The sequence below is a fragment of the Euphorbia lathyris genome, chromosome 2 (assembly GCF_963576675.1).
Source record: "Euphorbia lathyris chromosome 2, ddEupLath1.1, whole genome shotgun sequence".
Classification (NCBI taxonomy): Eukaryota; Viridiplantae; Streptophyta; class Magnoliopsida; order Malpighiales; family Euphorbiaceae; genus Euphorbia; species Euphorbia lathyris.
In genome coordinates, this window is record NC_088911.1 from 103,384,364 (window position 1) to 103,528,542 (window position 144,179).

At 35.9% G+C, this 144,179-nt stretch overlaps 6 protein-coding genes, 2 long non-coding RNA genes and 2 pseudogenes across 48 annotated transcripts; 7 read left to right on the forward strand and 3 right to left on the reverse strand.

Annotated features, from left to right (window-relative positions):
- The first annotated feature begins 3,433 nt into the window (after nucleotides 1-3,433).
- LOC136219227 (cytochrome P450 71D445-like) lies at nucleotides 3,434-5,031 on the forward strand. The gene is made up of 2 exons (XM_066006525.1): nucleotides 3,434-4,333; nucleotides 4,408-5,031. The coding sequence occupies exons 1-2, from the start codon at nucleotides 3,434-3,436 to the stop codon at nucleotides 5,029-5,031; spliced, it is 1,524 nt and encodes a 507-aa protein (XP_065862597.1).
- LOC136219228 (uncharacterized) lies at nucleotides 3,685-6,518 on the reverse strand. 6 transcript variants are annotated; one of them, XR_010684096.1, is made up of 5 exons: nucleotides 6,312-6,518; nucleotides 6,117-6,211; nucleotides 4,814-5,019; nucleotides 4,403-4,675; nucleotides 3,685-4,298 (listed from the first exon to the last, which is right to left on the reverse strand). It is a non-coding gene; the product is annotated as an uncharacterized lncRNA (long non-coding RNA). The 6 variants fall into 6 exon arrangements; XR_010684093.1 differs by having other exon boundaries at nucleotides 4,814-5,118; XR_010684095.1 differs by lacking the exon at nucleotides 6,117-6,211 and having other exon boundaries at nucleotides 4,814-5,118.
- Nucleotides 6,519-19,121: 12,603 nt separating this feature from the next.
- LOC136219229 (premnaspirodiene oxygenase-like) lies at nucleotides 19,122-21,047 on the forward strand. Its single transcript, XM_066006526.1, has 2 exons — nucleotides 19,122-20,144; nucleotides 20,224-21,047. The coding sequence occupies exons 1-2, from the start codon at nucleotides 19,251-19,253 to the stop codon at nucleotides 20,845-20,847; spliced, it is 1,518 nt and encodes a 505-aa protein (XP_065862598.1). The 5' UTR covers nucleotides 19,122-19,250; the 3' UTR covers nucleotides 20,848-21,047.
- Nucleotides 21,048-21,282: 235 nt separating this feature from the next.
- Nucleotides 21,283-36,314, reverse strand: LOC136219238 (uncharacterized). 3 transcript variants are annotated; one of them, XR_010684098.1, is made up of 5 exons: nucleotides 36,178-36,314; nucleotides 35,970-36,094; nucleotides 23,507-23,761; nucleotides 22,820-23,410; nucleotides 21,283-22,699 (listed from the first exon to the last, which is right to left on the reverse strand). It is a non-coding gene; the product is annotated as an uncharacterized lncRNA (long non-coding RNA). The 3 variants fall into 3 exon arrangements; XR_010684099.1 differs by lacking the exon at nucleotides 21,283-22,699 and having other exon boundaries at nucleotides 22,798-23,410; nucleotides 23,507-23,607; XR_010684097.1 differs by lacking the exon at nucleotides 21,283-22,699 and having other exon boundaries at nucleotides 22,798-23,410.
- Nucleotides 22,897-25,054, forward strand: LOC136219234 (cytochrome P450 71D445-like). Its single transcript, XM_066006560.1, has 2 exons — nucleotides 22,897-23,796; nucleotides 23,937-25,054. Exons 1-2 carry the CDS (start codon nucleotides 22,906-22,908, stop codon nucleotides 24,558-24,560), a joined length of 1,515 nt encoding a protein of 504 aa, XP_065862632.1. The 5' UTR covers nucleotides 22,897-22,905; the 3' UTR covers nucleotides 24,561-25,054.
- On the forward strand, nucleotides 25,156-34,308 carry LOC136219237 (premnaspirodiene oxygenase-like; annotated as a pseudogene).
- Nucleotides 36,315-44,605: 8,291 nt separating the features above from the next.
- LOC136219230 (cytochrome P450 71D445-like) lies at nucleotides 44,606-46,618 on the forward strand. Its single transcript, XM_066006527.1, has 2 exons — nucleotides 44,606-45,496; nucleotides 45,638-46,618. The coding sequence occupies exons 1-2, from the start codon at nucleotides 44,606-44,608 to the stop codon at nucleotides 46,256-46,258; spliced, it is 1,512 nt and encodes a 503-aa protein (XP_065862599.1). The 3' UTR covers nucleotides 46,259-46,618.
- Nucleotides 45,324-80,964, reverse strand: LOC136219231 (meiotic recombination protein SPO11-1). 31 transcript variants are annotated; one of them, XM_066006547.1, is made up of 21 exons: nucleotides 80,199-80,964; nucleotides 78,434-78,528; nucleotides 78,239-78,338; nucleotides 78,072-78,145; nucleotides 77,834-77,935; nucleotides 77,406-77,479; nucleotides 76,599-76,615; nucleotides 75,753-75,822; nucleotides 75,641-75,677; nucleotides 75,169-75,216; nucleotides 75,007-75,065; nucleotides 74,620-74,651; nucleotides 74,405-74,510; nucleotides 74,159-74,279; nucleotides 73,984-74,047; nucleotides 69,115-73,878; nucleotides 68,906-68,993; nucleotides 47,031-47,272; nucleotides 46,874-46,945; nucleotides 46,044-46,260; nucleotides 45,768-45,905 (listed from the first exon to the last, which is right to left on the reverse strand). In XM_066006547.1, the coding sequence occupies exons 1-16, from the start codon at nucleotides 80,312-80,314 to the stop codon at nucleotides 73,752-73,754; spliced, it is 1,242 nt and encodes a 413-aa protein (XP_065862619.1). In that variant the 5' UTR covers nucleotides 80,315-80,964; the 3' UTR covers nucleotides 45,768-45,905; nucleotides 46,044-46,260; nucleotides 46,874-46,945; nucleotides 47,031-47,272; nucleotides 68,906-68,993; nucleotides 69,115-73,751. The 31 variants fall into 31 exon arrangements, with proteins under 31 accessions (XP_065862622.1, XP_065862621.1, XP_065862623.1 ...); XM_066006548.1 differs by having other exon boundaries at nucleotides 46,044-46,145; nucleotides 47,051-47,272; nucleotides 68,906-69,003; XM_066006544.1 differs by having other exon boundaries at nucleotides 46,044-46,247; nucleotides 47,051-47,272; nucleotides 68,906-69,003.
- LOC136219236 (cytochrome P450 71D445-like) lies at nucleotides 66,451-68,101 on the forward strand (annotated as a pseudogene).
- A 24,827-nt stretch (nucleotides 80,965-105,791) lies between the features above and the next one.
- LOC136219239 (two-pore potassium channel 1) lies at nucleotides 105,792-111,999 on the forward strand. 4 transcript variants are annotated; one of them, XM_066006563.1, is made up of 4 exons: nucleotides 105,792-105,985; nucleotides 107,237-108,176; nucleotides 108,334-108,552; nucleotides 111,635-111,999. In XM_066006563.1, the coding sequence occupies exons 2-3, from the start codon at nucleotides 107,275-107,277 to the stop codon at nucleotides 108,485-108,487; spliced, it is 1,056 nt and encodes a 351-aa protein (XP_065862635.1). In that variant the 5' UTR covers nucleotides 105,792-105,985; nucleotides 107,237-107,274; the 3' UTR covers nucleotides 108,488-108,552; nucleotides 111,635-111,999. The 4 variants fall into 4 exon arrangements, with proteins under 4 accessions (XP_065862635.1, XP_065862634.1, XP_065862636.1 ...); XM_066006562.1 differs by lacking the exon at nucleotides 111,635-111,999 and adding an exon at nucleotides 108,914-109,182; XM_066006564.1 differs by lacking the exon at nucleotides 111,635-111,999 and adding an exon at nucleotides 108,968-109,182.
- The last annotated feature ends 32,180 nt before the right edge of the window (nucleotides 112,000-144,179 follow it).

Here is a 144,179-nt window from a genome sequence, read left to right on the forward strand (position 1 = left end):
ATGTCAAAATATAATATTAAAATGAATGAAATAATTTTTTTCTTAAATATCAATTATCTTCTGTGCACACAAGTATCATGCTTTTATCTTTTTAATTGTTCTATTGAGTGCTACTAATTGATCCAATTAATATGTATGAATTTATTAGTATTTTCCTTTTTCTTTGAAACAATGAATTTATTAGTATTGAAGTGCAAAATATTATAAACATTTTCCAAAATTAGATTTCCAAAATTACTTATCACCGCCCCATTGGACAATTTTGCCTTTGGCATAAAAGAAATTTTGAAATTGAAAAAAAAAATTGAGAAAAAATTCAAAATTTAGCCTAAACGGATGCGGCATACCGTTCAATCCATGACAGAAACGGATGCCGCATCCGTTCCCACCATGGGTCGAGCGGTATGCCGCATCCGTTCCCACCATGGGTCGGACGGTACGCCGCATCCGTTCCCACCATAGGTCGGGTGGTATGCCGCATTCGTTTAGGCCAAATTTTGAAATATGCAAAATCGTACATTTTTAGTGACGAAAAATGCAAAATCGTCATGAAAAATATGTATTATTTTCATGAGTTCTTTGATAAAAAGATGTAAATCTTAATGTTTTCGACTCGTAATCATCCATTTTTGGGGTTCGGATTGGCACAAATTAATTATTTTCATAATTTCAATTATTGTTGTTCGGGTTTGTGATTTTGGAGAGAGAATTTTCAGTTTTTGATCAAAATTGTGAGAATGGTAAAAAAGTCCAAAAGAGACGGTGATAAGTAATTTGGGGGGCAGTATTTACAGTTGACTTGTTTAATTTTAAATATTGAGTGTAAATAATTGATCCAATATGTATGAATTTATTAATATTAATGTGCAACATACCACTAATATTATAAACATTTTCTTCTCTGCACACAATCATGATTTTATCTTTTCATTATTTTATTCCGCTTCCCATTCAAAGTTTGCTGCCACCCTCCCCTTGTTTTTACTAGGGCTGCACATAACTATGGAAAACCGATTTTCGAAATCGAAACCGAATCGAAAAATAGGTTAACCATAACCGATAGATTAGTTTATGGTTTTTTATTTCAAAAATCGATGGTTAACCGAAACCGAAAAATAAACCGATTATTTATCGATACACATAAAGCTAATATAAATATATGTAGAAATTTAATTATCAATATATAAATATACATATTTATATTGAATTTTTAAGTTAAAAATATTAAAATAACTTAAAATTTATTTGTTTTATCGATGTTGTTAATTAAATTTGAAGTTCAATAGTTTTATTTAATATTTAAATAATTATATATTTATTTTAAAGTTAATAATTATAGATTTAAAGTGATATTTGCTACGAAAAGTCATTAATGGTTAACCAATCGAAATATAGGTTAACCGATCGAAGTAATAAGCTAACCGAAATATGGTTAACCGAATTAAATGGACTGGTTAATGGTTTTTGTTAATGGACTGGTTAACCGACCATGTGTTCTCCTAGTTTTTACAGTAAAGTATTAATTAAATGCAGGGTAAATTATACCCATGTCCACTGAACTTTACCCATTTAACATTGTGGCCACTGAAGTTCAATTCTTAACAGTATGGCCACTACCGATAGTCACTCAATGCCTCAAAACGACCGCTGACGGTCTGGAAATAAACAATTCGAAGAGTTAATGATATTCTAAAGAACTTTAATTCTTAACAAATTTCGTTTTGAGGTCATTTAGGTGTTGTTTGGTTAGAAGAGAGAGAATATTTTGAAAAATAAAAAATGTGGTTTTATAGTAAATGTCGTTCTGAACAACTTTAATTCTTGAATATTTTCATTTTGAGGACTTGGTTAAAGTTGAGTGGCCACCGGCGTTAAAAAATGTAAAGTTTAGTGGTCATACCGTTAAGAATTGAAATTCAGTGGTCACAAACTTAAAATAGGTAAAGTTCAGTGGCCATGGGTGTAATTTACCCATTAAATGTAAAATTTGGGAAACAAGCATGATCTCTAGGTAAATTACACCATGTCCACTGAACTTTATCCATTTTAACATTGTGGCCACTGAAATTCAATTCTTAACAGTATGAGCATTGAACTTTACACTTTTTAACATCTATGACCACTCAACTTTAACTAACTCCTCAAAATGACCATTAAAGATATGACCACACTATAATGCTAAAATCAATAAACATAATAATTCTATTTTAGTCTCTCGAAAAAACCAACATTTGTAACAAGTATTTATAGCCTCAAAGATGAGAAGTTACTTCCATGGTGGAAGCTATCTCAAAACTCTCCTTCACAATAATGCTTCATGTACTTATGTGTGGCTTCATTTAGAAAACACTTACTAACCGTTAACGGTGGGATGGAAGCTTTAACCGTTAAAGGTAAGATAAAAGATTAAAGGTAAGGTAAAAGGTCAATTATGTATATGAAGTTACATCAAAATAATTTAGTTGAGTTAATTAATTTATGATTAATTAGTTGATTTTTTATCAATTAATCATTAAATAAGCCAAGTAGTTGTGTTAATTATTAATTTATTTAAAGACCTAATATATCACCCGCTCCTGAACTTGTCCAAAATAGTAGATTGACTCTCTGAACTTTATAAGTGTCTCACTAGCTCACTAAACTTGTTCAAAAAATAGAATAAGAAAGTTTAAGGAGTTGGTGAGTCACTTGTAAAGTTCAGGAAGCTAATCTACTTTTATGGACAAATTTAGAGAGCTGGTGATACGAAATAAACAAGTTTAAAGAGCTAGTGAGACATTTGTAAAGTTTAGGAAACCAATCTACTATTTTGGATAAGTTCAAGAAAATTATGTATTAGACCTTATTTAAATTAAATTATCACATGCAGATGAAGTGTTTGGACATGGGGGACATAGGGAGCTGCAATTGAGGAATATTATTTGGAAATGATATATATTATTGAATGGTCACATTTCTCACTGTTAGTAAATATAATACTTAATACACATAATTAGAAATAATTTATACTATTATTTTTAAATATACCTAGAACAAACTTTAACTCCGCCTGTGAGGGTCATTTGGTGGCCTTTACAGCCGGTTCCAAGCCCGGACAAAGGAGGAGGGTTACGGTAAGTTTGTGGCGGCCAGCGTAAAACTTAGCCACATCTTATGACATGAACCTAGAACAAACTTTGTCGTATCTACAAACTTCACAAAAAAATGTCAGAGCTTTCCTGGGAACATATATTACAAAAATAAAAAAAATCTTAGAAAATTTTGTAATGGAAGTCCGATTTCATAATTAAATAGAAGGAAAAATCTTACTCCAAGTCTCACGTGACTAATGAATTAAGAAACTCGAAAAGAAATATTATACTGAGCCTATATATGTATTAGGCTGAAAAGAAGCAATGTATTAATTTCTTCACTACTTTCCATTCTTCTCATCATGGAACTCCTCCAGTTACCCTCTTTCCCAATCCTTTTGAGTTTCATACTCTTCATCTACTTGGCATTAAGAATTTTAGGGAAGAAAAACTCAACCAAAAACCTACCACCAGGACCATGGAAGCTACCTGTAATAGGAAGTATCCACCACTTAATAACCTCCCTTCCCCATCACCGCCTGAGAGACTTGGCCAAAATCTATGGACCTATTATGCATCTTCAACTTGGGGAACTTTCTCATATTGTCATTTCTTCACCTGAAGCTGCTAAAGAGGTTATGAAAACCCATGACATCACCTTCGCGGAGAGGCCCCATGTCCTCCAATTGGCTCTTCTTACCTATAATTATTCAGACATGGCATTTTCACCCTATGGAGAATACTGGAGACAACTGCGAAAAATTTGCACAATCGAGCTGCTGAGTGTAAAACGCGTGGAGTCATTCAGGTCAATCAGGGAAGAACAACTCTCAAGACTCATTACATCCATATCTTCTAATTCTATTGCAGGATCACCTATCAATTTTAGCAGGATGCTTTGTTCTTTAATCTATAGCATTGTTTCAAGATCAGCATTTGGTAAGATATGGGAGGGCGAAGATATATTAATCGCAGCTATTAAAGATGTAGTAGAAGCCGCTGGAGGTTTTAGTCTTGCTGATTTGTATCCTTCCGTCAAACTTTTTCAATTGCTAAGTGTAATGAGTTCTAAAATGGAAAAGCATCAGACAAAAATAGATAAAATATTTCAAAGCATCATCGACCAACATAGAGCTAGAAAGGCCACAAGCAGTAACCGTGATGAGGGTAAGGAAGATCTTGTTGACGTGCTTTTGAATCTTCAGGATCAAGGAGACCTTCAATTCCCTATAACAGATGACAATATCAAAGCAATCATAGTGGTTAGTACTTGAGAGTTTTAAGTTTTGAGTTAAATAATAACAAAGATATCATTATGTTAACAAACTTACTTCAGGACATGTTTCTTGCCGGCACTGAGACATCATCAACTACTATAGAATGGACTATGTCGGAGCTGATGAAAAATCCAAGAGCAATGGAAAAGGCACAAGAGGAGGTGAGACGAATCTTTGGTACACAAGGGAATGTTGATGAATCGCGCCTTGATGAACTGAACTACTTGAAGCTGGTGATAAAGGAAGCTCTAAGATTACACCCACCACTTCCATTTTTACTACCAAGAGAATGTAGGGAGGAGTGTTCCATTTATGATTATGAGATTCCTGTGAAATCCAAGGTTCTGGTTAATGTATGGGCAATGGGAAGGGATCCTAATTACTGGAATGAAGCTGAGAAATTCAATCCGGAGAGATTCATAGATAGCTCAATAGATTACAAAGGAACTAATTTTGAATATCTACCATTTGGTGCTGGAAGAAGGATGTGCCCAGGATTAATATATGGTATGAGCAACGTTGAGATTCCACTGGCACATCTGCTGTTTCATTTTGACTGGAAACTGCCTACAGGACTGACGCCAGAAAACCTTGAGATGGTTGAGGTTTTTGGTGGTGTATTAAAGAAGAAAAATGATCTCCATCTAATCCCTATTCCGTATCATCCTCCGCTTGTTAAGTAAATATGTTTCCACTATCAGTTCGATATAGGACAGCATAGATTCAATAATGCATAATAAGTAGTTGTTGTTGTATACATATAATCCATCCTGCAGAGAGTGTAAAGTTTATCTGGGTTTCTTGTCTGTGTAAAAGTGTCTTGTTACAGTTCTATCCTTTGAATACAAGTATCAGCATATTTCCTTTCTACCTTTTGTTCTATAATTTTATTTCCTATTTGTTGTGTTGCTCTGAGTTATTCACTATGAGAAACAAAAAGACTATAGCTCCTAAAACCTGTCCTTTACTTCTTCTGGTACATAACCATGCTCTTCAATACTTAATGTAAGGAAAATGCAGCATAACTTCTCCTACCTTTATCAGCTTAAAATAACAGTCTAGCTCAACCTTTTGGTCCAAGAGGCTCTGATACCATGTCATTGAACCAATTGAATTAAAACTCAAGCTGATAATTAAGGTCCAATCATATATCTTATATTAATATCTGACACTCACTGTGAAAATGTGAAGATGCAAAATCATAGACGACTGGTATAGTGAAAGCTTCTGAAACCAACAATAAGGTACTTATCTATCTACAATTCACAGGATTCTAATATACGAACCAACAACAGAAGGAGAAACCCCATTCATGAGGTTGCCAGAACTCGAACCCTCGACCGTTTGGTCCAAGAGGCTCTAATACCATGTCATGGAACCAATTGAACTAAAACTCAAGCTGTCCAATCATATATCTTATATTAATACCTGACACTCACTATGAAAATGTGAAGATGCAAAATCATAGACGACTGGTATAGTGAAAGCTTCTGAAACCAACAATAAGGTACCTATCTATCTCCAGTTCACAGGACTCTAATATACGAACCAACAACAGAAGGAGAAACCCCGCTCTTGGAACAGAGAATGGAGAGTACTGTATATTAGTATTTCAGTTCATGTTACTCACTCCATCTCATCCTCAGAGATAAGCAGACTCAATAGATTTCAGATTTTGTAATTCGTAGAGTAGAACTAACTAAGCATTCAAAACACAATCAGAGTGAATATCCATACAAACTGAAAGATAAGGATCAATGAGATGTACCTATTCCTACTCAATCTAGCTCCTAATCATAGAATCCAACAATGCTACCAAATTTTCAACACATCCGCCATTAGCGTAAAAATAACTGCATAAAACTTCAATCAAAGCCACGATTAATCTAAGCATACAATAATCACGCAGTTGCCTGAAATTTACATAGAATTTAAAATATATATATAAAAAAACCATGAATACCTAATTAACCTGTTGAAAGAGAGACTCGAAGAGCTTACAGACCCCATTCTGAAGACCCAAGCTCAAGACATAAATGCTCCGGGAGATTGCTTTGGCAGTATCTCTATTAAAAGAGCAGCTGGCTTCTCTTCAAGTTCGTGCAGGTCGTCCTCGGTTCACTTTGAAATTGAGTGTCTCTCTAATGATCTTCCTCATGATTTTAATCGCACGTTTGGTACTTTGAATAGAGCAACTCCAATAATTTTGCATTTTTATAAATGTAAAATCACTCTTAAAAAAAAAAAAAAACCTTTCATCTTTCATATTTGGCTTAATAAATCATTTACCTTGAAATTATCCAAAAAATTTGATTCACTGTATTAGTTTAAAATAGGCTTAATACACAAATAACCCCCTAAACTTGTTCAAATGTTGCAACTTCCCCCTCCAACTTTCAATTGTAACCACTTACCCTTCAAACTTGTCCAATTGTAACAACTTACCCCTTAAACTTGTCCAATTGTAAAACACAACCCCAAATTGCTGACATGGACTGCAATTGAAGAAACACGTGAAATACAAAATTTGCAATGCTCGTGGAGTATGATAATCAGATCTTTGACGTGATACGAATCTGGGGAAACTTTTTTACGGTTGCTTCAAATACGGGGTAAAAAAATTCTCAATTTAGGGTTATGTTTTGCAATTGGACAAGTTTAAGGGGTAAGTTGTTACAATTGAAAGTTGAAGGGGGCAGTTGCAATATTTGGACAAGTTCAGAGGGTTATTTGTGTATTAGGCCTTTAAAATACTATGATAGTTTTTTCAACTTATTTAAAACGTAGTTAATTAATCATTCGGTTGTAAAAACAAAAGTAAATAAAAGTGTATTGCACGTGCTTTAATAAAATAAAACCACCAAAATCGGAGCACGAGGTTATAATAGCAAAAATGACATGTCTTACAATTGAGCAAGTAAGAGCATTGATAACAACCCAAATTATTCTTGAATAAGGAATAAGGGAAAATTAATATAAATAATGGCAAACCGTTATTCCTTCTAAAAGAGATATTTGTGCATGATTAATGTGGAATTAATGACAATTATTGCAGGATCAATGCATGGGTGAATATGTAAATAATGAAGAAAATGAAGGAGTTTCTAGCATTATGCCACACCACGTGGACCATGGCGAGATACGCCATAACGAGATACGCCCGATGAGAGCGAGTAGCGGAGACCCGCCATAGCTCTCAAGGAGAACGTACATACGCCTTGACGGATCAAAGAATACAAAAAGACGCCTTTATTACCATCATGAATGGGAATAAATACAATTAAATGGCAATTAATAGCCATTAAAGGGGAATAAAGACTTGACTGTTCGAATACCTCAACTCTGAGGGTTTCAATGCTAAATACTGGGATTAATGGAGAATTGATAGCAATTAAAGACGAGTAATGACATGACTCTTCACCTGCTTCCCCATTAATGCTGAAGGTTACAAAAACCTATATAAATACCTCAGCTTCCTAGGATCAAAGGTACACTTACTGATTCTCTACTTTTGTGCTTACAGTTTATTCTCAGAAATATTACTGACTTTGACATCGGAGTGTCCCCGGCCGATCCCAACAGCGCCTCACAGGGAAGTGCTCCGATCAAGGATTTTTCCACAAGTTATCAATTGGTGCGGTGAACGTGGATCTCTAACAAACAGAAGATCACAAAATCTTGATTGTATAGAGTTTCACAAAGAACAAAACAATGGAGTCAACAGAATAGAAATCACAATCTCAAACTTTGGCTCAATCAGTACAACAAATCTATCCAAAGATACAGTTCTCCATATATTGGTGGGAAAGAGTTTTCTACATTAAATCTGGAATTTTATGATGAAAAAGATAAGTTTCCTCCCCTTTCTTATTCCATTTTTAATTAAAGAAAATTGAGATCCTTCACTCTTATAAAGTGCTATGAATATCATTACATGTTATTATGATAAATCTAATAAACTGTGAAAGATGAAGTCATAGACACAAATCTTTCATTAAATCTTGCATGCTTACTACGTCCTCATATTTTTATGCATGACAAGTGTAACATGCCATTATCATTGAATTAGTACAAGATGCATGTATAAGATCCGTAATCTTGGAATTTTATAAAAAATTCATCCATTCAAGGTGATTTTATCACTTAATATTAAGATATCATAAAAGGCTCGTGTAATTACAGATGTTTTAGGTCTGACCAGTCTTTTGGATGAACATGCATATAACTATTAGAAGAAATTAAAAAAAATCATATTTGGTTTTTCCTTGTACAATTCACCATCTATATATGGCTTTTCTCCTATATAGTACTTTTAATATCAAAAATTCATATTTTTGAATATTTTTTGTTAAACAGTTATTTCATTCCCTTTTTTACAAGGATGTGTCTATTCATATAAAAACTGTTTATTTGACATTGTTAGAATTTCTGTTACCAACACAAGAGACTTGAAAATATTGAATCTATTTGTAATTATCATGTAATTGTCCCTAACTATTAAGGCCATTATGGGCTGATTAATTACCAAATTTGATAAACAAAACTTTCATGTTCTGAGCTAACTACAAAATAGTGCAAGTGTCGGTTTCGGATCAGAACATTAATTTATGCAAAATTCTTAGGATATACATGAGAATTCCTTAAAGATTGGAGGATTGTATGTGAAGGTAGGTGAGAGTGAATTTTGAGTAATTTTCCTTACACTCCAAATTGGAGGAGAATCATGGTACATGTATTTTTCTTCCAAAATTACCCTTTCTCTTTTATTTTATTCGTACAAATGAAATGATATAAGAGTAATTTTATATATAACTATATTATTAAATCATCACTTGTCTTTCTTTAATTACACCTCATTCAAATGAGGCTTTAATGATCTCTGAATGCCATTAATGTATGGATGCACAATATTAATTGCAAGTAAATATATGTAAGATATCTTACCCAATATAGAATGTCATAACTTTTATGACGTTTAAAATAAATATGTTATATCTTGGATATTAATGCGCATTGAAATACAAAAGGACATTATTCTTAAACCATTCTCATTATGGTTATTTATTAAGAATTCATTATGATATTCATGTGCAGTAGCAATCTTTATAGTTATGACCGTTATACGTGATATTATTATTAAAACAAGCACGATTAAAATTCTATTATGAATTTGTTTGACATATAATATTTACTCGGTTTTATCCTTTGACTAAGCTCATTCTAGAGTCAGGGACCAACGTGAATGAATTATTAAGTTGATTCCAAGATGAACTAAAAATTTCATAAAGAGACATTGCATTATACATGATATTTTGCGAACAAGGTCAATGCAAACAGTCTTTTGCTATGAAGTATGTTCCGTGGATCAAGCCACTGATCCCCAAGGTAAGTGAATATAGCTTTTATGCCTTACCACAATCTTTTAATAATGGACAGGGTATGCCCCACTTCTGGAGTTCTTTCAGTGCTAACCCACAAGTACAAGGGAATTGCTAATAATGCAACCAGTGCCAAACACTAGCATGAAAAATAAAGCTCAATCCAGAGAAGTGTATATTCAGAGTCACTTCAGAAAAATTCCTTGACTATGTCATTAGCAAAAAAGGAGTTAGAGCAAATCCAGATAAAGTAAAAAGCCCTGCGAGGAAAAAGTTGAAAAGAGCGCCTAAATAAAAGCCATGCGAGGAAAAAGGTGAAAAGAGCACCTAAATGAAAGCCCCACTATGGGTGAGAAAGATCCAGAGGTTGAACGGGCGGATCATCGTACTAGAAAGATTGTCAACAAGCATATATCAAGGTATAAAACAATTCCTAGCAGAACCACCCTTGATGAGCAGACCAATCTGAAGGGGAGACCTGCATTTGTATCAATCTGTCATGGATAAAGCTATGTGCACCGTGGTTATTCAAGAAGAAGAAGGTCAGCAGTTCTCCATCTATTATGTTAGCAAAATGTTGAAGGATGCGGGGACAAGATATTCGAAACTAGATAAAATGGCTCCCACGATTGTAACAACATCCATCCGCGTTAAACCATAGCTCCAAACATAACCTCAACATGATCGAGATCAAGATCAAGAGCCGGATTCACCATCATGATTCAACATTGAACACACGAATGATGAGATTAAAAGGCGAGTGCATGCCGCTCTGGATAGACAAGAGAACAATGCAGAAAGATACGCCATCCAGTTAACAGGAATTCGCCATTCACAGCGCGAATCATGGGGTACGAGGCGGAAAAAATGATTAAAGCTTCCAACTTGCCACAATATAAAAGAAAAGAATCAATATAAGCGGGACATTACATATCCCGAACCCAAAGGAGGGGAGCATGTAACCGTTGGAAGAAACGCCAAAGCGTACTACAGGTTGGCCACCACACTGAAGCTTGCTGGGAGCTGGCAAACTAGATATCTTTGTCCAAAATAACAAATAACAAGACGACAAGTAGAAGACAAATCCCAAAAAGAAATTCAAAAGTGTCATTAATGTCATAGCAGATGGACCAGTGTATCAACCACCCGTGGAAAAAGCAAAAATATCCGTTCTGGATAAAACATCCCTCAATTGCCCCTTTTGCAGAAACAGGTCCAGTAATCTCTCCATATACAGATGCGTTGACAATTGAAGGATGTGAGATGAAATGAAGCGAGTAATGGTAGACACGGGCACTTCTTTCAATGTCATCACCATAGGTGCATTCGCCAAACTCAAGGTTGATCCGATCCAAATAGAAACAACCATTGTTGACATCATGGGAGTGACAGGTCACACTATCCGGACCAAGGACCAGGTAACTTTGGAATGCAAGATGGCAGATGATGATCAAGCGTGGATTGGTGATCTAGAGTTCTCTATTATGAATGGACAATCAGCTTATAACATCATTCTTGGGCGGCCGTTCATCTCAGAGGTTGCAGCCCTAATTTCCATCTGTCGTATGGCAATGTACATTCCCACCAACAAAGGAGGAATAATGATTAGCGGGAACCAAAAGGCGGTTCAAAAGACCTACTCGGCGTCGCTATCGATCCGCCCACAATTCAAAGATGACGAGGGTGAGGAAGATGAACTTGTCACTATAGCTTTGGGCGACACAGAAACGCTCCTTATTGCTGATGGAAAGCGGGTGCGGATCGCCAAAGGATTAAAACCCGAGATCAAGGAGGATGTTACGAAACAGGTCCAGTAATCTCTCCACATACAGATGCGTTGACAATTGAAGGATGTGAGATGAAATGAAGCGAGTAATGGTAGACACGGGCAGTTCTTTCAATGTCATCACCATAGGTGCATTCGCCAAACTCAAGGTTGATCCGATCCAAATAGAAACAACCATTGTTGACATCATGGGAGTGACAGGTCACACTATCCGGACCAAGGACCAGGTAACTTTGGAATGCAAGCTGGCGGATGATGATCAAGCGTGGATTGGTGATCTAGAGTTCTCTATTATGAATGGACAATCAGCTTATAACATCATTCTTGGGCGGCCGTTCATATCAGAGGTTGCAGCCCTAATTTCCATCTGTCGTATGGCAATGTACATTCCCACCAACAAAGGAGGAATAATGATTAGCGGGAACCAAAAGGCGGTTCAAGAGACCTACTCGGCGTTGCTATCGATCCGCCCACAATTCAAAGATGACGAGGGTGAGGAAGATGAACTTGTCACTATAGCTTTGGACGACACAGAAACACTCTTTATTGCTGATGGAAAGCGGGTGCGGATCGCCAAAGGATTAAAACCCGAGATCAAGGAGGATGTTACGAAAGTTCTCATTGAGTTTGAAAGCCTATTTGCATAGGAGAATGAGATCCCCACAGGAGTAAGCCCAGATGTGATTACTCATAAGTTAAACATCATTGAGGATGCGGTTCTAGTTGCTCAGAAAAGATGGAACCATAGGCCTAAAAATCAGTATTTTTACGTATTCTTATATGTGCATTAAACTGTTATAGTATCCTATATTTTATAATTTATTCTTTCTCGCCATACTTCTTATATTCATTTGCCTAGCTTTTATTCCTGATATACGCCCAGTGGCTGGCGAATGAAAAGTTCCACAGACGGATCAATTACCTCAAAGATAGGACAAGTGATCCCCATCACGGGCGGATCCCCTTTCCACAAAGATAAGAAGCACAGACCCTCAGGAGCTTTCAAATTAGCTCAACTCTCTCCTCAAAGACAGGAACAATATTGGTCACCATCAAAAGCGGGTTAAAATTATCTCAAACATGAGAAAATTACACCCTAAACTTTCTCCTCAAAGATAGGAGAACAATAATCTCAGCGGCGGATCGATCTACCTCAAAGATAGGAAACGATTGATTGGCGTCAGAGACAGAGTTAAAACATTTCTCAGACGTGAGAACTTTACACTCTCAAATACTCTTCCCAAAGAAGAGTCTCAAGACCTGGCGGCGGATTGATTCACCTCAAAGATAGGAAGCAAATCGATCGCCTAAGGCAGCTTAACTTCTTCACCAGGAATAAAAGCTTCTAACCTTCACAAAGGTTCACACATTGGGGTACGGCTGGCCACCTACCCTAAACAATCGGAGAAATCCTAAACCAGATTCTAAAAAGTTACTTGCTAAAAGATATAATGCATTAGTAAAAATAGTTCTGGAAAGAAAAGGGTTCATCCAACAATGAAGCCTCGTCTTCATCAAGATAATGAAGCATCGTCTTCATCTCCAAATAATGAAGCCTCGTCTTCATCTAAATAATGAAGCCTCGTCTTCATCTAAATAATGAAGCCTCATCTTCATCCAAATAATGAAGCCTCGTGTTCATCCAAGTAATGAAGCCTCGTCTTCATCCAAGTAATGAAGCCTCATCTTCATCTCCAAATAATGAAGCCTCGTCTTCATCCAAGTAATGAAGCCTCGTCTTCATCTCCAAATAATGAAGCCTCGTCTTCATCTAAGTAATGAAGCCTCGTCTTCATCCAAGTAATGAAGCCTCATCTTCATCTCCAAACAATGAAGCCTCGTCTTCATCAAAGTAATGAATTCACGTCTTCATCATAGAAATAACGAAGTCTCGCCTTCACAAATGCAAAGTAAAAACACTTTGGAAAATGAGTAAAGGCTACAAAGGCAAATGCCTAGAGTGCCAAAACGCCCCCACAAAATGCACAAAAGTCCTTAAATGGCTGATCATTCTTACTGATCCCTAAGGGCGGGTCATTCTCCTCAATATGGCAAAACTGAAGAAAAGAAATCTAAGGTGAATCATAATCCTATGCGGTAGGAACAAATAGTCCCATAAAAGGCGGGTTATTCCCTTTCTAAAAGAAATATAACTCTCAAGAAGCCCCTAGAGGCTAACAATGGATACGGTTGGCCACCTATCCATAAGGAAGCAAAAGCCCCTAAAAGTGCATCATATCCATATGTGATCCCACATAGGGCGGATCTTGTTCATAAGTTCCCGCATAAGGAAGCCCCTAAAAGCGCATCATTTCCATATATGATCCCCCATCAAGGGCGGGTCCACTTTCCTCCAAGATAGAAAAATAAAACACCATTTAGACAGCCCTAAAGAGCTTTTTACACCTTTAGAGGGGGCTTCTGATAACAACCCAAATTATTCTTGAATAAGGAATCAGGAAAAATTAATATAAATAATGGCAAACCGTTATTCCTTCTAAAAGAGATATTTGTGCATGATTAATGTGGAATTAATGACAATTATTGCAGGATCAATGCAGGGGTGAATATGTAAATAATGAAGAAAATGAAGGAGTTTCTAGCATTATGCCACACCACGTGGACCATGGCGAGATACGCCATAACGAGATACGCCCGATGAGAGCGAGTAGCGGAGACCCGCCATAGCTCTCAAAGAGAACGTACATACGCTTTGACGGATCAAAGAATACGAAAAGGCGCCTTTATTACCATCCATGAATGGGAATAAATACAATTAAATGGCAATTAATAGCCATTAAAGGGGAATAAAGACTTGACTGTTCGAATACCTCAACTTTTAGGGTTTCAATGCTAAATACTGGCATTAATGGAGAATTGATAGCAATTAAAGACAAGTAATGACACGACTCTTCACCTGCTTCCCCATTAATGCTGAAGGTTACAAAAACCTATATAAATACCTCAGCTTCCTAGGATCAAAGGTACACTTACTGATTCTCTACTTTTGTGCTTACAGTTTATTCTCAGAAATATTACTAACTTTGGCATCGGAGTGTACCCGGCCGATCCCAACGGCGCCTCACAGGGAAGTGCTCCGATCAAGGATTTTTCTACAAGTTATCAAGCATCTCCAACAGACTCTTAGTGCACTCTCTAAAAATAATATAAATAATTGACTCTTAGTCATTTAAGAGTGACTAAGATATTTCATCTCCAACAACACTCTTTATATTCACTCCTTATTTATTATTTTATTATTAAAAGTATTAATTGTTGTTATATTTACCAATAGTGTAAGGAGAGAGACTCCTCAATGATAAATTATTAATAAAAAAATGACTTAAGAGGCACTAAGAGGTGGAGAGATGCTCTCTATTAATAGAGAGGATGGAGAGACTCTTAGTAATTTAAGGAGCCACTAAGAGGCTGTTGGAGATGATTTTTCATTCTCCCTCCTCAAATTTTAACTTAAGAGCCAATTTAAGAGGTTGTTGGAGATGCTCTAAGTAGGAACTTCATCTTTAATATGTTTTAATCTATTATGTGAATTATGTAATAATATTTCAAGGCAATCGCAATACTCCGCATGCAACTTACTCATTTGTAATCGATTGATTAATTGACTATATTTTAAACAAGTTAAAGAAATATCGAGATCCTTATTCTCGTCCCAGCATTCTAATAAAAAAAAGAGATATCGAGATATTTTAAGCAAATTGAGGGGGTTGTTGAGATATTTTGAAAGTTCAGATGGACAATCAAACTTCTTGGACAAGTTCAAGCAAGGGGTGGATGATATATTTAGCCTTCATTTTTTGGTTCATTAAGTTATTGATCTTTTATTTATATACATTAAGCTCCTAAATTTCTTTTTTATAATATTAATTAAGCCCCGATGATAAAAAAAAATCAATTTTGAATATAAAATTCTGTTAACATAGTGTTATTCATTTTACTAACGTTCAAAATTTGTATTTTTTCAGTTTGAAATCTTTTTTAGTGTACAATGTGACTATATAAAAACTGTAAAATCCTTAATTTAAACTGTAAAAAATGTATATAATTTTAAACATAAATGAAATGAATAATGCATTTTTAACTAAATTAGATGTTCACACTTAACTGATTTGGCAAGTAAGAACTTAATGAGACAAAAATAAATAATTACAGACTTAATATGTCTAAATAAAAGATCAATGAATTAATGAACCAAAAAACCGAAGATCTCATAATGTTTTTTTTATCAAAACAAAATATGAGTTGAGGCCCATCTATAAATGGAAAAAAAAAAAACCTTTTTTCAATGGTTTTTTTTTATGAATAGTCTATCTTGATTTTTTTTTTTCAATTTTTTTACCACTAGAATGTTTTTTTTAAATGGTAACATTGGCAAGATTTGAGGCTTTGAATAATGTTTTGGTTAGAGAGTGTTTTACCATGGTAATGTGGGGATTAGAGAGTTGGAAGAGTGTCGAAACAAGATGCTCTAATATCTTGTTTGGAATGAGATTATAAAATACTAATAAAAGTAATAGGAGGTAAAATATTATATTAACCTTTGTTTAAAACTTTTAAACTTTAACCTCTCCAAACTGTGAGTTAATGAGGAAAAGTTATATTATACTATCGTACTTGCAATTGGATAATCTATTTGGAACTTGTAAGCAATTAAAAAATAACATGTGTATCAATCATGTCTACAGTCAATATTAAACTTTAAAAAATGAAAAAGAAAAAGAAATAAATTAAAAAGTTAAAAACCTAAAACTAAAATCACTCTTTATTTCTTCGTTTGTGTTTCTTCCTCTGTCAAAATCATTATTTTTACTTCGCCGTCTCTTATCTCCATCATAGTAGTAGTAGTCGTCATTGAGTAAGAATCGGCGGTGTTGTATATCTCTGACGCTTGAGAAATTTTAGAGGTTCTTTCTATTCTCTGCAGTAAAAATCTAATCTTCGCATATGGGTTCTTGAGAAATGGGGATTTGAGGTGGTTTTGGGAAAATGAGTGTTTCAGATAAGACTTCTTTCACTGTTTTTCTTCAAGTAAAGTCAGTGGTGATGAAGTTGAAGGAATTTTTATAACTGATTAAAGACCGGAAAATAATTTTTAATCAAAGAAATCTTTTTTCCACAAGATCAAATACGTAGATTAAGTTAGGAATTAAATCACCTTTCACCGAGGTGGAGAGTTGTTCTCGTTGTTTGAGATATAGAACCATAACTGGCAGTTCTTCTACACCAAACATGTAGAGACGTCAACTATAACACCCCGTGTACTATAGCACTCTGATCCCAAAAACTCGAACGATGAAGAACGACCTGAGCGAAAGGAGGGGGACGACGACTCGATAGGATAGTGAGAGAGAGTATATTTTTTTCGGTTCTAGATTAGGAAAATGAATAATGATGCATGCATTAATTAATTAATTAAATTCCAAACTTTAACTATATATATTCCTTTAATCTAATTAGAATTAAAATAATAATCCTATTATTAGGATTATAACTAACTAATTTTAATTAAAATTAGATAATATTCAATATTATCCTAGTAATTAATTAAAATTAATTTAAACAAATAAAACACTTAATTATTCAACTAGATGGGCAGCACATGTATGGTAAAATAGGGAAATTGCAATAGGATAAAACTTAATTCCAAATTAGTTATTTAAATCATTATATATATATGTATGGGATGGTGATGAACTTTGACAAATTAAGCTCATCCAATGATAGAAAAAACAAAGTAAAGCTTACTTTATCAAAAACAAAGTAAACATAGAAGGCACCATATATGTATATATATAAATCGAATTCACATGTAATTCTATATTTAGACAATTTTTGCTTTTATTTATTGATTGGGTTTGGTTTGAACCCGATTTCAATCCTACTGAAATCCTTCATTCAACCGAATTCACATACAGTCAAACTTCTATAAATGAATATCACCGGGAACTGAAAAATTATTATCTTATATAAAGTTAATAATTTATCGATAAATAAATATATTATTAATTTGTAGAATAATTTTTATTTTATACATTATTTTTCTCAAATTAAAAAATTAATTTTCTTCGGTAATTAATAAACAAAAATAATTATATATATGAATATATATATGGGACATAGATAATGCCAATATTCCTAATATTAATTACTCCCTCCATTCTCAAATAAGTATCGTTTTAGATAATTGTTTTTGTTCTTTTTTAAGTGTCGTTTTAGTTTTTCAATAAAATTTAGTATAGGTTTTTGGTCTAAGCATTTAAATTTTGTCTTGATTTATGTGTTTTTTAAGCTTTCAAAGTTTCTTCTCCAATCATTATAAGAGAGAAATTTTATTTAGTTAATCCATGTAAATTTATTAATTTAAGTGCACATTAATTGTGTTTCTTAATTTGTGTGAAAATTCTAAAACGACACTTATTTGGGAATGGAGGGAGTAGTAAGTATAAAGTGATTATATCTCTAAATTATTATCCTAACATAAATAAATATTGTAATAAGATTAGAATTAGTATTATTAATTATATTTATATTAGATATAGATAATATTAATAATTATCTTTATTTATTTAATTAGTAAACCTAATGGGATTAGAATACTAATTAATCAATTTAACCTAATTAGATTAGGGTTAAATTGATTAATTAGTATTCATTAGTTGATTACTAGCGGTTCTTTTTGTTAATTTGTGTTCGTGATAAGACGGTCGATTTTTACGTGGGCACTTTGTTTGCAATAGTAGATAGTAGACCTGGCAATTATCGTGTTCGTGTCGTGTCATTTCGGGTTCGTGTCAAAAAGAGTAAACCCAAACCCAACCCAAAAACTTTCGTGTCAAAGTCGTGTTAACATGTTCGGGTTACTGTCGATTTTGTGTCGTGTTTTCGGGTTACATGTAATTTTGTTATGCATATATATTAATGATAACTCTTAAAAATATAAGAAGATATGATATTGTTTTTAAACATTTTATATCATTTTTAGATTAGTATGTTAACAATAATTATCGAAAAGTCCGATAATATCATGTTAGAGGGTCATGTAATGTGTTTATAACAATTTAGGAAATTCAAATCAATATTTGCAATTAATAATTATAATTTTATTATCTTTATTAATAAAGTGACATGAAAAACACGAGAGAATATAACAATAATTTTCAATATCCGTGTTATTTCGTGTCGTTTTCGGATTCACATATCAACACTAACCCAACCCAAAAATTAGCGTGTCAGTTTCGTGTCAACCCAAAAATGACGCATTACCTATTAAGCTCAACACTAACACTAAAAATCTGTGTCGTATTCGTGTCGTGTGTCATTTTGCCACCTCTAATAGATAGTTCTTAAAGAAAAGTACACATGTTTGATCCCTTTTAATAATCTCATATTATTATCAAGTTATATTCAATAATTTCATAAACTTATTCAATAATCCAATTAGGTTACTAATTAAATAAAGAAAAATAATTATTTTCTTTTTGACAGATGACATGGTGCGTTGTTCGCTTCTCCGCATTCTATTGAAAAATAAGGTTGCAATCCAATTTAGCAAACACCATGTGATCCCATCTCACTACAAAACAAAACTCATCAATTAGGAATTAGGAAAAGAAAAATATTGTTAAAATAACTAAACTTAGATCCGCAGCCCCATTTATATATATTAGGATGAAATGCAATTTGCAAATTCCTAGTCAAGCCATTAATTTCTTCACTGATGGAACTCCAGCTCCCCTCCTTCCCAGTCCTTCTGACTTTCCTAGTCTTTATCTTCTTGGTATCAAGAATAAGGAAGAAAAACTCAGCCAAAAATCTACCACCAGGACCATGGAAGCTACCTTTAATAGGGAGTATCCATCACCTAATTACTTCCCTTCCCCATCACCGCCTCAAAGACTTGGCCAAAATCTATGGACCTATTATGCATCTTCAACTTGGGGAACTTTCACATATTGTCATTTCTTCACCTGAAACTGCTAAAGAGGTTATGAAAACCCATGATATCACCTTCGCTCAGAGGCCACTTCTCCTCCAATTGGCTCTTCCAACCTATAATTATTCAGACATGGTATTTGCACCCTATGGAGACTACTGGAGACAACTGCGAAAAATCTGCACAATCGAACTGCTGAGTGTAAAACGTGTGGAGTCATTCAGATCAATCAGGGAAGAACAACTCTCAAAAGTCATTACATCCATATCTTCCACTTCTAGTGCCGGATCACCTATCAATTTTAGCAGGATGGTTGTTTCTTTACTCTATAGCATTGTTTCAAGATCAGCATTTGGTAAGATATGGGAGGGCGAAGATACATTCATCGCAGCTCTTAAAGATGTAGCAGAAGCCGCTGGAGGTTTTAGTCTTGCTGATTTATATCCTTCCATCAAACTTTTTCAAGTGCTAAGCGTAATGAGTTCTAAAATAGAAAAGCATCAGAAAAAAGTAGATCAAATATTTCAAAGCATCATCGACCAACATAGAGCTAGAAAGGCAACTGGAAGTAATCAAGCTGAGGGTAATGAAGATCTTGTAGATGTGCTTCTCAATCTTCAGGATCAAGGAGACCTTCAATTCCCTTTGACAGATGACAATATCAAAGCAATCATACTGGTTAGTACTCAAGAGTTTTAAGTTCTGATTTTGTTTTTCTATCAAAAAACAATTCATTAAGTTAACAAATTTACTTCAGGACATATTCTCTGCCGGCACTGAGACATCATCGACTACTATAGATTGGGCTATGTCGGAGCTGATGAAAAATCCAAGAGCAATGGAAAAGGCACAAGAGGAGGTGAGACGAATCTTTGGTACACAAGGGAACGTTGATGAATCACGCCTTGATGAACTGAACTACTTGAAGCTGGTGATAAAGGAAACTCTAAGATTACACCCACCGGTTCCATTGTTACTACCAAGAGAATGTAGGGAGGAGTGTTCGATTTATGGTTATGAGATTCCTGTGAAATCCAAGGTTATGGTTAATGTATGGGCAATGGGAAGGGATCCTAATTACTGGAATGAAGCTGAGAAATTCAATCCGGAGAGATTCATAGATAGCTCAATAGATTACAAAGGAACTAATTTTGAATATCTACCATTTGGTGCTGGAAGAAGAATGTGCCCGGGAATAACATATGGTATGATCAATGTTGAGTTTCCACTGGCACAGCTGCTGTTTCATTTTGACTGGAAACTGCCTACAGGAATGACGCCAGAAAACCTTGACATGGTTGAGATTTTTGGTATTGTAACAAAGAGGAAAAATGATCTCCACCTAATCCCTATTCCGTATCGTCCTTCACATGTTAAGTAAATCTATAAAGTTCATTAAATGTTAGTTCAATATAGGACAGCATAGATTCAATAATGCACAACAAGGAGCATATCCTACACTTACTTCTGTTTCTTTGTCTGTGTAAAGGTATCAGCATATTTCCTCTCTATCTTTTGTTCTATAATTCCAATTGCTATTTGTCTGTGTAAAGGTATCACAAACAAAACCACTATAACTCCAAAAAACTATCCTTTACTTGTTCTGGTACATAACCATGCTATTCAAGACTTACAACAACAACAAAGCTTTAGTCTCGAAATGATTCGGGGTCGGCTAACATGAACCATCATATATAAAACCGTGAAAATCAAGTCGTGTCAGCGACACAGATTCGCTCCCTCCACTCCGTCCTATCCACTACCATATTTTCCTCAATTCCCAATAAACTCATATCACTCTCGATCACCCTCCTCCAAGTTTGCTTAGGTCTTCCCCTACCCCTCACCACTACATCCCTTTGCCACTCTTCGGTTCTCCTAACCGGCGCATCAAGCGCTCTACGTCTCACATGGCCAAACCACCTTAGTCGGTTTTCTCTCATTTTATTCTCAATAGATGTGGCCCCTACTTTTGTCCTAATTATTTCATTACGCACCCGGTCCTTTCTCGTGTGACCACACATCCATCTCAACATACGCATCTCCGCCACCGACATCTTATGGATGTGGCAGAGATTAAAATGCAGCATAACTTCTCCCACCTTTATCAGCTTAAGAGAGTTTCATTGCAGAGATTAAAATAACGCTCTAGTGAAGGAAATAGCATCCAAGCAAAAATGAATGCACAAAAAATCATTGTGGACATTCTAATATATGATCACACTGCATTAAAGTCAAAGTTTATAGTTATAGTGGATGAAGATTTCATTCATTTTGATTAAAATTATTTTTCCCTACGAAGACATGTTGTGTCGGACTTGTGGTGAATTTTAATTTCGCCGCAAAAAAATTGTGGCGAATTTTTAATGTGCAGCGAGGGATTTTTCCATAAAAAGTCTATTTTCTTATAGTGGCATTAGGAAGCAAAGAGAAATTGTAGTTACAACATATTATTTGAGAAGCCAAGACTATTAGTTCTCTTATGTTTCCTTCCCATTACTAACCATAATTGGTCCTTTTATGATTTTAAGTATGAGGGAGATTAAAAGTTACTATGTTTCTCTTTTATAACTCGTCCCACCAATGATATTCAAGTTCATAAAAGTTTGTTTCGTCTCCGTTTATGTTCTCCCTCCCGTGATCATCGTTACATATAAGTAAATTATTTCTCTCTTTTGATTTTCCTATTTTTACATCTATCCAAATTTCACCTCTCCTTTGCTTATTTTTTCTTTGTCAATTGTCTGGCATGATCAGAATTGTCAATGGGAAATAGCATCATTCGATTGGAATACAGTTTAAATTCTTCAGGCAAGGTTCTCTTAATTACCATCATACAACTATGAAGTTTTGCCCTCCTTTACTTATTGCTTCTTTGCATGTTCATATGTAACTTTGAATAATTAGTAACTTTGAGTAATAGGCTTTTTGTTTTAGATTTTACATTTTCTGACTACAAAGTGTTTGTACAAATTGTTAAGAGTAAGAAGGATAGCATTTATTACACAGTGTACATATTCTTAAAATTTAGGTATGATGATATTAATATGCCAAAGTTCATGTCCATGAGTGTAGTTTATCCTACATATCGAATACAACAGATCTTCTTAGACCCAAAAACTTCCAGCAAAAACGTTGAACTTTTCTTAAGATTACATTTATAGTCTTACACATGATTGTAATCAGAAAAAGTCTTACACATGATGATGTAAAATTTTGTGATAGACCCAAATCTGATATCACAAATAAATATAAGCAATTAGCATAATTTAGCAAATACATCATGTGATCACACCTCACTACAAAACAAAACTCATTAAGAATTCGAAAATAATATTGATAAAATAACTAACCTTAGCTCGGCAGCTCCATTTATATATTAGGATGAAAATGCAATTTGCAATTTCCTAGTCAAGCCATTAATTTCACAATTTTCAAGATGGAAGTCCAGTTCCCCTCCTTCCCGGTCCTTTTGACTTTCCTAGTCTTCATCTTCTTGGTATCAAGAATAATAGGGAAGAAAAACTCAACCAAAAATCTACCACCAGGACCATGGAAACTACCTCTAATAGGGAGTATCCATCACCTAATTAGTTCCCTTCCCCATCATCGCCTCAAAGACTTGGCCAAAATCTATGGACCTATTATGCATCTTCAACTTGGGGAACTTACAAATATTGTAATTTCTTCACCTGAAACTGCTAAAGAGGTTCTGAAAACCCATGATATCACCTTCGCTCAAAGGCCCTTCCTCCTTGCAGCCAGTGCTCTAACCTATAATTATTCAGACATCGCTTTCGCACCCTATGGAGACTACTGGAGACAAATGCGGAAAATTTGTACTGTTGAGCTACTGACTGCAAAACGCGTGGACTCGTTCAGATCAGTAAGGGAAGAACAAGTATCAAAACTCATTACATCCATATCTTCCGGTGCAGGATCACCTATCAATTTTAGCATGATGGTTAATTCTTCCATCTATAGTATCATTTCAAGAACAGCATTTGGTAAGATATGGGAGGGAGAAGATATATTCATACCAACTGCTAAAGCGTTGATAGAAGCTGCTGGAGGTTTTAGTCTTGCTGATTTGTATCCTTCCCTCAAACTTCTTCAAGTGGTAAGTGGAATGAACTCTAGACTGGAGAGCATTCAGAAAAAAGTAGATAAAATATTTCAAAGCATCATCGACGAACATAAAGCTAGAAAGGGAACTGGAAGTAATCAATCTGAGGGTAATGAAGATCTTGTAGATGTGCTTTTGAATCTTCAGGATCAAGGAGACCTTCAATTCCCTTTAACAGATGACAATATCAAAGCAATCATACTGGTTAGTACTCAAGAGTTTTAAGTTTTTAGTTGAATAAAAATAAAGATAAAGCATGGAAAATTAGTTGATTCTGCTTTTCTATAAAAAGAAGTCCTCATTGGTGTGCATCACTTTTTCATTAAGTTAATAAATTACTTCAGGACATGTTTGTTGCTGGATCTGAGACATCATCGACAACTATAGAATGGGCTATGTCGGAGCTGATGAAAAATCCAAGAGCAATGAGAAAGGCACAAGAGGAGGTGAGACAGATCTTTGGTACAGAAGGGAGAATTGATGAATCGCGCCTTCATGAACTGAACTACTTCAAGCTAGTTGTAAAGGAAGCTCTAAGATTGCACCCACCAATTCCATTGCTACTACCAAGAGAATGTCGGGAGAAATGTTCGATTAATGGTTATGAGATTCCTGTGAAATCCAAGGTTATCGTTAATGTATGGGCAATGGGAAGGGATCCTAATTACTGGAATGAATCTGAGGAATTCAATCCAGAGAGATTCATAGATAGCTCAATAGATTTCAGAGGAACTAATTTTGAATATCTCCCATTTGGTGCTGGAAGAAGGATGTGTCCAGGATTAACATATGGTATGATCAATGTTGAGTTTCCACTGGCACAACTCCTGTTTCATTTTGACTGGAAACTGCCTACAGGAATGACTCCAGAAAACCTTGACATGGTTGAGATTTTTGGTGCTGTAACGAAAAGGAAAAATGATCTCCACCTAATCCCTATTCCATATCGTTCTTTCCTTGTTAAGTAAATCTATATAGTTCTTAATGTTAGTTGGATATATCAACCAAAAGCACAAGTCTTTGTAAGCACTGTTTCCACTATTAGTTCGATCAGTGGTTTTCCCATGGTAAGTAACTGACCAAGTGAATGGTCAGTCACCATTAAATCTAAGCTTATTAAAATCCTATGGTAGAGATTAAAATCATCGTAGGGTTTAGATTCACAACTCCCAGATCTAATGGTGACTGGCCAAATTCACTTGGTCACTCACTGACTAGGTGAAATTTACTGTAGTTCGATATAGGACAGCATAGATTCAATAATTCACAATAAGGAGTATATCCTAGTTGTTGTTGTTTTCCTGAAGGTGTTGTAATATGCTAGAACCTCCCCAGTTAAGAAGAATGGTCAGGTATATCATCCTACAGAGAGTGTGAAGTTTATTTTGGTTTCTAGTCTGTGTAAAAGTATCTTGTTACAGTTCTATCCTTTGAATACAAGTATCAGCATATTTCCTTTCTATCGTTCGTTCTATAATTTTATTTGCTATTTGTTGTGTTGCTCTGAGTTATTCACTATGACAAACAAAAAGACTAAAACTCCTAAAACCTGTCCTTTACTTCTTCTGGTACATAACCATGCTATTCAAGACTTAATGTAAGGAAAATGCAGCATAACTTCTCCCACCTTTATCAGTTTAAAAGTTCTATTGTATGGATTAAAATAATGCTCTAGTGAAGGAAACAGCATTCAAGCGAAAAAGGAATGCACAAATAACTTCTGAGCATTCTAACATATGATATGATCACATTGTGTTACAGTCAAAATTTATAGTTATAGTGAATGAAGATTTTTATTCATTTTGATTAAAACATTATCGGATGCTCTTAAATTGGAAATGACAAAGCAAGGAGAAAAAGTAGAAAGATAACTATTGGGCACCTAAACCAAATGTTTTGAATTTCCATGTTCTATTTCTATATTATTCTTTGAGCTGAGGCATTTAGCAGGGATCTGTTGCTCACTATGCAAATGTGAAGATGCAAAATTATATACGACTGGTAGAGTGAAAGCGCCCGAAACAAACGATAAGGTACTATTGATCAAACTAGATTCTGCTAGCACTAGCATCCATCAATCTGCTAACTATCTATCTCCAATTCACAGGATTATATTGAGCCTGTTATACACACCAACAACAGAAGAAGAAACCTCATTCTCGGAACAGAGAATGGAGAGCATATTAGTATTTCAGTTCAAAAATTAATAAATTCATGATGGATCAAGTTTTCTCAAGAAACTGAAAGAGTGTTGTGGAGCAAGTTGTTGTTGACTGCAGCTTCCACATAATTAAAATATTACTATTATTTACTTGATGGATCCAATGTGGGATTACTATATAAATAAATGATTTGGGGTCTAGCCTGTGAAATGGCAATTATTTCATTTGTTTATTACTAATTATTGAACTGCTTCAAAATTTCAAATTCCAATAAACATCATTAAGAAATTTCCTAGCAAGCAATTAATTTCTTCACTACTTCCCATTCTTCTCATCATGGAACTCCTCCAGTTACCCTCCTTCCCAATCCTTTTACTTTCATACTCTTCATCCACTTGGCATTAAGAATATTAAGGAAGAAAAACTCAGCCAAAAATCTACCACCAGGACCATGGAAGCTACCTGTAATAGGGAGTATCCACCACTTAATAACCTCCCTTCCCCATCACCGCCTGAGAGATTTGGCCAAAATCTATGGACCTATTATGCATGTTCAACTTGGGGAACTTTCAAATATTGTCATTTCTTCACCTGAATTAGCTACAGAGGTGATGAAAACCCATGATATCACCTTCGCTCAGAGGCCCCATCTCATCCAAGTGGCCCTTACAACCTATAATTATTCAGACATCGTATTTGCACCCTATGGAGACTACTGGAGACAACTGCGAAAAATTTGCACAATCGAGCTACTCACTGTAAAACGTGTGGAGTCATTCAGATCTATCAGGGAAGAACAAGTCTCAAAACTCATTACATCCATATCTTCTGATGCTGGATCACCTATCAACTTTAGCAGGATGGTTGTTTCTTTAATACATATAATTGTTTCAAGATCAGCATTTGGTAAGATATGTGATAACAACCCAAATTATTCTTGAATAAGGAATAAGGGAAAATTAATAGAAATAATGGCAAACCATTATTCCTTCTAAAAAAGATATTTATACATGATTAATGTGGAATTAATGATAATTAATGCAGGGGAGAATATGCAAATAATGAGGAAAAGGAAGGAGTCTCTAGCATTATGCCACGCCACGTGGACCATGGCGAGATACGCCATAACGAGATACGCCCGATGAGAGCGAGTAGCGGAGACCCGCCATAGCTCTCAAGGAGAGCGTACATACGCCTTGACGGATCAAAGAATACGAAAAGGGATATTCATCTTACTGACAGAATATTATCTCAAGGACCAAAAGGGATATTCACCTTGAGAACGCCGCAAGAAGAACCGGATGGCGGATCTCCACGGTTCAGCTCAGTGAGATCCGCTGGCGAACCTATGAGGCGAATCTCCTCTTTCACCTGATTCATCACAGTAACGGCAAACCGCCGACTCGGCCATAAAGACCATTCATGAGCTATCAATTAGCTAACCGTCAGGTTAAAGATAACCTGTAACCGCCATTAATGGAGCATTAATGGAGACCTTCTAGTTGCTGAAGGTTACGACTTCTTAGCTATATATAGCCTACATCCCTAGGCTATCAAGGTACACATTCTCACAACCTTTGTCAATTCAGTTTACTCTCTTGTTCCTCTATACTGACTTTGGCATCGGAGTGTCCCCGGCCGATCCCAACGGCGCCTCACAGGGAAGGGCTCCGATCAAGGATTTTCCCCGAGTTATCAATTGGTGCGGTGAACGTGGATCTCTAACAAACAGAAGATCACAAAATCTTGATTGTATAGAGTTTCACAAAGAACAAAACAATGGAGTCAACAGAATAGAAATCACAATCTCAAACTTTGGCTCAATCAGTACAACAAATCTATCCAAAGATACAGTTCTCCATATATTGGTGGGAAAGAGTTTTCTACATTAAATCTGGAATTTTATGATGAAAAAGATAAGTTTCCTCCCCTTTCTTATTCCATTTTTAATTAAAGAAAATTGAGATCCTTCACTCTTATAAAGTGCTATGAATATCATTACATGTTATTATGATAAATCTAATAAACTGTGAAAGATGAAGTCATAGACACAAATCTTTCATTAAATCTTGCATGCTTACTACGTCCTCATATTTTTATGCATGACAAGTGTAACATGCCATTATCATTGAATTAGTACAAGATGCATGTATAAGATCCGTAATCTTGGAATTTTATAAAAAATTCATCCATTCAAGGTGATTTTATCACTTAATATTAAGATATCATAAAAGGCTCGTGTAATTACAGATGTTTTAGGTCTGACCAGTCTTTTGGATGAACATGCATATAACTATTAGAAGAAATTACAAAAAAATCATATTTGGTTTTTCCTTGTACAATTCACCATATATATATGGCTTTTCTCCTATATAGTACTTTTAATATCAAAAATTCATATTTTTGAATATTGTTTTGTCAAACAGTTATTTCATTCCCTTTTTTTTTACAAAGATGTATCTATTCATATAAAAACTGTTTATTTGACATTGTTAGAATTTCTGTTACCAACACAAGAGACTTGAAAATATTGAGTCTATTTGTAATTATCCTGTAATTGTCCCTTACTATTAAGGCCATTATGGGTTGATGAATTACCAAATTGGATAAACAAAACTTTCATGTCCTGAGCTAACTACAAAATAGTGCAAGTGTCAGTTTCGGATCAGAACATTAATTTATGCAAAATTCTTAGGATATACATGAGAATTCCTTAAAGATTGGAGGAGAATCATGGTACATGTATTTTTCTTCTAAAATTACCCTTTCTCTTCTATTTTATTCGTACAAATGAAATGATATAAGAGTAATTTTATATATAACTATTATTAAATCATCACTTACCTTTCTTTAATTACACCTTATTCAAATGAGGCTTTAATGATCTCTGAATGCCATTAATCTATGGATGCACAATATTAATTGCAAGTAAATAGCAACTATGTAAGATATCTTACCCAATGTAGAATGTCATAACTTTTATGACGTTTAAAATAAATATGCTATCTTGGATATTAATGCGCATTGAAATACAAAAGGACATTATTCTTAAACCATTCTCATTATGGTTATTTATTAAGAATTCATTATGATATTCATGTGCAGTAGCAATCTTTATGGTTATGACCGTTATACGTGATATTATTATTAAAACAAGCACGATTAAAATTCTATTATGAATTTGTTTGACATATAATATTTACTCAGTTTTATCCTTTGACTAAGCTCATTCTAGAGTCAGGGACCAACGTGAAGGAATTATTAAGTTGATTCCAATATGAACTAAAAATTCCATAAAGAGACATTGCATCATACATGATATTTGCCAACAAGGCAAATGCAAACATTCTTTTGCTATGAAGTATGTTCCATGGATCAAGCCATTGATCCCCAAGGTAAGTGAATATAGCTTTTATGACTTACCACAATCTTTTAATAATGGACATAGCATGCCCCACTTCTGGAGTTCTTTCAGTGCTAACCCACAGGTACAAGGGAGTTGCTAATACTACAACCAGTGCAAACACTGATATGAAAAATAAAGCTCAATCCAAAGAAGTGTATATGCAGAGTCACTTCAGAAAAATTCCTTGACTATGTCATTGGCCAAAAAGGAGTTAGAGCAAATCCAGATAAAATAAAAACCTTGTGAGGAAAAAGGTGAAAAGAGCGCCTAAATAAAAGCCATGCGAGGAAAAAGGTGAAAAGAGCGCCTAAATGAAAACCCCACAATGGGTGAGAAAGATCCAGAGGTTGAGCGGGCGGATCATCATACTAGAAAGATTGTCAACAAGCATATCAAGGTATAAAACAATTCCTAGCAGAACCACCCTTGATGAGCAGACCAATCTGAAGGGGAGACCTGCATTTGTATCAATCTGTCATAGATAAAGATATGTGCACCGTGGTTATTTAAGAAGAAGAAGGTCAGCAGTTCTCCATCTATTATGTTAGCAAAATGTTGAAGGATGCGGAGACAAGATATTCGAAGCTAGATAAAATGGCTCCCACGGTTGTGACAACATCCATCCGCGTTAAACCATATCTCCAAGCATAACCTCAATATGATCGAGATCAAGATCAAGAACCGGCTTCACCATCATGATTCAACATTGAAAACACGAATGATGAGATTGAAAGGCGAGTGCATACCGCTCTATATAGACAAGAGAACAATGCAGAAAGGTACGCCATCAAGTTAACATGAAATCGCCATGCACAGCACGGATCCTGGGGTACGAAGCGGACAGAATGTTTAAAGCTTCCAACTTGCCACAATATAAAAGAAAAGATTCAATATAAGCGGGACATTACATATCCCGAACCCAAAGGAGGGGAGCATGTAACCGTTGGAAGAAACGCCAAAGCGTACTACAGGTTGGCCACCACATTGGTTGGCCACCACACTGAAGCTTGCTGGAAGCTGGCAAACTAGATAGCTTTGTCCAGAATAACAAATAACAAGATGACAAGCAGAAGACAGATCCCAAAAATAAATTCAAAAATGTCATTAATGTCATAGCAGATGGACCAGTGTATCAGCCACCCGTGGAAAAAGCAAAAATATCCGCTCTGGATAAAACATCCCTCCATTGCTCCTTTTGCAGAAACAGGTCCGGTAATCTCTCGACATGCAGATGCATTGGTAGTAACAATGGCGATTCAAGGATGGGAGATAAAATAAAGCGAGTAAAGACACGGGCAGTTCTCGCAATGTCATCACCAAAGGTGCATTCGCCAAACTAAAGGTTGATCCGATCCAAATAGAAACAACCATTGTTGACATCATTGGAGTGACGGGTCACACTATCCAGACCAAGGGCCAGAGGTTGCAGCCCTAATTTCCATCCGTCGTCTGACAATGTACATTCCCACCAGCAAAGGAGGAGTAATGATTAGCGGGAACCAAAAGGTGGCTAAAGAGACTTATACTCGGCGTCACTATCAATCCGCCCACAATCCAAAGAGGACGAAGGTGAGAAATATTAACTTGTCACTACAGCTTTGGGCGACACAAAAACGCTCCTTATTGCTGATGGAAAGCGGGTGCGGATCGCCAAAGGATTAAAACTTGAGATCAAAGAGGATGTTAAAAAAAGTTCTCATTGAGTTTGAAAGCGTATTTACATAGGAGAATGAGATCCCCACAGGAGTAAGCCCAGATGTGATTACTCATAAGTTAAACATCATTGAGGATGCGGTTCTAGTTGCTCAGAAAAGACGGAACCATGGGCCTAAAAATCAGTATTTTTACATATTCTTATATGTCCATTAAACTGTTATAGTATCCTATATTTTATAATTTATTCTTTCTCGCCATACTTCTTATATTAATTTGCCTAGCTTTTAGTGCTGATATACGCCCAGTGGCTGGCGAATGAAAAGTTCCACAGGTGGATCAATTACCTCAAAGATAGGACAATTGATCCCATCACGGGCGGATCCCCTTTCCACAAAGATAAGAAGCACAGACCCTCAGGAGCTTTCAAATGAGCTCAACTCTCTCCTCAAAGACAGGAAAAGGATTGACCACCATCAAAAGCGGGTTAAAATCGTCTCAAACATGAGATCATTACACCCTCAACTTTCTCCTCAAAGATAGGAGAACATTCTCATGGGCGGATCCATCTTTAGATGATCACCATTCGAGAAAGAGTTAAAACATTCCTTGGACGCAAGGACTTTACACTCTCTCACTCCCTTCCCAAAGAAGGGTTCACAAGTCCTACGGGCGGATCGCTTCACCTCAAAGATAGGTAGCAAGTTGATCCCCTAGGCAGCTTTACTTCCTCTAGAAGGAATAGAACAGCTTCTAAACCTTCACAAAGGTTCATACACTGGGGTACGGCTGGCCACCTACCCTAAACAATCGGAGAAATCCTAAACCAGATCCTAGAAAATTACTTGCTAAAAGATATAATGCATTAGTAAAAATAGTTCTGGAAAGCAAAGGGTTCATCCAACTAATGAAGCCTCGTCTTCATCTCCAAATAATGAAGCCTCGTCTTCATCTCCAAATAATGAAGCCTCGTCTTCATCTCCAAATAATGAAGCCTCGTCTTCATCTCCAAATAATGAAGCCTCGTCTTCATCTCCAAGTAATGAAGCCTCGTCTTCATCTCCAAACAATGAAGCCTCGTCTTCATCCAATCAATGAAGCCTCTTCTTCATCCAATCAATGAAGCCTCGTCTTCATCCAATCAATAAAGCCTCGTCTTTATCCAAACAATGAAGTCTCGTTTTCATCAAAGTAATGAATCCTCATCTTCATCATAGAAATAACAAAGTCTCGCCTCCACAAAATGCGCAAAAGTCCCTAAATGGCTGATCATTCTTACTGATCCCTAAGGGCGGGTCATTCTCCTCAATATGGCAGAACTGAAGAAAATAAGTCCCTAAATGCGAATCATAATCCTATGGGGTAGGAACAAATGGTCCCATAAAGGGCAGGTTATTCCTTTCTAAAGGAAATATAACTCTCAAGAAGCCCCTAGAGGCTAACAATGGATACGGTTGGCCACCTATCCACGAAGAAGCAAAATCCCCTAAAAGCGTATCATATCCATATATGATCCCACATAGGGCGGATCTTGTTCATAAGATCCCGCATAAGGAAGCCCCAAAAGGCGCATCATTTCCATATATGATCCCCCATCTATGGCGGGTCCACTTTCCTCCAAGATAGAAAAATAAAACACCATTTAGACAGCCCTAAAGAGCTTTTTATACCTTTAGGGGAGGCTTCTGATAACAACCCAAATTGAATAAGGAATAAGGGAAAATTAATAGAAATAATGGCAAACCATTATTCCTTCTAAAAGAGATATTTATACATGATTAATGTGGAATTAATGATAATTAATGCAGGGGAGAATATGCAAATAATGAGGAAAAGGAAGGAGTCTCTAGCATTATGCCACGCCACGTGGACCATGGCGAGATACGCCATAACGAGATACGCCCGATGAGAGCGAGTAGCGGAGACCCGCCATAGCTCTCAAGGAGAGCGTACATACGCTTTGACGGATCAAAGAATACGAAAAGGGATATTCATCTTACTGACAGAATATTATCCCAAGGACCAAAAGGGATATTCACCTTGAGAACGCCGCAAGAAGAACCGGATGACGGATCTCCACGGTTCAGCTCAGTGAGATCCGCTGGCGAACCTATGAGGCGAATCTCCTCTTTCACCTGATTCATCACAGTAACGGCAAACCGCCGACTCGGCCATAAAGACCATTCATGAGCTATCAATTAGCTAACCGCCAGGTTAAAGATAACCTGTAACCGCCATTAATGGAGCATTAATGGAGACCTTCTAGTTGCTGAAGGTTACGACTTCTTAGCTATATATAGCCTACATCCTTAGGCTATCAAGGTACACATTCTCACAACCTTTGTCAATTCAGTTTGCTCTCTTGTTCCTCTATACTGACTTTGGCATCGGAGTGTCCCCGGCCGATCCCAACGGCGCCTCACAGGAAAGGGCTCCGATCAAGGATTTTTCCACAAGTTATCAATATAGGAGGGCGAAGATATATTCATCGCAGCTATTAAAGATGTAACAGAAGCAGGCTGAGGTTTTAGTCTTGCTGATTTGTATCCTTCCGTCAAAAAAATTCAATTGCTAAGGGTAATGAGTTCCAAAATGGAAAAGCATCAGGAAAAAAATGGATAAACTATTTCAAAACATCATCGACCAACATAGAGCTAGAAAGGCCGCAGGGAGTAACATGCTGAGGGTAATGAAGATCTTGTAGATGTGCTTTTGAATCTTCAGGATCAAGGAGACCTTCAATTCCCTTTAACAGATGACAATATCAAAGCAATCATACTGGTTAGTAAGAGTTTTAAGTTTCGATTTTGTTTTTCTATCAAAAAACAATTCCACATTAGTGTGCATCACTTTTTCATTAAGTTAACAAACTTACTTCAGGACATGTTTGCTGTCGGGACTGAGACATCATCAACTACTTTAGAATGGGCTATGTCGGAGCTGATGAAAAATCCAAGAGCAATGGAAAAGGCACAAGAGGAGGTGAGACGAATCTTTGGTACACAAGGGAACATTGATGAGTCCCGCCTTGATGAACTCAACTACTTAAAGCTAGTGATAAAGGAAGCTCTAAGATTACACCCACCACTTCCATTGTTACTACCAAGAGAATGTAGGGAGAATTGTTCAATTTATGGTTATAAGATTCCTGTGAAATCCAAGGTTATTGTTAACGCTTGGGCAATGGGAAGGGACCCTAATTACTGGAATGAAGCTGAGAAATTCAATCCAGAGAGATTCATAGATAGCTCAATAGATTACAAAGGGACTAATTTTGAATATGTACCATTTGGTGCTGGAAGAAGGATTTGCCCAGGAATAACATATGGTATCATCAATGTTGAGTTTCCACTCGCACAGCTGCTGTTTCATTTCGACTGGATACTGCCATCAGGAATGACGCCAGAAAACCTTGACATGTTTGAGATTTTTGGAGCTTCAGTAAAGAGGAAAAATGATCTACTCCTAATCCCCATCCCCTACAAACCTCTTTAAATGTTAGCACAAGACTTTGTAAGCATTGTTTGCACTATTAGTTCGATATATGATAGCATAGATTCAATAAATAAAGCATATATCAATAAGGAGTGTAGCTTAGTTGTTTTTCTTGTCCTGAGTGTGATGAAATACGCTAGAATATCTCTTGATAAAAAAAAGGGCAGTCCGGTGCACTACGCGTCCCCGCTTAAGCGACGGTCTGGGGAGGGTCCCACCACAAGGATGTACTGGGGGCAAGCCTTCCCTTGCCATTTTTTGGCAACAGGCCGCTCCTAAGACTCGAACCGTGACCTCTCAGTCACACGACAACAACGTTTACCGTTGTGCCAAGGCTTGCCCTCGCTAGAATATCTCTTGATAATTAAGAATAATTGTCGGGTATATAATCCTATACAAGCAGTGTAAAGTTCATTTCCATTTCTTGTTTCATTTCCATTTCTTGTCTGTGTATAAGTATCCTCATATTTCTCCCTATTTGCTAGTAATAAACCCCACCAATGGAAAGAGAGATGCTTTACCACTAAATAGTAGATGATTTGCGTTAAGAAATAAATAGGTACAACTGTTACAAATTAATTAGTCGGGTGAGGATTGTAGAACTTCTCCTATTTTCTATTTTTTTGGTGTTAAGAAATAAATATGTACAACTGTTATAAATTAATTAGTCGGGTGAGTATTGTAGAATTTCTCCTATTTGCTATTTGTTGTGCGTTTGAAACGAAAGATAAGGTACTAATGATAAAAGTAGATTCGTGTAGCAGTAACAAGCATCCATCAATCTGCTAACTATCTATCACTATCTCCAATTCACAGGATTCTAATGAGCCTATTATACGCACCAACAACAGAAGGAGAAACCCCATTCTTGGAACAGAGAAGGGAGAGCATATCAGTATTTCAGTTCATGTTACTCACTCCATCTCATCCTCAGAGATAAGCAGACTCGATAGATTTCAGATTTTGTAATTTGTGGAGTAGAACTAAGAGCATCTCCAACAGCCTCTTAAATTGGCTCTTAAGTTAAAATTTGAGGAGGGAGAATAAAAAATCAGCTCCAACAGTCTCTTAGTGCTCCTCAAATCATTAAGAGCCATTCCATCATCTCTATTAATAGAGAGTCTCTCTCCACCACTTAGTGCCTCCTAACTTTATTTTTTAATAATAATTTATTATTGATAAATCTTTCTCCTCACACTATTGGTAATGTAATAATAAATAATAATCTTAATAATAAAATAATAAATAAGGAGTGAATATAAGAAGCATTGTTGGAGATGATATATCTTAGCCACTCTTAAATCACAAAGAGTCAATTTTTTATATTATTTTTAGAGAGTTCACTAAAAGTCTCTTGGAGATGCTCTAAGCATGCAAAACACAATCAAAGTGAATATCAATACAAACTGAAAGATAAGGATCAATTAGGTGTACACCTACTCCTACTCAATCCAGCTCCTAATCACAATTCACAACAATACTGCCAAAATTTCAACACCTCCTCCACCAGCATCGTAAAACAAAATTAAAAAAAAAAAAAAAAAAAAAAAAAAAAAACTGCATAAACCTTCATTCAAGCCCACGGTTAATCCAAGCATGCAATAATCACGCAGTTGCCTGAAATTTACATAGAATTTAAACTTAAAAGAACCATGAAATACCTATTTGACCTGTTGAACGAGAGACTTGAAGAGGTTACAGACCCCATTCTTCAGACCCAAGCTCAAGACGTGAAATGCGCCGGGAAATTATCTCCCAAGGGCTCCGTGGCGGCAAGGATCGGCCTCTGATTCCAAAATAGTGATGTCTAAGTTAGCTAACTGTTCAAGAAAAACTAAAAGTGAGGAACCGAGATTGCTTTGGCAGTACCAGGAACAATTTAGGTCGATTAAAGGAGCAGTTGCCTTCTCTTCAAGTTCGTGCAGCAGGCTGTCCTCGGTTAGACTGAAATTGAGAGTGTCTAATCATTGGAGATGATATTTGTCTGTCGTTGATATTCTGTAAAATATAAATTACCGGGAAAAATGACTTTTGTGATTTAAAGTTAAATATGGCACTCTCTCGCGTGAGTCATCTCCTATTTCTATGTATGTTTTCAACAGTCATATCGTTATTTTATTTAAATTGTGTCTCTAGCATTATTGTTGTAACATGTTCCAATAGTCATGTCGTTTTGTTTTAATCGTGCCGTGCTTAGCTTACAATTATTATTGTTGTTTTAAATTATGTGTTTGTAGTGTTATCTTAATTTGCAATTTTATCCAAAATATACATTAATTTATAAAAAAAATATATACTACACAATATAATTATGAGTTAAGGTGCAAAAATACTCCTACCGTTTTGGGTCAGGTGCAATTTTATCACTAATGTCTAAAATGATGCAATTTTACCCCTAAAGTTTTAGCCACGAGCAATTTTACCCCTAACGTTGATGATTTGGGTCAATTTGAAAAATAATTTAATCCCAAATTATCAACGTTAGAGGTAAAATTACTCTTGACTACAAACGTTAGGGATAAAATTGCACCATTTTAAACGTTAGGGGTAAAATTGCTCATGACCCAAAATATTAGGGCATTTTTGCATCTTAACCCTATAATTTAATAATAACATTTAATTAAAAAACCTTTAAAATTAAACCTAAATTAACAAAATATTATTTAAGAAAAACAGATTAAGAATTTTCATTAACTAAAGAATTAAAAAAATATATTTTTTAATTGTTCCACCCATTTGGTGGAACAGCCAACTTCAACTAAAATTGGTTGAAGTTGGCACTCCACGCCAATAAGGCGTGGAGTTCTGGCAGTGGTTGGAGTGCCAACCACTGCTACATTCCATCTCCAACCCTCAAATTGGTGAGGGTTGGAGATGCTCTGATGACTGAGACCCCGGAACAAACTCTCAAAAATAGAGAGTATGTAGCCACGGTGAAATACAGTAGTGTGATTGCGTATTAAGAAGCTTGATTTGGGAAGTTTTATTAGACCCAGTTAAGGATTTCGTTGTTACCATGATCACGTCTGATCCCAAGAATCACGGGTCTACTGTGCTTAAGGGAAACGAGGGCCCGATATCTAGACGCACTTTCTCCTATCAACAAGAGACACGTAACCCACCCTGCTCCTCAACTCATAACTATCTTCTATAGTTCGACATCATTATAAATAGAATAAGCTCAGCTCAATGTAGACAAGTTCATTTATTCTATTAAACTTACATTACAGCTTTTGTTTACTGATACTAAGGATTTGGTCATCAACATCATGAGGTAAGAGCACATCATTCAAATGGCCGAAGTGAAAGAAAAACTCGAGATAGCAGAAGAAACCATCAGATACGTGAACAAACCTGAGAATACCAACTGATCGACTGGACACCACAATGTCCGAAGCTGCTATCGTCAACGAGACGAAGTGTCGAAGAACTGAATAAGGGTTCTAAACGCCCAGTCAAGAGGGAAAGAGGACTCATCGATACGACATTGTCGGTCTTAAACTCCCCCTGCGCGGAACCTAGGGGATGTTGATCAATCCCATTAATATCAGTCTAAGCAAGGGAAGAAAGATGACCCTCCCCGAACAGGAGGACACTAGAGTCTAATCACGAAAGGACCCATCACTAGTCTACTAAATCTCGATCTGTTACTCAAGAACAGTCGAGCCCCGGATTCGGGAGCGATGTCCACCAAAGGAAATGAACCTCACGGTCAAGGACGACGTCATCGAGGCTAAGCTTAACGCAACATACCCCACTACTCAAGTTAAAAACTCTTGGTGAGTCATAGATACTACCATGGCAACTGACGTTGTGATGTGCTGTCTATTCCCCACTAACCTAAAAGGTGTTGCCTCATACTGGTACGAGTCTCTAAGCACTAAGAGAATCATCAACTTTAAGCATATCTCAAAACTCTTCGCCAACCGCTTTGTAACATACATCCTCGAAAGTAAACCATGCAGGATCTCAACTACCTAGCCCAATACGAGAAAAAAACGCTCAAGGACTATGTAGAAAGATTCCAGTAAGAAGCCATTTAGGTCAAGATACTGAATATGGAGGGAGCATCAGCATCATGGTAGCCAACTCCTTCACCAAACCCAGCACCACATGTTGGGTATAAATACACAAGAAACCTCAGCGGTCAGCAAGTTGGGGTACGAAGACGCACATCCATCCTTCACAGGTCATGATGATTTTCAAGAAATGATTATATCTTCACCTTAGTTAACATAGAAGGATGTTCTTCAGCTTGCAGATAAACTTTATCCGCATATTCTTCCCAACAGACATATCGGTTTCAGAAGTTTTCTTATGATTTCGTATTTTAGGAGCCATAACCAGAAAAAGGAAAGCGGAAAAAGAAAAAGAAGTTAGAAGAAACACTTAACTTAAAAGTAGGAATCACCAGAAAAAAAACTTTGACAAAAAGGCGGGACAATAGAAAAGGAAGAGGTAAAAGAAACTCTCCCCTTTTATACTATTGGAGAGGACCAGAGCTCACGTGGGGTTTCACCCTTTGAAAGGATACTATCATGTGCAAAGAGGCAAAGAAAATCACAAATGCGTTCCAGCATCTCAATCTTCCAAATTAAGAAGCAATGAAAACCATTAATATGTATATTAGTACCATAAAGCAGGTGGTAGGCGGAGGTAGATGTGTCAAAATAGGTCATAACTCATTTATTGACTCATTTAACCAACCATTTAATAGGTTAGGGTCAACTTTTTTATGGATTGGGTTATAAATGGGTTGAACCATTTAACCCATATAATAAAAAGGTTAGATACATTTTTTAGAGAATCAACCCATTAACCCATTAATTTCTTACTAAATCTTAAAACAACCATCAAATACAGTGCAAAAAAAAAAAAAACTAAACGTATAAATCTTACTATCAAGCATATTGAACTAAAAAAAAGGAGGTTATTTTTTTCTTACTCGAAAAAAACTCAAAAAACCAAACATATAAATCTTACTCGATTTTTTTTCTTAAACTCGATTTTTTTCAGTTCAATATGCTTGATAGTAAGATTTATATGTTTGGTAAAAACATAAAAAAACTCATTTAACTTCATATGATTTTTTTTTCTTAAACTCGATTATTTATCCGGTTAAAGTATTTTATTAGTTTCTAATAAATTTTTATTTTTTTAGTTATGGAAGAAGAAGATACGGAGATACTAAAACTTGATAAGGAGATTATGGAATTTCAAATAGATTCCAATGAAGTGACGTCAATGAAGACGCTATTTCTTTTTATACTTAGTTGAATTTAAATTGGTCTAAGTTGAATTTTAATTATATGAAGAAACAATCAGATATCTATACTATATATAATGACGGAAGCAGAGAGAAATGAGAAGAAGTGTTTTAGAGGTCTTTTTGATGAGTTGTCAACGTAGTAAAAAATCAGATTAAAAATATTTAATTAATTAAAAATAAATATTTAATTAATTAAAAATAACAAATTTATATTTATAATATATTAAATAATTACTAGCCTATTAATTAAAATAATAAAAGAAAGCAAGAGTTACGGGAAGATGAAAAAACACAAAGCAAAGGAAATAAAAAAATCACAAATAAACTTCTATATAAAGCATGATAGATAGTATTCCACCATTATATTCATTGGTCACGATAGATAGTATTATATTTCTGAAGGTAAATATTCGATTTTTTTCATATGTTGTAGTTATTTTGTTCTCAATTATATTGTTGTTTTATTTTTATTAAACAATAGTTGTTATAGTTTCATCTTTCAGATTCATTTCTGTTGTTACCCAGGTTCTATAGCTCTCGCTATCTTATCCATGTTTTCTTTTTTATTTGTCTTTTTTTCCAAACTGATAGCTTCAATTGAAGAAATCTGACAGAAATAGAAGATGCATGAACAACTAAAACCGGAAAACACAAAAGTGTCAAAAATTACAAGAAATTCTTATGTTTCTCAAGGTAATTATTCGATTTTTTTCCATATGTTGTAGTTATTTTTGTTCTCAATTGTGTTGTTGTTTTCTTTTTATTAAACAATAGCTGTTATAGTTTCATTTTTCAGAGATGAAATTTCATTTCTGTCGTTACTCAGGTTCCATACCTCTCGCTACCTTATCCATGTTTTCTTTTTTATTTGTCGTTTTTTTCAAAATGACTAAAATAAAGATTTTGTAAATTTGCATTCTTTTTTAGTATATGTTCTTAGGTGTTATCGTTTCGATTGCTAACTCTTAACTAAAATTTAGGTTTTCGGCTTTATATGAACTCAATTTATGAACTCAATTTAGTTTTAATTGAAGTTAGATTAATTTTTCTAATTCAGAACATGTTGAAATCCACTCATTTTTTTAGTTTGAGTTTAGCTAATTGATATGGATTGTATTTTTTATTTTTATGCATTTTGGTACAAATAGATATAAAGTTTCACACGATAGTTGTTCATTGAAGTTTGAGACATATTAAATAAAATATTAAAGAGATATTGGAATATTATACTTACAATGAAGTTTATTTTAATATAAATTATGTTATATTATTATTATTATCAAGAAGTTATTTTTTCCCAATTTTCTAGACAATGAGATTATAATACGCTTGATAAGATGTTTATTCTTGAAGAATGTGGATTATGCTAGATACGAATTCAAAATCAAGGTAAATAAAAAGAAATTTTGATGCTCAAAATCCTAAAAATGTACATTAATTATGGATATTGAGATAATTGCTTTTGCAACATTGGCTTATATAATTTTTAACTATTATATTATGGTTCGTACAAAATTGTTAGTATTTCAAGAGTTTTTAACAGATGAAAATGAAATATGATCATAGGACAAATTATTGAAAAATATTAATTAAGAAAATATTATTATTTGAATCTCTTCAAATTCTCAAATATTGAGCATAATGATTCTAATTAATATAATTAATTTTACATATTAATTATAAAACGTTTTTTTATACTGAGTGGTTATAATTGCGATTTAATTCTATTTAACTAAAATTAATTTATGGATTTAATACTTCATTAAGAAAAAATAAAATGTTTAATTAATGGGCAAAAAATATTTTCACTCTCCTCTTTATACGCTTATGGCTCGACATTCTCTCTTATTTTCAAAAAAAAAACCCGAAAGGAAGATGGTTCTCTCCTAATGATCTTTTTTGTCCCTTCATTTTTTTTTCAATTCTTTTGTTTGTTTTTCTTACTTACAAAATTCAAGAATATATAATTATTAGAAAATATTAATGAAGTCAAATAAGTGATATCTGTGAGTATGGCTGGTATTCTATATAGTGAAAGAATGAAGAACAAATTGATCGAATGTCTTGATGAGATATTACGAGATGAAAATATGAGAAATCATCATCTTAAACTGATTCAATTAGATATATTGGGTTATTGTAGCAGAATGAATAATTGAATTCGAATACTTGGTGATCATGAAATTCCATCAACCAAAATAATTATCATCAAGATGAATTTGTGACTAATTCTTACGAATTTTATTTTTTTATATTTAACATATTGAATTGATAAAGTTTCTTCATATGCAACATTAAAAGTATTGATTATAATAGTTTATAGAATAATATATTGATGTTGCTTCCATTTTAACATAGATTGTAATTCTTTTGTATCGTAGATATAATATTTAATTTTAATTGTAGTTTAATTCAATTTTTGTTTAACCTATATTGTAATTCTTTTATATCGTAAATATAATATTTAATTTTAATTATAGTTTAATTCAATTTTTGATTTTTTATTATATTCTAATATATTTTTTAATTAATCTGCTATTTTATTAGTATTGTTTCACAGAATATTTGGAATATGAAAATGTATTAAAATTCCTAAAAAATACAAATCATTGAATTTTGTAAAAATAAATAAATCATTCATCTTTAGTTAAAATTCTATAAAAAAAAGTAGTCAATTATTTTTAAAATTAATTTAATTTGAATTATCATTAAAAAATATATATTAATTTTAAATATACATAATATAAAAAAATTTCATAGCATGATATAAAATTATTTAAAAGTAAATATGTCAATTTATTTATTTATCTAAATTATATAAAAGTTTTATACCCCGTGCATCGCACGGGTTTTCGACTAGTTATATTATATTTTAGTTACTTGGATTAAATGAGTTGATCCATATAACTCGTTTCATGTTTTTTCCTATTTTATTTACGCTTTTTACATTTTTCACGTTTTTTCCATTTTTATGTTTTTACCTTCCCTTTTTTTTGTTCAACTCTTAATTAGATTTAATTAATTGGATTAAATGAGTCAACTCATATAACCCATTTAATAAATAGATTGGGTCATCTCAACCCATATATAAAAGGGTTATCTCAACCCATTTATTAAATAGATTGGGTTGAATCAACCTAATTATTAAATAGATTAGGTCAATCTTTTTAGCTATTTTAACACCAGGCGGAGGCAAGTGAAGCTGACATTTCTAGAGCCAGCGATGTCGAATTATCCGCATAATCAACATCTTTTAAAATGGCCTTTGAAGCTGGTAGCATTAGCTTAGACATGTAGCTGAGTCTATAGCCTGGTCCGATCAGGACAAATGGAGTGGTTATCAAGAAGAACCTTCCACCAAGTTTTGCGAGGAGGGTCATATTCATCTCAAATATAGATTTAATGTCAATCCTCTCACACTAGAGAGAGGAGGTAAGGGTGTAGAAGTTTCTTTTCAGACCCATAGACACCCCAAAATGAACCTTCTCTTCAGATTATCAATCTTATTGCAAATACCATGGGACAGTGACAAATTTTATTTAAATACCATAAAAAAATTCTTGACGTTTACCTGCTTTTAATCATTAGTTTGACGGTACGAATTGTTAGTTTTAGCATAACTGGAGGGCATGATTGATAATTCAACTGATTGGGATTTAATTAACTTCTAAAGTACAGTATAGGAGTCAAACTGGGCTTTAAAATTAAATTTCATCCGAATTTTTGGGAAATTTACATAAACCAATTCAATTATCCCATTCCCATACCCGTGGGGCTTCATATCTCCTGGAAATCCCCATTCTAAATCACATTTTCTTTAATACAATTTAGCAATATAAAACAATTAATCAAATATAATATAGGGTTAAGGTGCAAAAATACCCCTAACGTTTTGGGTCAGGAGCAATTTTACCCCTAACGTCTAAAATGGTGCAATTTTGCCCCTAACGTTTGTAGCCAAGAGCAATTTTACCCCTAACGTTGGTAATTTGGGTCAATTTCAGATATTATTATAAAACACATATATTTTTATTCATTATTTTGCACCAATTTCATATCAATTCATCCTAAAAAAAAGAATTTCATGTTTTTTTGTAATTTAATAATAGAATTGGAGATTAATATTTACAAATTCGGTGAATTTTTTGAATTTTTTTTTATCTAATTCATACAAAAGACAATATATTTTTTTATTTTTTTCACATCCCAGCATATGTTTATGATTTGTTACTGATAAAATGACGCATATATGAAGTGTAGATGATAAGATTCATGACCGAGAAGACAGTTTGATGAATTATTTCTGAAATTGATCCAATTTATCAACGTTAGGGGTAAAATTGCTCTTGGCTACAAACGTTAAGGGTAAAATTGCACCATTTTAGACGTTAGGGGTAAAATTGCTCCAGACCCAAAACGTTAGGGGTATTTTTGCACCTTAACCCTATAATATATAAAAAATTAGTATACAAAAAAAAATACATCAATCATAATTTGTACATAATAAATCAATCTATCAAATATAAAAATAACTAAAAATTATCCAAATATATTATCTTAAAAACCTCAGTGAAAACATAGTTGGAATGGATATGAGGTCTGTGGGGTTTTTTCCGTTCAGGAAAATAAATGGAGATTCTTTATTTCCGTTTGGACAAATCCCCATTAGGAGTCGATAATCCCCACCTCAGTTGCAACCCTAATTTTATCTTACATATAGAATACAACAGATCTCAAATATAAAAACCTTCCAACAAAAACGTTGAGCTTTTCTTAAGAACATTAAAAGTCTTGCACATGATTGTAACCATGAAAGAAGTGTAGAAAATTTTCTGACAGACCCAAATCTGATATCAGAAATAAATATAAGCAATTAGCATAATTTATCAAACACATCACGTGATCACACCTCCACTACAAAAAAAAAAAAAAATATTGATAAAATTACTAACCATGCTCGGTAGCTCCAATTATATATTAGGATGAAATGCAATTTTCCTATTTCTTCAGTATTTCACAATTTTCCAGATGGAACTCCAGCTCCCATCCTTCCCAGTCCTTTTGACTTTCCTAGTCTTCATCTTCTTGGTATCAAGAATAATAGGGAAGAAAAACTCAGCCAAAAATCTACCACCAGGACCATGGAAGCTACCTCTAATAGGAAGTATCCATCACCTAATTACTTCCCTTCCCCATCACCGCCTCAAAGACTTGGCCAAAATCTATGGACCTATTATGCATCTTCAACTTGGGGAACTTTCAAATATTGTAATTTCTGCACCTCAAACTGCTAAAGAGGTTCTGAAAACCCATGATATCACCTTCGCTCAAAGGCCATTCCTCCTTGCAGCCAGTGTTGCAACCTATAATTATTCAAACATCTCTTTCGCACCCTATGGAGACTACTGGAGACAAATGCGCAAAATTTGTACCGTCGAGCTACTGACTGCAAAACGTGTGGACTCGTTCAGATCAGTGAGGGAAGAACAAGTATCAAAACTCATTACATCCGTATCTTCCAGTGCAGGATCACCTATCAATTTTAGCATGATGGTTAATTCTACCATCTATAGCATCATTTCAAGAACAGCATTTGGTAAGATATGGGAGGGAGAAGATATATTCATACCAACTGCTAAAGCTTTGATAGAAGCTGCTGGAGGTTTTAGTCTTGCTGATTTGTATCCTTCCGTCAAACTTCTTCAAGTGGTAAGTGGAATGAACTCTAGACTGCAGAGTCTTCAGAAAAAAGTAGATAAAATATTTCAAAGCATCATCGACGAACATAGAGCTGGAAAGGCAACTGGAAGTAATCAAGCTGAGGGTAATGAAGATCTTGTAGATGTGCTTTTGTATCTTCAGGATCAAGGAGACCTTCAATTCCCTTTAACAGATGACAATATCAAAGCAATCATATTGGTTAGTACTCAAGAGTTTTAAGTTTTTAGTTGAATACAAATAAAGATCAAGCATGGAAAATTAGTTGATTCTGTTTTTCTATAAAAAGAAGTCCACATTTGTGTGCATCACCTTTTCATTAAGTTAATAAGTTAATTTCAGGACATGTTTATTGCTGGATCTGAGACATCATCGACTGGTGTAGAATGGGCTATGTCGGAGCTGATGAAAAATCCAAGAGCAATGGAAAAGGCACAACAGGAGGTGAGACAGATCTTTGGTACTGAAGGGAGCGTTGATGAATCACGCCTTCATGAACTGAACTACTTCAAGCTGGTTGTCAAGGAAGCTCTAAGATTGCACCCACCACTTCCACTGTTACTACCAAGAGAATGTAGGGAGAAGTGTTCGATTTATGGTTATGAGATTCCTGTGAAATCCAAGGTTATTGTTAACGCTTGGGCAATGGGAAGGGATCCTAATTACTGGAATGAAGCTGAGAAATTCAATCCGGAGAGATTCCTAGATAGCTCAATAGATTACAAAGGAACTAATTTTGAATATCTACCATTTGGTGCTGGAAGAAGGATTTGCCCAGGATTAACATATGGCATGATCAATGTTGAGTTTCCACTAGCACAGCTGCTGTTTCATTTTGACTGGAAACTGCCTACAGGAAAGACGCCAGAAAACCTTGATATGGTTGAGATTTTTGGTGTTGTAACAAAGAGGAAAACTGATCTCCACCTAATCCCTATTCCGTATCGTCCTTCTGTTAAGTAAATCTATAAAGTTCATTAAATGTTAGTTGGATATATCAACCAAAAGCACAAGACTTTGTAAGCATTGTTTCCACTATTAGTTCGATATAGGACAGCATAGATTCAATAATGCACAACAAGGAGCATATCCTATTTGTTGTTGTTTTCCTGAGGGTGTTGTAATATTCTAGAACCTCTCCCGCTAAGAAGAATGGTCAGGTATATCATCCTGCAGAGAGTGTCTAGGTTTATTTCGGTTTCTTGTCTGTCTAAAAATATCTTGTTACAGTACTTCTATCCTTTTGAATACAAGTATCAGCATATTTCCTCTCTATGTTCTGTTCTACAATTTTATTTGCTATTTGTTGTGTTGCTCTGAGTTATTCTCTATCACAAACAAAAAGATTATAACTCCTAAAACCTGTTCTTTACTTCTTCTGGTACATAATTCAAGACTTAATGTAAGGAAAATGCAGCATAACTTATCCCACCTTTATCAGCTTAAAAGTTTCATTGTATAGATTAAAATAATGTTGCAGTGAAGGAAATAGCATTCAAGCAAAAAAGGAATGCACAAATAACTTGTGAGCATTCTAAGATATGATCGCATTGCATTACAGTCAAAAAATTTCAATACCTCCGCCAGTAGCATCATAAAACTTCATTCAAACCCATGACTAATCCAAGCATGCAATAATCACGCAGTCGCCTGAAATTTACATAGAATTTAAACATAAAAAAGCATGAAATACCTAATTAAGCTATTGAACGAGAGACTTGAAGAGGTTACAGACCCCATTCTTAAAGACCCAACCTCAAGACGTGAAATGCGCCAGGAAATTATCTTCCAAGGGCTCCGTGGCGTCGAGGATCGGCCTCTGATTCCAAAACGGTGATGTCTAGGTTGCTAACTGTTCACGAAAAATTTGAAAGTGTTGAACCGAGATTGCTTTGGCAGTACTGGACCAATTTAGGTCGATTAAATGAGAAGTTGGCTTCTCTTCAAGTTCGTGCATCAGGTTGTCCTAAGGTTAGACTGAAATTGGAGGTAGGATGTTAGGCTACCTTATTTATGGCCGAAAAAAAAAAAACTGAACTGATATGAACTGAAAAGTGCTGAACACTAAACTGAATTTAATTGAATATTACTTAATACTGAACTTAACTGAATGCTACTGAATTTAACCGAACTTAACAATAATGATGATATTAGACTTTAAAATAATTTTCATGATAATATTGGACATTAATGAACTTATAATAATAATAATGGTTCTAATAAATTTAATAATATCAATAATAAATAAATATATTATTAAAGATAAGACTAAATTGAATATCAAATAAAAGCCCGGGATGATAAAATCTTAGCTCGATAAACGCCTATGAAATTAAATAAAAATAAGTCTAATTTAAATTAAAAATGCAAATTACATACACACACAAATTTATATATAATTTAAAGCCTATGAAATTAAATACAAATATTCATATGAATACAAACTCTTAACTTTTTATTTTAATTAAGGGTTAAAGTGCAAAAATAACGTTTTGGATCAGAAGTAATTTTACCTCTAACGTCTAAAATGATGGAATTTTATCCCTAACATTGATAAATTGGATAAATTTGAAAAATAATTTATAATATGGATGCAATTCCTAATTTTTAAATATGGATGCATACTTTGTTTTATTTTTTTTTAATTAAACCATATATACTTTAATAAACTATCATTTCTTGACTTTTATCTAATTTATAGATAATGATAAACTATAAATAATAATAATAATAAATAATAGGGTAAATTCCAAAAAAAACCTTGTGGTTTGATGTTGTTCCAAAAAAACCCTTGTGGTTTGTTTTTACAAAAAAAAAAGGACCGTGGTTTCACCGTTACCCGAAAAACGGAAAATGATTTAACACCGTTAAAAGTGCTGACGTGGCAAGGGGTAGAGTTGGAATTTTTTTTTTTATTCTTCTTCTTCTTCTTCTTCTTCTCTCTCTCTTCTCTTCTTCTTCCTCCTCTCCTCTTCTTCTTCTATTTTTTTTTAAATTTCTGAAATCCAAGAGCAGAACATATTCATTCGATGATCCCTATTCATTCGGTCCAAGTCGAAAGCGATAGCGAATGACAATGACGGAGCGGCCCAATTTGGTAATCTGAAGATAGAAAAGAACGAGAAATAGGCGATGCATGAAAGTCTCGAGATGACCCGAAGCATATAGATTTTTTTAGGCGGCGAGAAGTTACAAAATATTCATCATATTAGGTTAGGAACTTTGGATGAACTATTCAGATCTCTATTTCGCCAACTCCAGGGTTGGTTCATACCGGTTCTTTCTTCTGTGAAACGCAAGCAAAGCTGAGCCTTGTTTTCAGCATGTTTTCAGACGTCCAGAATTCTGGATTCCAGAATTCTGGAAATTAAAAAAAAAGAAGAAGAGAAGAGAGAGAGGAAGAAGAAGAAAAAAGAAGAAGAAGAAGAGAAGAAAGAGAAGAAGAAGAAGGAGGAAGAGGAGGAGGAGGAGGAGGAGGAGGAGGAGGAGAAGAAGAGGAGGAGGAGGAGAGGAACAAGAAGAAGAAGAAAAAGAAAAATTTAAAAAAAAAAAATAAAAAAAAAATATTTTTCCAACTATACCCCTTGCCACGTTAGCACTTTTACCGGTGTTAAGTCATTTTCCGTTTTTCGGGTAATGGTGAAACCACAGTCCTTTTTTTTTAAAAAAACAAACCACAGGGGTTTTTTTGGAACAACATCAAACCACGGGGTTTTTTTTGGAATTTATCCTAAATAATAATGATAAATTATAGATAAATAATGATAATATAATAAATAATGATAAATTACTGAATACTGAAACTGGATGCTGAAACTGAACTGAACTAAACTGAACTGAATTGAATTGAACTGATTGTTACTGAAATTAAGTGATAAAGAACAGGGCCTTAGTGTATCAATAATCAATCCAATTCATTGTAAATAACCAATCCAATGTATGGAAACTCTATAAAATTCTATTAGATTGGTTTTGACACACTTATCTTTCATTTTACTAAATTACATATTTTCAATCATTCTGAACAAAAATACCTTAACTTTTCCCAATCTTTTTCTCCTTTTCATTTTGTTCAAATTCTTACAACAAAATTCAATAATTCAACCCAAGATTTAAGCATATTTATACATTATTCAAGTTCATGTCAATATTCTTTCTTCATTTTACATACACATTATTCAAGTACGCAATTAGTTAGTTGGATGTTTTCTCGTTGAACCCGTCATTTCCGACTTTGGTCACATCGATAGTTGCTCATGTCGCATCTGCAACAACTGTTGTCACATCTGCGACAAAATTGCTTCTGCGCAGATGCGACAGCGCGATTTCGATAACTTTTGTCGTATATGCGACAAAAATGGAGAAAAATGGAAGAAATTGAAACGATACCGTTACAGATGAAGAAAGAAACAAGACCAGCGAGAAAAGCATGCGAATAAGCTAAAAGCATACCGTTTCTATTGGAAAGCTTCATCTGTTTTGTGTTTCGTTTCCAAAATTTAGAATTACTTCAATAATCTCAAAATTGCTAACGAAACCGAACTCATTACATATATTCCAGAGATCACCAAATTCAAAGAACTCTCATACAAATATTTCATCTCTACTTTTGGTTTTGGCTGTGGTTCACTTTGACTTTTTTTCTATTTTGGTTTGGGATTGCAAAGAAGATGTTGAGAGTCTAAGGAAGAAAATAAATTGAAAAAAAGTAAATTGAAAAAAATGTATTTTTGTTCAAAGTGGATGAAAGTATCTAATTTGGTTAGATGAAGAAGTTGTGTATCAAATATGTTAATAGACCCCTTCAAATGAACTAGATTATTAATTTCACCAAACCTATTACATATTATTTTAATTAGATTAAATCATTTATTTTATACTTTTTCAATCCAAATCAAATCTGATTTTTTTAGATTAAATCTTTTATTTTATATTTTTTAATCCCAATCAAATCTGATTTCTTTTTCTTCAAAAAAAAAATTATACCATATTTTAATCCCTACAATTTTAATTTTATTATATTTAATTTTTCATATTTCTTTTTCTTACTCATCTTGTAAAGTTTGAAACGTTTAGTAATTTTTTTTTAATAAATTAATGTATAATAGTCTTGTAAAGTAATTCAAATTAACTATGAATATGAATAATTGTGTTTAAATATCAAATTGGACATTCAATTAATCTATTAATTACTATCAAATTAAATATCCTGTTAATTAATTAAATGTAAAAACATCAAATATTTCAATAGTTAAATATCTAATAATTTACTAATTAAATATCGGATAAATTACACTCATAACCATTGAATTTTACTCATTTTATGATATAACCATTAAACTTTAAAATGTAGTATAAAAACCACTCAATTTTACACTTTTTTTAAAGACGGGGACGAAGCCGGGGTTAACATCTGGACATCTCAACTAGGTTGGCACCCCAAACGTTGCCCCGAAAAACCCGTTTTATATTAAATAAAAGAAAATAGTACAAGGGGAGAAATTAAAGAGAGCGTAAATACGCAATGCTAATGAACCAATTTTTTCAGTCAAACCAATTTTTTCAATGTGACAGTTAAATAACAGTCAAACTAATTTTTTCAATTTTTAGAAACGTAAGGCTAAAATTGATCTTACTTGAAAACGTTAATTCAAATTGTAATGTGACTAACAAAGAAATTATAAAAACCCTAATTTAAACTGTAAAAAATATAATTTCAAATTAGAGTTTTTACAAACTAATTTGACAAGAAAATATTTAATTAATGAGTTTAAAAACAAATAGTTAGAGATTGAAGTTAAAATTTTATAAAACATAAAGGGATGAATTTTGATATTTTTCTTCAAAATTTGAAAACCCACCCAAATCCACCGATTTGAGAAGGATAATTTGCATACACAACTGAAACGGATACTCTACCTACCGGTTTCAGTTAAATTTTAAAAAAAAAAATTATAAAACCGGTAGAAAAACTACTGGTTTCGCCCTTAGTTAGCAGAGCCCTACAGTGGAAAATATACTAAATTAGGACCCTTATAAGGAATAAATTCTCATAGTGACCCCAAATGGATCTAAAATCCAAAACTTTTGGCTGCATTTTAAAATTATTAGGCTTTTTTAGTTTAAATTGGTTAATTAACCAGTTAAATTATTTTATCAATGTGAAATTTTTCTATTAGTTTGCTTATAGTCAATCTAATAGAATAAATAAATCAATAAACTAAATATTTGGGTTTTGGATTGGTTGGATTCTTGGATGTTAGAATTTTAAACACCCCTAATGGGAGGTAAATATGAATAAAGCTTTTTGGGTTGAATGTTACTTTGTTTTGTCGAGTATAATACTCCCGACCAATCAATTTATGACACATGTATATATATTTTTTATTTCCACCAATCATGTACATGTAGTGGTATTCTCAATAATTTTCATTGGTCGGGAGTATTATACTCGGAGTGCTGTAAAATTTCTCAAATTATGAGAGCTTTTGTCATATGTTGATCTGATTCCAATTAAGCTATTTCATCATTTTTTTATAAATGCGGTATTTGCTAAGCCCCATCCATGGTCTCCTGAGGATTTCCACTCTAATGCAAGAAACTCACAAATCGTCAAAATTTCACACATTATTTCTAAAATATATTATTTTATTTTATCTTACATTCACCTCATTTTTGGCAAAAAAAAATTTAAAAATATTGCTGCCATACTAGGCCACTTCAAAAGTTAATATTATGATCCCACAAATTGTTACTTTATATAAATTTTATTTTAATTATAAATATGGTCATAAAAATGATTCAATAGTAACGATTAAATCATTTTTTTATATTAAAAAAAAGTAAGAGTATCAAATAGGTGTCAAAAAGTGACAACATTATCATAAAACATCCTTCTAAACACTTTCCACCTCTTTAAGCACCCTTTTAAGTATCCCATTGGAGATCTCTTAAAGAGACCATATTTCATCCTATTTATTTTTTTACGTGCAAAAGTATTATCTTCTTTCATCATGAAAGTTGTTTCTAATAGTTGTTTAAATGTGATTAGGATTTGTTTTTTGCCTCTTATGATTACCTATTTGTTCTTTTCAGACGACTTGTTCACATTCTTTCGGGTTAATTTTGGGGAATGCAAAAAATAATCGCTATGAGAATGAAAAAATAATTTCTAAGCATAATGTGTTAATTTTGATAAGTCATAAATCAATTACAGTAAGAATATTTGTGATGAACTCAAGATAGGTTTGTACAATTTCTTGAGAGTTGAAGGATCTGAAATGTGTCGGGAGCTTACTTTGGCTGTATTGGGACAAACTTAGGTTGATTAAATTAGCAGTTGGCATCTCTTCAAGTTCGTGCAAGTTGTCCTCGGTTAGACTAAAATTGAGTGTGTCTAATTATTGGAGTTGATATTTTTGTATCGTTGATATTCTCTAAAATTTCATCATTAATATTCTAGTAAAATAAATATAAATTTTATGGGAAAAGCGAATTTTATGAAAGAGATATGAGATATTAAATGCATTGTATGTTTGACTTTTAACCACTATGAGTTATTTCTTTTTAGTAATGCATTCTTCCGTGCATTATGAGTTATTTCCTTTTACTAAAAACATCATGTGATTTCTGTGTTTTTTTTTTCTTTTTTTTCTCTGGGTTATTTTTTTTATCGTGGTAACAAGTGGGGAATTCATTGGTGCAAAGGGAACCTATTGTATGTGCCCAAAAGGGAGGATAGACTTCGGTTTCACCACATCTTGAATAAAACGCAACGTTTAATATACTAACTCTTATGTAGGTTTTTTAACTAGGATTAGTTATAAATAGTTGTGCTATTTTGTAAACACTACTTTACTTTTTCTCTTTTATCTTTCTCTCTGTTTTAGTCTCCTGTTGCTATTCTCTTTGTAAGTTCTTCTTTATAAACTCAAGATGGTATCAGAGAACTTCACAACTCTCTCTTAATTCCGCAATTTTTTTCCCTGTTTTATCTCTTGTGAGATTTCTCGAAGGTTTCTTTTAGGAATTACTTTCGATTGAGCGTTCGTTTCTTCCAAATTCTTGATTGATTTCTGATTTTATCAATCAAATTTCATGACTAACCCTAAAATTGAGGAGACCAGCCCCTATTATGTACACCCAGGAGAAAATCCTTCTCTGGTGTTGGTTTCGCCTGCTCTTACAACTAAGAATTACCATTCTTGGTCCTGTAGCATGAAGATGGCCTTACTCTAAAAGAACAAGCTTGATTTTGTGGATGGCACAATTCGAAAGCCAAATCCAAAAGATCGTCTATACTCAACGTGGAAGAGATGCAATAACTTGATTTTATCATGGTTCGTTCATTTAGTATCGCCTTCAATTGCACAAGGTATTATTGGGCAAGAGTCGGCAAAACTAATTTGGGATAGCTTGCGAGAAAGATTTTCTCAAGGGGATGCGTTTCGCATAGCAGATTTGCAGGGACAGATTTATACCATACATCAAGGTGAGAAGTCTGTTACAGAATATTTTACTTTCTTGCATACTTTGTGGGATGAGTATGAAGATTTGAAGGCGTGGCCTTCTTGTGTATGTGATGAGTGCACTTGTAATGCGTTGAATATAATTAAGTCAAAGATAGAGGCAAATTTTGTCATTTGTTTTCTTAAAGGGCTTAATGAGACCTTTTTAACAGTGAAATCCCAAATTATGGTAATGGATCCTTTACCAGCTGCAAACAAGGTTTTTGCTATGGTTTTACAGCATGAAAGACAATTTTATCTTCAAGATTCACTTGGTGTGAATCACGAGGTTATTGCTTTGGCACAGAATGCACAAAATCACAATTTCAAGAAACATGTAGTTAACAATACTAAAAAGGCTGTATGTAGCTATTGTGGCTATGTTGGAGGACATATTATGGATAGTTGTTACAAAAAGCATGGTTATCCACCAAGCTTTAAAAGAAAGAATAAAGGATTCGGTGTTGCTGCTGTAAATATAGTGAATTCAGGCGATTTCTCTATTGGTAATGATATGGAAGATTTTGATAATGGAAATACTAGGCCAGTGACAAGTACAGAGGTTCATTATCAAGTTTTACATGGTGTTTTGCCAGATTATTCTGAATTAAAAACCTTTGGTTCATTATGTTTTGTTAATACGTTACAAAGGCATAGGACTAAGTTTGATCTGAGGGCTCAAAAAGCAGTGTTCTTAGGATATAGTCAATGGCAAAAAGGATATCGTGTGTTAATCTTAGATACACAGCAGATTGTTGTGTCACGAAATGTGGTTTTTTATGAAACAATATTTCCTTATTCTGATAATAATATGCCAGAGGTGCAAGATATTGCGTTGCAACATTTAGACACAATTAAGGCAGTAGATGAAAAGCTATCAGATGATAAAAATAAGAAATCTAAGAGGGTTGTTCATCAACCTAAGTATTTACAAGATTATCACTGTTCTTTATTGCAGTCTGATGATTTGAAACAATTAGAAAAAGGAGTTTATCACCCAATTTCTAATGTTTTATCCTATAAGAATTTGTCTGTTCCACAAAAATCTTACTCATGTTCCCTTTTAGCAACGAAAGAACCTCAAACTTATGCAGAGGCAGTTGTGGAACCAGCTTGGCAGGAGGCTATGAATGATGAGATAGCAGCTTTGAATAAAAATCAAACTTGGGAGATATGTTCTTTGCCTTTAGGTAAACAACCAATATGTTGTAGATGGATTTTTAAGATCAAAAGAAAGAGTGATGGTTCCATAGAGCGTTATGAGGCTAGACTACTTGCAAAAGGGTATGCTCAGCAAAATGGTATAGATTATATTGAGACTTTTTCTCCAGTTGCTAAAGTTACTACTATAAGGGTTATACTTGCCTTAGCAGCAATTAAGAATTGGCATTTGGAACAGCTAGATATTAATAATGCCTTCCTTCATGGGGATTTACATGAGGAAATATATATGCAATTGCCTCAAGGTATAGAAACTAGTATTAAGAATCATGTTTGCAGGTTAACTAAATCTCTATATGGCTTAAAACAAGCCAGTAAGCAATGGAACAGTAAGTTAACTCATGCCTTGGTAAAATTTGGTTTTAATCAGTCTATTTCTGATCCGTCCTTGTTTACAAAAGGTTCTGATAGTTCATTCATTGCTTTGGCTGTTTATGTTGACGATATAATTTTAGCTAGTAGTGATAAAACAGAAATTCAGCAGGTTAAAGAATATTTGAATGACTGTTTTAGTATTAAGGATCTAGGGAAGTTAAAATTTATATTAGGACTTGAGGTTTCAAGGAATCCTACAGGAATTCTGTTGTATCAACGAAAATATACTCTAGATTTGTTAACTGAATATGGTTTCTTGGAAGCAAAACCATGCTCAACTCCTGTTAGTATGGATAATCAAACAAAAGGAAATATGGCAGCATTAAAGGATATCACAGAATATAGGAAGCTTATAGGAAAACTTTTGTATTTAACAAATACTCGGCCAGATATAGCTTTTTCTGTACAATAATTGTCTCAATTTTTGCAGAGTCCTACAGAAAAGCATCTAGTTGCTGCACACAGGATACTAAGGTATCTAAAATTACACCCAGCTCAAGGAATATTTTTCCCAGCAACATCATCAATACAAATAAGAGGGTTTATGGATAGTGATTGGGCAAATTGTGAAGAAACGAGGAAGTCTATCACCGGTTATAGCATTTTTCTAGGAAATTCTTTAATTTCTTGGAAAAGAAGCAGAACACGATTAGCAGGTCTTCAACCGAAGCTGAATATCGAGCAATGGCATCTACTACATGTGAAATTCAATGGCTTTTATATCTTTTAAAAGATCTTGCAATTTTGCATCCTCAAGCAGCAATGTTGTATTGTGACAATCAGTCTGCAATGCATATTGCTAAAAATGCAGTCTTTCATGAACGAACGAAACACATAGAAATTGACTGTGACGTAGTAAGAAACAGAGTGCAAGCTGAAATTGTTCATCTCATGTCGGTCCATTCTGCAGATCAGCTTGCTGATTGTTTCACGAAACCGTTGCACAAACCTGTTTTTCAGTCTTTTCTGCAACGTGGGCATACTTGACATTCACAATTCCAGTCTTGAGGGGGGATATTGAATAAAACGCAACGTTTAATATACTGACTCTTATGTAGGTTTTTTTAACTAGGATTAGTTATAAATACATGCGCTATTTTGTAAACACTACTTTACTTTTTCTCTTTTATCTTTCTCTCTGTTTTAGTCTCCTGTTGCTATTCTCTTAGTAAGTTCTTCTTTATAAACTCAAGACCACACATTTTCTTTAAATCATGCTATGTTGGAAAACCCAGTTTTGAGATTAATTAAAAAACCTGAGTTTTTTTCACACACAAGTATTTAAGGAACTGTTCTGTCTTTGAGATTTCGGGTTGTGCTCAAGATAGCCTGGGTTGGGAAGCCTCCTTAGTGCAAGGAAAATTATGTTAGATGGTGGGATCTGACCTGTTGGGGATATGTCAAAAATTAGAATGCCTTTGTCCAGGCGGGTTCCTGTAATTCCTTGGCATCGTCCTCTAGAGACTAGGAATGTCCCTCCTTCATTGTTTATTTCCTCACTGATTGATGGAGAGATTAATATTTGGAATGTCAATCTTGTGAATCTATGTTTTTACCTAGAGGATGCTAAGATGATATGTCGGATTTCTTTGAGGGTTAATGCGGAGAATGATAAACTTTTCTTACCTCAACCTTAGTTAGGTGTTATTTAGTGAAATTGGGACATTAGTTAGCTTTGTCTCTTATGGAGTGGGTTTTTTTTTATGTGGGGAGTTCATCGCCAAATTTTTTATGGAAAAGTTTGTGGAAGTTAGCTCACCATCCTAAGATTATATATTTTTATATAAACTTTCTTACTTTGAAAACCTCTTCAAAAGGCACAATATATTGGATAATAATTGTGTTTTTTTGTGGCTATCCGGTGGTTCCCCTAGAGCATCTCCATAGAGGTTGTTTTAAAGAGTGTCAAAACTTAACACATCATACTAAAACATAATATTTTATTAACTTAATCATCTACATCACTTTTGGCAACTTTTGTTAAAAAAATACTCTAATAGTAAACAACTTTAAAAGTTGCCACAATGACCCACCAATCATTAGTTTATATATAATTTATTTTAATTTTAAATATGGTTAACCAATAGTGAAATGAGAGAAAAACTCATAAAAAAGTACATAAATGGTAATCAAGTAAGTCATTTTTTTATATTAAAAAAAGTTTAGTAACCTTAAAGCAAGGTTGTCAAAAAGTGGCAACCTTGTTTGGCATCCACCATCACTCCAATAGTAGACACATTTTGAAAGTTGTCAAACTCAATGTCATCTGACACTCTTTTAAACACTCTCTATTGGAGATGCTCTTAAAGCTACTCTAATGAGTATAATTTGTTTTTTACTTTTAACAAATTGGTTGTAAACAACCATTAGAGAGCTGACCAATATTGGTTTGTTATCCTGTAACAAAGCTTTTATCTCACACAACACTAACATTGTACTTTATTTCTAATTTTTTTAAAGTATCTCAACATTGTATTTTATCTTTTATTATTATTATTTTTATCTCAAATAAAAGGCATTTATTTTTATTTCAACTTATCCCACATAATTTTATTTATTTAATAATTATTATTTATTTACTTAATTTTATTGAAATAATAGTATGTGTTGAATTAATTATTATGTTGGATAAATATTTTTTATGATATTAATAATTATTATTGAATTAATTATGTTGTTGAGTAAAAAAATTATTAATTGTATGTTAATTGAGTAAATATCGAGTGTTTTATAATAAATGTGTCTGTGTGATTATAGAATGTTATTTTTTATGATGTGGAAGTGGTAAGTAACAAAGTTTGTTACTTACCACTAGGGATGCTCTTATCCATCTTTTCAAACTTTATCTGAGAGCTCCAGTACATTGGAAGATTGCAGATTTGGTTGTCAAAGTTTACATCTTGGACGGAGATTCATGTTTAAATTGGGTTATTACAATTCAAAGGTTTCTGCCTATAGGTGAGTTTAGCTTTTTATGTGTGATATCATATGGAATTTGGGCTTAGAACTGGACACATGTACTTAATAAGATACCTTAGGCAAAAGGCATAATTAATTGGACACATGGACCAGTGATAGCAGCGGATTCCAAAGGTACGCTCTTAATCCTAGTGTTGCACTGTAAAATACAGAAAAGGGAAAATGAACATGGTGCGTGGGTCAATCAATCGCTTACACATGGAAATGTTGTTCACTAATAAGTATATTTCGATTGTCCATAAATAGTTCATCCTAAGATACTACAAGGAACGTAATCATTCTACCAAACACTTCGCTTTCAAGTCGCATTACTTTCTCCAAGTATCTTACTGCCTTAGGCATCAAAGAGAGAACGTCAGATTTCGGACCCTCCCTAACCGTTTGTTCATCTATTCAGGTCCGTTCAGCCTGATCGTGACATTCTGCAGATTAAAAGACATCATTGGGTGTGGTGAGCATAGAACTTACTTCGTGTTAATAGCGCATTTAAATAGTTTTGTGGTTCAGCCAATTCTTCAGCAAAATCATGATATCTCTAGTACTTTGACTACATATAATCATGGCCTAGTTGATGCCAACAACAATAGCTGGAGCCTTTGCATATCAAGCCAACTTTAGATCAGAAAATTGAGGCATGTTTAGGATCTTTGGATCATGAACATCATCGGTTTATAGATAGGATAATAAAGCAACTTATATGCAACATGGGCTCTGTCCAATAGTCCATGAATATTCTAAAGGCAGAGCATGCAATGCAGATGGAGGTGATGAGAGCTTAGCTCAGAGAGGTCAAAGAGGTGAATAGATATGCTGATAGGCATGTTTCTACAGAACATCACACTGTCCAGCCTTGTCCTAGGTAAAGAGAAGCCTCGGAGAAATCTCATCTAGAGGTAGTTAGAAGAAGATCGAAGGAAAAAGATGTTAGTCCAACATACCAAATGCGGTATCATTCACCAACACCTCCTAAACAAGTTCTCCTGATTAAAGGCTCCTGAACCCCAAAGCAACGGTGAGGTGCTAGTCATGATTCCACTAAGTCCTTGATACGTCGTCATGAAACAAATCATCATAGGACAGCTAGATTAAGATCTCGTGAACGAAGAAATTCAAGATCAAATCTAAAGCCAAAGGCGGATGAACCATCTTCTTTAAAGGAAGATGTGTATAATATTATTAGGACAGAGTTTCGGCATGCTATGAAGGACGTGGATTTCTCAAACTAGACATCTTAATGAATCGACGACTTATTTTTTAAGCCAAAATGAAGTCGTTTTGAGGGAGTTTCAATTTTTTGAAGTTGATACGTGTTTTCAACATGTGCAAAGTTTGTTCATGGTTCCTATTTTTTTAGCTTCCACCACCCATGACCCACACTTTTTGGAGTGAAATCTGAAGTGGAGTGGGTGAGAATGTATGTGAATGAAATTAGGAAGTTAGTGGGTGGTAGTTGTAACTTCTACTCCCTAAAAAGCTATAAATAGTGGCCAAAATTTTCATTTTCAAGCCCCACCAACCAAAACAAAAAACCAACTAACCAATCAACACAATAATCCAACTTCTTTTTTTCTGACTTCCAACCCCTATATTTCGAGTTCTCAAGCTTCTAAACACTCTCTAGAAACCAATTTTCAATCATAGATTTGTGAATTCCAAGCCCAAAAGTTAATATTTTTCTTACCCGAAGTTCATAAAAAGTCAATTTCTACAATTTTTAACCTTGCTATCTAGTCACCTTTATTAATTTGTCGTCACTGCTTGTTTTTGTCTAAAATTTTCACTATATTCTCGTTCCCCATATCCTAACTTTAATTCTCAGCTTTCGTTTCGTTTCAATCCATGTCTGAAATCTCATTTTACAAGTAATTTTAAATCCCCAAAACCCATCTTTTTCACAAAAATCTGGTTGTTCTATTTTAGGTCAATATTTGTTAAAGTCCCCGTGGACTAAGTCGTCTACATTATTTACCAATCGTTCAAGTCCCTCATTTGCTCGTGAATTTGAAGCCGATTGCAACTCAAGACGTCGTCGAAATAGCCATTTATTGGCGTGAAATTTGTTATTTCAATTCCAATTCTGTTATTGTTATTCCAATTTTATAATTTAATTTCCATTCTGTTCGTTAGTTTGGTTCAAATTCAATTTTGCAATTGATTTAGCTATCTTGTATGGAATTAGATTCAATTTGTAATTACTTATTTTTCACCTTAACACTTGTAATCAAACAATTTTATATCAATAAATTAGAACTTTTCCCAAAATTCTTGTGTCAATTTTCGCATTTCAATTCAATTTATTTTACCCATGGTAGCCACTAATTATCTAGCTAAGCTTTTATAATAGAGTTATGAACCCAAGAGAGAATTGTTTTTTAATCATTGCGTCCCTCATGAATCTTTATTCCCGTTTGAACGAATCCCCATTAGGAGTGGATAATCCTCATCCCAGTTGCGACCCTAGTTTTATCGGCATATAAAATACAACAAATCATAAATCTAAAAGCTTCTAATAAAAACGTTGAGCTTTTCTTACAAACATTTAAAGCCTTACGCATGTTTGTAGTCATGGTTGTCAAAACCGGATCGGTCAAACAATCGGAAAAAACAGAGGATTAAGAGTTAGCAGTTCAACCGAGATTCAACTGATATTCAACAAATCATATGAAAATTATATTTAGATTCATAGTTAACCTTATACATAGTACTTTAGTCAAAAAAAAAAAAAAAAAAAACCTTATACATAGTACAAGTTATAAATAATAGGGTAAATTCAAAAAAAAAACCCTGTGGTTTGACGTTGTTTTAAAAAAACCCTTGTGGTTTGTTATTACAAAAAAAAAGGACTGTGGTTTGCGCCGTTACCCGAAAAACGGAAATGGGCTTAACGGTGTTAATTTGCTGACGTGGCACAAGGGTAAAGTTGAAAATTCGAATTTTTTTTATTTTTTTTATTTTTTATTTTTCTCTCTCCTTTTCTTCTCCTTCCTCCTTCTCCTTCTTCTTCTTCCTTCTTCTCCTCCTTCTTCTTCCTTCCTCTTCTCCTTCTTCCTTATTCTTCTTCCCCCTCCTTCTTCTTCTTCTTCTTCTCTCCTTCTTCTTCTTCCTCCTCCGTAGAAGGACTTGACCAACACATCCAAGGAGCGCTAGAAATCAACGAGTTTTTCTTTAATTGGATTGGGGATGCTGTGCCAATAATTCGTTACTCCTATCGTCTGCTCTTTTCTTGAACCCTCTAGAGCAATGGAGTACACATCAGCCTCTCTTTCAATGACCTGGAGAGGAAGGTAAGAGCTTGTACGGTGGGTCTAGTAGGAGAAAAAAAACCCGAGCAAGCTGCTGAGAAGGAATTTCGTGTGGATACTCTCGGCTCGACTGTGATCATTTCTTTAAGCGAGATTCACCTTAGTCGATGGAATTCCTATATTGAAAGACACAGAAATCGGGCTATGATAAAGTATGTAGCAGAAGTAGTCTTCGGGTGATTCAGCGAGACGGAGCATGCAGCTACCCTACCTTGCACATAAAAGGCATGTTCCAGATTTCTGGAAATTTTCCAGAAATCTGGAAAATTTCCAGATTTCCGACGGAAATCTGAAAATTTCCGTCGGAAATCTGGAATTTTTCCAGATTTCCGGAAATTTGGAATTTTTCCAAAATCCCACGGTTGGTGCGATTTCACCCCTTCGTCTACTGTATTTGATTCCAAATTAGGTTATCTTTTCAATAATGATTCTGTTCTTATCACTGCCGACATTTTAATCCTTAACGAATCTGTTACTTTTATCCACGGCAATAATGACTTGCAGTCAGCCTCATCATCAATGATATCATCCTCTGTTGTTAATGGTCCAGTATCTGATGTGTTAAACGGTAAATTTACTTGGAAGGTGCATAATTTTAGTTCCAGAGTTCCGTAAATGGAAAAGGATTGAACGCCTGAATTTCAGACGTAAATTTCAGAAATTAAAAAAAATAGAAGAAGAAGAAGAAGAAGAAGAAGAAGAAGAAGAAGAAGAAGAATTAAAAAAAAAATTAAAATTTTTTTTTTCCACAGTCCTTTTTTTTTGTAATAACAAACCACAAGGGTTTTTTTGGAACAACGTCAAACCACAGGGGTTTTTTTTGGAATTTATCCTAAATAATAATAATAATATTTCTTTAACATCAAATCATGATATTTTGAGATATCAAATCAATAAATTTAATGACAAAATTATAATATCTTTTAATAAGAATTACAAATTTATTAAAATTTAATAAGTATAAATTTTTTTTAATTGAAGGTTTGGAAGTAATAAATATAAAAATTGAAAAAATATACTTTTATTTATTATTTTTAATAATATTAGTAAAACTTAAATATAATAAGATAATAGAATATGTATTTTATTTTTATGCATTTCAATGCTAATTAAAAAATTTAAATATTAAGAAAATAAAATAATTTTTTATGATATTTATTTAAATATAAAACAAAAGTAAAAAAAAAATATTAGTGAGCATTAGTGTTCTAATTATTTAATTTTTTTTTAAAGGAATTTCATTAATGAGCCGAAGAACGGCAAAAGTCAAGTACAGATAGAGGAACAAACCTCGAAATCACATTAAAAGTAGGACTAGCGTGGTGTATAGTCGTCCGTGCAAAAGCATGGGCTAAGCCATTCGCTGACTGAGAAGCCAATATGAAGAGAAATAAGAGTCCGACATTGGACTACTAGGTCCCTGAATTCTGAATCATCGGGATTAGATGAATAAATAACCCGATAAGTAAGTAAGGAATCCGTTTCAAATATAACCTCAGTGAATCCAAGACGAATCACCAACTCAATAGCTTGAAGTAATGCCCACGCCTCACCATCACGAATCGCCATCAGACCTTCAGTAGTTGATGTCCTGGCCGTGATAAACTGACCCCTCTCGTCCCTGAGTACTGCACTGCACCCCGATTAGCCAAGGATGGTAAAAATGCTAAGATCAGAATAACAAGGCAGTTTATTTGTAGAAGGATGGTGCCACAAATTGGAGCAAGTTCTGATAATTGGGGTTAGTCCAGAAATTATGCGCCGGGACTGATCCTGCTGCCAGTCCATGAGGATCCGCATCCCACCTGAGACAGTTTCAGCAGCAGAGACACTAGTATGACGCCACAGTTGGTCATTTCGAGTCCTCCACCAATTCCAAAGCGTAGTCATAAACTTCTCCAAGCTCTTTGGATCGGCTACCCTGCAAAATTGAAAAAAAAAATCTATGAAATTATCCGCTCCAACAGCAATCTGATCCAGCAACCCGAATAACCCCGCCTCCAACCAAACCTCCTGAGCTTTGGGGCATAACCAAAACAAATGCCATACGTCCTCAATATCTAGAGAACACATAACACAGTCGTCTCTTATGTCCACCCCTCTCATACGCAAACGAACTCTAGTAGGAACACAACCCCTGACTAGACGCCAACAAAAATACTAAACTTTGTAAAGGACAGAGGCTTCCCAAATGGCATGCCATGATCCATCCACCCAACTCATTTGGTCAACCTCTCATTCACCAATGGCTAACTGATAAGCACTTTTTACAGAATAAATACCATTTAATGACCCATGCCAAATGAGCTTATCTGATCTTCCTCCAACCCGCACAGTTGTCCGGCAAATAGCTGCAATATCAGATTCAAGATTCAGAGAACAATTCTTGCAGGAGTTCAATATCCCAATCAAGGGAATTAGGAATAAAAAGTTCACTAACCGTCAGATTCTCCATTCCGTCAACAATAGGGGTAGTGATCTTCTGACATTGGTCATCTTTCAACCACGGATCCTTCCAAACATTAATCAACCTCTAATTATTTAATTTATATTATAACTACTAATTATTTAATTTATATTATAACTATATATTCATAGCTCAAATAGCATTGTTCTAAAAGTCGGGCTAGGCGGAGATTTCCATAACACCGATCCGATTTTCAGTAATCGGGTGGAGCAAATCGGCCAGCCGTGCAAGGCGAAGCGAAGCGGTGCAAATCGGAAATTATTTTTCTAATTATCTAACCAATTAAAACAATCCATTGACTTAAAATCTGATCCCTAAACAAAAGTAAAAAGAAAATCTAAACTAAAATATTATCCTATGTATTCCTAAACGAAAACCTAATCTCATTTCATTTGTGAAGAAAGAAGACCAGGCGACTCCATTCCATACACCGACTTCCTGAAGAAGACGAAGACAGTCGCTCTTCTTGCGCGCGAAGTACAGCAAGCTTGCTACTTTGCTTCTAAGTGCAGAGTGCTTCCAAGCTTTTTCGGCCAGGTTGCCTTCCATTCCAGGCGATTTCCATCTCAAATTGCAGGCGAAGAACTTCAGATTTCAGAGGACGAAATTAGAACTTCAGGCTGACTCAATTTCAGGCGAAGAACTTGCAGGACGCAAGGAAAAGATGCTGGAAATTGCAGATATAGACGAAGAGGAAAGCAATCCCTCTTCTCTGCAATGTATAACTTAATTTATTTATTTATTATTGGGTCTTCTCTTCTCTTCTCTCGCTGTCAAATTTTTTAAGGTCTTACTATTTACTGTCCTAAATTACTTATCACTGCCTTCATTGGACAATTTTGCCTTGACAAAAAAAAAAATTCGAAATTGGAAAAAAAATTTGAGAGAAAATTCAAAATTTAGCCTAAACGGATGCGGCATACTATTCGACCCATGGCGGGAACGGATGCCACATCCGTTCCCACCATGGGTCGAGCGGTATGCCGCATCCGTTCCCGCCATGGGTCGGACGGTACGCCGCATCCGTTCCCACCATGGATCAGGCAGTACGCCGCATCCGTTTAGGCCAAATTTTTGAAATATGCAAAATCGTAAAAAATTTAGTGACGAAAAATATTAAATCATTCAATTTTTTGTGACGAAAAATGAAAAATTCTTCTATTTTTTGTGACGAAAAATACAAAAGTCATGAAAAATATGTATTATTTTCATGAGTTCTTTGATAAAAAGATGTAAATCTTAATGTTTCCGACTCGTAATCATCCATTTTCGCGGTTCCGATTGTCACACATCAATTATTTTCATAATTTCAATTATTGTTGTTCGGGTTTATGATTTTGGAGAGAATTTTCAGTTTTTTTATCATAATTATTAGAAGGACAAAAATGTCCAAAAAAGGCAGTGATAAATAATTTAGGACGGTATTTAGTAGTTGGCTTTATTTATTATTGAGTTTTCTCTTCTCTGTGTCTTATTCTTTATTGAGTGAGAATTGAGTGATGTTCTTAATTGAGTTATATTCTTTATTCAATGCCATGTTGGTTATATTCTTTATTGGGTTATATTATTTTGTTACATTATTATGTCATTGATGTGCTATTTTTATTGATTTTTATTTTTAAAGATATTAATATAATCTTTGTTCAAAAAAAAAATATTAATATAACAAAATATTAAAATATTTATTTTTTAATATTTATTATTATTATTATTTAGATAGTATAATTCATATTTTAATTGTATTTCTATAATAATTTATTTAAAAAAAATTAAAAAATTCAAAACCAATTAATCCCGATTAAACTCTAAGACTCTGTCTGTCCGACTAGCGTCTAGTGCTTTTTACAACCTTGTCAAATAGTAATGCACAGATTAGTGTTTCTAGTTTAAGGGTCCAAAATTCAAATTCCACCTTCAGCTAAAGTTACATTTTTTAAAATTAAACATGAAATCTAACCAGTTAGGTCAACAGGTTCACGGTTAACTTGATCGGTTTAAGCAGTTTTTAAAGAATCGCCGGAATTGTGACTGGTTCCATCAACCATGAAGAAAGTGTAGAAAATTTTGTGATAGATCCAAATATGATATCACAAATAAATATAAGCAATTAGCATAGTTTAGCAAACACATCATGGGTTCCCATCTCACTACAAAACAAAACTCATGAATTAAGAATTCGAAAAAAGAAAAGTATTGATAAAATAACTAAACTAGCTCGGCAGCTCCATTTATATATTAGAATGAAATGCAATTGCAATTTCCTAGTGAAGCCATTAATTTCTTCACTATTTCACAATTTTGCTAATGGAACTCCAGTTCCTCTCCTTCCCAGTTCTTTTGACTTTCCTAGTCTTCATCTTCTTGGTATCAAGAATAATAGGCAAGAAAAACTCAGCCAAAAATCTACCACCAGGACCATGGAAGCTACCTCTAATAGGGAGTATCCACCATTTACGTGGCTCTTTGCTCCATCACCGCCTGCAAGACTTAGCCAAAAGGTATGGACCTATCATGCATCTTCAACTCGGTGAACTTTCAAATATTGTCATTTCTTCACCAGAAACAGCCAAGGAGGTAATGAAAACCCATGATATCACCTTTGCTCAAAGGCCCTTCCTCCTTGCAGCCGGTGCTGTAACCTATAATTATTCAGGCATCGCTTTCACACCTTATGGAGACTATTGGAGACAAATGCGAAAAATTTGCACAGTCGAGCTACTCACTGCAAAGCGTGTGGACTCGTTCAGATCAGTCAGGGAAGAACAAGTATCAAAACTCATTACATCCATATCTTCCAGTGCAGGATCACCTATCAATTTTAGCATGATGGTTAATTCTTCCATCTATAGCATCATTTCAAGAACAGCATTTGGTAAGATATGGGAGGGAGAAGATATATTTATACCAACTGTTAAAGATTTGGTAGAAGCCGCTGGAGGTTTTAGCCTTGCTGATTTGTATCCTTCCGTCAAACTTCTACAAGTGGTTAGCGGAATGAACTCTAGACTTGAAAGGCTTCAAAAAAAATAGATAAAATATTGCAAAGCATCATCGACGGACATAGAATTAGGAAGGCAACAGGAAGTAATCATGCTGAGGATAATGAAGATCTTGTAGATGTGCTTTTGAATGTTCAGGATCAAGGAGACCTTCAATTCCCTTTAACAGATGACAATATCAAAGCAGTCATACTGGTTAGTACTCAAGTTTTAAGTTTTGAGTTAAATAATTAAAGATCAAGCATGGAAAATTGGTTGACTGTGTTTTTCTATTAAAAGAAGCCCACATCTGTGTTCATCACTTTTTCATTAAGTTAATATATTTACTTCAGGACATGTTTGTTGGCGGATCTGATACATCATCGACTGCTGTAGAATGGGCTATGTCGGAGCTGATGAAAAATCCAAGAGCAATGGAAAAGGCACAAGAGGAGGTGAGACAGATCTTTGGTACTGAAGGGACCGTTGATGAATCACGCCTTAATGAACTGAACTACTTCAAATCGGTTGTCAAGGAAGCTCTAAGATTACACCCACCACTTCCATTGTTACTACCAAGAGAATGTAGGGAAAAATGTTTGATTAAGGGTTATGAGATTCCTGCGAAATCAAAGGTGATTGTTAACGCATGTGCAATAGGAAGGGATCCTAATTACTGGAATGAACCAGAGAAATTCAATCCAGAGAGATTCATAGATAGCTCAATAGATTACAAAGGAACTGATTTTGAATATCTCCCATTTGGTGCTGGAAGAAGAATGTGCCCAGGATTCACATATGGTATGATGAATGTTGAGTTCCCACTGGCACAGCTACTGTTTCATTTTGACTGGAAACTGCCAAAAGGAATGACACCAGAAAACCTTGACATGGTTGAGATTTTTGGTGCTGTGACAAAGAGGAAAAATGATCTCCACCTAATCCCCATTCTGTATCGTCCTTCGCTTGTTAAGTAAATATATAAAGCTTCTTTTTCTGAGTGTTATGAAATACACAAGAATCTTCCTGCTAAGAATAATGGTCCGGTATATCATCCAACAAGCAGTGTAAAGTTTATTTCCATTTCTTTTCTGTGTAAAAGTATTCTCATATTCGTTTCTGTTCTCGTTCTATGTGCTAATAATAGACCCAATCAATGAAAAGTGGGATGCTCTACCACTTCATGAGAGATGATTGTTGTTATGAAATAAATATGTACAAGTAGCATTAATTAATTGGTCAGATGTATTGCTATTGGAGGATTGTAGAATTTCTCCTAGTTGCTATTTGTTGTACGTTTGAAACTAAAGATTAGTGTTAGATATGTAAATAATCCTATTATTTAGGAAAATCCTATTGTTTAGGAAATAGATTATTTCCTTATTATTCCCTTGATTGTAGGCTTGATTGTAGGCTTAATTGTGTATTGTGTTGTGTATATAAACACTTCTTAATCAATGAAAACCTCAAGGATTCTACTACCGATAAAACTGATTCAGATAGCACTAGCATCCATCAATCTGCTATCTATCTCCAATTCACAGGATTCTAATTAGCCTATTATATGCACCAACAACAAAAGGAGAAAAGCAGATAGTTGGAACAGAGAATGGAGAGCACATCAGTATTTCAGATCAAGTTACTCGGTCTATCTCATCCTCAGAGATAAGAAGACTCGATAGATTTCAGATTTTGTAATTTGTAGAGTAGCACTAAGCATGCAGAACACAATCAAAGTGAATATCCATGCAAACTGAAAGATAAGGATCAAGTAGGTGTACCTATTCCGATTCAATCCAGCTCCTAACCATAGAATCCAGCAATACTACCAAAATTGCAACACCTCCGCCACTAGAGTCGAAAAAATAACTGCATAGAACTTCATTTAAGCCCATGATTAATCAAAATATACCATAATCACGATTCACGCAGTTTCCTGACATTCACATAGAATTTAAAACTTCAAAGAATCATGAAATACCAAACTAACCTGATGAAAGAGAGACTTGAAGAGGTTAGAAACCCTATTCTTGAAGACCCAAGCTCAAGACGTGAAATGCGCCGGGAAATGATGTCCCAGCGGCGAGACCGGCCTCTATCTCATGAGGCTGGAACGGAAATGGGGAGAAAGAGATGGGAGGTGGAAGGAAAATGAGAACAAACCAAAAACGAAACCAGCTAGTAGGATAAAGAGAAAGGAGGGTGGGGAGCGACAGCTGGCCACTTGGCCTTTGTTCGGGAATTGGACGAGTGTGGGAGGCGACCAAAGGCTATGGGATCAAAATGGGTAAGACGTGAGGTTTCAACACAATTTTTTTTTTATTATTATTGTTGTTAAACCGTAATTACTTTATTTTTATTAATTAAGATTTAATTTATTTAATTTTTAAATAAATAGTTTATTAAATTTATAATATATTTTATTTTATTTATTAATTCTTAACAGATAAGGATATCTGTGAATTAAATAGAAAGGGTACGAAATGTAAAAAGTATATCTGTTAGGTATTGGGACAGGTACTGAGACGGGTACAGGTAATTAAAAATTAAAATGGTAGGGATTTGGGATTGATACTACGCCTTTCTATGGGTCGGGTTTGGACCGGACCTGACAAGTTTTTATGTAAAAATACTCATCTCAAGCCCAGCCCAGCCCACTATTAATTTAGGCAGGCTCAGGCCGGGCTGGGCTCGGACTTAAAAATCAAATCCAAAGCTCAACCCATATAAGCCCACCTAAAAAAATATACATAATTTTTAATTAGAAAAAATCAAATTTATACTTAAAAATAAATATTTAATTATAAATATATAAATTTCCTAGTTAATATTAATAAGGCGGACCGGGCTGAGCCAGCCCGTGATATTTTCATAAGTCTCAAGCCCGTCCAAAAAATATGCGGGCTTTAACGGGCCTGGGCCGGGCTGGGCCTAAGAGTAATTTTCATTGTCCAAGCCCGGTCCAAGGGATATGGGCCTGGCCGGGCCGGGCAGGTACCCGGACCCGTGGCCAGATCTAGTTGATACTATCCGCAGGTACCCTACCTATTGTCATTCATAGTTTAGATGGATGATAGTATTTTAAAGTAAGCGGGACAAATGTAATTATGTAATTTTCTTTGTTTTGAGGTCTAATTGAAAAGGATAGTAAGTTAGGCTGAATTACACATCACTTACTCCACTCTACGATACCTTACTTTAATTACACTTTATCCAAACAATGTCTTAGCCTTTGTTTTGGAGTTGGAAGGTTAGTTTTCATTAAAAAAATCATATTACTTCCATTAACTCACAGTTTAGAGTAAAATGTTAGCTTCAATTAACTTTCATTTACTCTCAATAAAAAAAATTACATTCCATGACTTCCATTAACCTCCTCCAAACAAGACTTTACATGCTCTAAGAGTTCATACCCACAATCACTCAATTTACATGTCAGATCACTATCGTAAAATCCACTTAATAAACTTCATTTTATTTAATTATTTATTCCAATGGTTAAACTCTATAATCTCTCAATCATAATGACCCACCAATTAATTAAACTCTATATCATATTATTTTAAAAATTACAAACATATAAAGTTGTAGGAGGGATCCTTGGGTTGTGGGAGGAGAACAATCTATGATTCGTTCGAAGGGTATATAGGGGTGGAAGGAGATGTGGGTAAATGAGATATTTGTGCAGGGGTCTAAGGTTTGGGATATGGGGAAGTTAGAGAGTTTGTTCTCTGTTGAGGAAGTGGAAGCTATTAGTAAAACTGTGGTTTCTTTTCGTAACATACCAGATAGGATAGGTTAGTATGGGCAGGTACGAAGAATGGATCTTATTCCGCTAAATCAGGGTATAGATCACTTGAAGAGCAACATTGGGGGGTAGACTGCCAAAGGTTTATTGGGGTCGTATATAGGAACTACGGATTCCACCAAAAATTAAGATGTTTATGTGGAAGCTATGTTCGTAGTGCCTCCCGATGAGGTCATTATTGAGGTTACGACACGTGATAATGCCAAATAATTATGTTGTGTGTGAGGTTGATGTGGAATATAGCTGGCATCTCTTTTGTGCATGTCTGTGTGCAATGCGGAGTTGGCAAGAAGCGAGTGTGAGTGCCCCTGAATGGGAGTATGACGATGTGATAGTTTGGTTCTTTGACAAGTGTGTTTCAAATGACAATGAGGTGCTAGTTCTAATTATCTATGTATTATACTCTATATGGCAAAACAGGAATGACGTGCTATTGAAAAATAAACCGAGAAGTGTTGTGGACGGGTTTAGAATTGTTAGGCAGTTTGTGGTAGAGTGGCAACAAGGAAGAGGTAGTTGCAGTGGAAGGTGAAATCAGCGGGTACCGACTGACAATACTACTCGGTTTACTGTTGGAGAGGTAATGCATGGGCCTATGATAAGAGGGAGAGAGGCGGAGAGAGAGCAGCAGCCATGTTCTGTTTTATGGGAACAAGAGTTAGGTTCTGTTTTGCGAGAACAGCAGCGAATGGGAGCTGCCAGCGACGGAACACGGGAGGGGCAACAGCAACAGCCTTTCATGCATCGGACGGTCGAAGGTGGGGAGCTGCAAATGGGAGGGAGGATCGCATCAGGCGGTCGACGGGGATTGGCAGTCAAGGTGTGGAACGAGTCCAGCAAGAGGTGCAGTGGCATCGACCGGTTAAGGGGTGGTGGAAGATTAATGTCGATGGAGCAATTTTTCAGGCTCAAATTTATAGCAGTTAAGGAGCTGTTTTACGTAATGATGTTGGACATTTTTATGGCTGGTGTGAGCGGAATATTATGGAGTGTTAGATATAAGGGTGGTTGAAGTATATACGTTGAGGGGGAGTCTTTGGTGGGTGCAAGATGTAATCATTGATGGGGTTAATTCTACTCATATGAATTTAAATTCTTTTGGTGATTTAATTGAGGAATGTAAGGATATTATGATACATCACTTATATAAGGTGATTTATGTTCCTAGACTAGCGAATAGAGTGACTCGTTGTGTATCTAGACAAGCTCTTTTTAATGCTAGTAGTTTTTCTCTAGTTTCTGAAACTTTCACCCATACCACAATGTTAAGGCTTATACCGATTCTTTAGTGTCAATTATCACCAACTAATTAAACCCCAAGCAGAAAGAGAAACATGAAATTTGAACTAAGAGAAAACCAAAATATTAAAGTTTTTTATCCTTTTCAAAATTTGGTTTGCACGTGGCAAATAAAATTATAAAAAATATTCATGTGGCTCTCTGACATTTGGGAATTAAAAATAATTCCTCAAATAGAGATAGTACTTGAACTTAGCTAGGTCACCACTAAACTGTATTTGGCCCATGCTCTATCTCCAAATTGGTGAACTTTCACCCAATTTGGATTCAAACTTAACCGAATCATTATCTCATTCATAAGTAACGATATTTTGACACTTGAACTTAATAGATTTTGGAAAAAAAAAACTTTAAGAAATATCACGTTTCAAGTTTAAGTGTCAAAATATCGTTACTTATCAATGAGATAACGATTCCATTAAGTATGCATACAAATTATTTGAAATTTCACCGAATGGGATAGGTCAAGGGCCAAATGTAACCAAATAATAGATCAGGTGACAAATGACATAATTTTGGATAGGTCAGGGGCCAAATAATGCTTTAAGCATATGGGCTAGTGCTAGGTCACCCTTAAGTTCAAGTATTTGAAAAAATGAAGTTAAAAATCAGATACCATCATAGTTGTTAAAGGTGCAAGGCGCGCTAAGGTGTCCTGGAGCTTAAGCTCAAGGCGCAAGGCGAGGTGCGTGCCTTAGGAACACGAGGCGCATAAAATAAAAATATATACTCTTTACTTAGTTAAGCATACACCAAAACAACTACACTTATGATCATATAAACAAAACAAAACACATAACAACATAATACCAAATCATAAATGTCAAAAACACCAAGTTAAGTTCATACTTCATAGAGACATTAACATATACTTAACGTTTTAACTTAAGCACCTGACTATAACTAACGCTACTAAACTAATAACCATTCATTGTCAATTAAAAAAAAAAACACAAAAAAAAAACTAATAATCATCGCCATATATTTAGTTCTTTACATGACTGCTCTTCTTTCTTTATGTGACTGCTCTTAATCCTTCTCTATTCTTTCTATATTTAGTTATGACTCTTCATATTTTTATTTAGATTAAGGGTTAAGATTAATCTTATTTAAATTAGATTAGTAGTTGAGATTAATCAAACATTTATTTTACAGAAAACCATAAAAAAAACCGTGCTGAAAGCCCTCAGGCGCGCCTTGATCCAGGCTCAGAGGCGCACAAGTCGAGAGCCTTTTGTACATCGCCTCTCTTTCTGCATTCAAGGGACGAGACCTTGAGCCTTGAGTGAGGTGCACCTCAGGCACGCCTTTAACAACTATGGGTGCCATAGATGTGATTTATCCCAAGTTAAATAAATGGCTTAACTGATGAAAAAAAAAAAAAAATAGAGCTGAGCTCAACAAGTTGGATAGTATTCCTTTTTGAGTCATAACCTTGTTTAGTTGCACCTAAGTAGATGATGCTCGCTTCCTGCTGCATTTCCTTGTGAATTCGTATGCACCTATAATTGCCAAGCATTTTAAAGGTGAGCTCCATCTTTGATACAAGATGGTATATACTGCTCGGAAAGGAAGGGCAGAGAGTGGACAGACAATGCTTCAAGCTCAAATTTCACTCCAAATTGCAGCATCAACTGCAGTTCCAACCTTTAAGAGAATAAATTGCTGAATTGTAAGTGCATATGGTCCAAGAGAATCATACAGATGCAAGGAAGGACGACACGATATCCTTAAGATGTAAAAGAATACTACCTCCATTGTGGTTCTTCCCTTTGTAGGTAGCATCTGACTAAAATGGCTTCAGTTCTCCTCTTATCTGACAAGACAAACATGAAACCTTCACCGAACTAGATAGACACTGACATGACATGAAACAAGCAATCCGATTTTTAAGAAGATAACAACTTGTGGGGGAAGCATCTCTCACCCTCAGCTGTCAAAGAAAGTAAACACTGTTGAGGAATCCCGTACTTCTCAATATCCGAAGGAAAAGCTCCCAGCCACCGTATTTCAGGGACACGAAGAAATTTAGCATCATAGGCCATTTGCTTAAAACATGGAAATGTTTGGAAAATGAATCAATCAGAGGAAAGGAACTTTTAAATTTCGTTAATATATTGCATTGGATATATAATAAAACAACAAACCGCATAGCAATTCGTTAGAAACTAACCATAGAGCCAAAACGATACGTGGTCAAAATGTCAAACCCATATGGATCACAATCAACCAAACAGTAGACAGGCAGACACAATTTCTCAACAAGGAGTCGCAAGAACCTTACAGCCATTTCCAGAAAATGGTGATCAGAAAGACAAAGTAATGGGAATGGTGAATGTTCTTTTTTCATAGAAATTCAATGCCAAGTCCTATTAAGCAAAATGCTACCTTCTTGTAGGAATATCTGGATAGCCTCTTCCCTGGAAAAGTATGAAAGCCAAATAACTCGTTATAAATAGAAGATTTCAATTTCAAGTATTTAATAGTGGAACTTAGTTGAAACTACTTAGTAAATATTTGAGCTTGTAAAAGATGGAGGAAAAAGAGTATGCATTCAGATAGTAAATGGAAAATTTGAGATTATTGCCCTTTGTGTAACTAGCTATCTCCAATACATAATGAATGTAGTCTTCTTCAACAATTATGAGTTCAAATTTCTTTTATGAATGTACTCAACCAACGATTTATAAACTCAAATATCACTTAAGTAAATTATATTGATAAATTTGTAATCCATATTAATCTAAACACTAGCTTAAAGAAATAGATGCTTACAGTAATGACAATACAGTGGTTTGAATTGCAGAACCGGTCATTTGCTAAACGCTGAAACACTGAAGGATTCACAATAACAGTTGGCCAACCAAGTTAAACTGATATGAAACAAAATTACTTATTCTCGTCAAATACAAGGGCAATGTAGTATAGAAGCTTCACCTGATTCCTTCTCCACAACCAGTATATATTTGGCAACACTGACAATGTCTACAGAAAAAGATAAATTAGATGGAAGCAAGAAATCAGCAATAAATAACGCAGCTAATCAAGTGTCAGTATATCAAGCACTGAACTGATTCCACTAATATTCCAGATTACAGTTTTAAATAAAATGCAATCGTATTCCTGAGCGCTTCACAGGCTTTAATCAAAATGAAACAGAAGGGAAATAACAATCTGAAGGGAAAAAATACAAGCCAAATACATCTCTTCTTTTTTTTGAGAAATTGCTTGTAATATCATTAGATGAAAAGAGAAGTACAACAAGCAAAACGTAAGGAAAAAAACCTCACATGATTACAGATAAATACAAGCCAAATACATCTCTTCCTTTCTAAGAAATGGTTTTAAATCTTCTTATTCTTGATTTTCTACCGTTTCTTCAAAATCACATAATTGATAGTTTAGATACCTTTGACTTCGTCAACATGCACAGGAATGGGATGTGCCTATAAACAAATCAAACACAAGATCACTTTCTAAGAAGTAATGCAACCAATGCAATGGGCCTGTGGCATTCTTACCTTACTAGGACAGTTAATGCAATCAAATTTTCTTCCAGCTTCCACAAATCGTAGCCAGCCCATAACCAAACTATATAATAGCCATAAATGAAGATATATTAGTCCAAAGTTGACCCTGTAAGATTTCTCATCATTGAGTCTCATTTACAGCAAGATCATCTTGATCAGATTTAGATAGGATCATTGATAAAAGAAAGGCAAGAAAAACAGTAAGCAGAAGCAGTAACATGTTATGCAACCAAAGTATGAGATCTTAAAAACAGAGGCCACATAATCTTCTTAATGTTGTTTACTCACCATTGTTAGTCGCAGGAGAACCTGCATATATGATTATACCTCAATACCATAATACCCATACATTGAGTCTCATTTACAGCAAGATCATCTTGATCAGATTTAGATAGGATCATTGATAAAAGAAAGGCAAGAAAAACAGTAAGCAGAAGCAGTAACATGTTATGCAACCAAAGTATGAGATCTTAAAAACAGAGGCCACATAATCTTCTTAATGTTGTTTACTCACCATTGTTAGTCGCAGGAGAACCTGCATATATGATTATACCTCAATACCATAATATCCATATAAATGTTCACGTAAGAGAATAAAAAGATAATCCGTTTCGGCAACAACTAATTCTACATTCAAGAAGCCTGAAGTTGTAAATACCAAAATAAATCTACCCTCTATTCCAAAAATCTTACACAAAAGTTTTGCTTTGTACAATAATATACACATTCATCATAGCAGAAAAATAGGCAGTATTCGTCTCCACATGATTAGCTTGGGGGGTAAACGTTAAATTCTCTCATGAACTCCAAGAACTGAGAGCAGTCAGAAGTACCTACCCATTTCCAACAGGGACCTGCCAAAGAAAGATGTTGGTAACTAGTGAATTTCCTAGGAACAATAGCTATTCTTTAAATTATCAGACAGAAAGTTGTAGCAACCTGAAAATTCTACGCAATTGCCTACAAATTAGTCTTTATAAAGCAAGCATCAGTTAATCTTCTGGCGTCCATCTGTTTGATTACTTTGTAGTAATTGATATACTTAGCTACGGAAAAGTCATGGAATCGTTCTTTTCACACCAAGAGCAATTTTGTTTTAAATGTTGGCATAAATAGCTAAATTTGGTCCATTCACACATATCGCTACACAATAATCTGATGGCATTTTTTGTCAGAGATTAATATAAGATATATGATTGGGCCTTAACTATTAGCTCGAGCTTTTAGTTCAATCGGTTCCATGACATGGTATCAGGTCCTCTTGGATGTGTGTTTTTAATTCCACAAATTAATGAGGTTGCCAGGACTCGAACCCTCAACCGTTTGGTCCAAGAGGCTCTGATACCATGTCATGGAACCGATTGAACTAAAAGCTCGAGTAAGGCCCAATCGCATATCTTATATTAATCTCCGACATTGTTAAGAAAATGCAGTTCCACTACTCATATATTTAAACAATTTTCATCTGAATTTGTTTCAATTCAAGTGAACTATAGTTTTTACAATCCATTCAAAGGCTTTATCGTTTCCATGATATAGCTCAACAAACAGTGGTTCAACTTTCTAGGCCATGCATTCTTCATAAAGTACATCCATTTGATCAGAAAAAATGTTTTTAACAAAAGTGAAGTTGCAATTACCAACCACATTTAAATTATGACGACTGCATTGCATAAGTATGCATATGTCGTTGATTGCCTGGTCTACAACGGACTGATCTACATCACCACACAAACAGAAAAGGTCAAAGTGGGGAAAACCAAGAGTATAAAGAAAGCCTTCTATATTTAAAGAGACAAGCCAATATAAGAGTCGAAAGATATATAATTATCAGGATAACAGGACTAAATTGTAATGGCAACAATGCAGCAAGTTTCACAGAGAGAAAAAAGAAAAAAAAAAATCGTTTCAAGTTGAAATGGTTCAAGCAGGCACCTTAATAACAACCAAATGATGCAGAATACCCTTCTATTTCACTTTCTAAGCACCAGTTGAAAATTAATATGCAATTTTATGACTAAAATTAAGAAATCCACTTGTGATTTTGAAAGTTCAAATGTAATCGAATGCACCTGTAAATACAGAAGGGTGCATATAATATATATCTCTTTTAGATCCATGTTTGTTCTCTTGCAGAAGTTGTTGAACAATCAGCAGCACTCGTAGCAAGCAATCTGAAATACAAAAAGAAGAGACAAAACTAAAACCTAATAGTAACACTTAAGCTTCAAAGAAGCTACGTTATTCGTTACATTACTTGCGCAAGGAACTTCCTAATGTTGTTCTGATTCAGTTACACAATAAACTTACCAATTCTACGGGCATGACATTCTCGTTGAAACGTGAGAATTTCTTGCCCCTTTGGCAAATCAGAGCTGCAGTAACTACATAAAAAGCAGTAGTCACACATTAAAATAACCTTAAAAATCCAAGCTCAATTCAAAATTAATCAGAAATAGTAAGGAAAACAAATGCACCAGTCAGCTTCTAGATTGGTGCAGTAATTTCCATATTTGTTGATGAAAATGGCGGGAAATCGTCCCTCGCTTAGATCTTTAACGAATGATACAGTGAAATCTGCAATCAAAACCACCCATATGCGTAAATTTAGCATGGTTTCAAAGATTTTAGCTGAAAATGAAGGATTGGATGTATTGTTAAAAAAAAATGACCTCTAACTCTCCGGAGTAAATCACTGCGCCCTTTTGAGTTCTTTCGGTTTCCCTCCATTCTTTTGTTTCTGCTTTGCGAATTTAAACGAAAGCCACTAGCCAGTCAAATCATATTAGGAAACTGCTATTGCTCTGGTTTTTATACATCAAACATGGGCCGGGTTCGGGTTAACTTGATCAGTTTAACATTCTGAATTTTCGTGGGTGGGGGGTTTAAGATGTAACATTCAAGCATCCTTAGTGAACAATGGTAAAGTAAATAATACTCTCTTATTGATTAATAAGTATTTACATCTATTTATACTATTATATGAGAGGGATAATTACAAAATGATCCTATGTTATTTACAAGTAATTACAAGAGTGCCCTTACATATAAAATAACTCTACTATATTCTAATACCCCCTTCAAGATGGAGGTTGTGATGAAACAGACCCATCTTGAGAAGAAAAAATTGAAGAAAATGAGCGGATAGCGGTTTACTAAAAAAAATCAGCATGTTGAAGTTTAGTTGAAATGTGAGTGAGTTGCCTTCTAGCCTTCTAGCCTTCCAAGATATCAATGAAGGGCCAAGAAAAATGCAAAAACCACTAACAGAACGACGAGATGTTTTACAACGACCTGAGTCAGCATCACAATAGGCGGTAAGGTGAAGATTAGCGGAAGCACCATAAAACAAACAAACCATAATGAAGGGTACCCTTAAGATACCGAAGAAGATAAAACACAGCGTCGAGATGATGAGTACAAGGTGTGATCATGAACTGACTAAGTTATTTAACCGCAAAACCGATATCAGGACGAGAGAAAAACCTTAGCAATAGACCAGTGACAACCTTAGCAACGAGAGAAAAACTCTCAGTATAGTCAATACCGTGAATTTGATTGTATGAGAAAATGAATGGGATGTAAGATAGTAAAGCCCTCCATGGAAAAAAAAAACAAATGGCAATAAGGCGATTAGAAAACGAGTCTTGGAATAAGCACCAATTTGGAATCATGTATTAATTTGCCAACGGACAACAAATTATGTGTAGAAATAGGAATGTGAAAGTGTAAAATTAGGTCCTACATTAATTGAACCAATATGTTCAATAGTACGTTTGTAATCATCAATAATAGCCATTAGACTAGCTAATTTATAAGGTCCCCAAAGATTTATATGTATCAACTGAAAAGGTAAAGTAGTTGAGATAGCATTGGGTGAAAAATTATGGTAAAACATGTGAAATAGAAGGAACAGTAGCAATCTTATGACAAACATATTTATCAAGAGATTGAGAAGTCGACAGCAATAGTATGATCAGAACTTAGGCAAAAATTAGGAAAAAAAAATTAAGCACAAAATTAGAGTCATGAATTAATCTCCCAACTGATAACAAGTTGTGAATGAAGGTAGGAATATGTAAAACGTTCTGAAGTATAAAATCAGAATGTATGTTAATAGACCCAACATGTGAAATTTCATTTTTAGAACCATATGCCAAATGATCCTAATTATTTGAATTAATGGCATTAACAAATGTAAAAAGACTAAACTGATTAGTCATGTGTAATGCACCAGTATCTATAATCCAAATAGTCAAAGCAGTAGATTTGGAAAAATAGGTAGAATGAACATCATTACAATTAACAATGTAAATCAGAAATAGGAGATATACCAGCACCAGAAAAGTGCGTTGTAGAAAGTTACAGAGATATATTACAATCGCCTTGAACAGACAAAGAATAGCATCAATATATAGAAGGTTCATCAATATGTACCTTATGGAGGATGCAAGAGACTTAGCAATTGCAGATGGCAATGGTGAGGAATCCGACGATAACTCGTCAACCTCAAAATCGACAAAGCCAGGATCAACAAAACCACCAGTATCCATAGCAGCAGATGAGAAAATACTCTCAGATAGAAGAGGAGCAGTCGAGTAAAATCTCGGATAGAAAAGGAGCAGTTGAGAAAAAAACCAGAACACCGATTAGCAGTTGAAGATGAAAATAACTCCGCAAATCTCAGGAAGCAAACCACAAAACACAGCAATAACACCACAGAAAATAACTCCGCAAATCTTAGGAAAAAACCACAAGAGAAGAACTGTGCTGAACAGAAACGGCGAACTCGGAACAGAGGAAGTGATGGCAAAAAATCGCAAACGCAGAGAAGAATCCCAGGAGATTGGTTCGCAAAGTTCAAATAGCGCAGAAGAAGAACTGTGCAGAGAGAGAACGACTGCACTAAAGGAAGAAATCGACAATGAAATCGCGATTTTCAAATGGCACAGAAGATTAATTTGTCTTGGGAAAGGAAGGGAGCTATGGAGAGTGGAGGAGATGTCGCCATTCAAAGTAAAAAAAAAAGGCAGAAAATGGTTGTGATTTGCAGAGAAATCAGAAAGAAAGTTTTGAGAAGAGGGAAAACCGATTCCCCAAGCGGCGCAACTGTTTTTTCAACGGATACAGAGGGAAAGTTGTTTATTTGGTTCTTAAGATAGGTAGATTTACATAATAGATCAGAGTTAAGAGAGAAAAAGATTTCTACTCTGATACCATGTGAACAATGGTAAAATAAATAATACTCTCTTATTGATTAATAAGTATTTACATCTATTCATACTATTACACGAGAGAGAGGGATAATTACAAAATGACCTATGTTATTTACAAGTAATTACAAGAGTACCCTTATATATAAAATAAATCTACTATATTCTAATAATCCTTCAATTTTGTGTCTGTTATATGGAATTTTTTTCTTTTTTTCTTTTTTTGAGAAAGTGAAAAAAATGTTTGCAGTTTACCTTATTATTTTATTTTTTTGGTTACAAGTTTACCTTATTATTTGTATACATATAAGTGTGGTTTAAAAGTCATGTGATTTAAAGGTTTATGAATTATTTCGATTAAAAATATGCTTAATGTGTAAATTTAAATTTTATATATGAAATAATTTGTAAAGTTAATATTTTATACTTGCTCTAAATATTTTTTATATATATATAAATAGATATAGTAACATTTTGATAAAATATTGAGTTCACAAACTATACAAGTCATATCTAACGATATCACACAATTTATCATAATACATATTGGTCAATGAGATGTTGCCTTTATTTCGGTAACCCTCAAAGCTATGTAGATTAGTCAAAGAGATCTCAAGATCATAGACATTCCTATCTACATCTCACACCGTGATTTGTGGAATCACATGTGCAACTGTTACAACTATTTCTGATTGACAATAGGCTCTCACCATTGACTGACCACCATGTTGACCTTGCTTTGATTTAGGGTACGCAACTTGATTCTCCTATAAATACAAGGTACACAGTAAACTAAAAGCACTCAAACTATTAAGGATTGACAATTAAATTTGGATGCAGTGGTTGATGTCATGTCCTCAAATTATGAAAGTAATGACCTATAGAAGGAACTCACAACTCAACAACCCAAACCGTTTTTGGACCTCATGAGTTAAAAATTTAAAAAACATAGATTATAAAGCATATCCTAATGTAGCAGTACTGTTATTAATTAAAAAGATGATGAATATATTTTAAATTAAAAAAATCCAAATAATTAGATTGGATACAAATCATATTACAACATATAATTAATTAAATTTTAGGAGATCTAATAATAAAAAAGCTCTTCAAATTTAAGATTACTATAAATCTGCAATGCTCTAGGAAACAAAAATTTCAATGTTTGTTAACTTTCTAATTGTTTCTTTCAAAATTTGATTTTTTTTTTTAAATATTTACATATTCTTTCTTACTTTTTTAATTCATTCCAAATTTTATTTTATTTTTGTTTCTCATAAAAGAACATGTCTCTGAATTATGACTATCGTAAAAAAAAAAATTAATACAAATAAATGGACGTTTTGGACTCGGATCATAATAGTATAAACAATTGCACATAATCATAATGATGGTCAATTATATTATTTTGCTAAGAATTTGGACTTTGGATCAATACTACTTTTATTGATTTTTTTTTTTTTTGCTTTTTCATTTTTATATGTTTATTAATATTTTTTAAATTGTTTTTTTTTCACTAAAATTATAAAAGATATTAGTTAAAAGTTAAAGGGTTAAGGTGTAAAAATACTCCTAACATTTTGGACCAGGAACAATTTTACCCCTAACGTCTAAAATGGTGCAACTTTATCCCTAATATCTAAAATGGTGCAATTTTACCTCTAACGTATAACACGGATATTTTATTCCTTATTCTGTACCAACTGCACACCAGTTAATTGTAAAAAAAAAATTCATTTTTTTATAATTTAATAATAGAATTGGAGATTATTTCTTATAAATTCCGTGAATTTTTTAAATTTTTTTTGTCCAATTCGTACGAAAGATATTATGTTTTTTTTATTTTTTCACATCTCAACATATGTATATGATTTGTTACTGATAAAATGACGCACGTGTGAAGTGTAGATGACAAAATTCATGAGTGAGAAGACTGTTTGATGAATTATTTTTCAAATTGACCAAAATTATCAACGTTAGGAGTAAAATTGTTCTTGGCTTCCAATGTTAGAGGTAAAATTGAACCATTTTATACGTTAGAGGTAAAATTGCTCCTGATCCAAAACGTTAGGGTATTTTTTGCACTTTAACCCAATGTTGAAAAAAGAAAGTTTATTTAAAATGAAAATATATTGAAATAGCTTCGCGCATTGCGCGGGTGTAAAGCTAGTAACTCTACTATACTCTAATAATCCTGCAATTTTGTGTCTGTTATATGGAATTTTTTTTTTTCTTTTTTGAGAAAGTGAAAAAAATGTTTGCAGTTTACCTTATTATTTTTTTTTTGGTTACAAGTTTACCTTATTATTTGTATACATATAAGTGTGGTTTAAAAGTCATGTGATTTAAAGGTTTATGAATTATTTCGATTAAAAATATGCTTAATGTGTAAATTTAAATTTTATATATGAAATAATTTGTAAAGTTAATATTTTATACTTGCTCTAAATATTTTTTTTATATATATAAATAGATATAATAACATTTTGATAAAATATTGAGTTCACAAACTATACAAGTCATATCTAACGATATCACACAATTTATCATAATACATATTGGTCAATGAGATGTAGTCAAAAGAGATCTCAAGATCACAGACATTCCTATCTACATCTCACACCGTGATTTGTGGAATCACATGTGCAACTGTTACAACTATTTCTGATTGACAATAGGCTCTCACCATTGACTGACCACCATGTTGACCTTGCTTTGATTTAGGGTACGCAACTTGATTCTCCTATAAATACAAGGTACACAGTAAACTAAAAGCACTCAAACTATTAAGGATTGACAATTAAATTTGGATGCAGTGATTGATGTCATGTCCTCAAATTATAAAAGTAAGGACCTATAGAAGGAACTCACAACTCAACAACCCAAACCGTTTTTGGACCTCATGAAATGGGCCAAGGACTTCGTAAAGTGAGATGGGAATCGCCTAAATCCTTTGTTGAAAGAAAGGTTGGGTTTGGTCAACACCTCAAAATGATCTAAAGATGGTAGAGACAACCACTAAAGGAAACCATGTGAGCAAGTGGAAGCGACTTTGCACTATTTTATGCTCCTTAAAAAAATATTATACTGCTTTGAAAAGAAAAAATAGCAGATTCAATATCATTTGAAGCTCAAATCCTTCGGTCGACGCCACAACGACATATATTGCAACTTTCACAAAAGTGAAGCTCACAACATCGAAGATTGTTGACAATTGGTTATATAACTAAACAAAATAGAAGAACAAGGCAAGTTGGACAAGTTCTTAAAAAACCCAGGAAAAGCACCCGAACAATGAGATAAATGTCTGGTCAAACGCACATCTAGGGGGTCATAAAATATCATTATCAGAGGGCCATAGAAGGATATATCAGTATATTTGCAAAGAATAATATTCAAGGATAAGGAACGATTGTATGAGTTTAGCTCCAAATTCTCATTCTAGGGATTGAAAAATCTTTCAAATTAGTCCCATGAAGATGCCCTGGTTATTAAGATTTTGCTTGAGGACTTTATAGTCCAAAGGATTTTTGTAGATATGGACAGCTCGATGAACACCACCAAAAATGCTTTTGAGGTCCTTCTACTTGATTTCAAATGATTAGTGCCAACAATGTTTCCAATAGTCGGGATTAGCAGACACATAATATTGCTTTTAAGTAGTATAAAAAGTCGCAATCGGAGATGGATGAACAAAGTGGCGCACATGATCTGAATTCCTAGTAGTTGATATAATGTTGCCTTACAACGCCATTGTTGGTAGGCCAAAATTGTATGAAACTGTTAGGGTCTCAGTCTACCACTTGGCATGATAACTACCTATTGAAAGGGTCATGGTTATTGCTCATGGTAACTAGGTGATCACTCAGAAGAAATACATAGTTTCCCTCAATATGAAACTCATGCCAACATATCTAGTTAAAGAAGTAAGAAAGAGAGCCAGACTAGTTGGTGACCTTGAGATAATGTAGCTGGCATAAGGGAAATCAGTTAAAATCTCAATTGAGACGCCGAAGGAAGCATCCGAGGAAATGATGCACACACTAACTGAAAAGATCAAGGCTTTCGCCTGGTGTCCGATAGACGTTGTAGGCATTTATACCAGAGTCATGATGCATTCGCTTAACATGTATCCGGAGGTCACCCAGTAAGGAGAAGAGAGTGGAACCATGGAGTGGAACGCTAAAAAGTGATTAAGTATGAAGTAAAGAAGTTGATCTACTACGACCATATTGAGGAAGTTCATTATCCAAAATGGATTGGCCAATTTAGCCTTGGTAAATAAGGCCAACGGGAATTAGAGGTTTATGTGTTGACTTCACAGAACTAAACAAAACTTCCCAAAGGATCCTTATCCTCCACCATGCATTGACATGTTAATTGACTCCACTATCGGATATGCGATCTACTTATTATTGGACGTTGCATTCTGAAATCATCAGATCCTAATGAACCCAATATATATGGAGAAAACAAGTTTCATCACACATGAAGGAACCTATTGTTATAAGGCTATGCCTTTCGGCCTCAAGAATGTTAGAGCAACGTACTAAAAGCTAATGAGTTGGATTTTCAAAGGTATCATTAGCGATAAAATTGAGATATATGTGGATGAGATAATAGTCCAGAGTAAAATGGTGACAGAACATGCTTCAGACCTCCGAACGGTCTTCGCCACTTTAAGGTTAAGGAAAAAATGCACCTTCAGTGTAAGTTCATGATTAAGCTTGGGAAGAATGCACCTTCGGTGCAAGTTCAAGAAAAAATTGAAGTTTCATGATTTCTCAAAGAGGAGTTAAAGCGAACCTGGAAAAAATTCAGACAATCATTGACATGACACAACAAAAAAATTTAAATGATGTCCAGAAGTTGAATGGAAAAATCTGTCTTGGATCAATTCATATCTTGTTTGGTGAAGAGATGTTTGCGCTTTTACAAGAGACTCAAATGAGCTAAAGACTTCGACTGGACAGTTAAATGTTAAGCTTATCCACCTTTGTTAAGCATGCCAATGCCTCTAACGTTGACGGACAAAAGTAATTTTAGTCCTAACATCTAAAATGATCCAATTTTAACCCTAATGTTGGTAACGAATATCAATTTTTTCCTAATGCTGGCAAGTTAGATAAATTCTGGCCAACATTATAAAATACAAATATTTTATTATTTATTCTGTACTAGTTGCACATCAATTAGTTCTAACAAAAGATTTCACTTTTTTTTTCAATTTAATTATAGAAATGGAAATTAATATTTTAAATTTCGAAGAAATATTTAGATTTTTTTTATAACTCGTACGAAATACAATACAACTTCTTTTCAGAATTTTGCAGATCTATTCATATATTTGCGATTTGGAGTAAATTACACCAATAGTACTTGAACTTTACCCTAATTCACATTTTGGTACCTAGATTACATTTTGTCCCGAAAATATACCTGAACTAATGATGACCGGACAATTTAGTACATTTTACCGGTCAATAACCGGTCAATGCGGGTTTGATGAGTAAATTACACTAATGGTACCTAAACTTTATCCTAATTCATACTTTGGTACCTAAATTTTATTTTATCCAAAAAATACACTTCAAGTAAAGATGAATCGATAATTTAGTATATTTGACTAGTCAACATGAGTTTAACCATTTTAAATTAGAAATTTAGACCCATCATACACTCAATTAACATATACAATACTACTCTTTAGCTCTATATATATATTAAAGGCTAGTATTATAATTTTATGTTAATTGAGTGTATTGTATGTTCTAATTTTTAATTCAAAATGGTCAAACTCTCGTTGATTGGTCACTAATCGATCAGATGTACTAAATTATCCGGTCACCTTCACTTGAGTTATATTTTTAGGACAAAAAAATTCAGGTACCAAAGTGTGAATTAGGAAAAGTTCAGGTACCATTGATGTAATTTACTCAGACAAACTTGCATTGACCGGTCATTTTTCGGTAAAATTTACTAAATTATCCGGTCATCGTTACTTCAGGTATATTTTTGAGACAAAATATAATCTAGGTACCAAAGTGTAAAATAGGTAAAGTTCAGGTACTATTGGTGTAATTTACCCTTGCGATTTGCTATTAATGAGTGATAAAATGACGCGCATGTCAAATATAGATAACAAAATTCACGATTGAGAAAACAATTTGATAATTATTTTTTGAATTGATTCAACTTGTTAATTTTAGAAGTAAATTTGTGTTTTTTTTTTGAAAGAATAAACGAATATATTAATGAATAATTGTAGCCAAGTCATTACATACGAATTGCCAGGCTAAAGCAGGACAGTCCTCAATTAAAATAATTGGGCTCTCCAAATCCGTTGCCCATTTGGCAATGGAATGCGCTGCCTGATTTCCTTCCCGGTAAACAAACTGTATAGAACAGCTACAAAAAATAGAGAACCAAGCTTTGACATCGTCATATTGGAAGTGCATTGCCGAATCTGGGGGTCTCTCCGATTGAAGTATTTGCACTACCGTTTGAGAGTCAGTCTCGATTATGATATCATTGAAGCAACAATCTCGTGCTAGCTTGATTCCTTCCTGCACCGTCTGTAGCTCCGCCTCTTCTACCGTAGCGCAGTAACCTGTTGGGATCCCCACAGCAGCCATTACCTCTCCTAACGAATTACGAGCAATCAGACCCGCCCTACACGCATGGCCGTTCACCCTGATTTTGGCGTCGCAATTGATTTTTACAACACCGCTCGGGGGAGGATACCATACTCTCGTAGTTCCATGGTCTGATCTGTTTGTACTTAGAATTCGCTGCTGGTTTGGTTTAGGCTTCGTTGCGGCTTCATCGAGCTCTTGCAGGTACGCTTCTACCTTAGTTCTGATCGTTGGTGTGTCAATCCACTTTTTCTCGTGGATGAATATATTTCTTCTGTACCATATCCACCACATGAGGGTTATAGCTTTTCTAAGATCAGATGTAGAGAGGCCGTCCATACACATTCGGAACCAGCTCCCTATGTCGTCAGCCCTTAGTTTATCCAATCGGATAGGTAAATTCGTCGATTTCCATATCAATTTCACCTGTTGACACTGTACAAAAATATGAATCAGATTCTCCTCACAGTAATGACATACCTGGCAGTTTGTTGCTGTAGATATCCCTCTCCTTGCGAGCTTAGTCGCATACGGCAGCAACCCTCTTAGTAATTTCCATGTGAAGTGGAGGATTTTTGCTGGAAGTTTTGTACGCCATAAAGCCTTAAAGCTCAGGCATGGACTGGCCGAGTGCTCATGATTATCTATCAGTGTTTTCCTTGTCGCTTCAGCCATATAATAAGCGCTACGAACGGAAAAGATTCCACTTTTTTCAGGACCCCAGTACAATTCATCCTTAGGTCTTCGAAAGCTGAGGTGGATCCGTGTAATTTCCTCAATATCAGACTATGTTAGTATCTGCTCCATTCTCTCCAGGTCCCATGTGTCCATCCTCCTATTTTATCAGTTCGCTTACTTTTTCAGGCCTCGGGTTGGTCTTTGACACTAAAGGTCTCTTACAGTTCAGTCCAGGAACCCAGTTATCACACCAAATATTAATGTCATTACCATTTCCAACCTTCCACATAGTCCCTCTCTATATTATTTCTTTAGCTTCCCATAATCCTCGCCAAAAATAGCTCGGGCTATACCCAATCGTAGCAGAGAGCATCTCAGAATTATGGAAGTATTTAGCCTTTAGCACTCTTGAGCAGAGCGAACCAGGTCTGTTAAGAATGCGCCAGAATTGTTTTGCAATTAGCGCGAGATTGAAAGATCGTAGCCAGTGGAATCCCAAGCCCCCCTTCTCTTTTGATTGGCATACAGCCTCCCACAATAGCCAGTAGATAGGGCGTTTGCCTTCATTTCCTCCCCACCAATATCTACTAATTATTCCTTGTATTTCACTGCATAGAGAGTCAGGCAGTATAAAACAGGACATGACATATTACGGGATGGCCTGGATAACCGCCTTTATTAGGACTTCTTTCCCACCAGATGATAAATATCTTTCTTCCCACCCTTTCAAGTGTTTCTCAATTCGTTCCTTAATACTGGAAAAAATCATCTTTTTCGACCTTCCTATAACCGTAAGCAGTCCCAAATACTTGGGGAAAGCTCCGGTTTCCTTCACCTGTAGTACCGTACTGATGTCACCTCTCCTGTTTTCAGGGACCCCTCCACTGAAAAAGATTTCTGATTTGTCATAGTTGACAATCTGTCCCGAAGCCTGTGCATACCTCATCAGTATCTCCTTGATTGCACTTGCTTCCGTAGTATCTGCTCTGCCAAAAACAATAGAGTCATCAGCAAAAAAGAGATGCGAGATTACCGGGCACATTCGGCTTATTTTGATACCGTGTAATTGTCTCTGTTCAACTACTTTCCTGAGATTTGCTGATAGTGCTTCAGCACATATTAGAAACAGGTATGTGGAGATAGGATCTCCTTGTTTGAGCCCTCTTGCCGGTTGTATAAATTTTTTCGGCTGGCCATTGATCAGAAAAGACATTGAAACAGTTGACACACACATTAAAATAAGATTAGTGAAATGTTGTGGAAAGCCCATACACCTCAAAACTTGTCGCAAGAAAACCCATTCAATGCGGTCGTAAGCTTTGCTCATATCAATTTTCAAAGCAAAGTTCCCTTTTGTTCCTTTCATTCTCGTTTTCATGCTGTGAAAGGCTTCAAATGCAATGACTGCGTTGTTTGTAATTTTCCTACCAGATACAAAAGTTGCCTGCGTATCATGTATTAGATCAGGCAAAACATTCTTCACTCTGTTTGCAATTGTTTTTTATGCAATTTTGTATAGCACATTGCATAGAGCTATCGGCCTTATCTCCTGCATTTTCCTTGGATTTTTAACTTTAGGGATCAGCGCAATGTATGTCTGGTTCAGATCAGCAGGCATAATTCCCATAGTTAAAATATCCAGGACATAGTTAGTCACCTCGTCTCCTACGACTTCCCAATAGGTTTGATAAAATAGTGCCGACATCCCATCAGGACCCGGAGATTTCGTTGGGTTGATTTGCATCAGGGCCTGAAAGATTTCCTCCTTCGTGAATGGCTCGTCCAAAGCAGTCGCCTGTTCTGTAGTTAACTGCAAATCCACAGCATTCGCAAAAGCCTCACCGTCTATAGGCTCCGATGATTTAAACAGGTCGCTAAAATATCTCAGTGCCACTTCTGAGATCAGCTCTGTACCCTCAACTTCATTCCTTGTCTCGTTAATAAACTTTGTCAGCCTATTATTTCATCGACGCCCGTTGCATTTAGTATGGAAATAGGTTGTGTTCCTATCTCCCGCTTTCAGCCAGTCAATACGGGCTCGTTGTTGCCACTTTTGTTCTTCCCATAACAGAAGCTCTGATAATCGCTTCATCAAAACTGCTTCCTGAGTTTTACCATCAGGGTTCATTTGGTTCTGTATCCTTTCCAGCTCCTGCTGACAGCCCCGAATTTTCCATGTTAGATTTCCAAACGATCTTCTGTTCCACTACGTCAATTTTAAAGCAACTTGGCTTACTTTTTGGTGGACAGAGGTCCTGTGTTCAGAGCCATTCCTCCATGTTTCTGATATAACATCCCGACATTCCGAGTGGTTAATCCACGCAGCTTCAAACCGAAAGAGGCGATGGCGTCTATCGGATCGTTGTTGTACCATGTCAGTAACAAGAACGATCGGATTATGATCTGAAGATAGGCAGGGTAGCTGATTCACTGTAGCTTCTGGGAACTGTTGAAACACCTTTCCACATGATTTTGATTTGACAAAATTATTTAAGTAAAATTAAATATATTCTAAACACACTAAGTTTAAATGCTTTGATTTATTATACTAATGTGTTTGTTCAATGTTGAGTTAAAATTATTTATAAGACATAAAGAGTAAAAGGCCATACGGAAGTCAAAGCCCAAGTCAAACAGATCAAGACAACTCGGCCCACGTGTGTGAAACGCTGTCGTTATGATTAAAACGCAACTCAGCAAGAGAAGGATCTAGAAGACCTTCGTTGAACAACTTCGGAGTGAAGCCACTGAGTTGAATCGACAAAGAGTACGAGACAGCAGCTGAGCAAGAACAACTTCCAGACAAAGTAATTCCACTTTGGGTAAAGTTCAGAAGACACAGAACGCTGTCTAGTTGACCTTACCATAAATGGAGAGACACTCTGCCGAGCTGACTAAAAGCTGCTCAACACTGACCGAGGACAGAAGATACTCAAATCTGATTGGCCGAGAGCTCTGAGCAAAACTGAGTGACAACGACAGGAAGCCGTTTCCCTCCAACGGTTATTTCGAAATTCGAAATGACTGATGCCTCAGACGTCTCTATAAATAGAGCCCTTCAGTTGCTTCATTCTACACAGAACTTGATCAAGCCATTACGCTGACCAAAATTCTACGCAAAGTTCTGCAAGAAAAAGCAAAGCAAATTCTTACACCAAATTCTATATCTTTTGTGTAAAAGTCTAGAGTGATTATTCAATCATCTAAAGTGTCTTAGCAATTGTTGTTTAGGACAAATCTTTATCATTTCTAGAGACTAGAAAGGAGAGGCTGAGTACTCGGTTATAGTACTCAGCGTGAGATTAGGAGTGAGTAGAGGTATAGAGGAAGGTACTCTTGTTATACTCAGCTTCTAAGTTGTAAAAGTTTTGATGCTCTACCGTTAAAGAGCTCAGTAGAGAATTCGAAATCTCGGAATGTGTTCCGGGGACAGGACGTAGGCTTGGAGGTCGAACCTGGATAAATCTGCTGAGTAATATCTTTCTAACCTTAAACTCCTTAATATATATATTGCTTGCTTAATCAAAACTGACCAAGTAAAGAGGTCAAGCTGAGTTGTGTGTATTGAGTGTCTGAGCTCAGGAATAGACTCAAAGTGCTATCTCCTGACTCAACGAAAGAAGCTGACTTAGTCACCAGTTGACTAAGCTAGTGTCTTGTTTACTCAGCGCGCTGTGTAATCCTTTTTCAAAGAAAAAGAAGTCAGCCTTAACGTATTAAAATTTTAAATAGTTCATATCCCCCCCCTTGGAACTAACTTGTTACGTTATAAGGGACCAACAAGTAGTATCAGAGCTTAAAAGCTCACTGTTAAAGGTTTAACTACCTTGAGCGGATCCCCACTATGGCTGAAAACAGCACTCGGTTTCTCCCAGGAAACCAAACAACTCAGATCTTACCTGAGGGGCTGTCCATTACTCGGCCTCCCCTATTCTTCGGGTCTAACTATACCTTCTGGAAGAATAGGATGAAAAACTTTATTCAGGCAACAAACATGAGTGCATGGCTTTCAATAGTCCAAGGCCCGTTTGTTCCTGTTGAAGTTGTGGCTGGCCAAACAGTTGTCAAAGCTGAGGCCAAATGGACAGAGGATGATCTCAAGAAGCTACAGAATCACGCTTCGGCTATAAATATGCTTCACTATGCGCTTGATGCTGCAGAATATAATAAGATATCAGGTTGTGAGTCGGCGCAAGAGATCTGGAAGAAGCTGGAAGTCACCTACGAAGGAACCAACAAGGTGAAGGAGTCCAAGGTGAACCAGCAGATGAGACTATACGAGCTGTTCGAAATGAACGATGATGAAGGAATATCTGACATGAATGCAAGGTTTACAAACATCATTAACGAGCTCAAGAGACTTGGGAAGATCTTCACCGAGGAAGAACAAGTCAAGAAGATTCTTAGGAGTCTTCCTAAAAACTGGCAAGCAAAGAAGACAACTGTTGAGGAAGCTCAAGACTTAACCACCTATAAATATGATGAACTCATCGGCTCACTGCTGACCCATGAGATCTCGATGAAGAATTTTGAGGTGAAGGAAAAGTCTGAAGACAAGAAGCAAAAGTCTCTTGTCATGAAAGCTGACTCCACTGATGGGAGCTCAACAGATGATAAGATGGCTATGTTCACCAGGAAGATGAAAAGGCTGTTCAAAAAGAATGACAAATATTCTAAGAAGCCTTACAGGAATTTTGATAAGTATAAAGCTGAGTCCAGCGACAGCAAATACAAGAAGGACAACTCAAAGCCCATTACATGCTTTGAATGTCATCAAACTTGCCATATTAAGTCAAGCTGCCCCACGCTGAGGAAAGAAAGGAAGAACGGCAAAAAGGCAATGGTGGCAACATGGAGCGACAGTGATGAGTCTTCATCATCAGAAGCTGATGCCACTGAGTCAGCAAAGATCTGTTTTATGGCTGACGAACTTGCTGAGTCGTGCATCTCTGAGCATGCTGACCCCTCCATTGCATCTGACAATGAGGAGCAATCAAATGAGGTAATATCACTTCCCCAGCTCAGAAATGAAATGGTTAATGCCCTGAGTGACCTCTACACACTTGTCAAAAAGTGTAATAAGAAAATTAGAGCACTCAGCAGGCGATGTGACGAGGTTGAGGAGGTCAAACTGAGTGACCTTCGATACCTTCTTCAGGACAACTCAGATTTTCATAGTAACATCAGAATTATGCAAAAGTTTGTCTCTAAGGTCCAATCAGATTCCAAAAAACTGAGAAAAGACGTCACATCCATTCAGAACCAACTAAAGGTTCAAAACAAAAGAAATATTCCTCTGAATGCTCAGTACCGAAGTACTGGTCAGCAGAGATGGAATCCCCAGCGGAGTGTCCAGTGTGACTTCTGTGGGAAGAAAGGACACACCACTAAGGTGTGCTGGCACGCTCAGCACTGGGGTGCTGACCAGTCAGTGAAAAATCCTCAACGGAAGGTCAGCTGTGACTTCTGTGGAAAGAATGGACATACTGTCCAAGTATGCCACCATAAAATAAAATATGATGCTTTACCTGTTGAACCTAACAAGCAAGGACCCAAAAAGAATTGGGTACCTAAAAGTAACTAGTTACATTACAGGTAAGCCTGAGATGTGCCGCGAAGTCAAAGATGTGGTACATTGACAGCGCATGTTCAAGGCATATTACTGGTGATGAAACTCAGTTCATCACATTCGAGCGTAAACGAGGAGGAAGTGTAAGTTTTGGAGACAACAAAAAGGGTAAGATAGTAGGGTCAGGAACCATTGGAGGTAATCCTACTATTGAGCCAGTCTCCCTAGTCAGCGGACTCAAATATAACTTACTCAGCGTAGCTCAGCTATGTGATAATGGGAGAAAAGTTATATTTGATGACACTGGATGTAAAATATTCGAGGGTAAAACTAATAAGTTAATTTTAACTGCCCCTCGCATTGATAATGTCTTCATGCTGAGCTTGGAGAAAAAGTTTTCAAAAACTGTATGCTTAGTTTCAAAGGAAGAAAATTCCTGGCTATGGCACAGGAGACTTGGTCATGTAAGCATGGACCTCCTGGCCAAATTAGCAAGAAAGCAATTGGTTGAGGGACTGCCAGAACTTAAATCTGAAAAAGATTAATTATGCCACGCTTGCCAAGCTGGAAAACAAACCAAACTATCTTTTCATAGTAAAAATGGTGTCTCAACTAAGCGTCCGTTAGAGTTACTACACTTGGATCTCTTCGGTCCAGTCCAGCCGCTGAGTCTGGGTGGAAGAAGATTTTCCTTGGTTATTGTAGATGACTTTTCTCGGTACACTTGGGTCATCTTGCTGAGTAGCAAGGATGAGACCTTTGAAACATTTTCAAATTTGATTAGAAAACTTGAAAATGACAAAGACCTAAAATTGGCTCACATCCGAAGTGATAATGGTGGAGAATTAAAAAATCAATAGTTTGTTGAATTCTGTGAAGCCAGCGGCATTGACCATAATTTTTCTGCTCCTAGGACGCCTCAACAAAATGGGGTTGTTGAAAGGAAGAACAGAACCTTGGTTGAAATAGCCAGGACAATGCTGAGTGAGCATAGGCTTCCAAAGTACTTTTGGGGAGAAGTTGTTAACACAGCGTGCTATATTCTTAATAGGGCTCTTGTTAGACCTATACTAAAGAAAACCCCCTACGAGCTTTGGAAAGGATGAAAGCCCAACATTGGATACTTTCGTGCCTTTGGCTGTAAATGTTTTATTTTAAACACCAAAGATAGCCTAGCTAAATTTGACTCAAAAGCTGATGAAGCTATCTTTTTAGGCTACTCAACAAACAGCAAAGCATACAGAGTTTTCAATAAACGAACTCAAGTTTTAGAAGAGTCAGTACATGTTGAGTTCGACGAAACTAACCCTGCAGGAAGATATCTGCCGCTGACCGAGGATGATCCACACTCAGTACCCGCTGATCAAGATACAACAGCTGAGTCATTCCCTCAAGGGCTGACCAAAGGTAAAAGTGAACCAAATATTGTTTTCACTGACCAGTCTTCACCTATAGAGATTGTTGAAACACAGACAGCACAAGACATAAATCTACCAAAGGAGATAAGGATACCAAGAGGACACTCAGAGAGTGCTATTCTTGATGCCGCTGAGAATACCCTGATGATAAGAAACCAACTCAGGAGATACCTCAGTAACGTAGCATTCGTCTCAGTTCAGGAGCCTAAGAACTTCGCTGATGTTGAGGAAGATGAATTATGGATGAGCGCAATGCAAGAGGAACTTGACCAATTCAGAAGAAACGATGTATGGGAGCTAGTGCCACATCCAAGGAGTCAGAAGACCATTGGAACAAGATGGGTCTTCCGCAACAAGCTGGATGAGCAAGGAAATGTAGTCAGGAACAAAGCAAGACTTGTAGCTCAGGGCTACAGTCAGCAAGAAGGTTTTGACTATGGTGAGACCTTTGCCCCAGTGGCAAGGCTAGAGGCTATTAGAATTTTATGCGCTTATACAAGCTATATGAACTTTAAACTGTTTCAAATGGATGTTAAGAGTGCATTCCTTAATGGAGTTATAAACGAGGAAGTTTATGTTAATCAACCTCCATGGTTTGAGGATCCTAAATTCCCAAACCACGTTTATAAACTCAAAAAGGCTCTGTACGGCCTCAAGCAAGCACCACGTGCTTGGTATGAGAGGCTGACCAGTTTCCTGCTGACTAGAAACTATGTCAGGGGCAAAGCTGATACAACCTTATTCATTAAGAGAAAGGGTAAAGATACCCTGCTGGCTCAAATATATGTTGATGATATTATTTTCGGTGCTACTAATGAGTCAATGTGCAAGGAATTTAGCAAGCAAATACAGACTGAGTTTGAAATGTCTATGATGGGAGAACTCAACTTCTTCCTTGGACTTCAAATCAAACAAGGGAAAAATGGCATCTTCATCAGTCAAGCTAAATATGCCAAGGAGATATTGAAGAAATATGATCTTGAAAATTGCAAGCCAATATCCACTCCTATAGGCACTGACACTGTGCTCTGCGCTGACGAGAATGGTAAGTCGGTAGACAGCAAATTGTATCGAGGTATGATAGGCTCTCTACTTTACTTAACAGTAAGTAGACCGGACATTCAGTTCTCAGTATGCTACTGTGCTAGATATCAATCTAACCCTAAGGAATCTCATTACATAGCTGTAAAAAGAATCATTAGATATTTGCAAAGCTCAGTGAACGCAGGTTTATGGTATCTCAACACTCATGGCTTTACACTCATTGGATACACTGACGCTGACTATGGACGAGACAAGCTAGAACGGAAAAGCACCTCTGGAGGATGTCATTTCTTAGGAAGCTGTCTTGTATCCTGGTTCAGCAAGAAGCAGGCGTCAGTAGCCTTGTCTACCACTGAAGCTGAGTACATTGATGTTGGACACTGTGTTGCTCAAGTCCTATGGATTAAGCAACAGCTTGAAGACTATGGTGTTCAAACAAAGACAATTGAGGTCAAATGCGACAACAAAAGTGCAATTGATCTATCAAAGAACCCAATTCAACACAGCAGGATGAAGCATGTCAGCATAAGACATCACTTCATTAGAGACCATGTACTCAAGGGTGAGATAAAGCTGACCTACGTCCCAACGGATGAGCAGCTTGCGGATATCTTCACAAAGCCACTGGCTCGTGAACAGTTCAGCATACTGAGAGAAGCCATTGGTATGTTTAATCCTCTTCAGTAAATTCCAGCTCTTAATATAGACTCATGCTGAGTGAATTAACATGTTGAATGATCTATTGTTTGCTGAGTGAATAAATGCATGCTGAGTGTTTAATGTTAAATGAATAAATATCACATACTGAGCAAACAGTGGCACCGAATAGTTACCTCAAACTGAGAAATCATCCGTATGCATAAAACTGACCACTCAGAATTTAAAACGCTTAGTATTCTAAACGCTGAGTATAAGATCCTTTGTATTTAATGCTAGAGCACGCGAATAGCCACCTAGGATGACGTATGCGCCGAATGTGTCATAAAAGCCAGGATTATTGTCGGTTCACAATCCCAAGGCAAAACTGACACATGGATTCGATAAGATCCACTTTTCACCGCTATAAATAATGGGCAAATCCCCATTGTTATCTCTTTACACTTACCGAATTCTCTGGCAAAGCATTCTCTCTCTAAAACTCTCAAAGCTTCCCAATCTTTTTCTGAAACTATGACTAAGGTTTCCGTTAACATCTCCGGTGCCGGTCACCCTAAGACCAGTTCCGATGAACCCTCCAGGCAAACTACTTCGCCTGAAACCACAAAGGTCACTACGCCGAGCAAAGGCAAATCTGGCCAAGCTACCTCCTCTAAGGGAAAGCCAACCAAGGTCAGAACCTACACCAAAGTCTTCGCAGACGTTAGGGAATGCAAAGTAGACTTCTCACGATGGTTCTCTGAGGCCTTCGTAACAACCGAGCAACCATTCTGTGAATGGATATCGAAGAATGGCTGGACCGAGCTATTCTCCATTAGAGATCCCACTTACCCTGACCTAGTAAGGGAGTTTTATCACAATCTACGGGTTGCCAACGACAACCAGGACTATCTGGTAACCGTGGTAAAGGAGAAGACAATCTTTATTAACCCTACCTATCTTGCCAATTTGCTGAAATTGAAGAATGAGGGAACAAAGCTGAGAAGGAAGGGTGATCATGAAGGAACTGGGTATGTTGCCACCTTCTGCAAGCTCGCTGGCCATTCTGGAGAAATATCAAGTTCATCAATGGGCCAGCACCAAAAGATGGCACACTATCTGCTGACCAATTACATCTACCCCAAGATTAATTGCACCAGCTCAGCGACAAATTTCAAGCAATGCTTCATATGGCATATGCTGACCTACAAGCCCATCAACATGCCAGTTTTCCTAATAGCCGGCTTCCAGAGGAGCACTGGAACTTTAAGGCTGGGCTCACTCATAACCAGAATCCTCAAAGACCATCAAATTGATCTCTTCGAGGAAACTGAGGCCCAAGGCTCTGAGATCACAGCGGCTTCGCTGCGTGCCTTGAAGTATAACCAATCGATCAAGAAAGGCAAAAATGTTGATGAGGCTGATGAGGAGACAACTGTCTCAAAGAAAGGGAAAAGGACAAAGGCTCCAGCTGCCCGAAAGAGGAAAGCTGTTGGGACTCCTTCAAAGAAGGTTGAGCCTCAAACCAAGAAGCTTAAGTCAGCTTCTCAAAAAGGTCAGGAGAGACCTAAGTCAGCTGAGAAGAGAAGCAGGCAAGATGAGCCTGAAATAGAGGAAAGGACAGATGCTGAAGAGCAATCTCAAAAGAAGCAGAAGTCTTCTGTGCTGACCCCTATTGATGCTATCCCTACTGACATCGTTGTTCCTGGTGATTCTCACTACACACAGTGTCAAGGAACTAAAGCTGAGCATCAAGAAGATGATGTGGAACTGGATGATCACTTCATCACTCAGGTGGAAGAAGAACTAGATAACGATGATTAGGATGATCAGGAAGCGGAAGAAGAAGCAAGCGGTCAGGATGACGTTGAGGACGCTGAGGATGCTGAGGAGACAGCTAGTGAAGAGGAAACTACTGACCCATCTAATACTGAGTTGGGTGCAGATCAAGAACAAGAACAAGCTGACCAACTTAATGCTGATCAAGAAGAAACTTCTCCCTCTCACTCAGGAGAGTCTATCCAGGCTGACACTCCTCCTCGAAGGAGAAGATTAATCAAGGCAAGTCAGAAAACTGTCATTGACTTACCTGTTCAAAAGCCGACTAAAGATCCTTCCTCTCTTAAGCTAAGGTTTTTCAGTAAGCAAACCCCTTCTTCTCAACAAAATTCTCTTGAAAAGCAAGCCTCTGTTTCTTCACCAAAGGAACAAGCTGACTTGAATGCTTCCGCAAAACTCAACGAGTCAGATCGAGCAAGTTCTCGTTAATGCTGTTGCTCAAAGCACTGTGCTGACTCAGAATATTCCTGCACCAGTCAGCACTGACAGCATTAGGATTACTATTTCACTGACTATCACTACTGCCGATCAATCAACTCTTCCAGAACATCAAGTGCAGATTGAAAACACACTTCTAGTCACTGACCCAATCATAACTCTGACTCCTCCACAAACTGGTCATACTGAGGAAACAAGGCAACATGATGATGAATCCCTCAACTATCTCCATGCCACCGAGTCTGGTAGAAAACTCATCAACTCGGTGCAGTCATTCATTAAGGACATTCATCAATCTGCTGAACCTACTGCTGGGTCGAGTAACAATGCATCAACTCAGCTGTTCCAAGTCACTCAGCTCTTAAATGAGGTAAAAGGACTGAAGGACTTGCTAAGTGATATGATTTCAATTCAATCCCATCAGCCCAAGCAGGACTCAATAACCAAGCTGGCTGAGCTCCAACTGACAATGGTTCAACATCTTAACACTCTTCAAGGCCAATTCCAGACCTTGTCAGCTGCGAACACTCATTATGCAACTTATGATGAAGTTAAGATGCTCTTTACCCAGCTTCACACTGAGCAAATCAAGACCAACCACCAGCTGGCCTCCTACTCTCAATGCTCGGTGGAGCAAATAAGTGAAGCAGTTCGTCTGCTGAACTTAAATAAATAGGAGATGGACACTGACCAAATGAAACAAAATGAGATATTGGTCAACTCTCAAAGGATCTTCACTCATGTGCGTCATAACAATCTCCAACGTCAATATTATGACACAGCCTTGCTGAAGACCTTTTATCAAGTTTTTGCTGCATTGACAGATTCAATTACTTGGGTAGGTAAGTCACAAGCCTACATACTGGAACTACTCAGCGCCGCTGAAATCGGCATACCAAAAGAGGTCTTGAATGAAGGCGTTATTGTCTTTGATGGCATTAATGAAAGCGCTGATAAACTTAAGGAGCTGTCCGCCGTGCTAACCGCCGCTGTCTTAACCGACTCTTTTAGAATTCCTGCTCCTCCCGATGCTGACAAAACGGGGGAGAAAGAACATGCTAGAACTCAGCAGGAGGCTCCTAGAAGCAGTCAGTCCAAGCAAAAGAAAAAGAAGTAGAAATAGGCTAGGCTTAGTTTTTAACTTAGTCTGTAGTCCTATGTTCTTTTATGCTCATCTTTTTGCTATGTATGCTGACTACTTTAATTTAATACAATACTTGCATCTTTTATCTTAACTTGAGTTATTTCATATGATGCTGAGTATTATGTTGTTATGTATCTTCAATTACATCAACTGTGTTTACTGTCTATAATACTTGTTGATTGTATCCCATGCTGATCATATGTTTGACATTGTCTTGTATGTTTATAAAACACTGTCTCATAAAACCCATTGAACAAAATGTTTACTCAGTGCTCTCTGAATGTTACACCTTCCGCTTAATACTAGTAAAATAGAATATGTTCCATGAGCTGACCTATATCTGAAAACTGACATTAGACCTACTCGATTAAACCTTAGAATGTTTAAGAGTTAAAACTAAGTCAGTAGCTCAACCCTGACGGGGGAGTTTGCTAAGTAATAATAGGTCAACTATCATAGGGGAGCTTAACACTGAGTTCCTCGCTGAATAGTTTTGCCAACATCAAAATGGGGGAGTTTGTTGAAACACCTTTCCACATGATTTTGATTTGACAAAATTATTTAAGTAAAATTAAATATATTCTAAACACACTAAGTTTAAATGCTCTGATTTATTATACTAATGTGTTTGTTCAATGTTGACTTAAAATTATTTATAAGACATAAAGAGTAAAAGGCCAAAGCCCAATACGGAAGTCAAAGCCCAAGTGAAACAGATCAAGACAACTCGGCCCGCGTGTGTGAAATGTTGTCGTTATGATTAAAACGCAACTCAGCAAGAGAAGGATCTAGAAGACCTTCGTTGAACAACTTCAGAGTGAAGCCACTGAGTTGAATCGACAAAGAGTACGAGACAGCAGCTGAGCAATAACAACTTCCAGACAAAGTAATTCCACTTTGGGTAAAGTTCAGAAGACACAGAACACTGTCTAGTTGACCTTACCATAAATGGAGAGACACTCTGCCGAGCTGACTAAAAGCTGCTCAACACTGACCGAGGACAGAAGATACTCAAATCTGATTGGCCGAGAGCTCTGAGCAAAACTGAGTGACAACGACAGGAAGCCGTTTCCCTCCAACGGTTATTTCAAAATTCGAAATGACCGATGCCTCAGACGTCTCTATAAATAGAGCCATTCAGTTGCTTCATTCTACACAGAACTTGATCAAGCCATTACGCTGACCAAAATTCTACGCAAAGTTCTGCAAGAAAAAGCAAAGCAAATTCTTACACCAAATTTTATATCTTTTGTGTAAAAGTCTAGAGTGATTATTCAATCATCTAAAGTGTCTTAGCAATTGTTGTTTAGGACAAATCTTTATCATTTCTAGAGACTAGAAAGGAGAGGCCGAGTACTCGATTATAGTACTCATCATGAGATTAGGAGTGAGTAGAGGTATAGAGGAAGGTACTCTTATTATACTCAGCTTCTAAGTTGTAAAAGGTTTGATGCTCTATCGTTAAAGAGCTCAGTAGAGAATTCGAAATCTCGGAACGTGTTCCGGGGACAGGACATAGGCTTGGAGGCCGAACCTGGATAAATCTGCTGAGTAATATCTTTCTAACCTTAAACTCCTTAATATATATATTGCTTGCTTAATCAAAACTGACCAAGTAAAGAGGTCAAGCTAAGTTGTGTGTATTGAGTGTCTAAGCTCAGGAATAGACTCAAAGTGCTATCTCCTGACTCAACGAAAGAAGCTGACTTAGTCATCAGTTGACTAAGCTAGTGTCTTGTTTACTCAGCGCGCTGTGTAATCCTTTTTCAAAGAAAAAGAAGTCAGCCTTAATGTATTAAAATTTTAAATAGTTCCTATCTCCCCCCCTTGGAACTAACTTGTTACGTTATAAGGGACCAACAGGAACATCAGTCTCCATTCAATATTTGCTACAACTCTATCAAGTTTCTCCCATATCGCAGCTTCCTCGGATCTTCTGTTGTACCATGTAAATCCCGACCCATCCATACCAAGGTCCTGCATATCACATTCCTCCAAGCAACTACGGAAGTTTTTCATAGGTTTATCATCTCTATCCCTTCCTCCCTTCTTTTCAAACGGCCAGAGAATTTCATTAAAGTCGCCAAAGACCACCATTGGGTAGTTATCCAGCCCATTAATGTGCTTGAGCAAATCCCATGTCAGCTGTTTGTATGGTTTCTCAGGCCAGCCGTATAATCCCAAACCTCTCCATTGTATGATCTTATCGCGTGACACAAGAAAGTAAATGCAGTGTTGTGAATACTGCCGAATTTCAATCTCCAGTTCCTTCCCCCACCCTAGGATGAGACCTCCACTCTTTCCAAGCGCATCAATCACAAAGAAATTAAAGTCTTTAAAACACTAACTCAGATTGCTAGTCGAACCTTTCCTTATCCGAGTCTCCATCAGGAAAAGTACGTCTGGGTAATGATCCCTCATAATTCTTTTGAGGGTACGGAGCGTCCAAGTATTACCCATACCTTGGACATTCCAGCTGATGATTTTCATGTCTGAGGATGGGGCCCGTCGGAGGCTCCCACCCTTTGAATATCTGTACTGCTCATACACTTCTTTTTCTGTCCCTGAACTTCACTCAAGATGACATCTTCATCTATTCTCCTTTTATTCTTGGTTCCTTTGCTTTGCAGATTTTCATCGGATTCTAATATGGTTTTGTCTCTTCTGGTCTTCACAGTGCGTATTTTCTGCTTGTTAGTCGCTGCTTCTCTCGACGGTCCAGCTAGACCTGAAGGCGGGTCCCCCTTCTGTGATTCAGTGTTGTTATCTTGGGCAGCAAGACCTCGGCTTTCAGCCCCTCCATTACCCTTAGGATCCATCTCAAGTCTCCTTTGTACCTGTGTTTCTCCCACTGAGCTGGACTCCATCTGTTGCTTGTAACCAGTCTCGCTTCCAGCACCAGTTTTTGTCTCTCTGATGTTGTCTCTCGCCCCTGTACTGTTTGAGCTTTGCATTTTCATCGGGGATGCCCTGAGGGAGGGACCGTGTGGCCACTCCTCCACTTCAATTTCCTCTTCTGGCATTGTCTCACAATCATCGTGGGTGTTGTTGAAACACCTTTCCACATAATTTTGATTTGACAAAATTGTTTAAGTGCAATTAAAAATATTCTAAAACACACTAAGTTTAAATGCTTTGATTTATTCTACTAATGTGTTTGTTCAATGTTGAGTTAAAATTGTTTATAAGACACAAAGATTAAAAGGCCCAAAGCCCAATACGGAAGTCAAAGCCCAAGTCAAACAGTTTAAGGCAACTCGGCCCGCATATGTCAAAACGTTGTCGTTATGTACAAAACGCAGCTCAGCGGAAGAAGGATCTAGAAGACCTTCGTGGAACAATTTCGGGACGAATCTGCTGAGTTGATTCGACAAAGAGTACAAGACAGCAGCTGAGCAAGAACAACTTCCAGACAAAGTGTTTCCACTTTGGGTAAAGTTCAGACGACACAGAATGCTGTCTAGTTGACCTTACCATAAATGGAGAGACATTCTGCCGAGCTGACCAAAAGCTGACCGAGGACAGAAGATACTCAAATCTGATTGGCCGAGAGCTCTGAGCAAGACAGAATGACAACGACAGGAAGCCGTTTCCCTCCAACGGTTATTTCGAAATTCGAAATGACCGATGCCTCATACGTCTCTATAAATAGAGCCCTTCAGTTGCTTCATTCCACACAGAACTTGATCAAGCCATTACGCTGACCAAAACTCTACGCAAAGTTCTGCAAGAAAAAGCAAAGCAATCTTACACTTAATTTCATATCTTTTGTGTAAAAGTCTAGAGTGATTATTCAATCATCTAAGGTGTCTTAGCAATCGTTGTTTAGGACAAACACTTATCATTTCTAGAGATTAGAAAGGAGAGGCTGAGTACTCGGTTATAGTACTCAGCGAGAGATTAGGATTGAGTAGAGGTATAGAGGAAGGTACTCTTGTTATACTCAGTTTCTAAGATTGTAAAAGGTTTGATGCTCTACCGTTAAAGTGCTCAGTAGAGAATTCGAAATCTCGGAACGTGTTCCGGGGACAGGACGTAGGCTTGGAGGCCGAACCTGGATAAATCTGCTGAGTAACATATTTCTAACCTTAAACTCCTTTATATATTTATTGTTTGCTTAAACAAAAAACTGACCAAGTAAAGAGGTCAAGCTGAGTTGTGCGCATTGAATATCTGAGCTTAGGAATAGACTCTAAGTGCTATCTCCTGACTCAAGTAAAGAAACTGACCTAGTCACCAGTTGACTAAGCCAGTATCTTGCTATTCACTCAGCGCCGCTGTTAAAACCTTTTTCTCACGAAAAAGAAGTCTGCCCTAATTAAAATTTTTTAAATAGTTCCTAACCCCCCCTTGGAACTATACTTGTAATATTATAAGGGACCAACAAGTGTGTCCTAGAATCCCACACCAATAGCAATAATTGGACAGTCGTTCATACCTGAAGAAGACCCATCCCGGATCCCCTTTGCTGTTTCGTACTCGTATCTTTCTGAGCAGTGGTTTCTGAACATCAATATTAATCCGGATTCTCACATATTTCCCTATAGTATTGGTTTCATTATCCAATAGTTGAATGACAATACCTATTTTTGATCCAATTGCTTGTAACATTGACTGATTCCGCTGGTTGAAAGGTAAGTCGTATATTCTTACCCACATAGGACAGTGATTGAGGGGTATCTCAGATGGTTTTTCATGGCCATGTACTCCAGCCAATATGATCATGTTACGTTCGAAAATCCACGGGCCGTCACGGAGAATTCTGTCTCTATCGCGCCTTGACTTAAACTCACAAACAAATCGTCCATCCTCACCCTCCTCTATCAGAAAGCGGTTCATTCGCCATTGGCCCCTGAGGGCTGACGACAATATACGGATGTTCAGAGGTTTTTGAGTAAGAATTCAACATGTTACACACCAGCGTTCCTGTTGATCCGTTTCCTGAACATTCTCCACAATCTCATCTTCGCCTTCATTCAAGGTCACCTTGCTGAGGAGTTCATCGATATTTGCATCCATGAAGTTGAAATTTAACTAGTTCTTATGAAAAGGTCTGGAGAAAATCGCAGACTCGATCGAAATTGGCTGCAAATCGGCCAATATTGGCGGCGGCACTAACTTCCTTTCAGAGAGGAAGTAGCGTAGGAGGACCACTAGGGCTTTTTTTTAATGCATAGGTAAATTTGTGTTTTACTACGAATATTAGATGTGAATTTACTATACTGCTCAAACTAGGAGTAAAATTACATTGACCTTTTAACATATAAAATTAGTTCTCACTGTCACTAGGGTATATTTTACATTTTAGCATAATATCACAGTGGTACGTATATTTGAATAAGTTGATGGTTAAAGTTGAATTTAATTATACGTATCGCTAATAAACAAAAAGTGAAGTCCCAACTAACTAATTTATTAGTTTTGTTAACGAAATAAGAGCAAAACCGAAGGCACAGAAAGCTTTGATAAATCTCCAATTGGACCGCAGATAAGATCCGAAGAAGTTTAAAGTACAGACTACACACAGCGATCTTCCATTGTATTCTCTCAACATTTTCTTAATCAAACATCAAAATGTATTCAAAACTTGATGCAGTTCTTCCTCCTCAGGTAATTTCTAACTCCCTCCAACTTTCTTGTTTTATTTTTGTCTTGAATTGAAACCATATCGTGCTTTGTGTTCGAAACTTTCCTAGGTTAATACTGCTGGGCTGAGTCCAGTATTCACCGCAACTCGCCATTTTATGTCTTTTTCGCATATGTTCTTGTGTATTCTGGAACTCCCTTCTTCTTCTTCTCTCTTTTTTTCGCATCTGTTCTTTAGTTCTATGTGAAAATCTGGATCCTGTCAGAATTTGGATGAGAATTAGAATCCCCCTGTTTTTGCACGAATTATCGAATGATTTTTGCTCGTGAATGACATACATTGATCTGTACACAGTGAAGACCAAGTAGATGAAAAAGGAAATCTATTTTTGAAATTTGGATTGATATACAAAATTTCGAATACTCATGTCCATAATACCTCCCGTGTTGAATAGAGACCCGATTTCATTGTTTAGTGAGGAGGTTGCAGGATTTGTCGCGGCATAGATTTATTAAAACGTATAGGGAGGAAGTTGATTTTAAATTTCTCTACTAATTCGCACTTTAAATTCCCCTGCGCTCTGCCACTTCGTTCTTTCTTTCAGTTATTTTCTTTGATATAGTTATGATATTCTATCAATCCTTTTCCTTAACTTTTTTTATTGAAACTTCAATTCTATTTGAATGTTCACCTGCAGATTTTGGACGCTGGAATGATTAAAAAAGTGATTAGCTAACTGGCCTTTTTTCCATTCACCCTTCACTTTATGATGATTAGGTTGTACTGATTTGTGTAAAATCGTTTCTAATAAGAGTTTCTTCGTTATGACATACTGCTTTGTGTTAAAGGTAAAAAAAATAAGTGACTAAATGTAGAAAAGATGAAAATCGGATTTTCTATATCTGGAATAGGATGTGATATGTAAGATTGGATCTCATGGTCTGAAGAAAGAAAATTTTCTCTTTATGAGAGTTTATTTTGGGAAAGTGGCTAAATTTTTTATTTAAGGTTGAATGTTTTATTTGCAGTATTTATAGTCTGATATTTTCCCTATCTGCTCATGTTCTTCTCTTTTGTTGTTTTAAATGGAAATCTCTAATGAACTAGTCCACACATTGAAATTTAGCAAAATATGCTCCATGTGCAAAATATTTACACCTACATATTATCATAAATGCTTTCATGCTTGAGGTTAGTCTCTGTTTTGTTGACATCCTTCTTTAGATATTATTGTTAGTTCCCAACTGGAGCTCAAGATGTCCAATTCTATGCAGGTTTATTAAGAGAGTTATACTTTTGTTATATTATCTCAATGGCCTCCAATGGTGTGAAACAGCCCTTACTGCCAGGGCCAGTGGATTCCAATCTTCAAACAAATAGTACACACGCTCGCACCAGAAGAAGATTTCGCCGTATTAAAAGTGCTCCTCCAGCGGACTATGTTCCTTCTGATATTGTTGACGATGTCTCACTTAAGCGCCCTGAATCTATTTTTGGGTCACTCCACACAAATATCCGGATAGTAGGTCTTTACTTGGGTATCTACTTGGGTGTTGGTACCTTGTGCTTTTACTTGGTCAGGGATGATATTGAAGGGACGAAAACGAGTCCAATTATAGATGCTGTTTATTTCTGTGTTGTGACAATGACAACTGTGGGTTACGGGGATCTTGTGCCGAAGACTTCCTTAGTAAAGATACTGGCATCTATTTTTGTCTTCTCAGGTATGGCAATTGGTGCACTAATGTTAAGCAGAGCAGCGGACTACCTGGTAGAAAAGCAGGAACTGCTGCTAGTTAATGCCCTAAACAGGCATAAAAACTTGGGTCTATGCAAAAGCATAAACCAAATCGAATCAAACAGAGTCAGATACAAGTGCATCTTGGCTGTAGCCATGCTTTCATTCCTTATGGTTATTGGAACCATTTTCCTGCTTCATGTTGAGGGCATGGACCCAATTGATGCTATCTATTGTGTATGTTCAACTATCACGACCTTAGGTTATGGAGATCAGAGCTTCTCAACAAGAGCTGGACGTGTTTTCGCCATATTTTGGATAATGATCAGTACCCTCATTTTAGGTCTGTGTTTTCTCTATGTTGCTGAGGTACTCAGTGAAACCAAACAAAAGGCACTTGTTAACTGGGTTCTTACTAGAAAGACAACCAACGTAGATTTGGAGGCAGCTGATATAGATGATGATGGAGTTGTTGGGTAAGTTAAGTCTGCATTACCTTAAGGATTTCATGCCAATCTGTTGCTGATTGGTCGTATCATAATTTATCTATCGTGCTCTATTTAATATTCATCGTTCAATCGACATGTTGATCACTGGTAATATAGCTAACTTATATTTCCTACCATTTCATAGGGCTAGCGAGTTTGTTGTGTATAAGCTGAAAGAGATGGGTAAGATAACCGAACAAGATATATCTCTTGTAATGGAGGAGTTTGAGAACCTTGACGTTGATGATTCTGGAACATTGTCAGTATCCGACTTGGCTCTTGCTCAAACAAGGAGGTGATATCAATCAACAATCATCCCAAAGTGGTTTCTCCAACATTAACAACGATGTAGAATCGATATAAGGTAAGAGGCACTTTCCGAGTTTTAATATATAGTTATGCATGTTTAATATCTCCCTTTCCTGTCACCAAAAGTATAAATTAACTGAACTGGGAAATAAATCTCCTTTGCATTTACTAGCAAAACATAGTTAGATCCCCACTCATGAGCTTATCTACTACATATAGAGAAGCGATATACAAAATCTAAAGGGACAAAGATCAGTATACTTTTATTTGATAGTGTAGGACAGTTGAAAGGCTTTAGCTTAATTTAATTGTGAATTATTAACCTGTAAAAGGACAAACTTAAATTATCACTTTGCTTGAATTGTTGTGAATTTAAACAGAAAATAAACTTTAGATTGTCTGTGTTTTCAAGGTAGAACTGGACTGGAGTATGCATATAAATAATGCATTGTCTTTTTTATCTTGCAAAGCGGGAACAAGGCCTGACTCAGTTCAGCTGTTGGCAAACATCCATTCTACTTATAATTACAAATTTGCTTTTGTACTTCGTCTCCTTTGATTATATATGAAAGTATTCATTTTGATCATTTCTTTCCTCATTAGATTCTTATACATGGTTTAGTATGAAATGCCTCCCTTGGAATCGAAGAATAATTGTGCTAATATTATAGTAATTTTTTAGACATGTTAAGAATTATATAAGTATAAGGAGATTTTATACTGCAAAATATGATATATGGAATAATGGAATTGTAAATATGTATGTGGAGTACTTTTAAATAATTTTTTTATTTGAAATATGATATCTTGATAAATTGGATTCAATCAAAATTGTTAAATACTAAAAGAAATTATTATTTTCCGATCCAAGGGCATCTAATAATTGGAATAGGAAAATATGATTGGTGACAGAAAGGGTGCATATTTTTATTAATAATAGTTGACAAATGGATGCATTTCATAATTAGTCGTATTCACATATAGTGCTATTTCAAGTCAAATGGCTTTTTTATATTATCTTGAACAATATTTGACATATTATTAGTCAATTTTAATCACATTTTGAACGACCTAAATATTGTTAGGCAACGTTCATGTCTTATTTTATGGTCTAACTAGCATGCTATTTCAAATAAATTATGACTCAACAAATATATTCAATTTTTTTTTTTTTTTGGCTTTATACATCAGGTGTCTTATAAATTTGGTTAAAAAACGGTCTTTTTAAACTTACAAGGTGTCTTGCTATCTCTTTGAACTTGGTTAAAGTAACATGATTGATCCCCAAAGAGTATGAGCTCTTAAGTTAAATTTTAAAGAGTTTTTAGATTAAAAATAATCTCAGTGGATTTTTACCCACTTCTCAAATCACTAAAGAGTTTTCATTCATTATCTATTATTGAGGAGTTTGTTCATTCCTAGTTCTTTTGTTATTTCATTTTTTTATTAATAATTTGAGAAGTTCCTCCTTCATTGTTGATAAATATTACAATACATAATAAATTTAATAAATAAATAAGTTGTGAGTATAATGAGTATTGTTGGAGATGATATATATTTTAATACTCTTAAATGATTAAGAGTCAATTGTTTATATTAGTTTTAAGGAGTAAACTAAGAGTCTTTTAAATATGCTCTAAGTATATGTTATAGAGCAAGAGAGAATTTGAAGAAATTAAAATATAAATCACTTTAAACAAATCCAGATAACTAAATAAGTTTAAAATGTCAATAAATTCATTTTTAAGTAAGTTCATGAGATTGATGAGACAGATGTCAATCATTTTTCTTTTTGAGCTGAATTTAAGAATTCTCTATGTATTATAAACCATTTTTTCTTTCACTATATCCAAATTCTTGATAGCCTATCAAATTAATCTTCAATAATTAAAAAATATTACATATATTCAAGTGTGATATGTTTGATTAGTGATATTCATATGGATTCTTATAAATAATTAAACTTAAACTTATTGGAATCCTATAGTAGAAACTAAAATAATCTTAAGACTTAGATCTAATAAGTCTATATCTAACATTAAATGATCAAATTCGATCGTTAAAAGTCCCTTAATTACATTGGTGGATCCAATAAATTTCGAGAAGAAAAAAATCCCAACCCCTAATTTTACTCTCAAGTCATAAATACTACAAATTGTATCCTTATTGTATCCTAAATGAATCAATTTTCAATTTTACTTTTAATTACAATTATATTCTATGCAGTTGTGAATTTTGTTGTTTATATTTCATTGTGTATCATGTTGTTACTCATCAATAATAAATTAAGAATTTGTTTCAAAAAAAAAAATAATAAATTAAGAATACATGTAAATTTGAAAAAAATAAAATTTTAAAAATATTTTGTATGTACTGTATATTTGATTTGGTGTAAAACATGAGATAATTTTTAATTTTTAATTTATTGGTGTACACGTTTTTTTTTATCTGTTACTGATTAGAGATAACAACGGGTATGCTACTTGCGGGTATTCGGTATTATCCGATCCTAATGGGATTATCGGTACCTTATATAAAAGGGTATGGGCTCAAAAAAATTACTTGTGGCGGGTATGAGAATACCTCTAGGGTACATGTTACCTAGTACCAGCCATATATTTGACTTTCATCCATTAACTTTTACCACTACGCCAATTTATTTTTATTGATTAATGTTGATTTAGAATTTTTGAATTTGGAATATTTGTTAACTTTGTAGATAGATTATTTATGGATGGTTTATTAAATTTATCTTTTGTTAAATTTGTAATATTTTTATTTTATGTATTGATCCTTAATAGGTAAGGGCACTTACAATTTAAATGAGACGGGTATGAGATTCATAAAGTATATCTGTTAGGGTAATCGGATGAGTATGGATGATAAAAAAGTAAACGGGTAAAAGTTTGATATTGTCACTATCTACGGGTACCCTATGTTAACATCTCTACTACTACTAATGAATGATACATGATATAAATATGGTATGGAGATAACGAGATTTATAATTGTATATAGTATTACATTAATAACAATTTAAAATTAGTTCAACTTTTATACTTAGTAAGTACAATGACCAAATTTATTAAATTTTTAGAGTAAAATTGGCCAATTTATAATATTGGGTATTTTTGTAGGTTTATCCGAAACGAAAATATATGAGGCAGCAAAAGCATCTTTTAGAATAGTGAGAGAGGGAGACATGTGAGTCTACCATATGTTGACCGTACAATCACAAACATGAATGTCCATGGACTATCATTAAATTTGTAGGGTCCAATGACGTCTATCCAGAAGTGAATTTTGACATCTCTCAGAATATCCGCCGAACTCCACGTGACCAAACATCTACTTGCATCATACATGTGCCTCTACTTTGGAGATTCTCCTCTCTTGCTTTATTCTTCAAATACACAAAATTATTTTTGCTGTTTATTTTATATCACTTCACCTACGGCCTACAAACAAAATCATTCCTAATAATACATACAAAGTTTAAATGTTTTTAATTTAATTCAAATCATTCAAGAATGATAATTTCATATTCATGGTGAGTTGAGAGTCACTTCAGCACTTTAAACGCCTGTTTAGTCTACGTTTATTATTTTCTATTGCTGTTTATTTATTAGTAGTTGGTAAAATTATAAGTAATTGTTTCGGTTTGTAAAATAACTAATATGAATATGTTTTATATCAATCAATAAATTAATATATATTTAATTCTAGAATTAATTAAAAATAATTAAAAGGATGTATCACCACAAATGATTACAATTTATGTGTGCAGAATTCATGGCAGGAAATTTTCAAGGAAATATTGAAAACCATTAAAAATGAAGTTTTGAAATATTCTTGAATTGAGATTTTGATATATTTTTAACAGAAATTGAAGCTATAAAAAAATTTAATTTCTGTTTTTCATTGTCCCTAAAATAGAAGCGACTAAAACTTGTAGTTTTATGAATAACACAAAGATTTTCATACTCTATCAGGGTGTTTGTTAGAAGGGATATAGGAGGTGAGATAGGGATAAAAAACACGAGATAAGTTATCTCGTGTTTGTTTGGGGGATAGAAGAGTGAGACGGATGAGGGATAAACTTCTTATCCCTCAAATTCTATATCCATGAAGGGGGGGATATAAGGAGGTGGGATAAGTTTCTGCGATTTTGATATGATAGAAAAGTCCATCTTATCCCTCAAATTAATGTTATGTAGTTTAAATAACGTTAAAATAGTAAAATGTATTATTTTATCCACATCCATATCCCATATACCAAACATTGAATAATAATTCTCGACTATCATATTTTTATCCTTATCTCAATTATTTATTTTTATCTCTATCCCAACTTTTATCCTTATCCCTATACTAAAAGAATACCATATATATATATAAAAGTGTAACTTCCATGTCCATTTTAATTTAATCCATCAGCTTCATTGTGAAGAGATTTTTTCTTTCTTTTATGCTCTCCAATTCATGATTTATATGTTGGGTGTGGAAGAGTTATTTGGTCTTATAAAATAAATAAAATTATTTTTCGTCAAAAGCTGCAATATATATATATATATATTTTTTTTTGCAACCATTGTGTCCTTAAAAAACAATCAGCAGCTATTATGTAATTTAACTAGATCTGTTTACGGTTCAGGTTATCCGTCCAGATTCACGTCCCTTGAACCGGATTTGGACAAATAAAATTGACTTTAGGCTCAGCCTGACTTAGGCCTGCTAAAGCCCCGCTATTTTTTTAGACGGACTTGGGATTGATAAGTATAAGTTAGGGTATCCTTTCCCGTATTAACATTAATTAATAAACTTATATATTAAATATTTATTTTTAAGTATAAATTTTATTTTTTATAATTAAAAATTGTATATATTTTGTTATATGGGCTTATATTGGTTGGGCTTTGAATTTAATTTTTAAATTTAAACTCAGTCCGTCTAAATTTACAACATGTTAGGCCCAGCCCATAGAAATGTCCATTTTTAACTAAACACTCCAAAATTTCTTGTTTAGAATGCAAAACAAAAAGAGCAAACAAACGGGCTCCAAATAAATTCAGAAGATTAATAGATTATTTTAAGTAAATTTAAGAAGCTAACGTGATATCTCTAAAATTAATTCAAGTGAAGAATCAGTTTTTTTTGGACCAATTGCAAATATTTCTATATACATTTTCTTTTATTATTTTAAGCAATATGAATAGAAAATCTATATGGAGTGTTGAATTCTTATCCGAGAGTGAAAGACGTAACACATACGGGAGAGAGAAGATGAAAGGGGATGCATGAAACTAATGAGTTGCTGCAGAATAGCATTCATTATATTATACAAGAATCTGGATGAGAATATATATAGATCTCCTCTTAGAAGTAGGGCTGTAATCGAGTCGAGCCGAGCCGAGCTTTGGCCTGTTCAAGCTCGGCTCGCTATAAAATTAACGAGCTCGAGTCCGAGCCGAGCTTGCTATAAAATTAACGAGCCGAGCTTTGGCTTGCTCAACGAGCTTGAGCCGAGCTTCGAGCTTGTTTCGAGCCCAAAATCCTCTTTTGGATTTGGTTCATTAAGAAAATTATCTAACTTGTGAGTAAATTGTTAATTATATTTGTGAAGTTTGCTCGCAAATAACTCTTTAATTGTGTATATAAACAAACTCACAAGCAAAGTTCGTGAATAAATAAACAACATGCTTACAAATAGTTCGTCTATTACTCATTTATTATGTTTGTGAACGAACTCATTTAATAGCAAATGAAATAATATTAAGTTTATATATTTGTGAACTAACACAAAACTATATAGTTTTCTACAAAACTAAAATTTGTTCATAAATGTTCTAATCGAGCCTGCTCGCGAGCTTTCGAGCCGAGCTTTGGCATGCTCAAGCTTGGCTCGTTTACAAACCGAGCCAGTAAATCATGTTCACGAGCGGCTCGTTTACATATCGAGCCGAGTCGAGCCGATCTTTTATCGAGCCGATCACCGAGCCGCTCATGAGCGGCTCTGTTCATTTACAGCCCTACTTAGAAGTAATAAATCAGCTCCATTTTAATAATAGATGGGTCATGTTTGTCTATTAATATTATTAGTTATTATATATATTTTTATGTATATACTATGTTTTTAAAATAATTTTATAAATTCGAATATATAAATTTAACGTCAAAATAAAAATTGTAACCCATAAACATACCTAAATTCATAGCACACTCCTTGGACTTTGTCTAAGCATTTTTAGGTGTAAGTCAGTCTACTAAGTCTTGCCCAATCTAATTCAGAAACATATATAATTGTAACTTTATATAACCACAAAAGCTTTAAAACTTTCTATAATACCATCAAAATTACTCCTTCAGGAAGAGGATCATTAGCGCCAAAGAGCTGTACAAGTGACAAGAACGAAGCTGATCAAATCACTCTTTCAGGAAGAGGATCATTGGCGCCAAAGAGCCAAAGTGCTTTGGCTTCAAGAGGGAGATAGTAACACCAGATTCTATCATTCCTATGCAAATGGGAGGAGAAAACAAAACCGGATTAATAGAATAAAAAATGCGCAAGGTGAGTGGGTGTATCAGACGAGAGATATAGGGGAAGTGGCTGAAAACTATTTTGGCTCGCTCTTTTCGGAAAGCAATAATGATTGGGAGGAGGTGACAAATTGTATTCAGGAAAGAGTTGATGACAGTATGAATAGACGACTTCTTCAGCCTTTTACCAAAGAAGAATTCCGCAAGGCCCTATTTGAAATGCATCCTAAAAAAGCACCGGGCCCGAACGGCTTCAACCCGGGTTTCTACCAACACTTTTGGGAGCTGATTGACGATGAGATATTTAGTGCCGGGGTTTTATGGTTCGAACAAGGTACACTGCCACCTGGTTTAAATAACACGGTTATCACTCTGATTCCAAAGTGCGAGAATCCTGCAGATATGACAGAATTAAGACCAATAGCACTTTGTAATGTTCTGTATAAAATTGTGTCTAAAGTGCTGGCTAATAGGCTAAAACCCATCATCCTCTATTATTTCTGAACCTCAATGAGGTTTTGTCAAGGGCAGGAATATTCAGGACAATGTGCTTATCGCTTTTGAGCTAATTCACAACATTAATAGCAATTGTACAAAGAAGATGGGTAATGTTGCCCTGAAGGTTGATATGAGCAAAGCCTATGATAGAGTGGATTGGAATTATCTTCAAGCTGTTATGCTTAGGTTAGGATTTGACAGTAGGTGGGTCAAATTAATTATGATGTGTGTTTCCTCAGTGAAGTATTCGATCAAAGTCAATGACAATCTATTTGGACATGTGACTCCGAAGAGAGGCCTGAGACAAGGTGATCCCCTATCCCCGTACCTATTTCTGTTCTGTATAGAGGGGCTGGCGGCATTACTACAGCAGGCTGAAGGTAGAGGCGTCATCCACGATTGTCAGGTTAGTAGAGGTGCGCCTTCTGTTTCTCACCTGTTATTTGCGGATGATGCCTTCTTATTTTGCCAAGCTTCTATAGCGGAGGCGAGATCACTCAAGGAGCTTTTGTTTGAAGGAAAATAGGCAAACGTTTGGCAGCGGAAATATAAAATTTTTAACCTATTTCCTTTAAACCAAGATCCGTTAATCGTTATTTCCTATAAAGAGGGATAGAAGGAAATACCTTTTGATGAACTATCTACCGTTGCAAGCAAAGTGCCCTCAACTCTTAATTCGAGTTCACGAGCACAAAACAAAAACACAAATCAAAACGATATTAGAAATCAACCGAATAATAGCAATCAAGATAGATTGCCTCTAATTAATCAATACAAGATCAAGGAATAAAAGAAAGACATGAAATCAATTGATTCGGAAGCAAGTGGTGAAAAACGATCCACTACGATAGGGGGTCGAATTCTCTCTCTCTGGGATTACTTGGCTTGGCCGAAATTTACAATAAGAGGGGGTTAATATAGCCTCTTGTATCTAAACCCTAGTTAGATAAAATTAGGTTACTGAATAAGAGTTGTATTCGGAATAATACTCTTATTATTATTATTATCTATAAAATATAGTATTTTATTAATCTAATCATCAACATCAATATTGGCAACTGTTGAAAATATAGTAGTATTTTGTTAATCTAATCATCAATATCAATCTTGACAACTTTTGTTAAAAAATGCTTCAATAGTAAGCAACTTTAAAAGTTGATATAATGGCCCCACAAATCATTACTTTATATATAATTTATTTTAATTATAAAAAATTTCAACCAATAGTGAAAGAAGAGAGATACTCATAAAAAATGTGCACCAATAGTAATCAAGTAAATCATTTTTTTTATAAATTAAAAAAAGTTTGACAACCTTCATTGACACCCACTATCACTCTAATAGTAGACACCCTTTAAAAGTTGTCAAACCCAATGTCACATCAGCTTGCACTCTTTCAAGCACCCTCTATTGAAAAAAAAGGTGAGAGCTTATCTATGCCTTGGGAGGTCATGGGTTCGAATCACATCCGGGTCTGTTGGGGATTTTTCTTTCTTCTTTAATGTAAGCGCATTGCGCAAACTTTTTTTTTTTAAAAAGCACCCTCTATTGAAAATTCTCTAATAACCCCTTTATCCATCATATCCACAACAACAATTCATACACGATAACTAAATTCAACAATTAATTAAAGTAAATGAATTCACAATTCACAGTTCACAAATCACAGTTCAATAACTAGTTTAACTATTCTCTAATAGTTAAAATAACAAAGTTAAAGGGTTAATACATATATTTGCCCTTGTATCATTACGGAAAAACAGATATGCCCTTATATCAAATAAACTCACAAAACTAACCCTAAATTTTCCACAAACCTACAATTATACCCTAATCTAACAGACCTGTGATATGGCATAAACGGTAGAGTTCTAAATGAGTAATTTAATTTTTATTTATTTTCTTATCCAATCAATGTATTACACCTCACTCTTTCACCATCCTCCCTCTCGACCTCTCTCTCATACTTTCTTCTTCACAAAAACCCTTAAAAACTAACAGAATCACAAAAAGGAAATGGATTAAAGAACCCATCAATACAACAATCAATTTACTACCACAAAGCACTCCTCTTTTCCTGGTATGATCTTTCAAGATTTCAAGATTTCTGCTCCAACAATCAAATTTGAGCTGATGATCAATTTCCATAAGCCTAATCTGAGTGAAGTTGTAAAGAAAATATTGGCAAGAAACTAGATTTAAAAATCAGGAAGCAGTTTTGACTTCACACTCTGGGACAACCTTTTCAGAATTATTACCGACAGTGAAGTGGACTGGTAATCATGGCATTATCTTTATCTTGAGATTCACTTGCAAGTTCGAGCTCAGGCAACGAACCAAAGGCTGGTGGTGGCAGATTGGTAAGAATGACAAGAGGCAAAGAAAAAGTATTTGTAAATTATTCAAGATATTCATAAGAAATGAAATCAAAAAGAAAATTTTATTTCCATGCCTCTGTTCACTAGGATGATTAGAATATTGAAGTTCCACATTTCTTGTAGAGTGAGAATGAACTGAGCCGCTAAATTTAACATGACAGATGGAACGAACTTGCATCAGAGATAAATGCCAAGATTCATACCGACAGTGCTAAATTTGAGCTGATCGGTTGTTTAATCCATTTCCTTTTTGTGATTCCCTTAGTTTTTTAAGGGTTTTTATGAAGAAAAAAGTGATGAGAGAGAGGTGTTAAGCCCAAAATATACCTAAAATATCATCAATATTTACATCAGATTTGCTATGAATTTGTGCTGTTTATATCTATTTAGAGTACTTTTACGTCCGAATATGTTTCTTTCATGCAAGGTACCTAAATATTTGGTAAAATCCAAATAGGAACGAAAACAGGTCAAAAACGAAGGAAAAATCCTAAGTTACGAGCAAAAAGACGAAGAATTCAGCACACCGATACGAGGAAGACGAGAATGGAGTCAGAGCCGAGAGGAACATCTCGAATCTTGGCAGAGATTCTGGAATCTCGGTAGAGATTTCGAGTTGCAATCGAGATTCCCTAATCTCGGTCGCGACACGCCTTTTTCAGGCACTTCGCCTGTTCGTTTCGAAGGATAAAAATTGCTCTCCTAATCTTGGCAGGGATTCCATGATCTCGGTAACATCAGAAATTCCTGCAACACATCTTTCACATGTTTAATTTCAAAGAAACGCGTCCGTTCGGGTGGATAGAAACGTCTCTTCGCAGCGGACACGACCCTTAGACACGACTCTTCAACATCTATAAATAAAGAGTTAGATTTATTAAGAAGAGTGTAGAATTTATGCAGAAACTCTGACTTAGAAATGAGTCAGAGATTAGATTTCATTTATGTAAAAGCAATCTTGTCGTACACAAGTTGTTCTTAAATTAATTACAAACACAGTAGCAATTAGATTTAGATTAAGATCTATTCAAAGACTAGTTTACATTTTGGTAGTAGAAATACCATCTCTTTTCCGAAGATTCAGCGAGAAGATTAAGTAGCGGATTCGACCCCGGAGCCTAACAAACTCTAACGAGGTTTGAGGAAGGATTGACAACCCGGACTCACTAAGTCCTCTTGAATGCTTCCATGCTTTTTATTCTCTGTAAACTTGTATCAATTCATATTTCATCTAATAAAAGTTCATGCAATTCAATATATTTTTATGTAGCACTTTGGTAAACGATCCGAAGTGAGTTCTGGTGTTTTCATTAAAACGTAGTTAAATTCAATATCTTTACAAGGAAACTTTGTTGAACACTTAGGCAAATTTATTCTTACGGACGATATGATCGTTAAGTCAGCTTATCGGAAATAAGTATTAATTTGATTAAGGTAGCGGTCTTGCCCGACCGTAGGAAGATCGTCTGTGGTTCAAAGCCTTTTAATTGAACCAGTTTACGTTATTACACATTTATAATTTTTACAAAGTTTAAAGTTGTTTTCTTTGCTTAATGCAAACGAGTACAATTATTTTCTTATTTTAAACACTAAATGTTTCTGTTTTGTAATTCAAACTCAAAACAGAATTGATTTCTAACATTCTACATATATTCTAATCTGATTCTTATTAATTCAATCTCAAAACAAAATTCAATTAACGATTTTCTATATTTAAACCTAAAACGTGAATTAAACTGAATTAAAATAAGTTTTCGTTAAAAAGCGTTCTCTGTGGGATCGATATCTTTTTATTACTACAAGCGAAACCGTGCACTTGCGGAAATCGCTCAACAAGTTTTTGGCGCCATTGCCGGGGAACGTCAAATTTTTAACAAAAAATTATATTTTTCGTGTTTTATTCCGAACCTTGGTTTATAATATATGTATTTATTTATTTTCTAGTTTTACTTTATTTATTGAGGATGGTCACTAGGACTAAATCCTTGTTGTTATTTAACGTTTGCAGATGAAAAAAAAATCCAAGTTTTTTCAAAAATAACCTGGAGATTTGATTATCAATGAAATTCACAGAATGAGCCTACAGAAAAGAAATTCAGCTAGCAAATACATCCGAGAGGAATTTTTTTTTTTTGAAACAGGATGTCAGACGTGACATATAATTTTTTCCAGAAAAATTTACCTTTTCCCAAACACATTTAACTCTTTTCTATAAACCAAACCCTTCACCAAAATATCATATCTCTTTGTAAAAATTTTCAATTCCTACACTAAATCCAAATAATTTCCCTTTTTATCACATCCTTAAACACCTACATTTATCTCTCTAAGAAATCACCATGGAAAATCTTCTCGGACAGATATATTAGAAGTATGATGAAATTATCTTATCCGCCAGGAAGGAATTGTATACTTTTAATATAGTTTTGAAAGTTTCGGTTCATGTGCGTAGTTCCAGTTCGTGCACAAAACTAGAAGTTCGGGCATTCAACCGCAATCAGTGGATCCTTAAATTGAGAAAACCAAAAAAAAAATAAATAGAAAGAAAAACATCCTTTTCGAGGTAAGTTAGAATGGACAGGACCATTATTTAAAATCGGTCCAGGTAATTGATTTTGTCCATAATTTTAATTCTCCTTGAGAATTCTTGAGGATTATCATATTTTTAGTTTTTAGTTTTTGTATTTTAATTTTTACATTTTATTTTAGTTTAATTTATATATTCATCTTTAGTTTAGCAATAATGGTTAGATTAGAAATGAAAAAAAAAATTGATCATTAAATGATATTGAAAATATGCTATGTATCTTAACTATTTGTACCTGATTAAGAAAGTGTCTTTAGATTTTAAAAAAAATCTCAATTGAATTAAAGTTACACAAAATTTAAGTTTCTATTTGTATAGAGATTATTAAAATCTCTACAATGACTTTTGTTTGATGTTTTGAAAAATTCTGCTCATACTGAGATTAATATAATCTCAACTGAGATTTTTTATTTTTTATGCCTTATAGAATTTCTGCTCCTACTGAGATTTGATAATCTCAACTGGGATTTTTAAAAAAAAATCTCTATAGAGATTAGGGAAGACCAATGCAAAGCATTCATTGCCAAGGGGCAAGACGTGTCACGATCGATATTCTAATTTCTCGACCACGACACGCATATTTTGAAAAAAAAAATTTTAAAAAAATTAATTTTCCTCTCTATGTATTTAATTTCTAATTTTAGATTTTACTCACCAAGAGGCACAAAAGACACCTTTTTATTTTTCATAAGTCATGATTTTTGGTTTGAAACCAACAAATTAAAAACTTCACATATTTTTCAATATTACAATTTTTTATTCTTAAAATTTCTGAAATCTTTATTTGTTTTAATTCATCCGTTTAAAAAAATATTTTTTTTCTTTTACAGTAATGTTGTGGATTCTTCACATATTTTAAATAGATGGTATGTTATGTACTTATCGTTCGAAGAACGAGAAAGTTGGATCTGCGAATTTTATTAGTTGTATCTAAATACAAATTTTCCGTTCTTTGGAACGAGAATGAACCTTTTTCAATCCTTAATTTCGAGTTCTTGGAGAACAATGGATTCGTCAAACACGAATATTAATTATTTTGTTTTCTTAGTCCTTGGTTTCTTTCTTCGTATGAGAGAACATTAAAAATTTAAGTAAAAATGAACCAAGCACAAAAACGTGGAATTTCAATTAGTACAGACTAGATTAGATTTGTTTCGTTGTATTTACAGTATTATGTTTCTGTATCATTTCTATGCTTTTAAATTCTTGCTTGAACATTTTTAATTTTCTGATTGTGTATACTAGTTCCATTTTTCATGTAATTATATATTTTTATAACTCTTAGATTGAGGAAAGCCCTTAAGGCACCTTTAATTTAATTTTTAGTTTTGTTTTTGAGTTTTTTTTCTTCGGGTATTAAAAATCATTAAAGGAACATTAGTACAAGAAGAAATAAAATTAGCAAGTTAAAAATGTCAGAAAATGGAAGTTTTGGCCTACAGCATGAAAATCTCCAATTCATAAGGATACCATAGAATTTTAATTTTTATTATGTTTGGTTTGTTTGTAATTGTTTGTATATAGGTTTGTTTTTACATTTCCTGTAGATATGTTTTTCATTTTTCAATCTGTATGATTGATTTTATGTTAATGAAATCAATAAATGTTCGATTTATGTTTACATCTCTGTTTATGTTCATGTATATATATATATTCTGATTATTCATTCAAATATTAATTGTGACATTTATGATTAAAACACATTCATGCTTCAAATCATTAAAGAACATTCATGTTTTACCATTAATTCCCTTAGAATATAAATTGTTTCATTTATTTAATATTTATTAAGGTGAAACCTTTGGTTTTCCCTTCATTTAATGTTTTAATTGTGTTTTTAAGTTACAGCTATTAATACATGCATTAATAGGACATCATTGCAGGAAGAATAAGTTAGTGCAGAGTTAAAAATACGCGTTTATAAGCTACCAGGTCCAGAATCTCGGTCGTGACACGCGACCTGTAGGGCGAGGTTAAGCACAAATTGATCCAATTTTTTCAACCTTTTTCCTATTCCTACACTAATTCCTAACACTTATTTTCATCCCTATATCAACCTATCCCTTACACAAACTCCATAACCTACTCCTCCATTTTTCTATCTTTTACACAAATTTTCTATTTTATTTCTCTCTTAAAGTTCAAAAATTTATACACCATGCCTAGTCATAAGGTTACTCACGAGCTTTCCACTTCCACCTCCAATCGGTTGAGTTGTCCCTTAGTGGCCACATTAGACTTTATTTCATATGAGGAAGGGAAGCGGTATATGCACTCTTTTGGACCAAATTCGTGTTTCACGATATTCTCTTTTGGATTTTGCTGCAGAGATTTACATTTAGGAATTCGGTTCCAATTTATGAAGTTGGGGATGACGAGATGAGTATTTGGTTTGGATATCATACAAAACAATTTATTATTAAGCCCATCAATTTTCATACCAATCCGGTTTGGACATATTTGCCTAGTTTGGATGGATTTACTCCCGAGAATGCTACTAGCAAGCTCATTCAAGATCGTTGGCTTTACGTGGTAGATAGCATTGGACTACTTTTTGACAATTTTAACCGTGCTTCTGTTTCAACCAATAAGCAAGTTACTATGTGTTCTTTGGTTACGGGTCTTGTTTTGGATGCTACGGGTATCATGGAGTAGTTTTAATCACTTACTCCTATTTATTTTCCGATGTTGGATTATGCCGCAATTTTACACATTCATTTAATGGTTAGCCAATGTTGGCTAGTCTTGCAAGTTCGATGTTGGTACTTCGAGTTCACATGGTAATGGTATTACAGAGGATGGTAATAAGCAGGCGAATTTTGGTGGGGATGACGATATGCATGAAGATGCGGAGGATGAAGAAAGTGAGGAGGAGGAGGAACATGTTGAAGCCCAAACACAAGCACAAGAGCATATTGGAGAAGAACACAATGTTGATGATCAAGTTAATCTGCAACAAATTTTGAACCAAATGAATGCACACAACCGGCAAATGAATTTGCGGTTAGATGATATTGTGGAGAACAATCAAGAGATGAGTTCGAGGATTACCGCGGTGGATGCAAACATCCATACTTTGAGGAGAGATCATACGTCAACTCGACGCCAGTTGTTATCATTTTTCCGTCGTCAAGGCGTAGTGACCACACCGTCTCCACCGGGTTCACCTTCACAAGATTAGGTTTTATCTTATCTTTTCTCAACTCATTTATCTTGATTTGTTGTTTTTAATTAAAGTTTGGTACAATGCTTCTATTTCATTTTATGTTTGGTACAATTTTAATATCTTATGTTGGATGCTTTAATTTCATAATTTTTCTTTCTTAATTCGTATGATTTATTTTCGTACAATTTTTCGTGTTTTATCAATTTTTGCACCAATGAGGACATGGTCCAAATTAAGTGTGGGAGGAGATATTACATATATCGTTTTATTTTTAGTACGAATAAATGCAACGAATAAGAATGAATGACATTTATTCAAATATAAGTGCATGTTAATAATTTTTAGTAATATATAAAATGCAACAATTATTTTATGCAAATGCAACACATATTGCAACATTCTTCAAAAATGATATTATTTTATAAACATTATTTTTATTAACTTTACATTTTCATATGTTTAAAAAATATATAACTTATGATTATTTTTAGGTTATCATTATCGTTAGAAATAATATTTCTATATGGGCAATATTTTTCAAATTTTTTACAAATCTCCGATACGATTTTATAAAAACGTCTCGAGTAAATGTATTTAAGTAAAAAAATTCTTTATTTCAATATCTATTTTATATCATGCAATTCATAATACAATAAATCTTATTTTAAATTTTCAATTAGGTTTATAGGCATTAAATTGAACTAACAATTTTTAGCTCGGTTTGATTTTTGTCTTACATTAACACCAATTGAAGTTTTTAAGGAAACTTTAGCCATAATACATGTTGAATTTTAAGTCAATATAGGATGAATGTGCTATTTTTCTTTTTCCCAATTTACAATTTTAATTTTATAATTCATGTTAATTAAATCAAGTAGTCGTATTCTTAACTTTTGGCCACGATTGAGACCAACCTTACCACAATCGAGGTATGAAAGGGAATAAAAATTAAGTAAACGGTACTTTTGGCCACGATTGCGACCACCCTTATCACAATCGAGGTATGAAAGGAACGTTAAAAGCAAAATTAAGCGTGTTTAAGTTTAAAGTAACGATTGCGTCCACCCATGGCATGGTCGATACCTCTCAAACGAACCCAAATAAAATGCATATAAAGTTACGATCAAGACCATCTTTATCTCAGGCGTAACTAAGCAAATAAATTAACCTAAGTACTTATTTAAATGTAATACAATTCATACAAATAGTTTAGTTTTGGGAAAGGAAATTTTGTGCTTTGAAATGCCTTGAGACGAAAGACTCAATAACATGCATGCTTATATCGTCCCGAATACTTCAATTTTAAAATTGAAAATACAAGACGAATGATATATCGCCTTTATACTTGTTAGTTTGATATTTTGCGTATAAATTTGCCATGCGAAGTTAATCTTTTCAGTTTAACTAATTTAAAAAGGAATACAAAGATATATGTTTTATTTTCATAAAGAGATTAGTTAAAGGATAACTTCAGTGAAATTTTGCTCGGGACTAGCAAAAGATTAAGTGTTGAGATTTGTTAAGCCCAAAGTATACCTAAAATATCATCAATATTTACATCAGATTTGCTATGAATTTGTGCTGTTTATATCTATTTAGAGTACTTTTACGTCCGAATATGTTTCTTTCATGCAAGGTACCTAAATATTTGGTAAAATCCAAATAGGAACGAAAACAGGTCAAAAACGAAGGAAAAACCCTAAGTTACGAACAAAAAGACGAAGAATTCAGCACACCGATACGAGGAAGACGGGAACGGAGTCAGAACCGAGAGGAACATCTCGAATCTTGGTAGAGATTCTGGAATCTCGGTAGAGATTCCGAGTCGCGATTGAGATTCCCTAATCTCGGTCGCGACACGCCTTTTTCAATCACTTCGCCTATTCGTTTCAAAGGATAAAAATTGCTCCCCTAATCTCGGCAGGGATTCCATGATCTCGGTAACATCAGAAATTCCTGCAACACATCTTTCACATGTTTAATTTCAAAGAAACGCGTCCGTTCGGGTGGATAGAAACGTCTCTACGCAGCGGACACGACCCTTAGACACGACTCTTCAACATCTATAAATAAAGAGTTGGTTTCAGAGTTTGAGAGAGTTAGATTTATTAAGAAGAGTGCAGAATTTATGTAGAAACTCTGACTCAGAAATGAGTCAGAGATTATATTTCATTTCTGTAAAAGCAATCTTGCCGTACACTACTTGTTCTTAAATTAATTACAAACACAGTAGTAATTAGATTTAGATTAAGATATGTTCAAAGACTAGTTTACATTTTGGTAGTAGAAATACCATCTCTATTCCGAAGATTCAGCGAGAAGATTAAGTAGTGGATTCAACCCAGAGCCTCACAAATTCTAACGAGGTTGGAGGAAGGATTGACAACCCAGACTCACTAAGTCCTCTTGAATGCGTCCATGCTTTTTATTCTCTGTAAACTTGTATCAATTCATACTTCATCTAATAAAAGTTCATGCAATTCAATATATTTTTATGTAGCACTTTGGTAAATGATCCGAAGTGAGTTCTGGTGTTTTCATTAAAACGTAGTTAAATTCAATATCTTTACAAGGAAACTTTGTTGAACACTTAGGCAAATTTATTCTTACGGACGGTATGATCGTTAAGTCGGCTTATCGGAAATAAGTATTAATTTGATTAAGGTAGCGGTCTTGCCCGACCGTAGGAAGATCGTCTGCGGTTCAAAGCCTTTTAATTGAACCAGTTTATGTTATTACACATTTATAATTTTTACAAATTTTAAAGTTGTTTTCTCTGCTTAATGCAAACGAGTACAATTATTCTCTTATTTTAAACACTAAATGTTTCTGTTTTGTAATTCAAACTCAAAACAGAATTGATTTCTAACATTCTACATATATTCTAATCTGATTCTTATTAATTCAATCTCAAAACCAAATTCAATTAACGATTTTATATATTATAAACCTAAAACGTGAATTAAACTGAATTAAAATAAGTTTTCCTTAAAAAGCGTTATCTGTGGGATCGATATTTTTATTGCTACAAGTGAAACCGTGCACTTGCGGAAATCGCTCAACAAGAGGTAAAGAGGGAGGATGGTGAAAGAGTGAGGTTAATACATTGATTGGATAAGAAAATAAATAAAAATTAAATTACTCATTTAGAACTCTACTGTTTATGCCACATCATATGTCTGTTAGATTAGGGTATAATTATAGGTTTGTGGAAGATTTAGGGATAGTTTTATAGGTTTATTTGATATAAGGGCATATCTGTTTTTCCGTAATAATACAAAGATAAATATGTGTATTAACCCAAAGTTAAACAACAAAATAACTAATTTATCAATATCTAATGACTAATTAATATAATTTAATAAAGGGTTAATTTGGAAAAAAATCTTGAATCTATAGAAATAAAAATTACAAAAGAAAAGAAAACCCTAGATAAATTATAATCATAGTACCTGAACTTTATACAATTTCACACTTTGGTAACTAAATTTTATTTTATCACAAAAAATACCTGAACTTAAGATGACTGGAAAATATAGTATCGATTGACCTGCTACAACCAGCTTACCATTAAAAATATGGATAAATTATAATTATGGTACTTGAACTTTAACTTCTTTCACACTTCGATACTTAAAGCATCTCCAATACCACTAGCCAAATGGCTCTTCAAAATATTATAAAATATTACAAAACTAAATTTAACTTTCTTGAAATGTGTGTGTGCTCCAACACTTCTAGTTATCCTACTCTCTATTTCATTATTTTATTCATAAACTTTAATGAGATTATTTTTAAATGTTATATTTTAACAGTCATATTCCAACGACTATATTCTAACGGCTATATTTTGATTTTATAAATAGATGATACATCTGGTGAAACAATTAAACTCATCACCACTCTAATTTGAGTCATTCTATATAAGTTGTCATGTCTAACAACATACGAATAATGATTGAAATGCTTGATGCGGAAGAGGAAGAAGATGAAACAACAATGAATAGTGATATAGCTGTTGTGGAACGTTGTCGACGTAGGCGTCAAAATCATGAAACATACCATGGTGGATCAGTAATGCATCATCGCATTATTGATCGTAATAGAGCTGAAGGTCATGATAGACTTTTTCGTGATTATTTCTCCAACAATCCTACATACCCCGAGTCATTTTTTCGTAGAAGGTTTCGAATGCGTCGATCACTATTTTCACGAATCCAAGCAGCTGTGGAAGCACATGATTGATATTTTGTTCAAAAAGCTAATGTCGAGGAGTTCTTGGCATATCCTCACTATAAAAAATAACAGCTGCAATGAGGATGCTTGCATAAGGAACACCTGTAGATGCTGTGGATGATTATGTTAGAATCGGCGAAAGCACGACAATAAAGAGCCTTCGAAGATTTGTGGAAGGAGTCATTGAAGTATTTGGCAATGAATACTTGAGACGACCTAATGATAACGATATTGCAAGGTTAATGGTTTCTGCTGAGCAGCGTGGCTTTCCAGGTATGCTAGGCAGTATTGACTGTATGCATTGGAAGTGGAAAAATTGTCCAACTGCCTGGCATGGAATGTACACAGGTCATGTTCATGAACCAACCATTATTTTAGAGGCAATAGCTTCATATAATCTTTGGATATGGCATGCTTTTTTTGGTTTACTGGGATCGCTAAACGAAATCAATGTATTGGATCGATCATATGTATTTGCAGAATTAGCAGAAGGTTATGGACCTCAGGTAAGATATACCATTAATAGACATGAATATAGCATGGGTTATTATCTCGCTGATGGTATATATCCTTCATGGCCTACTTTTGTCAAAACTATTGCATCTCCTCAAGGAAATAAAAGAAAGCTTTTTGCAACTGTACAAGAGTCTGCTAGAAAGGACGTTGGATGGGCATTTGGAGTGCTACAAGCCCGATTTGCAATAATGCATGGACCATCACGTTTTTGGGATGTCGAAACAATGAAACATATTATGATGACTTGTATAATATTGCACAACATGATTGTTGAAGATGAACGGGAAATAAGTCATACAAATTTCAATTATGATACAATTGTTGAAACTCCAACAATTTCTGTGTCCCACAATTGCACAAAAGAGATTATGGAGTTCATATAGATACATCATCAAATTCGAGACAAACAAGCTCATATTCAACTCCAAAATGATCTCATTGAGCACATATGGAAAATTCATGGTTGAATTATCGAGTGCTCTAATAAGTTTGATGTTTTTTTACTAGTGTTTCTAATAATATGGATAGTAGTTTACAATTGAAATCATGTAATGCGTCTTTTTTTCATAATGGAAGCTTTGAGAGAACTAAAATATTCAACTTGATCTGCAACCATGTTAGTAGTATCAGTAGATAATATTCGTTCTTCATAAAGCATTTCTTCCCGCTCTTCCTTTCTTCGTTCTCGTTCTTCCTTTTCTTTTTCTCGCCTTCCTTTTCCGTTTCCCTTGCTTCTTTTCTTGTTACTCGTTCTTGTCTTTCCCTTTCCAATCTCAATAGCTCATCAACTCTTTCCTTCCTTTCATTTCTTGCCACAGTTTATGCTTCTTTTATTTCAAGCAAAAATTCTTTCATCAAAGCATCTTCAATTTCTTTATCTTTCTTTTTCGTCTTCTTAAACAATTCTTTAGTGGCTTTTCTTCCCATTGGTCGTTCCAAAACAAAGTCTTCATCTTGTGCATCGCTTAAACCCTTAGAATCTGTAGTACACGGTGAGGAGGCAACTGGGCTTGTATGTTGCGATGTTTTGGTTTTTTTCTTTGACAAGTTTGAGGCAAATTTTGGTGCATATCGCAACTCATTCCAACAATGCATGTATGGGAAAGAAGACTTTTGTAGACTTTTGTACATCTCCAATGCTTGACATACCTGATAGTAATAAATAACATCAATTTCATCTAATAAATAAAAAAACAACATTTATATGTGAATGTAAAATTATAAGTACAAAATTTACCTTATCTTGTTCTGTTATTCCACTTTGATTTCTAGCATCTACTTGGTTATAATAACCTTGAAACTTACTCACAGCAAGGTTAATTGAGGACCAACGATTCATCAAAGAGTTGTAATTTCGATCTGAATCGAATTGCTTATGTTCATGAAAATAAGCAGCAATTCGATTCCAATATGTCTGTTGTGTTTGACTGTTTCCATGTATAGGATCCATGCTAACATTTAGCCATGCAGAAATGAGTAACATATCCTCTTATGTAGAGAAATTTTTTGTTCGAATTTTTTTCTGTTTATTACCTCGAGAAGAACCAATCTGAGATTGAAAACGGAACTGATCTTGTGTGGCGGGAATTTGAGAGAGTTGAGGTGATTGTGACATATATTCTTCATGGTTATCATATACGCCATTGTTCATCAAATTTGTGTAATACGAATCCATGACTGTTTGGCAATGAATATTGCAGAATCAGCCTGAAAACTGGACAATAAAATTCTAACAAATTAAAACAACTTATTAAAACGATAGCTGTTAAAAGTCGAACAAATTAAGAGCACAACATGATTTTAGCAAATTGATGGTTTAGATGAATTAGAAGCAAAAAATTTCAAGCAAATTAAAAGCACAGATAACAGACGCTTTAAGAAAGAGATGCTCCAAAAATCAAAATCAGTCTGAGAGTAATTCAGGTTTCAAGGAAAAATCAAAATGCAGTTATCAGCAAAATTCACATTAAGTAAAGCCAAACTAATAGCATGTAAGCTTTTTTTTATAAAACTAATAGCATGTTAGCTTATTAATAGCATGTTAGCTTATTTGATAAAAACTAATAGCATAATAGTATGTAAGTTTATTACAGAACATCAAACTGATAGAATGTAAGCTTATTTGTTTGAGTTTTTGAAAATTAAATATATGTACAACAAAGATAGAAAATTGAAAATTATACATATTAGACACATGATCAACTCGCCTCATCTATACACACTTAGCTATTTATCAATTAGAAGCAAAACCACAAATTAAGTACCATAGACCTGCAAAACCACAAATCATCTTGGCGATACACAAGTTAAAATGAGGAACTATATCTCTGGTTCAGTAAATATGATAAGGGTGGAGATAGAGAATGTTGATGTTTGCATTGGGGATGAAAAAGTCATCAGAAGCCTCCATGGAAATTCAGGGACAAATCTGATTCTCTTAATTGTTTTCTGTCGTAGAACCAAATCAAAAACCATTTGGATGGAACCTATGGACAAAATATGAGTTTTTCATTATATTATGACTTTGCACAGTTCGTATGGTTTGTGATTTTGGGGTTTTATGATGGTAATAATAAGATTAAAATGGGTGAGTGCTCAAATAAGATTCTAATATGATAAGAAAGACAAAAAGAAAGTCATAGCAAAGCTGGAAAACATGAAATATCCCTTATTGTGGAAGACATACAAGCAGCAAATTTATGAAAACTCAGGTCTATCGTACTTAATTTGTCCAGTTTTACTTCTCTTGTTTATCTGTTGTAAGTTTGATAAAAAAAAACTCAGTTCCTATGGAGGGAGTGTGATGCGTACGGAGCCTAGGTAGAGCTTATGAAATGTATATTATGATAAGTTCGTTATGACTACGGATGTGATCTTCTGATAACATTGAGATATTATCCCGAGGACCAAAAGGGATATTCACCTAAAGAACGTCGTGTATTGATCCTCCAAAGAGATTCGACTGGCGGATCACCAAGGTCCCATCAAAAGAGACCCGCCAGCGAACCTATGAGGTGAATCTCCTTAAACACTCATTCGCCATTAGAACGCCTGGGCCGACCCGACCATAAAGACCATTAATGAGCTATCAATTGGTTAACCGCCGGCTTAAAGGTAACTTGTAACCACCATTAATGGAACATTGATGGAGACTTTCTAGTTACTGAAAGTTACAAGTTTCTAGCTATATATAGCCTACGTCTCAGGCTATCAAGGTACACATTCATTCTTACCCTTTGTCAATTCAGTTTGCCCTCTTGTTCTTCCTTACTGACTTTGGCATAGGAGCTTCCCCCCGTCGAACCCAAAGACGCCCCCACATGGACGGAAGTTAATCAGAATTTCTCCGCGTGTCATCAATTGGTACGGTGAAGGTGGAATCCTTAATCAAATAAAGGGTTTCCATTCACGTTAGAAAGAATATGACAAACGAAGAGCAGAACCCCTCCTCAGGGGTTGAAACACCATTAATAACACCATCGAGTCAACCAGTAACTAGTGCTGGGCGCGCTGATTCAAATGCTCCCACAACGCAAGCTGAAAGCAGTATGCCCCCGGATGCTTTCATCAACATGGGTGCAGAAGCAATAGGAGAGAAGTTTGGCTCTGAGACAGGTAATCGCCTACGGTCATTCATGACCATTCCTCCGTTTTAGAGCATGGCGCCCACATCTACGATATCTTCTTGGCCCCAGGTGACTCTAGGACCAAACGCCCTCAATTCTTCATTTCTCCAAGCTCACAATACAGAATCCATGGTAACTACCACGGCGGCGTTTGGAGAACGACCGATCAATCGAGAATTATTCCCTACTGGCGCAGGAGGAAGTCAAAGGAGTGATCAGCCTCTTCCTGGCGGATCTGTAAGCCATGGGATCAATCTAGGCGGATCAGATATCCCAAGGCGACCACGGTCGAATCTCTCCTTGGGTGGATCAGAAGGGCGAAAACACAAAAAACGTAGAAAAAAGAAAAGTAGGCGGTCCGAATCACCTTCGCCCCGAAGACCGAGATCCTCCCGCAAAGGCAGATCACCCCCGTCTACTGGACATAGACAGAGCAAAAGGCCCGTGGAGACACCACGTACAAATGGGCCACCGCCACCACCACACCAAAGGAGTGATGGGCACATTCCTTCAGGAGGCTCTGGAGGGGGTAGCGGTCAAGCTCCCCCGGGCGGACAGGGTGGAGGAGGTGGAGGTGGAGGAGGAGGTGGACGTGGAAACGGAGGCGGACGTGGAAGCGGGGGCGGACGATCACCCTCGGATCCGTCTTCAGGATCCAGCTCTTCATCTTCTCCAAGCAGATCTCCACAGAGGGGCCGCCCAAGAGCGGGTCCGGAGAATTTTGACGACAGAGTTCGAGTTGCGGTGCTCCGCATGAATGAGGAGAATGCCAGGCATAACCCATTCGCCAATAGAGATTCGCCCTTCACGGCTTGGAACGAGGCAGAGGAAACGGATAGGCATTTTAAAATACCTAATCTCCCTATATACACAGGTGCTGACAACCCAGAAGCCCACGTCAGAAAGTACCGAATACTGCTTCGCCTCAACCGTGCAACTGAACCAGTGCTATGCAAAATGTTTGTCACCACGTTAGGAGGTCCCGCTTATGGCTGGTTCCAATCTCTACCTCCTGGCTCGATAGACAGTTGGGACCAACTAAGCAGAGAATTTTGTGCTAAATTCACCGGCTGTATCCCTCCAGTGGTCAAGTCAAGGAAGCTTTTTGAATTAAAGCAGAAGGCGAACGAATCCCTTCGAGAGTATGTAAACTCTTTCAACAAATTGTGTATACAAATTGTTGATGTGGATATCTCCATGGCAGTGGAATCTCTGGTAAAAAACACCACTTGTAAGAGTTTACAGGAGGATCTAATTCGAAAGAAGCCCAGCAGCATGGCAGAATTGATGGAGCGCTGCAAAGACTTTATGGAGGTAGATGACATTCGCCGTGAATCATCATCTCCGCCTAGAAGAGACAAAAGTGAATCTCGCCATCAGGATAGAGAAAAGGACAAGCACCAGGATTCCTCCTCTAGAAGCCGGCAAAGGGGTTCTAAGAACAAATCGGCATTTGTCACTTCCTTCACACCTCTCAATGCTTCTAAAAGTGAAGTGCTTATGTGGATCGAGAACAGTCAACACAAACGGAGCATTTCATACCCCGAACCAAAAGGGGGGGGGGGAGTACACCAATACTGGTAAAAATCCTAAAAATTATTGTAAATATCACAGGAAAAATGGTCACGACACAGATGCATGCTGGGAGTTAGCTCGGGAAATAGAGCGTCTCATTGAGAGGGGCAAATTGGATCGGTTCATCCAAAATGATGGCAAGAAGGGAGATGGTGATAGACCCAGAGATGACCCAAAGAAGAAAGGAAAGGGGACCATCAATGTCATAGCAGGCGGACCTGGGTACCAACCAGTACTGAAAAAGGCAAAGACCACTGCTCTTGACAAGGCATCGTTGAATCGCCCCTTTGCAGACGTGGGTCCAGAGATCTCTCCTCATGCAGATGCTTTGGTCATTACTATGATGGTTGAAGGCTGGGAGATGAAAAGAGTGATGATCGATACTGGGAGCTCGTTTAATGTCATCACAAGAGGAGCTTTCGCTAAACTCATGGTTGATCCAATCCAGGTGGAACCAACCGTAGTGGATATCCTGGGAGTGACAGGACATACCGTCCAGACAAAAGGCCAGGTAACATTGGATTGTGAGTTAGCAGACGAGGATCAGGTCTGGAAAGGCGATCTGGAATTTTCTATATTGGATGGTCAGTTGGCCTACAATATTATCCTTGGACGGCCCTTTATCTCCGAAGCAGCAGCCCTTATCTCCATACGCCACTTAACTCTTTACATCCCCACGACCAAGGGAGGTGTAATGATCAGAGGGAGCCAAAAGGTGGCTCAGGAGACGTATTCTGCATCACTAATGATTCACCCCCAATCTAAAGACGAAGACGAAGAGGAGCTCGTCACAATGGCCTTGGGCGAGACAGAAATGTACCTCATAGCGGATGAGAAGCAGGTGCGAATGGCTAAAGGGCTCAAAGGTGAAGTTAAAGAAGCAATCACCAAGGTTCTCCATGAAGCGGAAGACGTCTTTGCATGGAAAGATGAGATCCTCCCAGGGATCAGTCCAGACGTAATCACTCACAAACTTAACATTGACAAAGATGCAGTTCCCGTAGCTCAGAAACGGAGAAACCATGGCCTTGAAAGGCAGAAGGTGATAGAGGAAGAGATCACCAAGCTCCAACGGGCGGACGCCATTGAAGAGGTACTTTATACACAATGGTTGGCGAACGTCGTTCTGGTGAAAAAGGCAGGCGGATCCTACTGCATGTGTATTGACTTTACGGATCTCAACAAGGCTTGTCCCAAAGACAACTATCCTTTGCCCTATATTGACATACTCGTAGATGGAACCGCCGGACATGCTATGTACTCCTTTACAGACGTAAAGTCGAGTTATCATCAAATCCCCATGGAGCCTTCAGATAGAATCAAGACCTCGTTCGTGACTCACCAAGCCACTTATTGCTTCAAGGTCATGCCCTTTGGGCTTAAGAACGCAGGTGCCACCTATCAACGGATGATGAACAAAATATTCGCGGAAAGCAAAGGTGATAATTATTCTGTCTATGTGGATGATATGATCATCAAAAGCACCACTGTGGAAAAACATGCAGATGATGTAAGGGAGGTACTGGCCGTACTCCGAAACAACAATATTAAGCTGAATCCGAAAAAATGTACCTTTCGTGCGACATATGGAAAGTTCTTGGGATTCATGATTAGCGAGAAAGGAGTGAGCCCGAATCCTGACAAGGTTAATGCTGTTCTGGAAATGCAGGCATCGCGGAACATCAGGGAAGTGCAACACCTTAACGGGTAGATCGTGGCCTTGGGCAGGTTTATCTCCTGTTCAGCTCGTAGGTGTCAGCCCTTTTATGAATTCATCAAGAAGCAAAAGGCATTCGAATGGAATGAGGACTGTGAAAAGGTTTTCGAAGGAATTAAACGGTTTCTTTCAGAACCGCCCATGATGAGCCGACCCCTAAAAGGTGAGAATCTCTACATGTATGTCTCGGTCACAGATAAGGCTGTATGCACAGTCATGATAAGAGAAAAGGATGGCCAGCAGTATCCAATCTATTACGTGAGCAAAGTATTGAAGGATGCTGAAACCAGGTATTCTAAACTTGATAAAATGGCTCTGGCCGTTGTCACCACGGCAATCCGCCTTAGGCCATACTTCCAGGCCCACACTGTCATAGTTCGCACGAATATACCTATGAGAAAAGTATTGCAAAAGCCGGACACTTCGGAGAGATTGATGGAATGGGCAATTCGCCTGGGAGAGTTTGATGTGTGATATGAGAGCAGGTCCGCATTGAAGAGTCAGGTCTTGGCAGACTTTGTGAATGAATTCACCGAAGAAGGGGTGAATCTCCCTAAATCTCCAGTAGAGGAGTGGACGATGTACACGGATGGAGCTTCCTCAGCAGATGGAGCTGGTATAGGTATCGTGATCAAGGGCCACCAATACATAAAACTACGGTACGCAACAAAGTTGGATTTCCATGCAACCAACAATGCCGCAGAATATGAGGCTCTAATATTGGGGTTGCGCCTGCTAAAGAAATCACTCCCGAGCGGATCGTGATCTATAGTGACTCCAAGTTGATGGTCAATCAAGTGATCAAAAATTATGAAGTAAAGGATGATGTTTTGGCCAAATACGTGGCCGAGGTTAAAAAATTGCTGGATCACCTCGAAGCTAAAGAAACTAAATGGGAATTGATCCATGTGCCCCGAGGATCAAACACCGAAGCAGATCACCTAGCAAAAATGGCTTCCAGCGAAGAGAACTGGACAGATCCGCAATGTCCATTCGAGGTTAAAGCTGCTCCGGCCTTCACCTCCGAAGAAGTATCCCTACTCACAATAGTAGAGGATGATTGGCGGATAGTCATTCGCCAGTATTTGTCAGATGGAGCTTTACCCATCGATAAAGAGGAGGCTCGGCGGATCGTCAGGAAAGCGGCCTATTTCTCCATAATCAATGATTGCCTCTACAGAAAGTCTTTTAGCCATCCTTGGTTAAAACGTATTCTACCAGAAGAGGGACAACAAGTCCTCAAGGAGCTGCACGAGGGATCATGTGGGGCCCATGAGGCATCCGCCTCCATCTTAAAGAAATCCAGGTTAGCAGGATTTTATTGGCCCACTGCCGAGCTTGATGCACAAAAATTGGTGGAATCTTGCCATAGTTGTCAGATTCATGCGAATGAATCACACACTGCCAAACATCTCCAGAGGCCCATCATTGAAGGGCGACCCTTTGCCCTTTGGGGAATTGACATCGTTGGACCACTTCCTCCTACTCGTAGACAAAGAAGGTATGTGGTAGTGGCAGTAGATCATTTCACCAAGTGAGTAGAAGCCGAAGCTGTCTCCTCCATCACTGTTGAACGAATGGTGGAATTTGTTAAAGACAATATCGTGGGAGGATATGGCGTACCTCACACAATCATCACTGATAATGGAACGCAGTTCAACTGCGGTGAGTTCAAAACTTTCTGTGAGAAATTGGGCATTTTGAACAGATTCGCCTCCGTTTATTATCCTCAATCCAACGGTATGACTGAAGTTACGAATCGGACGATCGTAAAAGGAATAAAGAAGAGATTGGGGGAGCATGATAAGAAGTGGGCGGATCAGTTGACGAGCATCTTATGGGCGTATCGCACCACTCCTAGAACGGCCACGGGAGAAACACTATTCGCCCTCTCTCATGGTGTAGAAGCTGTAATCCTAGTTGAAATACTGGTCCCAAGTGATAGAGTTGCATTCTATTGCGAGGAGGACAACAGCCGCAGATTAATAGAAAGTCTTGATCAAGTGGAAGATCGAAGAGACAAGGCTTATGTACGTATGGCGGCATACAAGCAGCGGGTCGCCGCTTATCATGACAAAAACGCCAAACTTATAGAATTGAATATGGGAGATCTCGTGCTCCGCAAAGCCAACAAAATCCAGTCTCGAGAAGGGAAGGGCAAGCTAGGGCTCACCTGGACGGGTCCATACCAAATAGTGGACAAGATTGGGTTCGCCACATTTAAGATTCAAGACATGGAGGGAAACACCTTGCCACGCACGTGGAACCTCCAAAATCTCCGTAAATATTTTGTCAAAAAATAAAGTGTACATACGGTCTTGAGTACTCTTTTTCCTTTAGTAAGCTTTTTTCCCATGTGGTTTTTCTTATTAAAGGTTTTAACGAGGCTCACATGTAAGACCTGCTTGCTGTAATAAAGCATTTCTCCTATCAATAAACATCAATTGTTCTATTATCTATGTTCTTTTTAAAGTTTTTATTGCAGCAATATCAATATTCCAGTCTTAAAAAGAAGGGGGGCATCCAACGCTCTCCACATTAAAAAAGTACTGCTATCTCATAGCTACTTTTTCTCCTCAAAGATAGGAGAACAAATCTCATGGGCGGATCCATCTCTAGAGGATCCCCATTCGAGATAGAGTTAAAACGATCCCTGGACGCAACGTCTTTACACTCTCTTACTCCCTTCCCGAAGAAGGGTCCACAAAGTCCTCTAGGCGAATCACTTCACCTCAAAGATAGGTCGCAAGATGATCCCTGAAGGCAGCTTTACTTCCTCTAAGGGAATAAAACAGCTTCAAACCTTCACAAAGGTTCGCACAATGGAGTATGGCTGGCCACCTACTCCAAAATAAATCCTAGACGCTTATATATCTACTTACGCAAACGTAAAGGTAAAATAAATAGCTACCATAAGGATTAGACAAATTGTACTTAAAAAAGTTTTACAAACAAAATAAAACATCAAGTAACCACAGGAGCATCCTCCTTAACACTCTTCTCGCCAGAAGCACCTGCTTGAGAAGCACCTGCTTGATAAGCTTCCTTCTCGACAGCCTCGGATACGCCCGCCAAGGAGACTTCCTTTTCCACGGAAGGTGTTTCCCCAGGAAGAAAGGTGTCATCGGTTATCAGCTCCTCACCAGATTTCGGAGGCACTTCCTTGAGATCCATTAGCTGGACGTTGGTGGCAAGTTTGCTTTCTTCAACAGGTCCCTTCGTCCATTCCCGAACGTGATCCCGAATGTAGTCCTTGACATTTAGAGTTTCGCGATATTTCACAACTACATTCGGATCGGGAACAGCAAATTCCGGATCCGTAAAATCGATCTCAGGATATTCCAATTGGAAGTACGCCATAAGCCATTCACCATAGAAGAAGGCTTGCTCTCCAGCCATAAATTCGGCATCCGCTAAGGCTTCTTCATGCTCCTTAGCATCCGCTTCAATCTTCTCCCTCAACTGTCGAATCTCAGCATCCTTATGGGCGGATTCAGCATCTTTAAGAGCAAGAGCTGATTCGGCATTCGCCTTCGCCTCCGCAGCTTCTTTTTCCAACCTTTCTATGGTGGCCTTATCCGCCACCCCTTGAAGAAGCTCAGCCTCTGCAACTCGTAAGCGAGTATACGCCTACGAAAGCAAACAAAAGCTTAGTCGATATTTATCCCCAAAAGAAATTGCCTAAAAATCAAACGTATGGTTGAGAAAGCACTTACGGACAGAAGCTCCTTTTTCCCAAGTTGGATGTTGGCAGCTCCTGAGATTAGAGTTTGACTCTCTCGAACCCTGCCTAATTGCCCAAGAGCTTCATCCAGATCGTTGATTACCGACTCATTCTCTAGGGATCCCTCATCTCCATATTTAACGGCCCAATAACCGCCCAAATCAGTTCTCGCCATCTACACCATAATCACCAGGTCAAAACCTAAAATTAAAATGTAGAAAGGAAAAACAAGTAGAGCAATTTACATGTTCCTTGTTCGACGAAGGTATGGCGGATCTCAATGCATCGGCCATCAACTTTTGCCCGACCGGAGCAGTGTATCTCTTCTTTTTCTGCGGCGGATCAATTGCTGGATCCGCAACACGTTTTCCTACATTCTTTTGAGGCTCCATCACATGCGCCTTCCTACGGGCCTCCTCCTCCTTCATCTTCTTACGCATCTCTACAAGAGCGTGATTGGCCTTAGATACACCCCTGTCTAAGAAGAACAATCAAATAATCAAGGTTTAAAGAAAATTAAAGTTACCTTGATCAAATTGAGCAATCTTGGAGTAAGTGAACTTGTCTCCATCTCGGCGGATCAAGGGAATGTCGTTCATCATAAAGTCTAAAGCATCGGCGTATGTCCAAGCATTCGCCTTAACGCTCTTCATGAGATCCGCCACAGCCTCATCGCTATCCGTCATTATTCGCATGTCACCCGCCATGTGTAGAGGTCTGGCATTCCAATATGATGGAAAGCCTAACGGCTCATTCTCCTTGATCTTCACATAAAAGAACCTCTCGTCCCAGGAGTGGACATTCGACATCTTGCCACTAAATGGCGAATAAACTCCAAATTTGGCAAAGGTAAGAAACGACTCAGACTTTCGTTTAGAGGGTTTATGAAAGGTTCGAAAGATGCGAGGTGTATACACTATACCTAGATTTGAAGCTAAGTAACAATCCAGAGCCAGATCTAACCAGCCATTAGGGTGCAACTGACAGGCGGTGATATCAAAATAAGCAAGGATATCTGCCATCATCTTTGGGAGAGGTAGACGAAATCCCCTCTCTACATGACTACAATACACGGATAGATATCCGCGTGGCGGACAGGCTGGTCGCTGATGGGCATCCGCCAGTTGAGTTTCATAATTTTTAATCCACGGAAAGCGATCCGCCAGGCTCGCTAGATCCGCAGAGCTCATACGAGATGAGGTGGACTCGGCACGAGGTCTCTTTTTCCTAGGAGGAACTGACGAAGAAGCCTCCATCCCTAAGTATGACCTAAAACCGGTGGCCGGAATATAGCGGGTAATAACGACGGGATGGTTTTGAACCTCGCCGGAACGAGTTCGATGTTTATTACACGCCGAGTCACGCAACTCAGCTAAATTACAACTAACGGAATCCTCAGAAGAAGAGGAATTCTCTGAGGAAGAAGAAGTCCAGCTAAAAATGGGTTCGGAAGATGAGGTTAAATCAAATAGCTCGGACGTATATTCAGAAGAGGAAGAAGAACTCCTAAACATTCAGAAAAAATAGAATGGGAAAAGATGAACTTACATGTAAGCAAAAGCTTTGAAGGAACTCTGAAACTCCCAGAAAAAGCTTCGAGCAACGAAAAAGTAAATGAAGACGAAATGGGGAAGAGAGAGAAAAAGAAGGAAGAAGAATGCGTCTTCTCTTTCATTGGACAGTGCGCCCGTTACACGTGTCACTCTGCGATTGGCATCGAACAGAGTGCTCATTAATGCAGGTAGTCATGACGGCGCGCAGAAGCTCAAAAGCCCTAAAGGACTTTCAGGGAACTTTGGGGGGGGGGGGGGGCTTCTGATAACATTGAGATATTATCCCGAGGACCAAAAGGGATATTCACCTAAAGAACGCCGCGTATTGATCCTCCAAAGAGATCCGACTGGCGGATCACCAAGGTCCCATCAAAAGAGACCCGCCAGCAAACCTATGAGGCGAATCTCCTTGAACACTCATTCGCCATTAGAATGGCTGGGCCGACCCGACCATAAAGACCATTAATGAGCTATCAATTGGCTAACCGCCGGCTTAAAGGTAACTTGTAACCGCCATTAATGGAACATTGATGGAGACTTTCTAGTTAATGAAAGTTACAAATTTCTAGCTATATATAGCCTACGTCTCAGGCTATCAAGGTACACATTCATTCTTACCCTTTGTCAATTCAGTTTGCCCTCTTGTTCTTCCTTACTGACTTTGGCATTAGAGCTTCCCCCCCGTCGAACCCAACGACGCCCCCACAGGGACGGAAGTTAATCAGAATTTCTCCGCGTGTCATCATCTTCCTAAATGCTCTATCTCTACTAGACGCTACTACTTAGGGGCAAGTGTACCCCGTCGTATCAAGTGATAATCCGGTTAAGACCGGGTATCGAATCCATGGGATTTATAACTACAAGTACTAAACAACTCGGTTTTATACGTTATCTAAGCGGTGAATACTTTGAGTTGATTTGGGAAACAACTACAAACTACTCCTAACTACGGGTGAGACAGATTTATATAACAAAGACTCTACGAAGTGATACGGATAGTGATAAGTTATAAATATGGCAAACAATGACTCCCAATATATACGGTTGATGATTTACTCTTGCAATGACAACTACGTGTAGTGTGACCGACCCGTGAAGTACTTATACTACGTGGTTCCTAGTCAAGGCGTGTCTAATGCTTGGGATTAGAAATTAGGGCCCGTAAGTTCCGTGGCTTGTCAATTCCTACGGTTTCCGGTGCGTCACTTCCGGTAAGGCAACACCTATATGAATCCCTAAAGATAGCCCAAATGGCGTCGAAAATTGCGTTCCCCTACACAATAATCAATTACGAATATCAAAACAAGTAGCAAACATTAACACGTATAGAGAAACAGAAATCGTAAATCATATGTTATAAATATGGAAAGTGTAAATATAGAATACAACCAAGCCTAGTACATAGGAAGAGTACAAGCTAATTAGCAAGTGAAAAGGGAAGAATCCGCCCTCGGAACTAGCGAACCGGACTCAAAGCCATCTCTTAGGACTTGGAGGTGGAACTCTCGAGCTTGGTGAACGAAGATGGAACGGAACTTTGACGGAATGCCGGAATAAACGAACAAGCTCTCAAGGTGATAGAGTTTTGCTATGTAAAATCTGAAAATAAAATCTAAAACTATGTAGCAAGAGCTCAATACATAAAATTCCGGATATCTAAATGAGTGCTAGTCACTCTTATTTATACACATCAAGCTAGGGGTAGAATTGTAAGTTCACAAGATACAAGCATAGAGATACATTATTTCTGCAGAATTCCCATGACACGCCCCGCGTATGGTAGGGGACGCCCCGCGTATTGACCCATCCCGTCAGAAATCTCCTGCATGTGGACCAAATTCAGATCTTGTTGTCTCAACCACGCCCCGCGTAGACTGAGGTACGCCCCGCGTGGTTGAGCTCCTGAGTTTTAGTAGCTTGAATTAGGTCTTTTACGCCACGCGTAGCCTGAAGCACGCCCCGCGTATATGAGTCCCTGGAACTTTAGATTGAAGAACTTCCTATATACGCCCCGCGTGTAAGGTGGGACGCCCCGCGTAGTAGCAATTGACTTGGGAGACCATGCAGTCTGACTTTCATGATTGATCTTATCATTTCTGGCTAGATGTTTCACGCCCCGCGTGGTTGTTGATACGCCCCGCGTATCGGTGGGTTAGTCCCATATGGTGCCTATGGATTGAGCAATTATTTCTGACTGGATGTCCCACGCCTCGCGTAGTGGTTGATACGCCCCGCGTATGTCGGTGGATTTTTGCTCCTTACTCAGACCTGAAATACAATTCTTGGGAGCCGAGTTAGCTTGACGTTTTATTTTCTAAATTAATAAAAAAAATAAAGATAAATAACCGAAAATAAGGATTTTATTTTTATTTCATTATTTTATTAAAACATTCTATTTTTGCAATTAAACTTATTTATTTATTCCAAAATTAAACCGTAAATCACGTTAAAAGATAGGGACGAAATGCCCCTATCAAACCTCCTCGGACTTTAAAGTTTTACTTGTCCTCAAGTAAAAAAAATCGAAAGACAAGGGATTGAGATCATTAAGAAACAAACCGTCGGTTGGTTTTACCAAGTGCGTGATTCCGAAGCTAAAGTTTTAAGCAAAGTTCTCGGCAAGTACCTACGCCAACAAACGAGTAACCAAAACTTGTTTGAGACCTCCATGATCAAATTTAATAGGCAATATTAACGGGGGACGATTATCTTTTGAGAACCCGATTGTACCTCAACAAGGGATTTCACTCTTACGCTCAAATTTTGGTGGGTCTGTGTTTTTACACTCTCCTTTGCACTTACTCGAAGTCACTTTGAGTTTGCATTTTCATCCGGGTTTTTCCTCCTATGTTATGGTCTAGGAAATATTAAAAATGAACCCGGAGGGGGGTAGTAATGTGGGTGGCTTTCTAGTGGTTAATTTTTAGGGACTCGAGTCCAAACACCATTTTGATGATCGCACCGTGTTTTTATTTTGGCTTTAGCAAGTTCGTAAAATATAACTCGAAATTGCTCGGGTGGAGCTTGAGAATGCCTTTTGCTCTTTATTGTGTTTTTCTTTTCTTTTTGTGTTGAGAGCGGCACAAAAACGATTTCGAAGGCTTATGGTGTTTACTTGTCAAGGCCTTGGCTTGTTTCGGGTAATTCTGGTGCGATTGATTTTGTTGGTATTTAAACAGGAGGAAAAAGGGTTAAATGTTAAAAAGGTATTAACAAAGAAGTCGGTTAATAGGCTCGAGGGGGGTTCCTAGAGGTTAATGAAAACGAGAAAAATAATTTAAGAAAAGAATTAGCCTAAGTGAGTTTGTTTTATCATCTATTGCCATTTTTACCAAAATAAGTGTACTTAACCCGGTATTAGGTGCAAACTCTATGAATCGAGTGAAGTCAAAGCTCTCGAAAAATTGTGAAAGAAATAGAGTTCTCGTACGAACTCTTTTATGCTCAAAAATACCTCACAAAAAATTTCGGGTTAAATTGTGTACGTTCAAGTTCTCGTCAAATTTTCAACTATCCCGTTTTTATTGCATTTTTAAATTTCATTATAGAGATAACATGTGGGTTAGGAC

Coding starts and splice junctions, on each gene's coding strand:
- LOC136219227 (XM_066006525.1), top strand. CDS start 3,434: ATGGAACTCCTCCAGTTACCCTCTTTCCCAATCCTTTTGAGTTTCATA. Junction 4,334..4,407: donor ATATCAAAGCAATCATAGTG/GTTAGTACTTGA, acceptor AACTTACTTCAG/GACATGTTTCTTGCCGGCAC.
- LOC136219229 (XM_066006526.1), top strand. CDS start 19,251: ATGGAACTCCAGCTCCCCTCCTTCCCAGTCCTTCTGACTTTCCTAGTC. Junction 20,145..20,223: donor ATATCAAAGCAATCATACTG/GTTAGTACTCAA, acceptor AATTTACTTCAG/GACATATTCTCTGCCGGCAC.
- LOC136219234 (XM_066006560.1), top strand. CDS start 22,906: ATGGAAGTCCAGTTCCCCTCCTTCCCGGTCCTTTTGACTTTCCTAGTC. Junction 23,797..23,936: donor ATATCAAAGCAATCATACTG/GTTAGTACTCAA, acceptor AAATTACTTCAG/GACATGTTTGTTGCTGGATC.
- LOC136219230 (XM_066006527.1), top strand. CDS start 44,606: ATGGAACTCCAGCTCCCATCCTTCCCAGTCCTTTTGACTTTCCTAGTC. Junction 45,497..45,637: donor ATATCAAAGCAATCATATTG/GTTAGTACTCAA, acceptor AGTTAATTTCAG/GACATGTTTATTGCTGGATC.
- LOC136219231 (XM_066006550.1), bottom strand. CDS start 80,314: ATGGATACTGGTGGTTTTGTTGATCCTGGCTTTGTCGATTTTGAGGTT. Junction 77,480..77,833: donor GCACCCTTCTGTATTTACAG/GTGCATTCGATT, acceptor GTGGTGATGTAG/ATCAGTCCGTTGTAGACCAG. Junction 75,678..75,752: donor GCATTAACTGTCCTAGTAAG/GTAAGAATGCCA, acceptor ATTTGTTTATAG/GCACATCCCATTCCTGTGCA.
- LOC136219239 (XM_066006563.1), top strand. CDS start 107,275: ATGGCCTCCAATGGTGTGAAACAGCCCTTACTGCCAGGGCCAGTGGAT. Junction 108,177..108,333: donor GATGATGATGGAGTTGTTGG/GTAAGTTAAGTC, acceptor ACCATTTCATAG/GGCTAGCGAGTTTGTTGTGT.